The following is a 141581-nucleotide window of genomic DNA, read 5'->3' as shown; positions in this document are numbered from 1 at the left end:
TAGAATCTTATTTCTACCGATGAAGTCTTATTAAATTTAATTAAGAGTCGAAGGTTAATTCAGTTGATAAAACCACAAGATAGTTTGACTTTGATGAACTCTGAAACTAGACAAACCTAAAATTTTTATTAGAAAAAAGAATTTTAATTAAGATTTCGGCTCACATTTCACCAATTTTTGACAATATTCTCATATGTATAAAGGTCGTTTGCATGTCTTCTTCACAAAGCTGTCCTTCAACACTCTTAATAGGGTAACTTGGGAGATGCACGCTGCAAACTTGGCTGCTCAAATGCATTATTGGTTGTATACTATTATTTTTGTTTTGGAATCAAATTCTTAACCAAGCTGCTAATGAATCTCATGTTATACCACAATATATACAGTTTAATAATTTAAAAGCTGAAACTTGGGTGAGTTGGTTCCAAATGCTCACCAAGAAATCTCAAAATTTAAAGAGGAGTAAACTTTCATTTTGGTACTTGAAAATGTCATGTTTTGCCAATGAATCCTTGGTTAATTAAAATTCAAAAACTCCTCAAATGATATTTTCATTTGTCAATTACGTCCAAAACGTTAGTCTTGCTTTAACTCTCCATCCAAGGACGGAGCTAAGACTTAATAATATGGGGACAAAATTAAAAGTAGATTTTTTATAGATAAAATAAATTTTCAAATGCACCACATATACAAGAAATTATAAGATATATTAAAAGTTAATATTTATCCGAAATTATAAGAACTTTTAAGAATATAAGAAAGATGAGTAACTTAAGACTTACTAGAGAATGAATAAACTACAATGATTTTTGAATAGCAAAGAAAAAAAATGTGAAACAAAATAAGATGCAAACACATAAAGATGAATTCATGATGAAATGGCGAGTAGTGAATTGTTGGAAGTGATCGAGAGTGTGTAAACAAAATTGCTTGTAATGCAAAAAATTTAAACAAAATTGTAATGAGAAATCATAAACGGAGATTTCAGTTAACAGAAAATACTCTAAGAGTGTGTTTGGATGAGGGAATGTTTTGAGGAAATGTAATGTTACGAGGGAATTCAAATACTTTGAGGAGAATTCCATTGTTTGGATGGGATAATGTAATGTAATGTTGAAGAAATGTAATGTTATGAGGGAATTCAAATACTTTGATGTAAATTGCTAAGAATTTTAAATTCTTTAAAATTTCCAAATTACCTAATCCAAACACACTCTAAGGATTTTTTTTTCTTTTTAAAATTTTGTTTTTCTAAGAGACTACTCTGTAATGCAATGTTACCCTTTATGGACCAATTTGAACTCACATTGCCGTGGATTATGAGTTGCATGCTTTCTATGATTTTTTCTGACCATAACTTAACCATTAATCTAATTTGGGACCTTTCATGGTCAATATTCAAGAATTTTTTTTTTTTTCCGACCCTGTTTGCCAAAAAAATTCCAAAGTTGACCCCCTATTGAAAAAAAATACAGAAATGACCCACTTTCAATTTTGGGGGGTTTTTTTTTTGTCGTTTTCTGCATTCCCGCCGTTTCAAATGGCGGGAATGAGCCGTCGTTCTGACGGCCGTCACGTCGCTGCAGGCGCTGCAGGTTTTGTCCTTTTTTTTTTTTTTTTTTTTCAGTACCACCATTTGAAATGGCGGGAATGAATATATATATATTTTTTTCGTTTTTTTATTTTTTAAGCCATTATTTGTTTATTTATTTGTTTAACAATAAATAAAAAAATATTAATTTATTTGTTTAATAATAAATAAAAACATATTAATTTATTTCAACGCATAATACATAACGTTATTAACTATCGGTTATTTATACTCGGACAATTTCTCCTAATATGACCGTTTTTTTTTGGCCATTATTTGTTTATTTATTTGTTTAACAATAAATAAAAAAATATTAATTTATTTGTTTAATAATAAATAAAAACATATTAATTTATTTGAACACATAATACATAACGTTATTAACTATCGGTTATTTATACTTGGACAATTTCTCCTAATATAACCGTTTTTTTTATTTTTTTGGCCATTATTTGTTTATTTATTTGTTTAACAATAAAAAAAAACATATTAATTTATTTGTTTAATAATAAAAAAAAACATATTAATTTATTTGAATGCATAATACATAACGTTATTAACTACCGGTTATTTAAACTCGGACAATTTCTCCTAATATGACCAGTATGCCGACACAACCCACACTGTCTCGGTGTTGGAGTCTTCTTTACCATCTCCTCGTCCATTTCAGTCCTTATGCGGGTACTATTGGGTCGACCTTTCTTTAGTCTTTGCATGTTTGGATTATGGCAAAGCACGGGACCGTTGTATGGGGGCCAATAACTCTTATCCTGGACTACTTTGAAAGCAGTGTTGTAGATGGAGTAAACACTCTCGTTTTTGAACACAGCTGGAATAAGGGTTGTGTAGTCATGGTGAAATGAAGAACACGCGGCTATGACATGGGAACAAGGCAAATGTAAAGCTTGAAATTTCCCGCAATCACACCACCCCGCTTGCAGGTCCACCTTGAAAGTTCCCATTCGCCTTCCCTCCCTGTAGTTGACGGTCTCACGGACTGAGAAGGTATACCTTTCTCGGTCAAACTGTTCGACATGATGGGTGTTGGACTTAACAATTTCATCCTTAATCACATTATGGCAATATTCACTGAACAAATCTCCGGAACCTACCCTTGCAAACGCTTTTTGAGCCCTATCAGCAAAGAGACATGCCAGCCTATAGTAGGTTGATTGAACTATAGGCGTAACAGGTAGGTTGCGTGTTCCCTTAAACACAGAGTTCCACGACTCAACGATGTTGCTTGTCATGTGACCCCATCGTCGACCCTCGTCATATGCTTGAGTCCATTTTTCTTTCGGAATATTGTCCACCCAATCTAATGCACGCTGATTTGCCTCCTGGATTACACCACGATAGTAATCGAACAAGGGTATGTTTAGGGCATGTCCTGCACGTTAATAAAAAACAATTAGTTAGATAGTGAACCTATTTAATAATAACACGATATAAAAAAAACCGTAAGATAATATGCTTACCCATATTATTTACAACATCCTTAAGATCTCCATCCTTGATTGTCCTCATGAAATTTTGCTTAATGTGTCGAATGCAGTACACATGAGCTGAACCAGTTTCTTGCCAACCATTCCTTGGGTCATTGAATGCGCTTTTAATTGATTCATGTCTGTCGGAGACCATGCAGACAGATATTCCTTTTGTGACGTGCCTTCTTAGATTTTTCAAAAAAAAACTCCAGCCCTCCTTTGTCTCACCTTCGACAAGCGCAAAGGCGATTGGAATCGTTTTGTTGTTTCCATCTTGTGCTACCGCGAGCAACAATGTCCCTTTGTACTTGCCATACAACCACGTCCCGTCGACATGGACAACTGGTTTGCAATACTTAAACCCATTGATGCATGGATAGAAGGCCCAAAATAGACGATGAAATTGTGTCTCTCCATTCTCGCCAATTTGCGTTTTTAAATTAAAGACGGTCCCTGGCATTGTCTCCTTCATCACATTCAACCATTGCGGAAGATCATTATAAGATTCCTCCCATTTCCCGTAAATAGATTCGATGGCCGCGTTCTTTGCTAACCACGCCTTTCGATACGTGGTTGTGTAGTTAAACTTTTCTTTGATGTGCGCAATGATCAAATTTGGAGTTACCGAGGCATCTGCATGCACAAGTGTTTTGATGCTTTGGCTTATAAGTTTGTAGTTGAGCTTCCGATGATCCTGTGACTTTAAAGTCGATGTGCAATTGTGTGGACCTATCATGGTCCCAATCTTCCATTTGCCACTCCTTTTTCTAAAGGACGCTCTCAACTTAAATTGACAAGTCTCGAGGGTACATTGAATGACATATCTACTTGGATCTGAGTGTATAACATCGTAATCCAGCGATTGTCGGATGTGGAAAGACTTGATTGCATGCAAACAATCTTCTTTGCTGTGAAATGTCATTCCTTGTTCAATAGCCCCATCGACAGGAACATTCGTATTCCAATGATTGTCTGTAGGTAGAGCATCATATGCATCAACGTCAACGTTACGCATATGCAGCGGGGGACAGTAAGCGGCTCTGATCGGCACTGCCTGTTGCGGTGGTTGTGGTTGTGTGCCAGACATAATGTTCCTCCAAATATCTTCTTCTTCATTTCTGTTTTGGTGTTCGTCTTCTTCATCTGCATCATGCTGAAGTGCCTCGTCTTCGTCACTTTCACTACTAGCTTCTTCTTCTTGTTCTTGAATGTTGTCTGGGATGTCTTCAAACTGACAAGTGAAAATATCTTCTAGGCGGGTTTGTGTTTGTGGTTGCGTTTGCGGTGGTGGTTGTGAAGATGAGGGTTGAAATTCATATTGTGTTTGTGAGAACGGTTGGGTGTACGGTAATTGTTGTGATGAATATGGGGGTTCAAATTCATATTGTGTTTGTGAGAACGATTGGTTGTACGGTAATTGTTGTGATGAAGATGGGGGTTCAAATTCATAGTGTGTTTGTGAGAACGGTTGGGTGTACGGTAATTGTTGTGATGAAGATGGGGGTTCATATTCATGTCGTGGTGTTTGATTGTGTTGAGGTGTTTGACGCGGTTGCGGTGTTTGACGATGTTGTGGAATCTCCCGGTTTTCAATCGTAACCGATAACTCAATGGAACCGACCGCATTAAAATATTTATGAGTGGCAAACATATCTGCAATGTCATCGTTGTCGTATATTTCGGTGTCATTATACTGGAATTGACCTTCAGCAAAGGTCTGTGGTGCTCGATATATAATTTTGGATATCACCTGAGATTCACTAAGGTGTAGCTTCTGCTCTATTCTTTTTTTCAAATGATCAATGGTGCTCTTGATGCTAACGTAAAAACATTTTCTTTGCTCACTTTCAAAAAATGAACCAAATTGATTTCTTGAAACTTTTCCATTGTAATGGACAATGAAAAATATATTCTCTGGTGTGGGTGCCATTGTTGTTTTGTGTGTTGAAAAATATTTGCAAGTTCGTAAGTGTTAAGAAGAGACTAATATAGGCGAATGCATGGGTTCCAAACAAGCCAACATTGCCACGTGTCAAACATTGAGTGGCTGATTCATTCCCGCCATTTGAAATGGCGGTACTGACCCAAAAGTCAAGCACGCGCTACAGTGCACTGTCAGCCTTGCAGGCGCGTGACAGAGGAAAGCACATGGAAGCACGCGCTACAGTGCATGAACAGGCGCGTGACAGAGGCTTTTAGTCAACAACTGGGACACGTGTATGAATTGTAGTGGCTGAAAAGGTCATTCCCGCCGTTTGGAATGGCGGTAATGGAAGGCCTATGCTGACAAAAATTAATCATGCTGTGCTGAGAAAAATTAATCATGCAGAGAAAATTGCTGTGCATGCATGCTTGAAAAGACCACACTGAATTATTGAAACTAGCTGTTGTGGAAGTATTCGTAAGACTTAAATTTTCCTTCTATAAAATCAATGTTGTAGTTGAACACTATACATCAGTTATAAATTGCTTTCAATCAATCCTTTATTTCCTTGTGAAACATAACATACCGCAAAGCTTTTCTTTCCTTCTAATTTACAAGATGGGAGACATCCTTTATCTAGGCAACAAACATAGATCCTGTCATATTTCAGAAACTATTAATGTAAGTTAATATTATTTTATTCCATTGAAACTCAATTATATTACTATTATTTATGTATAATTAGTAAAACACCAAATAAGTGTTGATTAATTTTTCATTGTATTTATTTATTTGTAGAACGAAGAACAACATTACCTTCGAGTTCGCTGTCATCGTAAGATTTCCCCGGCGCCCCCAACCATTGAAGATAGCTTAAGGTCAGCCGGATTGTGGGACTTTACTAAGTTAAACAAATACAACGTTGATAATCGTTTAATTGCCGCGTTGTGTGAAAGATGGAGGCCGGAGACACACACGTTTCTTTTTCCATCAGGCGAGTGTACAATAACGTTGGAAGACGTTCATATGCTCCTTGGTTTAAAGATTAACGGTGAACCGGTTACCGGGAAAACGGAAGTTGGGTGGGAGATTGTTGAACCAATTTTAGGAAGTAAGCCAATGAATACTCGACATGACGGGAAGAGTATAAAATTATCATGGCTTGAAGATTATGTCAATGGTGATGGTATGGCAGGTCCCCCCACGACTCTAAATATGTTTAGAGCCTATGTCTTATACTTGATAGGCTCTCGAATAATGCCTAATATTAGTGGTAACCTTGTACATTTATCATTTTTGCAATTGTTGGATAAATCACCTGAGGAGGTTGGACAATACAGTTGGGGTTCAGCTTGTTTGGCCAGGCTATATAGATCCTTGTGTGACGGCGCAATATATGGCACTAGCGACATGCCTGGGTGCACAATTCTCTTACAAGCATGGGCGTGGTCAAGAATGTCATGCTTAGCTCCTGTGCCCAGACAAACACCACAAGCTGATACACAACTTCCGTTGGCAAATATGTAAGTAAAATAAATGTTATTTTTTATTAATTTTTAAATACATTTATCCAGCCTATGTTAATTATAACATTTTAAAAATTAATTAGATGGCTAGCACATGGTAATAAATTTGTGGAACATCCTCGGCATAATCTCGTATCTATACGTTCAAAAATCGACACCATGACATATGATCAGGTATTACATTTTTTTTTCGTGATTGCTTTTTAGTCAACAATTGAAGACTAATATTCATTATTTTTAAACAGTTCTCCTGGAGGCCTTATCTCAAATTCCATTACACCAACGAAGAAGAAAGCCAGATATGGTCTGCCAACACATATCTCATCAATTTTCAGATAGTCGAGAGGCATCAAACGGATAGAGTTCGGCTTCAATTCGGCTTACCACAATATCCACCTGCCTTACCAGATAATTTGAAAGCTTTCCACAAAATTAATTTGACAAAAGATAAAATTAAAGGCTCGTGGAGAGATAAGCATCATCGTCAAGTCCAAAACTGGAACCAACGACATCAATTAGCACTTCAGGGCGTTCGGTATAACCATGAGGTTTATCCAAATCGTCAATATTTTGCATGGTATTGGGAATTTTTCGGAAATCATCTGTGGCTTTCTAGAGATGTATTATTGACAAACCCAAGGCAAGCATGTGCAAGAATTTTACCACAATTGTCGCGTGACTATCCTGCAACGCCAGAAACCTATACGGTGCCAGATGAAAATATGTGGTCAAATACACCTCCAACATACAACCAATTCATGACACCTCCACCCACTAACTTTGACCAAAGCTTTAACCCATCCACCAACTACAACCAAACTTACCAATCACCTCCACAACCCACAAACCAAATCTTATGTAACACCCCAATCCCATATCCAACCTATTCTCAACAAAGTCATCATGGAGAAAGCTCTCGAACATCAAACTATTCATTTGATGACTTTAATCCAACTCAGTACACCACACAAACCAGTTACCCAGACCAATCACAGTACTCCTCCTTCAACCTACCAACCCCCCCACACATTGTAAACTATCCCCAAACAAACTACGCACCTCATTGGCCAAATTCACAAACTAATACTATAGAAAGTCTGGCAGCAGGGTTTAATGACGATGACTTCGTTAACGAAATCTGGACCAACTCAGCTCCACAAGTGCAAAATGAAGTCACTATGGAAACTAATGATGATGCTGAAATTCCTGATGAGGATGTGGAACAGGAAGAAGATGAGGAAGAGGAAGAGGAAGAGGAAGAGGAAGAGCAAAATCAACGACCCGTACGAACTAAAAAAGATAAATTATGTGCTACGGGAGGTCATAGTTTACATTGGCGTAAATGGTTGCCGAGGAGAAAGTAGTTTTTGTTTTTATTTCGTATGAATAAAATAATTAGTGTTTTAAAATTAATAAATTAATATTTATTATCATTAATTTTCATTTATTATTATTTGTGTTTTAAATAAACAAATAATGGCCAAAAAAAAACGGTCATATTAGGAGAAATTGTCCGAGTATAAATAACCGATAGTTAATAACGTTATGTATTATGCGTTGAAATAAATTAATATGTTTTTATTTATTATTAAACAAATAAATTAATATTTTTTTATTTATTGTTAAACAAATAAATAAACAAATAATGGCTTAAAAAATAAAAAAACGAAAAAAAAATATATATATTCATTCCCGCCATTTCAAATGGCGGTACTGAAAAAAAAAAGAAAAAAAAAAGGACAAAACCTGCAGCGCCTGCAGCGACGTGACGGCCGTCAGAACGACGGCTCATTCCCGCCATTTGAAACGGCGGGAATGCAGAAAACGACAAAAAAAAAACCCCCAAAAATTGAAAGTGGGTCATTTCTGTATTTTTTTTCAATAGGGGGTCAACTTTGGAATTTTTTTGGCAAACAGGGTCGGAAAAAAAAAAATTTCCAATATTCAACCTCACAAAAAAGAGGACAAAGTATTTTAATGTTCAACACATTAAAGGGTGTGGTCACCTTAATGACCCTACTTATTTATATAGTTTAATTCTTTGTGTGGTACATGAAATGAATCTATAACCACCCATAAAAAAAGTGACCCTACTTATTATATAATTTAACGCTTTCAATCACCCCTTTGAATTGAAAAGATATGCAAAATGATTTGGAGCTTTCAATGAGTAATGAAGCTTTCAGAACCAAATCTTGAATCGTAAACCATCATCTTAGTGTTCAAGCAATTGTCCTTTTTGATAGTTAATAATTTTATTTTTGTATCAATATCATTGCTCATATCAAAGACTAGTGTATGTGACAAGGAATAATTAAACATGCTTCAAGCTATGATATGCTCAAGCAAATGACACTTTCATTGTGATATATGCTAAGAAGTTTATGTACTTCAATAATGAATAAAAGTATCGATATCTCACAACGATAAGTATCTGATACTTGATGAAATTAACTTAGAAATTATCCAGTATTTCTTTTCCTTTTTAAAAATATTTTACTCAATATTTTTCAGATACATCTTTAATATGTCTTATGAACTAAAGACATGGTTGATATCCACATACATTTTTGACACGTGCTACTAACTAAAGACATAAAATTGTATGTTTTTTTTTAACATTCATAGTAGAGAAAATATATATATTGTGATAAGGGTGGGGCAAATATATATGTAATTCTGCATACTAATTTTAGCTATATAAGCATTGTTTTTTGGATAGGTAAATGTTAGACAAACCCTTATAATATTTCTTCTTCACTATAGTTTTAATTTCAGTCCTTTAGATTGGACCGACATCCGTTACGTTCGTCGTTTAGTTAAAAAAATCTTCATTCCAAAATCGCACTTGAGATTTTCATCTTATAGGACTCTCTCTTTTATGTATATAATGATAAACATCAATGAAATCAAATCCAAAAAGATTGCAATATTCTCATTATCAACTTAGCGGAACTAGTATTTTTATACGAAATTCTAGCCAACCTTTTAGTAAAGAATCTTTTATTAATATCAAGAACGTTATTACTCGATAAATAGTCACTTCAAAAATTTCTCTGTCCTAAATGCAGCTAAATTTTCAGAAATTAGTCGGTCACTACAACAATCAATCAAAAAAGACAAACAAGATACTTTTGCCTATCAACCTGAAGCTGTAGGTCCAAAGACAGCTTTCTTTACCTTGGCCCATGACATGAACATTTCAAGAGCTCCAATATCATTGAAATGCATCATGAAAAAAAGAAATTGTATGGACCACACACGTCTTTATGAACCAAGACAAATTACAATTTGGAACCATGATGTATTATGAAAATTTTATCAAACATTATTAACAAAAAAGGAAAAGAATGTGTCGCTAACAATGTTTCTATTTTGTTCCCTGTTAAGTTGCATAACAAAATAATCATAAAGAATTGCACGAGGGGATTTTAGACCTATTAACACTGACACTCTAACATGGACAAGACACCGACACATACCAAACTTCAGAGATATTCGATTTGAAATGTCGGTACTACATAGTTTATCATAATTTTTTTTTGAAAAAAAGAGAATTTTTCTTTGCCCTAAAATTACCACGCCCAAGCAAATAAGTGCATCCAAATGATGTTGCTTCTCTAAGTGCTGAAATCTCGTATTAAAGACTTTGTTCCTCATTCACAGAATCTCCATTACACAATTTTCACCATGCATCGATGGAACCATTAATGATTAGTCCATCACTTTCTTGAGCTTGCATACTCAAGAATTTCTCTAGACTTTGAATATGAAGTTGTTCAAATGCATGGCGATCTTCCTTCACACCGAAACATACAATAGTCTTTCGTGGAAACTCTTCGAAACATGAACCTTTCTTCTTGTGGAAGAATAGGGATAAAAACTATGGTAGAATGAAGAGCTGGTAGGCTTAGAAGAAACTGCATAAAAATAGAGGGAATTCCTTGGACAAGCTCAGTGTATAGCAATCCTATTCCTGAAACTCTTGTTGTTCCAAAATTTGATCCAAGATCATGCATTAAATCCAATGAAATCATGTCCTTAACTTCACTTTTGTATTTTAATATACTTCCATAGTTTCATGTGTAAATTACTGAGGGGAAAAAGGTTGCAAAAGCAAGTGGAAGCCAATCACCTTCAAATAGATGACATGTAAATGAGTTGCACTGATCCAAATATAAGTGGGAATGAAAATACAAACATTACTAGTGTCAGTAAGGTTGTCCTAACCATCATTACTCCAACTTCAGCTATGCCTGCTACAAACAAGTTGAATTGTATCAGTATTATTATACTACAAACATCCTTCAGTACTAGAAGTGAAGGTGAGTGATGTGTGTCATATAATTTGCAAGCTTCCAATATCATTTGGCCTCTTCCTATCAATGAAGCACCGACACATACACGGAAACTGGACACTCCACTGACATGCCAATACTCGTAATAATTTAAGAAAATGAAAGTTATTGAAAGTAAACACGTGTGTCGGCTACCAATACGTTTCGGACAATGAACATGTCTTTAATCTAAAATGCTAGTGCTCATAACTTCCTGTTGTAAATCAACAGATTGAAATTTAGGATTCAGTCCATCAAGTAAGAGGCAAGTTATTACAATTTGATATAGACTACTGTTTGATTATTGCTTTTACATATATTTTTACTACACGTAGTTAAGTTGGAGTCATGAACATCATGAAACATATATTACAAATCTAGAATATAAAATTGTGTTTAAATCATCATATGGACAGGCTTTTCATGTTCTACATGTTTGAATTGACTTATTTGAACTTATCTACTCACTAGGAGTTTTTGAGACTGTTTCGGAGAGCTTATGACATGATCATAAGTTATTTTCAACTTAATTTCATAATGTCTCAAGGATAACTTATGAAAACAACTTAGTTTATATGAAACAATATATCTTTTTATATAGAAATAGCTCATAAATAAGCGCTTATAAAATAAGCGTTTATGCTTTAAGCGCTTAAAGTTGTTTATCCAAATCAAGTCCTCCAAAATGTGATCCTAAAGAAAAAGATTATAAAAACAACTAGTACCACATGGAATATGGAGATGAGAGGAACTTTACCATATGCATTTGCAATATCAGTAGTACTTGGAAAATGGAAATAACAAGTATGTACATGACCATCAGAAACCAGTTATCTACAGAGATGAAAATTTGACCTATAAACTTTGTCGAGGTGTGTGAATTATTTTGAACCAAAGAAAGCACCCTAAAGCCGTAGATTGTTTATGCATGAAAATGTAGCAGATAACATTGCTTGGCTAGCAATCATAGGCTCATAGCAGCAAGTGTGACAATCAGAAACACGAGCAATAAGAAACTACCTGTTCCACACAAAAACAAATATCTCATAATTAGACCAGTGTTGTGAAAACAAGACTGGATCGGATGGTTCAACCGATAACTGGCCAGTCTGGCGGTTGGTTCAACCACGGCCAGTTTTCAGTCCTATAGAACCGATTTTAACAGCAGTTGTTTCGATCAATTGAACCATAATCCAAAAGTCTCACAGATTCGATCTCGTGTCTAGTTTGATAACATTGAATTAAAAATTTTAGGACGACATATGCACAATCAATGACGTAATATTAGCAAATATATCACCTGAAACAGAATCATAGAAAATATTTGAATAAGAAGTAGGGTTCATCAACAAATAAGCAGCTTGGCCCATAAAGCAAGGAGGCGACAAGAAAAAAACTGCTAGTGGAAGCAATCTGTATAAAGAATTATGTGAGAGACTTGATGCAAATTCAAAAAATCATATACGAATGACGTGGTAAAGAAAACTGAATGCTTTCCTCTTCAAAAAGAAAGGATTTTTGAGGTTTCACTCACTAACCTGTATTGGTCTTACTGAAAAATGACCAAGATAAGCAAACATTGCTTCTGAACCTGCAGAAGAAATGAATAACGTGTATGTAATGTAGCTGATTCTTGTACTAATTACTAAAGGTTATTTCCATGCATCACAAATTTCTCATTTATATGGACAAGCACGCATGACTTATTTTCTAAAGAAACCTATGATTTTAAGAAGTTTTACACAAGTGCTTATCCTCATATAGATGTGACTCAAACTCTTTCACGTATAACACGAATATCATACACGACACAAATACATAGACGTCAACACATGTAACATGTTGGTGTCTGACATTAGCACATCTTAGACACGTCAGCACATGTACCGGTGTCATATTGGTGGCTGACACCAGCACATTGGTCACCGGATACACCTTCAATCTAAAGTGTCAACTCTATGAAAAGATATGGACAGTATTGCAAACCGACTAATCAAATGAGTGAAGAAGCAAAGGTCATGTTCATTTTCATGGCAACTGCAGTAATTAAATAGTGAAAAATAAAAGCTAGCATTCTTGTGAAAATGAAGAATGAAAATATACTCACTTTGATCAATGCAGTTTATTTCACCCTGCAGTCCACTTAGGCTGACATCACTGCATTAAAGCAGCATTATGGTTTTGCACTCAAATTCCACATGACAGCACTGATATGGGAAAAAAGTAAGTTAACAAGACTTCCAATTCTATATAATGGCTTAATTAAGAACTTAGAGCTTGTTTGGATTGAATTATTTGAACGGGACATAAGCAATTGTGAGACTGTTTGAGAGAGTTTGTGGCAACAACTTATGGCATGTTCAGGGGCTTTTTTTTAGCTTATTTCCATACATAAGCTCTCAAAGATAGCTTACGTAAATACCTTGTATAAAAAATACTAGTTTTTATCTTACGGCTGTTATAGAAATACCCGTATACATAAGTTTGAGTTTATCTTATAACTGCTATAGAAGTACCTTATACCTAAACACTTATGTTATAAGTGTTTAATTAAGTTGTTTATCCAAACAGGTTCTAAGTCATCTCTAATGTTTAACACTTGAACTTTGAACATTAACCTGGACTTTTAAAGACTAGCTCTTCTCTATATTTATAAACATGATTTTCATCTAAAGACTAGCTCTTCTCTATATTTATAAACATGATTTTCATCTAAAAAAGTTGTGTATTATCTACAAATCAACGAGTATAGTGAAAAAGTTGAACCCTTATTGTACAAAAGTTAGTATTATTAACAAATTGTAACATCAAAACTTCAAATTAAAGAGATGTCATGTATCTGACACATGTTGGTCTCTGATGCCAACACTTTTGATTGCATGCATGCATGTCTAATTTCTTAAATTAGTATGTGTGCCAATGTCTAGCATCCGTGTTAATGGTTTATACGGTCTCAACCAAAATAGGTTAAGAAAATTTCTTTACCTTCTCCATTGTCATTTGCTTTGAGGACTAGAAAAACATATTTAATGGAAAAAATGTTATTGTGTACACGACTAATGATAATGAATCCAAGACATCAACATCTGATTCAATTGGAGCCTTGAAGACATATAAGCAAAAACATAGATTGGCCAAAAGGGAAGCATCATGATTCAAACAAGTGCTACATATTAAAAAAAGATGGGAGATGTATGCATAAGCACCGTTAAATAAATGACGAAGTTGACGTTGTTGAGTGTTTTATATGTACATTCAAATAAAGATCGATATTACTAAAATCTTTACTAGTGTAGTTTATATTGCCAATGCCATGTCACAGATGTTCAAATGTGTATAATCAATGTCTCATCCTGAAATAGTTATTTTGGTCCTTCAACATGTGAGGTGTGGTCACTAAATGTTTCTTCGATCAATAATTTCATGAATAAAACAAACTAATAGAAGACATGTTGTCAAACTAATTAACAAAAAATGCATTAGATAACGGAACTGACTAATAAAAGATTTTTAAGGATGTTTTGTTACTTTTTTATAAATTCATATGCCTCTTATAAAAATACTTGACTTGACTCGAGTTAGCCAGGTCCAACCTAATTTTTAGATACTGATGATCTAGACAAAAGAAAAAGTTTATATTGTCTGAAAATAAAAACTATAGTCAACCAACGCAATTGGTAATAGTCTGAGTGAAATGTGACTTCTTAGTACATACTTCTTCCGGTCTCATTTATAAGCAAAAAACATCTTTTTAAGTTCATTGAATAACTAACGTATATGACCTATTTGATGCAATAGAACCACCTCCCTATGAATTTGTTTTAGGTGATACAATGAAAATGACAATTGTTTCAATAGTTAGTATAAAAAACTAATAAACTCAATTCAAATCAAAACATTAATAAGTACATTTTACTTATCAATAATATATAAAAAATATGGGAGAAATATTTATCACTGGTACTTAACAAAACACGAGGAAAAAAATTCACGGATCAAGTTAATGTCATCTTTGGCATTTTATAATATTTTGACATATTTTTAGTATATTAATTTATCATTTGATCAAATATCATATGCGGTCCTTTAAGTTATATGATTATAACAAATCATTCTTTTAAGTTTTTTTGTTATAAATTGATCATTTAAGTCATAAATTATCTGCATCATTATCCTATTCATCAAACTTGGTTAAAAAAATGTGAGAAATGATATTTGAACAACCATTTTTTGACAACTTTTGTGACAATTACTTTCTCTCTTATACTCATATTATGTTTTTATTTTCTCTCTCTATTGATTTGGTTTTTGTGTCAACCCCTCATTTTCTTTGTAAAAGTTTGGTTGTCACAAAGATTGTCATAAAAATAGATGTTCAAATAACACAACTCAAAAAAGATATATGTAAATGTTTAACTTTTTTTGAGGGGTACGTAGATGTTTAGTGTTAAGTTGTCATGTTCAAATTCACTGCTCCCTCAATATTTATTAGTTATCCATCTTTTATAAGTGTATGTCTATCTTTCAAAGTCATAAGGTTCAAATATATGTCCCTGCTGAATATGTCTCTTCCTGGAGAGATGATCTGAAAGAATATCACACTTATGAAATGAACAACTTCAAAGTTCATAATAATGATCTTCAGTTTAAGGCTTAAAAAAATTAAGTTACTTTGGACCGACGTGACATTTGTAACAACACGAGACTTTGATGATATTCCCAATACCCACTTCTACTTCAATGATTTGTGAGATACAGAGCGGCAATTTTCATTGCGTCTATGCAGTAGGTATAAATTTTTATTATAGAAATTTTGTTACCTATTATCTCATGATCAGTTAAGCATAGCTCTTTTACCTAACTATCCTCTGTTGATGTTTTAGATATCATTGGATGGAATGAAGTTTACCCAGACAAATAGTTATAAGAAAGCAATGATCAAATTTTGCATTAAAGACACTAGGTACATTTATTTTATCTAACATCAATATCTTATCAAATGAAAACCAAAGTGCACGGATTGTACCAACATATTTGATATCATATTTGAAGTGGGAACTTGTTGAACTGTACTTTATGGGATAATTACGCTAGATCAATTCTTACGATGGATGTTACATGTGCACCAAAAGGGTTTACATATCAGATGATCATGTTAATAAAGAACCTACTACAAAGTCCTCACTAAGACACTAACCATCTAACTACTTTCTTTAAATAGTGTTGATGCAAACTGGTTTGTCACCTTAACTATATTCTGTTTGTTATTATATCAAAATAGGTATAAGATGGATATAGAAGTTGTATTTATAAATGCTAAATCAACATTTGTGTTCTTTGATGGAGATTGCACTACATCATTTATCGTCTCTAGCAACAGTTATAAAACGTTGCCAGAACTCAATAAAACGTTGCCTAAGAGTATAGGCGACGATTTTCAGGTGTCTCCTATACGAGCGTCGCCTATTGTCTAAGGCGACGCTTTTCTTGCTCTTTGGGCACACTATTTATAAGCGTCGCCTAAACTAAAGGGAATAGGGGACGTTTTTTCTTTGCTTCTGAGGCGACGTTTTGAAGTGTTTCCTAAAACTGTTCATACCCATAACTTATAGGCGACGGTTTTAAAACGTTGCAACAGGTATTATATTTAAAAAAAATAATACATACGATGTCCGCAGCAACTTTCCCCACCATACTTCCCAATTAAGAACGTCTCCAGGATCTATTCACAAAAACATACTTGAATTGTGAAATATAAGCGACACAAATTCTATTAATCATTGTAGAGCCAACTGAACAAGAACAAGGATTGTGTCAAACAACCATGACATTATCACATTATGAATCATTTTAATAACTTAAAACGCAATCAATAACCAAAACTACTTTTTTTTTTACAACAAACTCTCAATAACATAAACTAAAACTACATTGATGTAATATTAGAGTTAAGCTGATTGGAAAGAGGCACAATTGCTCAATGGTTTACACTAATGGATATTTGGAGAAAAGTTAGAAATGTAGAGCTGCACACTTTAGTCTCGGGGGGTTGTATTCCAGGAGACCTTGCCAATACTTGAGTCTGAAATCATAAATTTTTTAACAAATTAAATGAAATAACCAAATGAAACCTAAAGACAGACTAGCCATATGTAAATAAAATTAACAAATATCTCATTTTTCAACGGTGTTACTATATCTACAAGATGAAACCTAAAGATTAGCCATATGCAAAGTTTCATAAGGAATTAACAAAGTGTGAAATAAGATATATGCATTATTAGAGATACCCAATTATCAACTATTTCTACAATATCATTACACGCCAAATCAAATAACGAGGCTAAATTAAACATACACACCATAAACCAAAAATAACTTATTTCACATATGACCACTCACAACAAATCAAAAGCTCAACTCAATTGATTTTTATTTTATCACTACACTGAAAAAACAAGAAAAGTAATGAGAACAAAGTACATGATCAAAGCTTTGCAATACAACCTTTTGTTCACAAGGATGGAGACTCGGAGTACCTTGTAGGAAAAACAAGATCAATCTAAACCATAATGGCTAAATACTTTTCACGATAATTAATATTGTAAATGGAAAAAAATCATAAACATGAAAATAAATTAGATAATGAAAAATTCTCACTTGCAAAGCTTCCTTTGGTGCCTAGCAAATAAAATGAAATAATTACATCCTTCTTGATCTACACAATACAAATCATGAAGCTCCATATGACAATGAACCATAGTCACATACTTCTTGCATATCATAAACTGAAATAATTACATCTAGGAAAATAGTGGGTTTGTGAGGAGCTTGCATTTCGTTAATAGGGTTTCTTAGTTCTGACACGTGGACATACACACATCAATTATTCCCCTCTTTGACTTCATACCGTAAAGGTCATTCAAGGAAAGTCACTATTATAATTGCAGCAAGGTAATCAATTTCTTAAAAACACTAAATTCTTATATTTGGGTAATAACTACTCAATGCCAATTTCAGCCCAATTAAGGAAAGTTACTCCCTCCGTCTCACAATAATTGTCTCTTTACCATTTTTTCTTTTTCTCAAAATAATTGTCACTTTAGAATACCAATGCAGCATTCATTATTTTTTTTCCATTGTTATACCCTTATTTATTGAATTTCATCCAATTTAACTACTCCACTAACTATAATTAATAAGGGTGTTTTAGTAAATGATATTAATTTTACCATCAAAATCAACACAATTAATCATTTCCTTAATACCCGTGCATAAACCTTAAACGACTATTATTTAGAGACGGAGGGAGTACTTAAAATCTTTTAATCTTCTTCTATTTTGTAACTAGTTCCTAATTCAACTAACAAGAGGTAAAATCATTCATGAGAATCTAATTTTTTTTCATAAACTTACTTAGTAGATTAGGGAAAGTCTATTATCTTTGATAACCAAGTTCATTTCACAAGGGAAATTAATAATGGGAATAGATTAACTTATCATGATAGGTCACTTACCGGGGAACTCGCCTTCTCATGTTCAACTCTAAATATCACTCTCTAAGTAACAGTTCAGCCCATGATTAAACTATAGTTAGCAACATTTCAGAAAAATAACAATGGTATTTCACAAAATATTACACAAGAGAAATACATCTATGGAACAAGCTAAACTGTCTCAAAAATAACAAGATATTACACAAAATATCTTCATCTTATTTACTCGTCTATAAACATCAATGGTATTTCAAAGCAAAAACAGAGCAGAACTAGGCAATAAACAAAAAAAAACAAATGAAAATAAATGATTGACAGATAAAAGAGAATAACCAAAGAGCGAGACAAACTAAAAACCACTTCAGATCTAGATGAATCAACATCTTATATAGCAATTTAACACACAAACATGTGATTGAAAAACATATTGCAAGAACGAAAATATATACCTCAACTTGGGATAATCGAATGCATATAGGATACGAAAATTAGGGATTATCGAGCGCATCTCGAGCAATAACGGCGAAATCAGCTTGGGAACCCAAATAAGATCGGCATAGAGGAAGAAACTAAAACTCACGAAATCTCTAAATCTCACTAGAAGAGTATTTGAGACTTCCATGGCAGAGTCATTGGCAAATTGAAGAGTCAATATAATGAAAGTACACCATCAAACTAGAACACAATTGAAGTCGAAGCAATCGTTAAAAAGAAACACTCAATTTCTAAATATAGCAAACTCACCTGTTCTCCTTCAGCAGACATTGTAAGGGCCAATACAGATGATATGTTAGCCAAATACTTCTGCAACAACGAACATAAAATCAGTTAAGCACCATAATACCATACTATTATTTCACGCAAAGTCATCACTAAAACACACAAATAGCAATACCTTGAACTCCGGTTCCACTGTAGTTTCATAATATGCCTTAAGAGTGCCGTAATGTCGCCGTAGCAACTTCAGTGGTTTGGGCACTGAAGTCATGGAGCTCGTAGAAGTACATATTTCCTATCTACAATACAAAATTACTTTCCAATTTCAATACACAAACACAAAATTTTACAAAAATAACTTCAATTTTAACTCGAATCAAATTTTGTGAATCCTCAACTATAAAATTAAGGTTTACTTCATGCTTTCAAGAAAAATCTTCTGTAACCCGGGGTCAATATCCTGAACCCTCTCAACATACAACCCCAGCCGCTGCTTCAAAGCCAAATCTTCATCTGACTGCACGAATTTCAACAAAAACAATCGAATTTGTTTAACTCAAAAAAGCTTAATAGAAATTTGAACCCTAAATTGAGTGAAAATTCGAATCAGGGGGTTTTGGACTTACCAGATCTTTGCTCTCGATCTTTTTCTTTGCGGCAGTTCGTATTTGGCGGTGCCGCTCAGAAACCATCGGAGAAGAAGGAAGTGGAAAACCCTAATTGGGATTTAGCGAGAGATGAAAAGGGGTGATTGAAGTGCGAGATAATAAAAGAAGTGAAAATCTCTAATGGCAAAGGCGGCGACAAACATTAACCGGAGAGAATTTGGTGACGGAAGGGGTTTGAACCAGAGCGAGCGTGAATGGTTCCAGAATGAATTGTAGCTTTGTTTTTGTATTTTTTTTATTTTATAAATAATAGTAAAATATAAAATCTTAATAACCAAAAAAATATATATAACTAGACACCATAATGACTTTCTTTTTTGTATGTATAGTTACGATTGTTTACTTGTTTAAAAAAAAAAGTTACGATAATTACTTTTTTTTAGACGGTTACAATATTATTTTTAGATAGCTACAATATTTTAGTATAATTTTTTGAACTTACAATATTTACTATAATCACTTTACTTTACTATAATATAAATAAATAAGGTCATGCTAACGGTGCTCCGGGCACTAGCTAAGGATACCAAAAAGAAAGTTTTTTTTTTTTTTTTGAGAAACCAAAAAGAAAGTTGTTAATAAAAAAATTATTTTTTTATTTTTTGTGGATTAAATACACAATTTTCAAAGGATTAAACACTATATAATTTTCTTTTTTAATATCATTAACTAATGTCACGGGAGCACCGGTTAACATTTCTAATATAAATATTATACTCACATTTTTTTTAACCTAAAACCGTTTAGATGAGATGACAGTGACAAAAGTCTTTTCTATGTCAACTAAGTCTTAGGTTCGAATCCAAATTTAGACATTTAACATCTTAAAACAGTTACGCGCGGAGGGTACTTGACTTAAAAAAAAATAAACTTATTTTTTGAGAGGATAAATTTCTTTATTGTACTGTTGTTATTACTACTAGCGAAAAGACTGACACGTGAAATTTATGAATAGTTTGTTTAAGGGTATAATTGGGATTAGGGATGTCAATGGGGCGGATCGGGGGCGGGGGGATACTTCCCCGATCCCCACCCCGCCGGTGTATTCGTTCCCCGTCCCCGATCCCCGCCACGAGGGAATATTTTCACCTATCCCCGTCCCCACGGATCCCCGTTATCCCCGCGGATCCCCAAAACTGGATCTGGATCTCGTTTACGAAAAACAAAGAAGAGGAGCTTTGCCACGAGCTTTGTGGGGAAAACAAAGAAGAGGAACCTTTGAATCCCAACGTAAAACAGGAATATTCAAAAGGCAGATCAATTAGACATTGATCTATCAGAAGGAAGAATGAGATGGTGAGTCATGGCCAATAGAAAATGCTCAAACATGGTACGGCGGCGCTGGAGAGATCGTATCTGGCGTATCCTCTTTCAATCAGATATTTTGCCATAAAGTTGTAGAACCCAGAAATTGAGAGGAAGAAGAAGAAACCAAGATAAAAAAAAAATTAAAGGAAGAAGAAGAAACCAGGAGCGTAAAAGAGAGAAGAAAGAGAAAGAAGAAAAAAAGAGAAGAAAGAGAGAAAGAAGATCCTCTCAAAAAAAAAAAAAAGAGAGAAAGAAGAAAAAGGAAGGAAAATTGAAAAGTGTGTGTGAATGTGAGATTGTGACTCGTTTAGTAATCCAAAACCATTATTTTACATTTTTTATTTTTTATTTTATTAAACCATATGTGAAAAGTCCAAAAACCCACCGAAAAATATTAAAGTTTTTTAAAAACACAAGGACATTACAGTATTTTCACGGGGGTCGGGGAATCCACGGGGCGGGGGATGCTTCCCCGATCCCCGCCCCCACGGGGGAAAAATCCCCGAAAATGGGGCACCGAATGGGGAATCCCCTCGGGGATCCGCTCTAAAAAAATCCCCACTGACATCCCTAATTGGGATAATGAAAAAGTAATTAGAAATATACTCATATAGTTTGTTACATTTTTTAAATGATAAAGAAAAAAAAATCAGACATATATATATACATATCCTTATTTATTAATATATATATATATATATATATATATATATATATATATATATATCCTTATTTATTAATTTTGTTAAGTCTGCAGCAACTTAACCTAATTTTTTCACTCCACTAATCTCTTATTAGGTTTGCAACAACTCAATCCTAAAATTTTGACTCTAAATTTGCATCATTAAATGTTAATCCTCAACCCTAAAATCTTAGCTCTAAAATTTGCTAATTTTTTTTAAAACTGATTTTTTTTCTTCGAATTTTTATCATATCCACTAAAAAATTCATACTACCAAACACTATTTTCCTTATTTATTAATTTTGTTAAGTCTGCAGCAACTTAACCTAATTTTTTCCCTCCAATAATCCCTTATTAGGTTTGCAACAACTCAATCCTAAAATTTTGGCTCTAAATTTGCATCATTAAATGTTAATCCTCAACCTTAAAATCTTAGCTCTAAAATTTGCTATTTTTTTTAAAACTGATTTTTTTTCTTCGAATTTTTATCATATCCACTAAAAAATTCATACTACCAAACACTATTTTTGAAAGTTAATAGCCAGTATGATTTTTGAATGTCAAACATGCTGTGATTATTTTTTAATGTTAATTAATAATAAAAAAATCTCTAAATTATTGAATGTCAAAATCATTTTTATTTAAATTTGTTACAAACAAGGTCTATGGGGTGTTCGTTATAACTTTTAAAAAAGATCACTTTTAAGAGCATTATTTCTCTTTGTTGTTGTTTTTTTAAAACCAGGATCTAAAAAAAAAAATCTAAAAACAATTTCAAATTAAAAGATATTAAGATTATGTTTTTTATGGGAGGGGGGAGAAAATAAGTATCAAAAGATGAAAGTAATTTTGTAACAAAAAACTTGGATACCATACACAGCGAATTTCACTCATCCTTAATCATATGTCTAACCCGGGCAACACCGGGTAAAAAAACTAGTGTGTGTGTGTGTGTGTGTGTGTGTGTGTGTGTGTCTGTATGTGTGTGTGTGTATATATATATTTATATCGTGTTTGTTAAATTTTTTTAATATTTAAATTTATATTCTTATATACTTTTTACATGTGTTATTTGTATTAAAACTTAAAGACATTTTTGAAAAGTAAAAAAGTCAACCTTAAAGAACTGAAAAAAGTAGTTTTTTTTTATATATATATATAGTATAGATAGATAATAATAAGATATAATAATAATATTATTATATCTTAAATAATATTATTTTTATTTTTTTGAAATAAGAATATTATTTTCTTATCAATCAATATATAATAATTATCATTATACTTTATAAAACCAAAATAATTCTACTCCAAATAATTTTAGTAGAGCCCATGACTATAAATTAGGAGAATTGATCATAACGTGGACAATTTATACCTCTATAATTGTACCTTTTTGTTCGAAATAAGGTTACCTTTGAGAATTGCTCCCAGAGATACCTAAGGGAACGATTACTGCTTGTTGCAAAACAAAATCCATAGTTACAATTGAAAATCGTCCCCTTTTATCTTTTAGGGGACACTTTTTCGATGTTGCAGAAATATAGGTGGCAACAAGCATAAATCGTCCCCTATACTAACTTTTAGGCAACAATTTTTACATGTTGCTTTAAAAAGTGTTGCCAGAGACAATAAATGGTGTAGTGTTGCAACCAATTCTTAGAATCTCGGCATCAGACCTCAGGAAAAACATTATTGTTGTATGTCTGAATACTACTTCCATGTTCAAATACATTAATTAATCATATTATAAATTTAATATTCAATACTATTGGTTTAACCTTATTTTGCTTTATTGTGCAAGTTGGTCATAAAGACATTAGAGCTTACCCATACATGTTGGATAAACTCTTGAATTTAACTATGGTATTCAAGGCGAAATGGAGTCCAACATTCAAAACATGTTCTTATTATACATTCTTATTGACATGGTCACATGTATACGTACGTACAATCGATAGAGGGAAGTAAAATAAATTCAATTAAAAGTCCCCACACATGGTCAATTTCACAATGGTAAAGTTTAATACTATTTTGGAAATTTAGGACACCTAAACATCCAAATAGAATACTCGTGCCTAAAATAGCCTTACTACTGCATTTTTTTTTTTTACTTTAGGTCCACTAAACTTAATCCATGGCTAATGTTCTTTTTTTATATCGAAAATAGGAATATTAGGCAACATTAATTCTACAAACTTTGCTTATAATATACATATATAGGTATGGAATGTACCTGGTGGAGTATTTGACATATATAGGAATAAGAATATTAGGCAACATTAAGAAGTAGATGTTTCACAAAGCAGACCATATCCGTCGATATTCATCATTTTGTCGATTTGTGACTTGCGAAAGCGGTTAATGTTTGGTACAATAATAGATGGTGGCAAGGTCTTGTATCTAGTATTTTACATGGTTTCAAAAAGAAGGACCGTGATAATTTGGACACTATCATTCGAGGCTTCATCAAGAATGGATTGATGGAAGATGGATGCTTGTTCCTTTGGTATGACTTTAACAAATCATCCTTTGATTTGTTAATTTCTCAAAATATCTTTTGAAGTTTCCCATTTTCTATACAACATTAGCATATTCGTGTGAATATTTTAGAATTTTGTAGTATTTTTAAAACGGGAAAATTAATTGTTAGTAATTAGGTGAGAAACAAACTCAGAACCCTATACCTCCCAACCTATGTCCCAAACATAATACCACCAAATCACTTCATATCTTCAATAAATTTTGTACTATTAAAGAAATAAAATGTTAATTAATTAATTATAACACTAGGGTGGGTAGCTCAACCGGTTTGAGATATGGGATGAAAGCATTTGAGGAGTTAAAAGTTCAGGATTCAAGTCCTGAGGAAAAATACTAACATGTCCGGGAGAAAAATACCAATATACTAACATTTACCATTAAAAAAAATTATAAAACAATAATATTGTAAGTCGGTGACTAAAATTAAAACTAAATGCTTTGACTTTGTGCTCCTTACGGGTTAAAGATTTGATCATTGGTGAATTATTACATAGGTTCATCTTGCAAAATTGTTTCCTACTATCTTCGGATACTCGTGCTTCCTATTTTTAGTAAGAGTCATGTTAAATTGTGTTCAAAAGGCACATGTTAAGGAATCCAAAAGAGTAATTTACATTGGAAAACATAATATTTTAACTTTTAAGAAGTTGAATGCACGATTTTTTATACGTATATTTCTATAATGAGTTTCTTAACATGTGCCTTTGAGGGCACACATTAGCATTTGCCTTTTATTAAATATTCCCTCCGTTTCAAAATGAGTGTCGCTTTAGGCTTTGGCACACAGATTAAGAAATAGAATGAAATAATCATTGGATATAACGCTTTTACTAAACTGCCCTTACTTTACAAGAAAAAGACAAAATTAAAGTTGCATTGAAAATTGTGTGAGAGAAAAGTTGGAGAGGGTAAAGTTGGAAGAAAAAAATTAAAGTTGTATTGGAAATGTAAAGCGACACTCATTTTGAAACAAATTTTTTTGGCTAAAGCGACACTTATTTTGAAACGGAGGGAGTATTATAAATATACATCAAAGTTGAATTGTAATGATTGGATAAATTAGCAAAAATATATCTAATCATTACATTACATAGTCATATTTTGATTTTACTTAAACACATCATAACCACACGTCACAGTGATCACCAAACATACATTTATATCCTCAACAAGGCATGTAAACCATACATTTTATACATGCACATCTCAGATTATTCAAGTGTAATGTGCAAAGTTATGAGTTTAGTGGCCTTATTTTATGCACTACACATGCATGCAAGTGCGCACATACGTGTATACTTCAACATAAAAAATGTATCTATCATGTTTTATGTGTATTTTTCAATGGGGAACTTTTTTAATGTACCTAGAAAGGAGTCAGGTGAGTTAGTGAAGAAATTTGGAACAAAATTAATTTTGAAATGTTCAATACCTAATGAGCATGCAAAGAAGCCTAAAATGTAATGAAAATTACTACAATCACTAGACGAAAAACTTGATTACATTCGTATAAAGGAGAAAAGGTAGAAACTAGAAGTGATTAAAAAAAAAACCTTGTGAAGGTTATTTGTATATTGCAACTGTTGTTGATTAATGATTACTTGCATAATGGAATCTACTTGGCTGAGTATTTGACTGCAATCATATGATTTAACTGAACAACTAACTGAAGAAATAGATGTTTCAAATAGCCGACCATATATGTCGTATATTCATCATTTTTGTCAATTTGCGACGTGAGAAAGGGTTGATGTTTGGTATAATTATGGATGGTGATAAGATCTTCATGGTTTCAAGGATAAGGTCTACTTTTGGACTACAAAAGGAGGAGCATGAATTTGAACATTAACATCTAATCTAAGGCTCATTAAGAATGGATTGGAAGATGGGTGCTTGCTCCTTTGGTATGACTTTTAATAAAAGCATCCTTTGAATAGTTAATTTCCCGAAATATCTTTTGAAGATTATTTTTGACATCAACGTGAAGCTTGATGATTTATTATTGGAAAGGGAAATTGTCCATTTTCTATGAAATTAGCTTATTCTTTTAAACAATTGAATATTCTTCAAACAACCCTCGAACATGTGTTTTTTCATGCCTCGTCAGCATCTAAAAATATGTTTAGCCTCTTCATATATTTACAATCAAAGTGTACTTGCAACACATAAATAAAGAACTCAAGACAAGCGATAAGTAAAGAATTATTCCTATGTTATGAGACTGAGAACCTTCTAAAGAATATTAGAAAGGGAAAATAGAATTATACTACTTCATTGATAATTATAAAAGAGTACATGATCTTATATAGGCAATATTATTCTAGATCATTCATAACAACTAGTGAGTTATCATTTAATGCCTAAAATAGTCATTCCACTTTCATTGTTGATCCTTTTGGACCTCCCTAACTCATTGGACTAAATCTTCGATCCTAATTCATTCAGCTCATATCCTTGCTCGCATGAGGATGTCAAGGTTGATGCTCGGTGTGTTTCTTCTCTAGAAGATGTTTTTCTCGCAATGTGAAGATAAATAATCTACCTTTGTATCTTCTCTCAATGTGAGAATCAATATTTTTTTGTTCAAAAAGGAGGTCTTGTATTAACTAGAAAGAAAGTTGGGAGGTAGAATCTCCAACATACAACAAAAGATAACTTAAAAGAGGAGCAACATGCTCGACATTAGAAGTCGAAAAAGAAGCAGAAAAGTCACACATTGAGCCAACATATAAGCACTTATTTGTTCCCTTGGAAGAAAAACAAATAGAACTGATCCAATTCTTGACAAAAACTTCCTTAAGTGACAATGTGAGAATCAATCTTACTCTTGTTTTGCTTATATGTAGCTTCAACGTCTCTTTTAGCTGTATTAGTCATGTTCTATTCTTCTACTGACAAAGTTGTGTACATTCTTTACTGTATTCTACTAGGGGACATTGATCAAAATGTTATCAATTTTTTCTAAACAAGCTGCTCCATATAATATGTGCAAATTAATAGCCTTCTTGCTTCAACTAGTAGCCTTCTACTAATTGTACGCAACAACTTTATATGCACACTGATATAATATGCGTAAATTAATTTAGTTAAAATTAAAATACTTGAACAATCAAAACATAATAAAGAATTTTAACTTCAAAAAATAGGTAAAGAGCAAGCATATGCATTAAACAAAAAGTTCCATATTGTCAATAATGTTTGAGATAAGTTCCTAAGAACTGAATCCATCAACTACAACTCATTTTCATGAAATAAAAGTTACACTTCAATGTCAACTTGAAGCACTACTTTATTCCACGGTTCATTGATGGGCAGATGGATCTATCGATCAATAAAAGGATAAATAAATGACAACATCCATAAGCACCCTTTCAATCCCATGAAAATGTTCTCAATTTGATTTAGAAGCAATTGCTCTCTTGGCAAAAGATGGCAAACAGAAAGCTGCTGAATGGATCTGAAATAAAGAACCAAAAATGGAGAGTTAATATTTGGAGAAGAAAAGGAGAAAACAAAAACACAGTATGAGTGTTGGAGTTGAAAAGACCCACAAACAAGTCAGGACCGGCCTAAGTCCTATGTCACTAAAGCCCTTGTTTTAGATTCTAAAAAATAACCATTATGTATTACTGTTAGGGTTGTCATCTTAGAGTTTGTTTTAGGCCTCATTAGGGTTTGGTTTGGGCCAACGCTAAGGGAAGTTTTGGGGTAAGGGAAAGCACATGTGTTCGAGCAGCATACCTCAGAGTTGTAAAATTTCAATGGTCTTCCTGCATGCTGGCTATCATTCTCATCAATAGGATTCACCGGATGCTTGAAATCGACCGAAGGCCCCTCAGTTGAGCAAAGCATAAAACCAATCATCCCACTGAAACAAAAAAAAATAAAATAAAACACCATAATAAAAAATAATCATATCCCTAATCGAAAAGCATGTTATAGAACATAATATTGTCAAATTGACATGTAGAATACATAACCAACACAATTGGTCTCCAAGAGGATACAGAAAATAAGATCAAAATAATACACTGAATTGCCATTATGACTGATGATGATTGATCAAAGCCATTTTGCAGTTTCAAATCAACTATCTAGTGGAATACATGTACAAAAAGTGACGTGTAAATTGTGATCAGTGTTGTCAAATAGCGGCTATAGAGCCACTTAAGTGTTTAAGCATAGTAATTTGAACAAATCACAACTGTTCTGTGATATGCTATTTCGTATTATGTGTTGTCAAAAAGCAGCTATAGAATTGTCGCAGAGCGGAATTTGAAGAAACCGCTATTTTCCGCAATCTTAAAATTAACAACATTGTAATATGTGGAAAGGATCACAGGGATGTGTTTTGCAGAGTGTAAATGGGAAAGTGGAAATAAAATTGTGAAAGAACACACCTTGGGTATGTAGGAACCGTGGTCCAAGCATAGTTGACAGAGCCTTTGAATACTTGGCGACAATTCACTACGATGTCCTCAATGATATGCATATGAAGCCATATACTTTCCGCCTGAGTACACACAACACCTCCTGGACGAAGAGCCCTTGCAACCGACTCAAAAAAGGGCTTTTCAAAAAGCTCTTGAGCAGGACCTAAACAAAAAAATAATAATAATATTAACAACAAAAAATGCATTATATAAACCGTAAAGACCATAAAAATTATAAGGCGTTTCAGATATAGCATACCAATAGGATCAGATGAATCCACAATAACTGCATCATAAGTTCCTTCTGGAGCTGCCTTCAAAAATGCAACTCCTAGATCATTGAAAGACAAACCATCATTAGAAAAGTTATCCCTAAACAGTGAAGTGATTAAGAAACATGGAGAGTAGTTATTTATCATACCATCGCCGATATTAAGTGTCACACGTGGATCCTCAAAACCTACTGCTATATCAGGGAAAAATTGTTTGGAGACCTGCAAAGAAAGAAGACTTCAATTTTGATTTTGTGCATATACTGCAAAAAATTGTACTAGACTTCTTTGCACAAAATAGATTTTAGGCCGCATGACGAAGGAAAAAAAAAAAAAACAGCAATAAGCGGTTTTGATTAGAGATACCCACCCAACTTGAAGGAAAAAAAAAAAAGCGAGGGGGGGAGAGGCAGACTGAGACTAGGGCTTGTTTGAATTGACTTATTTGAGTTTATCAACTAGCATAAGCCCTTGTGAAACTATTTGCAAGAGTTCACGGAAACAGCTTATGACATGTCCAAAAACTGTTTTTAGCTTATTCTCATAAATTCTCCAGGACAACTTATAAAAACACGTTATATCTTGTATCAAAACAATTTGACTATATTTTATCTTTTGTTTCAAATTACTTATACATAAGCACTTATATTGTAAGCGTCTTATATGATAAGCGTTTATGCTATAAATGTAAGTGTTAAGTTGTTTATCCAAACAGGACCCAAGTAAGATGATAGTATGTCAATCAAATTATTTAGCTTTGATAAGAGACAATGAAACAACAGAGTTTAAGTGTACTTACATCGACAACCATCTTGTCTATTTCACAAATGTCTATCTTTTCTACTGAAGAATGGCGTGAAACTTCCCGCAGGACTCCTCCATCTCCTCCACCAATGACCAAAACCTAACAGAAAATAGAAGTGAGGAAAAAAAAAACAATTAACTCTGCACGCTTGAAAAGTTACGCAAGGAATGGTCTACTATTCCTTGTAATGATCCAACATTCCATTCTCAAGAGTGGTTTGTATAAGTCATCATATCTCATAAAGTCATATGCCTTCCTACTCTCTTCGACATATAATATTCCAGTGTTGTCAAATAGCGAATACAGCAGCACTATAATGTAGTGGAATTTTAACAAACCACTATTACTCCGTGAGACGTGATTTCATACAGAGTGTTGTCAAATAACGGCTTTAGCACTGTAGCATAATGGGATTTGAAAAGACCACTATTTTCCACATCCCGAGATTGACAACACTGTAACGTTCTTCACTCTTCTCAATAAACGTCAAAACCACTTAAACGTAAATAATCTACGGCAGATAAACTTATGTTGCTATGATGAATATAAAACAAGTGTGCAGCAAGAGTTAGCACGGTGACGGGCACATTAACATTTATGAGTAACCAAGAGATTCAATATAGACATTTCATGCCCAAATTCCTCTAAGCAACCATCTACATATAATGATTAAAAACTATACACTTCCTTACAATTATTATCCTGAATTTTTTTTGCCAAACTACATAAGAAAGTCAATGATAATACAGACAAGATAGACATATACTATAAATTATTAGAGGGATTCAAAGTATCAAATACCTTTTTGGGGTTTGGAATTGAGCAAAGAGGAAGATGAGTGATCATCTCTTGGTAGGCACACTCATCCCTTTCTGTGAGCTGAATGACCCCATCCAAAACAAGAACCTTGCCATATGTTGCTGACTACAAAACGAAAGCATATGTCGTAAACAGAACTAGTACTATGAAGGGGATTAAAATTTCAAATTTAACTGAAGCTGCATGTACCTGGAAGACCATAACATCCTGATAATCAGATTTTCCTTGAAACAGAATCTTTTCCACCTTCAATGAGTGAGCCTCCCCTGCAAATTACAACAAAGTTCAAATTCATTAGTATTTTTACAAAAGTGTGCAGGTATTTCTAACAAGACTTTGCTTTGGTTTTGTAAAACTTGATGCCTTAAAGAAAACCAAAATCTCGAAGATCTACTTCTGTTACTGCCAGCATATGCATATTCAACCAAAACATAAACCATACCAAATGTTTGCAGCGAAATATAAATAAAATTATAATAATGACAAATCATGGGGACTGGGAAAGTTCAATCATCTAAGACAATGTTGTAGTTAGTAAATTTCCAATGAGAAAGAACCTACAACTGATCAAAGAGTTAATTGCTCCACCACTGAGCTACTTAAGAACAAAAGGTAATTGAATTTTCAGGGTCTGTTTCAGAGGGGGGTTTTGGATGGCTAAGTCTATATTTTGATAAATATATTTACATTTTAAAAAAATTATAAGAACATGTGATTAATGATGGTTCAATCACACTTAATTGATTTAAAAAAACATTTTATAGTGTCCGTGATTTTAAAAAATAAAAGTAAGTTCTCCCCTCCTAAACCCTCCATCCAAACATACCCTCGGAGTTCAATCACCACTTTCACCCTATGACCAATATGAGATTCAATGTTTCTCTCACAAGACATGGAACATTTTTCAGCTTTCAACCTCAAAAGGTGACACTATACCATTAAATCCAATATGCAAGTAAAAACAATAACAAATGGTCATTTAAATCGTTCAACTAGTGAAAATAAATTTGAGAAACGGACATCTATAAATCGACTGTTTAAACTACAAAGTTAAAACAGACCAATCAAATTTCTACTATCTACTGAGCCCTTGAAATCTCACACTGCGCTGTAAAATAGAGACTATAGCATACCAGAATTTTAGTCAAAATTTTGTCAAATAGCAGCACTATTGTAATATAGGAATTTGAACAAACTGCTACTTTCCCAAATCCTTGATTGATGAAAATGTGTCCATATATTACATATAATCAAAAAAAATATATATAAAATTTCAACTCAAAGCAAAGAAAACAACCAATCCATCTTGAAGAGCAAAATTAATTAAATTAAAAAAAATTAACATAAAAGGGTTTAGTTCTAGCTTCCCTAAATTCAAGAAAAAAGGGCTATTAACCCCAAAACCTTAAAAAAAAAATATATATAAAAATAATCATAACATAGATAACAGAACCTAAAAACACAATCATAATCAAAACAGAACCACAGAGAATTGATACTTTCATGATGACATACAGTAATAAGATTTTATCCAAACCACACCAGCTAACAATCAATTATAAAACATAAAAACCATGACCAAACAAACAACAAAAAAACAACAATTAAACCTAAGTTTCATCAAAAAATAAAAATTCAATTTTTATGCTGATAAATGAATAAGGGAGACAGAAAAATTGAATTTTTGAGAAAATGAACAAAAGGGTGATGAGAGAAAACGAACCAGGCCACATTGGGCTAATTTCAGAGAACCAGCCAGGAATAACAGAAGATAAACCATTTGGTTGAGGTTCTTTTGGAACAGTTTCAGAGACACCGTTGTGAGGTAGTTGATCTTCATCTTTTTCTTCTTCTCTTTGCCTCTTCAAGGGAAAATCTGTGGACTCAGGAAGTGTGGTGTTTTCTGCTGCTGCCGCCATGTTTGGTTTGCAATGAAAATGAAGTAGGGAAGTCACTTGGTTCGTGTGGGTGTAATGTAAGTGTGCCCTTCTTTTCTATGCTTTTGTATTTATATACTCACCTCACATTCACACACACCTCGAGATTCATTTTTTTTAGTCATCATGTAATTATAATAGTGTCATCATTATCAAGTTTAACCTTAGATAATTTTCATAAAAAAAAACACATGAGTTTTGCTTGGTTGATATCAATGCCACTTATCAAAAACAAAAAATGTTTAATCAATTTTGTAGAGTCTAATTCAATTCATAATATCAAAATTGTTAGATTAGACGTTAATCGACAATTATTTTTATGAAATTTTTAACGACAATTATGTTTGTAAGCTTCAGTAATGTTTACCATATACTCCCTCCGGTCCTATTTATAAGAAAATTTTAACTTTTTAGATTCATTGAGTAATTGATGTATCTTGTCTAGAATGTAGACTAAATACATCATTTATCAAATGAATCGAAAAAGTCAAATGTTTCTTATAAATAGGACCGGAGGGAGTAGATGAAAAAGAAACGTTTAATCCAAGATAAATGTGAATATTGATACATCAACTATTTGGGAAGAAGTCTCAGATGATTACGACTATTTGAATATTGATACATCAACTAAGGTTTATACTTGTAATTTACTCATGTGAATGTTGTGTTTGGCCACAAAAGGATTGTACAAAAATTAAGTACACTTTCAATTTTTACATATAATAATAGTAGTTACTTATAGTCGAATAAAACATCACTGCCCTCGCCCTAAATTTAAATTCTAAAAAATCATTAAAGATTTATTTAATTATATTATCTAATTGATATTGTATCACTCTAAAGTTAATATATTCTATTTTACATTTATAAAAATGATGAATAAATCAAAATTTATTAGAATAATTTAAAAAATATAGTATTTTATTCCTCTCATTGATGATTTTAATATACGAGAAACAAAAAAATGTGTTTTTTACTGCGAGGAGAGATATTTTATCTATGCACGCGTATATACGATGAATACATAATTTTTATATTGACTTTTTATTTTCTAATTGTAATGCCATTTATTTAAACATTAATGATGCATTGTATTTGTAAGCTTACTTAGTTGGTATAAACATTGTATAATATATACATCATCAAGGTTTGAATTCCGCACACCACACTTATTCACCTTAAAATGATGAATTTTTATCCACTAGACTACTTGAAGAAGAAAAAACAAATTAATGATGCACTAGTATTGTAAAGTGACATATAAAAAATAGGGTAAACAGTGCTTTTAGGCCCTGTAATATAGGACACTTTTGGGTTTAGCTCCTATAAAAAAAAAAATTTAGATTCCACCCTCATAAAAAAAAATTTGTTTTGGTTTTGGCCCCTGACCCCTGTGACTCAGCAGAATCTATGAGGTGGCACTGACGTGACAATTTTTTTTGAATGCCACGTGTGTAAATGAATGTCCACGTGGCATTTCAGATTTTTTTTAATTAAAAAAATTTTAAAAAAAAAAATTTTAAAATTTTTTTTTAAAAAAATAAAATAAAAAAACGAAAAAATTCTGAAAAAATAAAAAAAATTCTGAAATCTGAATTTTTTAAAAAAAATTGGAAAAACTAATAAAAATGAAAACAAAAATCTGGAAAATTTTAAATATAAAAAATAAAATATGGTAAAATTAAAAAAATTCTGGAAAAAATTAATAAATTTCGAAAAATTCATATTTCCAAATTTTTTTCAATACCGGAAAAATGAAAGAAATTCACATTTTTTTTTCGGAAAGTACTTGTCATTCAACCGTATAACGGAAAAAAATTCATAATTTTTTTCTTCGGAAAGTACTTGTCATTCAACCTAAGCTCGGAATACACAAAAATTGAAAGAAATTCATTTTTTTTTTGAAAGTACTTGTCAATCAACCGTATAACGGAAAAAAATTCATATTTTTTTTTTTCGGAAAGTACTTGTCATTCAACCTAAGCTCGGAATACACAAAAATTTCCGGAAAAAATACTAATGAAAATTTCGAAATTTCGAAAAATACACAAAAAACCTAAGCTCGGTTTATAAATACACATATTTTTTCCCTTATTCTCGGTTTATAAATACACAAAAATTCCCAAAAAAATTTTTGGAAATAAATACACTGAAAAAACCTAAGCTCGACATATATAGTAATGAAAATTTTGAAATTTCAAGAAATACTAATGAAGATTTCAAAAATTTCTTTTTTTTAAAAATGATTAATCTTCATGAAAATTTCGAAATTTTTTTAAATATTTTCCAGAATTTTTTCACAATTTTTATTTTTCATTAAAATTTTAATTAGAATATTTCCAGAATTTTAATTAAAATTTCGAAAATTTTAATTAAGATTTTTCTTTAAAATTTCGAAAATTTCATTTTTCCAGAATTTTAATTTTTTTCAGAAAATATTGAAATTTTATTTTTTTTCAGAATTTTTCATTTTATTAGATTATTTTATTTTTTTAATCATTTTTTATTTTTATTAATTTTTCCAGAATTTTTAAACTTTTTTCCGTATTTTTTTCATTTTTATTAATTTTTCAATTTTCCAGAATTTTTTAATAATTTTATTAATTTTTCATTTTTCCAGAATTTTTTAATATTTTCAGATTTTTTTTTCAATTTTTTAATTATTTTAAATTTTTCCAGAAATTTTTATTTTTTTTATTTTGTTTTAAAAAAATAAAAAATGCCACGTGTACCCCAAAAAAATATAAAATAAAATTAATTATACAGTCAGCGTGACACGTCATCAAAAAAGTGACGCAACATGCCACGTCAGCGCCACGTCAAAGATTCTGCTGACTCAAGGGGGTCAGGGGCCAAAACCAAAACAAAAAAATTTTATGAGGGTGGAATCTAAAAAAAAATTTTTACAGGGGCTAAACCCAAAAGTGGCCTATATTACAGGGGTTAAAAGCACTGTTTACCCAAAAAAAATATTAACGATGCACTGGTATTTTGAAGTGACCTATGTTAAAACATAAATATTTTTTCAAAGTGGTGTATAATGAAATACGAACGGAGTACTTCATAAAAAAAAATACGAAGGAAATGTTATTGTAAAGTGACACATAGAATAAAACTTAAATATTTTTTCAAAGTTATGTATAATAAAATACGGAGGGAGTATTTGACCTAAAAAAATATGAAGGAAGTGTTATTTCAATTTTAATTATAAAAATTAGTTTTCTTTACTCCCTCCGTTTCAAAATAAGTGGTTTTGGCACACAGATTAAGAAATGGAATGAAATAATTATTTGATATAACGCTTTTACTAAACTGCCCTTACTTTATAAGAAAAAGACAAAATTAAAGTTGCATTGAAAATTGTGTGAGAGAAAAGTTGGAGTATTTATTGAAGGTAAAGTTGGAAGAAAAAAAATTAAAGTTGTATTGGAAATGTAAAGTGACATTCATTTTGAAACGGAGAGAGTAAGAGATAAAAATGATATATATATATATATATATATATATAGAACATATACTATGAGAATGTCATTTCTATATGAGAATGATGAGAATGAATACAAGCCATCAGATCTAAATAGATGGTTCAGATTAAAAGTTCTATTTTAATTAACACATGTGTTTTTCCACACTCAATCAATATGTGAATCTTTCATCTTCTCTATTCCATCATCATCAACGCCGTTCTCTCTCTCTCTCTGTCCAGGAGGTTCACCTAATTAACCTACCATAACATAGAGATTAATAAGCATTCATTCCATATTCTTCCCAGAATGGGATTCAAGCATTCTGTCACTATGTAACTCTCGTGATTTTCAATTAAATTTGTCATCAAGTAAAATTAATTATATTATATCATTTCCTTTGTCCATCTATATTTTAATTTCACAGCAACGTTGCAGGAAAAGAATTTCCTCCCACAATCCTCAAATGAAACTCTTTCAAGTAAAAATTCACTTCAAGAATTAATTAGATATAACTACCAACGAACTGTCTTTTTGATAAGCTGTCAAACTGAATGAACAAGTTGTCATAAAGAACCGAAAAAACTATAATCCAAAAACAAATGATTTGTTGTTTCCAACAATCTACAACCACCAACACAAAACTGAGACTCCTGAAATATAATATCTCTTCGAAATAAATCCTCCTTAGTTGGCAATCTATTTCGAAAAAGCCTACTAGCATACACCGATACCTTCAAAGGGACATCCCTCTGCCAGAAGAGATCTGATGAAACTAAATCATGATAGGGAACCCTGTTAGTGAGAATGTGGTATGCACCACTAACTGAATACCCAACATATGGATAAGGGACCCAAGTCCAAACATCCTGAATATCAACCTGCAATGAAACAGTCAACAATAAAGCAATACACTCCCTTACCAGCTCCTCCTCTCATGCCTACAATCTTTTCCTCCACTTCCAAGCCTCACCACCCTCACCCCACCCTAAAGCAAACATATCAACTACCGTCAACAATAGATTTATGGACAAATCAAATAAACGATGAAACCTATCACGAAGTGGGATATCTCATACCCATGTATCCAACTAGAATAAAGTAGTAGCACCGTTACCGACATTAAGACGCAAATTGTTGGCAAACCAGCCACCCGCTGCCTCACCAACACCGTCACAGATACCAACTATATCCCTCCACCAAACTCACCTTTCCCTACAACCCTCCTGCAACAGCCCCCAACTACACCATGTCTAGCAACCAAGACTCTAAACTAGAGACCCTATGTATCAACCACCAACGTCCAACACCACTTACCCAACAATGCAATATTAAACTCCCTAATTCTCCTATCCCTCAAAACACCAACTTCCTTGTCCAAGCAAATGGACTCCCAGTTTATCCAAGAAATTTCATATGATCTTCACTCCCCAAAAAAATGAAGTAAAAGAGATTCAATAGAGGAGATTATACACGAGGGAGCTTTGAAGAATGAAAGGGCATATACAAGGAGAGAGGTCAGGACAACTTAAAGAGAACAAGGCATCCACCAAAGACAAATTTCTGCTTTTCCAACTAGACAGATGAGACTTAATATGATTTACCACCGACTTCTAAAAATTCAACCGAAGAGTATCACCACCAACACAGAGGGCCACATACAAAACAGGCAAACTTGTAACCTTACAATTCAACGCCAAAGCAACTTCATGTAACCAAGACCTACTAACATTCACTCTTACAAGCTCTCTTTTGTGAAAATTCACCTTCAACCCAGACATAGCCACAAAAAGATGAAGAACAGCGTGCATAGCCCAAACATTTGCTCAACTTCTTTCACCTAAAATCAGTGTATCGTCTACAAAATCGAAGATGAAAGATAGGTAATTGTTGCTCCCGACACACCGTCTAACCTGAGAAAATATTATTGTTAACCATAGTCTCCATCATCACATAAAACCCCTCAGCCGCCAAAACAAAAGGGGGAAAGAGGATCACCCTGACGCAGTCCACGATCCAAAGGTAACTCCTTATTGGGACTACCATTAACCAAAACAAAAGCAGTAGTCGTGCCAACACAATCTTTCATCCATTTCCTCCAAAGATTTGGAAACAAATTCTCTCTTTTTTTGTTTTGAATTCCATTTTATTCATTTTTTGAATATTTTTGCTTCTTTATTTCTATTGTACCCCATAACATCATCCAAGTATTTCCAGTCTACATAATCACATGCCTTTTCAAAATCAACCTTAAATAATAACAATTCTTTTTTCATTTTTTTTGGCCTCATCAATCGCCTCATCAACAACTAGAATTCCATCAAGAATTTGTCTACCTTTCACAAATGTTGATTGAGTGTCTGAGATTACACTACCACTAACACTTCGTAATCTATTAGCTAACAATTTCGCCAGCACCTTATACAAACTTCCCACCAAAGAAATCGGTCTAAAATCATTTAAAATATGCGGACTATCTTTTTCCAAAACGAGAGCAATGAAATTACTATTTATACCTTTCAAAAGTTTGTCGTTTCGATGAAAATCCAAAACAAATCGCATAAATCAACCTTCATATCAATCCAAAAATCTTTAATAAAACCAAAATTGACCCATCCGATTTCGGACACTTGAAACTGTCACAATCCTAATCTGCAGCTTTAACCTCTTCCAAACAAAAAGGCCTAAAGAGATCTTCCCACTCCCCATTAATGGAGTAGCAAATATCCTTAATTAAAAAATGTGTCGGTAAATGAGAAGTGTGAATGTTTATAAACTAGCTTTAACCTTCATCGACAAATAATTTAGTATTTTTCGTTATTATATGGGTCTTCGTATTCCTCTTTGATTTTGGATTAGAAAAAGAAAAAAAGTTGAATGTGAGAGTGGAGAGAGGATTATAACATGATATTGATTAGCTAGGAAAATAGAATAGAAGAGAACTAGGTAGATTAGATTGAAACTACAAAGAATTCAGTTGGAAATGATCTAGGTCCTGGATGGAAAGCACAGGTATAGAAAGCATGTAGACTCTAATTTGGTGACCCAAATAGCGCATAATCAAGAAGAATCCATTTTTACTCAAAAAAGAAAAAAAAAAGAATCCATTTAGGCATTTACGGTGGTGTTAACGCTGCTAATGTTCATGTGACATTAATCTATACATGCATGTTTTTCTTTATTTTATTTTTTCTGGTACAAGCATGGTTTTCTTTATTATTAAACTCTCTTTATACCTTCTTATAAGCCAAAAAGTTTAAGATGGTCACAAACACATAAAATATACTTAAACACGCACTTATTTAAATTTAAAGATAAAAATATAAAACAACGTGATTAATTAATTTTTCTTTTAATTTTTTTCATTTATATGTATGTCTGAATATTTTTAATTTAGGGTTGTGTATATGTAAAAGTTTTTCCTTATAAACATTCATCGTATATTTGTTTATATATATACACACACACTATGAAAAGGTGGTTGTATTATTAATGTATATCTTGTGTATAAAATTTATAAAAGTAGGATCTAAATTTGTGGCAGCAAAGTGACAGAGAATACAAGCAATATAGTTGAAAGAGCTAAACAACTTAAGTATACTTAAAAGAGCTAAATACTTGCTTGTGGATCGGAGGACTGCCAACAAGAAGCAACAACAGCAAAACATGCAGTTTGGAAACGCAGCTGTTGTCACGCTGCAATCTGCAGAACAGCTGTTGTCAGGAATGTTGGGCATATAGGTGGAAGAAACCAATGCATGCAAGATTTAAATGCAACATAGATGCTTTCTTTTCGGCTTCCACAAATAGGTTGGGTATAGGTATGTGCATCCTTGACAAAGAGGGGCCTTTTGTATCTAAAACAATGTGGTTCATCCCAGTATGTTTAGTAGATGTAGGAGAATCATTTGGTTTGTATCATGCTATTCGGTGGATCATACATAATATATGGCTACCAAGTGTTGGTTTTGAAGTTGATTTGGAAAGAGTAGCTGACTACTTCAAGCGGAGCAATGGAGACATCACTAAATTTGGAGTTATTATGGATATTAATAACATACATTATTGTTCCCTTTATTTAACAAATTCGATCATGTTAAGTTTACTAGGAGACAAGCGAATAAGGTTGCCCATTAGCAAAGACATCCACTTTTTTAACTAGTTTCCATATATTTAATGATGTATGTACATGTATTAACGATTTGATTGCTAATGAAATGCAATAAACATATTTTTCTTATAAAAAACAATTTATAAATTATCTTTTGTATATAACTGTACAAGTACTAACTCGAAATTATTAGGTACGCATTATCATTGGGGTCCTGAACCCGACAACTCCACTTGTGTGTCGGTTTATAATGGTTTTGATATTTCGTCTATCTACCAAAAAATTATTTCAATATTTGAAATCAAATTTATATTTAAAAATATAGCAAAGCATCTAGTAATTTGAAGGAGTATTTAGTATATAAGAAACATATTTTTCTTTCTATAAAGCTTTTTATAATTAGAGACGGAAGGAGAATGATAAATCGATTCAAACCACTCAAAAGATGGCATGATTAGTTTGGGACCTGCAACAAATTTTTCTAATTCGAAATAAACCAAATTAGAAAAAACTTGATTACTTCAACTTCAGATTTGATGCTGTAGACAGAAAAAAGTGAGGCTCATACCAGAACTCTTGTTTTTAGAAAGAACCGATACTTTCAAATTCATTTTTGTGTTTTAAAAAATATATTTATTTATAGTGAAAGACAAAATCCTTAAATAGAAGCCAACTTTTTTTGCTTAAATATATGATCTTTTAAAATCATATTTTGATGAATGAAACTTCTGATAGTTTGGTACGTGGTGGGTATGTGAAGGGTGTTTTGGGAAATTCATATTTTAGGAGAGGAGTAGAGTATAATTGGAAGATACACCTCTAATGGTGTATGGGTTAAAAATTTCTTTTTGCCATAAAAAGTCCTCCTCTAATGAGCCTTATGAGTTCTCTCAATACAAGAACAAGGTCAAATAGTCACTTGCCATTAATTTCTTATTGACTTAAAAATCAAACAATCATTCAACCAAAATGTACCACTCCTACTATATTTGCCTAAAATACTTGACTTACTTTAATAAATGGAAAACCCAAATAATTTAGCCAACCCAAAGCCAAATTTTATTCATTTCCTCAAATCTCAACGTTGAATCTTACTAATAAATATCACGTTGTCATCATCAATGCATGTCGACACACACTTTCTCTATCTGACTCTACGTACCTTCAAAAGCACCTTCCCTTTCCATATTTATTGTCCACGCGTCACTTTCTCACCACCCTCCTTTCACATTATCCTAAATCTAACACACTAAATCTTCATCAAATCATCTTCCAACACGTGTCCCTCCTTTTCCATTCCTATAAATACCCGAAACCTACGTAACATGAAACAAACCAAAACAACACAAAGTTTCGATTTCGAACACAGAAAAATCCAAACACAAACCTGAAACCCTTTTAACTATTTTTTCGTCGTTTTCCATTTTCTACATGATCCAAACAGAAAACGGATCGGGTCGTCGGATATTGAACTTGCCGGCGGTTCATCCATGTATAAACATTGCTTCCTCCACCCTTCTATCTTCCCTCATCAATCTCTCCGACAAGATTTCCAATTTCCAACATAAATTCTTCTCATCCAACAAACGAAATGCTAGAAATGCGATTCGTTTGATTGGTCTTCTTCAACCTTTCCTCCATGAGATCTTATATAATCATTCAAATCTTCCGGCTCCGGTGACCCTTTGTTTTTCTGAGCTTCATGTCATCTTCCAGAAGCTTTTTTTCTTGATGGAAGATTTGACTTGTGAAGGTGGTAGGTTGTTTTTGTTGATGGAGTCGGGTCGGGTTTCATCAATGTTTCGGGTCTTGTTTAGATCCGTTGCAAGTGCTCTTGATGTTTTGGATTTTGATTCTGTTGAGGTGGGTTTGGAAAGTAAAGAGGAGGTTTTGTTGGTGATGAAGCAAGTGAGGGAGGGGAGGTTTGAATTTGAGGTTGATGATGAAGAGGTTGTGATGTGTGTTAAGAAGGTTTTGAACCTTTTTGAGAAAAGGGTTGCTCCAAAAAAGATTGATTTGAAGAGGGTTGTTGATTATATTGGGGTTTGTGAGTGGAATGAGATTAACAAAGAGGTGAAGTTTTTGGATGGTGAAATTGGGTTTGAGTGGTTGAATGATGAAAAGGAAAAGGTGGGTTTTTTGAGTAGTTTGATGGGGTTTATGTGTTATTGTAGATGTGTGATGATTGAAATTGTGGATTGTGAAGAGGGTAAGAGTGGGAAGAAATTTGATACAAGAAGGGAAAGTGAGATGATTTTGAGTTGTTTGAACTCGGATGATTTTCGATGTCCGATCTCTTTGGAATTGATGAGTGATCCTGTGACTATAGAAACAGGTCACACTTATGATCGATCATCAATTCTCAAATGGTTTAGAAGTGGAAATTCAACTTGTCCAAAGACAGGTAAAAGTCTTGGCAATATTGAATTGGTACCTAATTTGGTACTAAGGAAGTTGATTCAGCAATATTGTAATGTCAAAGGCATTCCTTTTGCTGATTCAAGTCGTCGGAGCCGCGACATTACTAGGACTGAGCAGCCTGGAAGTGCAGCAGCAGCAGGAGCAATGAATCTCTTGGCTCGTTTTCTTTGTAGAAGTCTTGACAATGGAAATGTGGAACAGAAGAACCATGCTGCCTTTGAGGTAAGGGTTCTTACCAAAACAAGCATTTTTAGTAGGTCTTGTTTTGTAGAATCTGGTTCAGTTCCCCTTCTGTTGTTGTTGTTGGCATCAAGTGATTCATCAGCACAAGAGAATGCTATTGCAGCTCTTTTAAACCTCTCAAAGTACGCCAAAAGTAGAAGTGAGATGGTTGAGAATTGGGGATTAGAAATGATTGTTGGTGTCTTAAACAAAGGGATAAAGATTGAAGCAAAACAACATGCTGCAGCAGTGTTGTTTTACCTTGCTTCAAACCCTGAACATGCTAACTTAATAGGGGAAGAGCCAGAAGCAATTCCCTCATTGATCAGTCTCATCAAAGATGACAACAAAAGAAGTGTAAAGAATGGTTTAGTTGCAATTTTTGGCCTGCTAAAGAACCATGAAAATCACAAGAGGATACTTGCCGCTCAAGCAATTCCTTTGTTAGTTAACATCTTAAAAGCATCTGAAAAAGAAGGCCTTGTCACAGACTCACTAGCAATTCTAGCAACTCTTGCAGAGAAAAATGACGGAACATTGGAAATCCTTCGTTTCGGAGCTTTGCATGTAGCTGTTGAAGTTATGAGCTCTTCTTCCACTACTTCAAGATTAGGGAAAGAACATTGTGTGTCTCTGTTGCTTTCTCTATCAATAAATGGTGGAGAAAATGTGATTGCGCATTTAGTAAAGAGTTCTTCACTTATGGAATCTTTATATTCACAACTAAGTGAAGGAACTTCAAGAGCAAGCAAGAAAGCAAGTTCTCTCATAAGGGTCCTCCATGATTTTCATGAAAGGAGATCCTCTAACTACAGGACATCAGTTATTCCACGAGAACGATTCATTCATGTATGGTAAATTTATTAAACCCAGTATATTTTTTCAACCTGGGTATTCTTTGATTTTTTTTAGTGATGTGAATTGTAGATATTGTATATTGTATAAAATTTATTCACCTTTTGTTATTTGTACTTGATATTAGCTCATGTTTTAAAGAGCTAGTATTTTTATCAGCTTCTGTTTTTAATCATGAAGCTTGTACAAATTATTGTAATTTCTTTTGTATTATCAAATAAGATTGTATGATCTCTATTCAATATTAATCAAGATTAATATTCATCTTAATCTCTTCTTTTCTTGTACATATAGCAAACAAAAGCTTTCTTCTCTTTCTTTTCTCCTCTTATTTTCCAGTCTGTGTTATTGTAAAACCATTCGAGGACGAAATGACTCAGTTAAGTGGCTTGAATTGAGTTTGAAAAGACTGAAATCTTTAATGTATAATCAGTTAATTATTGAGTTATCATCATAAGAATAACGGCGTATCCAGACTTGGAAGTGTGCATTTTTTACGAGGTGGACGTCGAGGAGATGGAATGGTAAGTATCGCTATAGTAAATTAGAGTTGAATGTATATGTAGTTTATCCTTTCAATAGCATTTACTATATGTTATATCCTTCACCATAGCATTTCTCTGCAGAAAGAGGAGAAAACTTGTCTGTTAGGTGCAGATTTTGTTTTCCTTCTATGTATGTTAAAATCAAACAGTTGAAATATTTAACTACATAAAAACAAAAATCAATCGTTACAAACACAATCTTATTTTTTTCTCCTTTCATTTAATTCTACTTCTATCGTTCCAAAGCATGCAACTTGGTGAATTCGGCCTCCGGAAAAAGTTGAAGTCGCATTAACACGCCACCCAAATTATGATAGCAATATCATAATGATCATTTTAGGGCAGATTTTTCACTCATTTTTTCACTCATGGTTATCTAGTTGATTCTAGTTTTCATGATTAGTCCTAACATGTAAAATGAATTTGAAATTGCAATGTTATAAGTGAAAAATATGAGCAGGAGCTTAGATAAAATTTGAATTCGCCCCCTGCTGTCGAAACCAGACAAAAAAGTCACAAGACATAAATATTTGATATTTTTTATAAGGGAAAAGTTTTACAGTTTAGAACTACATCTTGCTTGACTGCACCACCATATGAGGTACTTGGTGGTGTATTTCAATCAACACAAGATTGAGGACTGTTCTCTTCAAAATCAAACAAAACATAGAGAACCAGAAGTCCACGACAGTCATCAACAAATAAAAGATCAGACTATTCACATGACAAAAATTACCACCGGAGTCTCATGAATAAAGAAAACGGGGTTTTATCAAAGATAACTGATTGAATCTTGAAGAAATATAAAGTATATGAATATGATTATGCAGCAATCTTATAGTTTAAGGCATCCACATACAAAAAGATGTTTGTAAAAACATAAATCTAGCAGAAAAGGAAAAGGGTGGAACATACAAGTACAACCACCCACAATTCATGATTCGGAGCTCAAAGTAAGCTCTGTCAAAGCAAGCCTTGTCTCCACCTTCTTTAATTCAAAGATAAGTTTCCTCCACATCTTGAGAACAAACATTTCGGCCTCTTCACCTAAAATGACCTGAAGACGCTCTAGCATTTGAGATGCTTTCATGTGTTCTTGTGTACATGAGACAATATAATCTGTCAATGTATTTTCTTCTTCCCCTAAAAACTCTTTGATTTTCTTTAAAATCCACGGTCTCATTCTTTCATGTAATTGATGCTGAAAAAAAAAAAAAAATAACATTGTATGATCAAAAAGTTAAAGCATAAAACTGCACTCTCTACTTTATAAACTACACAATCCAACATAATCAAAGCACGTACTAAAAGCACAGCGAAAACATGCATAATGTTAAAAAGTATTGTATGGTAGCATAATCCTAAGTTCTAACATGCTTATCAATTGGCTGGTTTGTTTTGGTTGCTTGGCAAGGTCTACCTACTAGGAGCTAACCAAAAAGGTCGAGTGAAGCGTCATAGAGTACATTTGCCGGGACATCGGCTCATAGAGGCAGTGCTATGATACCGATCACTTTGTGTTTATGATAACGGTGAATACACGGAATGATTACTCGATTAAAAATTGACAGGATAAAAAACTGAAACTGAGTACCTGGTCGTATAGTGCCCAATTGATCTCATATGAGAACAACTCCTCCTTGGTCTTTGGTATCATATCCATTAACTGTTTCGAATCCAAAAGGGTAATACATTAGTTTTTACAAAATAATTAATAATAAACACTAGTAAGCATTAACATTAGTTTAACCCTAACATGGATTCATAGGTACGTTACTTACTATAAACATAAAAAATTCCTTACGTAGAATCAAATTCATAAATTAAATTAATAAGCTAGATAAGGGAACTTACCAATTCCTTCAATGAGATCAGCGGCCAAAGGAGAGAATAGAAAACTTGCATACAATTGATTTGAAGGGGGTTCGGCGAAAGTTTTCTCTTCTTCTAGCTTTATATAGTTCTCTAATGTACTTACCAAAGCAAAACTCTCTTTTACCCTTACTCATGAATATTCTCTCTTTTTATCTTTTTTTTTAACGCAAACAAAATCTGATCGGTTGCAAAAAAGAAACAATACAATGAGAAATTTTTTCGATCTATTACATTCCTTTGTTACGGTTTTTCAAAAAAAAATATTAGAATCTAACAAAAAATAGTTTAAAAACAGATTTACATAAAAAGTTGTTAACAGTGACTTCTAAAAAAATAAATAGATTTTTTTAGAGAGAGAAAATAAAAGTCTAAATATAGAACTAATTTTGTACTTTTTTAAAAAAAAAAAGACCTAGTTTTGTAACAAAAAATCTTTTATATAGTTGTATTCAAATAAACTAAATTATTTTTCTTTAAAAGTTATTTGCACATTTCAGATGTCATCCATATAGGATTATCATCAATTTTTAACTCAAGTAACCGATCTTTGAAAAGATACTAAATAAACAATGCACGAGAGATGTCCGTATTGAATTCCTATTTTTAGGTGAAATGATTTTCATAAATTGTTTTAACTCATCTGATTATAACATTTATATCTCACGAAAAGTCCATTTGTTTTAGTTATCAAAGATACAAAGCTCCTATTAAAAAGAAGTTAATCAAACAACATGAAGATTCTGGTGAAGAGGGAGCTTCCTTCACAATAGAGAATTTTGTTTCATTTAATAATGTGGGAAAGTCTACAAAACACAGATACAAGATTACTTTCATTGGAAGCACTACTTTACACAAAACATCTAACAAATTACAGCAAATTTATCCAACTTCACAAAATTTCAAGAAATTTTTTTTTTGCTACAGACAATGGGTGTTTTCATAGATTGGAACTCATCACTAAACATACAAATATAATATTAACCGCATTCCTTTATTAGATGTTTCACAGTTTAGAACTAAATCTTGCTTGACTGCACCATATTGGAGGGTATACCATCTTTAGAGAGGCTATTTCATAATACAAGATTGAGGACTGTTCTCTTCAAAACCAAACAAAACAGAAAGAGCCGGAAGTCCATGACAGTCATCAACAGATAAAAGATCTGACTATTCACATGACAAAAATTACCACCGGATTCTCATTAATAAAGAAAACGGGGTTTTATCAAAGATACTACTTGAATCTTGAAGTAATACATACTGTAAAAGGTAGATGCTTATGCAGCCATCTTATATTTTAAGGCAGCCACATGTAAAGAGATGTTTGTAGAAACATAAATCCAGCAGAAAAGGAAAAGGGTTACAAATACAACGACCAACAATTCATGATTTGGACTTCGAAGCAAGCCCTGTCTCTACCTTCTTTATTTCAAAGATAAGCATCCTCCACATCTTGAGAACAAACATTTCAGCCTCTTCATCTAAAATGACCTGAAGACGCTCTAGCATTTGAGATGCTTGCACGTGTTCTTGTGTACTTGAGACGATATAATCTGTCAATGTATTTTCTTCTTCCCCTAAAAACTCTTTAATTTTCTTTGAAATCCACGGTCTCATTCTTTCATGTAATTGATGCTGAAAAAAAATAACATTATAAGATGAAAAAGTTAAAGCATAAAACTGCATAATATCCCCATAACTAATGTAATTCTTCAATCTTTATGTCCAAAACCTTACACAACTACAATAATATCCCCATAACAGTGATGGGTATCAAGCAGTATGAGGTGCTCGGTGGTGTATATAAATGGCTTAGTTCTTCCCCCTTGATAGCAAGCTTTTAAGGGAGTGTTACCTAAGTTCTTATATACTTCTCAATGAATTGGAGTGTTACCTACAGAGGAGCTAACCAAAAAAGCCGATTGAAGCGTCATAGAGTGCATTCGCCGGGACGTCGGCTCTTAGAGGCAGTGCTATGATAGTGAACAGGGACTACTAGGGCAATGCTTGGTGTAGTACTTACGTGGCTTGGTTCTTCCACCTTGATAGTTGATTTTATGGGAGGGTTCCCCAAGATCTTATATACTTATCAAATAGTTACTCCCTCTGACTGAGTGTCAAATTTAAAAACAAACAAAAAAACAATAAAAATGTCCCAAAATGAGCGTCATTTTCAGTTTTTATTGTAATATTAATCACTCTCAAATCATTCTATTCCACTTTGGGTTCATGATAACGGTGAATTCACCAAAGCTTAGTATGGTTGATTAGGTAAATTGTTATTCTTTCTTTCATTTATAATTGTTCACCTTACCTTAAATTGTGTGAAACAGCCTAGTATGACACCATTAACAAGGACTGAGGGAGTATTGAATTATACCAATATGGCTCATTATGCCAAACAAAAGATATTAGACGTCAACATTTTAATTACTTCAAGACCAAAATTATTGAATCCCAGTAGCAGTCGATCCTAAAAACACTATAGTGAGACGGTGAAACGTGGCAGCAAGAGTGAGAGACAAAGTGAGAGACGGGGAAGCAGTAATATTGTATTTGTGTTTTATAATTGCAAAATTTATCAAATACCCCAACCAAAAATCCCTGAAATTTAAATCTTTTAAGTTTTTTTTTTTTTTTGGAATTTTATATCATTTTACGTCTGGTGTGGCGTTATCTCAAAACTGCTACCCTACTGCGTACTGTGGGCAGATGCCTGCTCTGCTATGCCATTCTAGTGTGCTGTTGACTACACTATCAAGACCAAAGGATTACTAAATTCAAAATCTACAGTTAAAAAATCAAGTACCTTGTCGTATGCTGCCCAGTCTATCTCATATGAGAACAACTCCTCCTTGGTCTTTGGTATCATATCAATCAACTGTTTTGCATCCAAGAGCCTCCTGCTGTTATCATAAGTCTTGTTTTTCTCCAACCCATGATCTCGATCCCTGTCACGGTCAGACTTTCTCTCCCTGTGTTCATCTCTGTGGTTAGTGCCGTCTTCATCACTCCTATCCCTGTCCCGGTGGTTGGACTTCTCATTCGAATGCCTACTTCTATCCCGTTCTCCATCCAGTCTCTCTTCCTTGAAATTGGTACTAGATATACGTTTTGCAAACTCTGCAGCTGCAGCCAAATTGGGCGGTGTTGGCCCAGAAGGAGCAGGTTCAACAGCCTGCAACTCTTCTGTGGAGTAATCAATTGGAACCAAAGGCCTCAATTTTTTATCCTTGTGTGCATCATCGTCTTCATCTTCATGGAAAACAGAAGGGACGGCTGTTCTTTTTCCAGAGCCAACCAGACCAAATCCCAACTTCTTCAAAGGAGCATTTCCACTTGACTGAGTATCAGTTGTGGCTACGGATGCCATGGTGGATTCATCATTGGTAGTATTTAGTACATTAGCATCACCTGTAACATAAAGCATGAACCCCATTAGTAATGAGAAATAGAGGAAAAAAAAATCACAGATTTGGAGTAATTACAAAAATTGTCGATAAGACCTTCATGATCATGATTAGAATCAGCTACAGTTTCTTGTACAGCAACAATATTGTTCATTTCATTAGTAATCTCTCTGGTAGCCATAGTTTCGTCCCTGCCATTTACAATATGCTCTGTCAACAGCTTCAATGCATCTCTCTGCCGCTTCAGTTGTTGATCCTCCTCATTTCTCTTTTTGGCCTCAGCAATTTCCTCCTCTTCTTTTTGTCTGTCAGCCAGGTCATCTTCCTTTTCTCGCAGCCTCTTCTTTCTCTTCTCCTCTATCGCATTTCTACGCCACCTCTTCCTAGAATCCCCATCATCATCCTCTTCATCGTAAAGTATTTCCTTTCTCCGCTTGCGTTCTCTGTCCTTCTCCTTCTCTTTTTCATATTGACGTTCTTTTTCTTTCTCTCTTTCTCTATACTCCCATTCCTTCAATTGTAATTCAAACTGACGCTCAACTTCCTCAATCCTCCGTTTTTGTTCCCTCTCTTTCCGAATACGTTCCCGCTCAGCTTCTCTTTCATATCTCTCAAGTTCTCTTTCCTTTTCTCGTTTCAGTTCCCGTTCCCTGTCTCTCTCCCTGCTTTTCCTGTCATGCCTTCTATCAGGGGTTTCAGGTCTATCATGTTCACTGGTTGGTTTCTTATCACCGTTTGTCTCTCTCTCATTTTTCTCTTCAGCCATTTCTACAGAATTTGAAAAGCAAAGCAGATGAATAATAATTTTAAAAATAAAAAAGTATCCTGATGACAGAATATAGCCCAGCTGAGAACCACTCTCAACAGATAATAGAGATAGCAACCAAAGTGTTTTACCCCTTACCATTCTTCTTTGTATCCACATCAGAGTCTCCTTCTCTTGTTTTAGTAGGTTGTTCGGAAGTTGAATCCACAGAACCATCACCAGTTGGCGGTAGAGGTGGTGGAGGCAAAGGTCTTGAGTTCAGCCTCTCCTCTATCATCTGCTTGATTTTTTCTAAAGCATCTCGATCAACTTCCCTATCTTCATCCGTAACAATGCCAAAAGTTGCCACATCATGGGTTTTCTTGTTCACTGAATCATTACCCTCCTCCTTATTTGAGTGCTCCACATCAGGCTTTGCATCCTCCTTTACATCAGAAGTTTTCACAACTTGATCTTTTCCAACTTCTGCTGCCTGAGTTTCCTTTTCCTTTGAATTCTCAGTTTTCTTTTGTACATACCTCTCCAGATAGTTTCTCATAGCTTCATCTACATTGATCTGTCAACAAAACATTGAAGATAAAATGGCTAAAGGCCTCAAATGCAAAACCACTGAAAAGGAAATACTTGTGCCAAATGGTTATTAGTATGAGAATATTCTGCCTCATTCACAGAAATTTAATACAATATGTTACCAGGAATAACGTTGATACATTTACAAATGCCCAAAATGATCTGGAAGTGTGATTGAATTGTTATATGATCATATATCATGGTATTCTTTCAATTTTTTTAAAATTTCAAATATATATTAAAATATGAACCTAACCCTCTAAATCCTCCCCCAAACAGACTCTTAGCTTCATCAAAACTTCAAACTGTTCCTACTCCCAAAAAAACAACACCAAAAACTGAGTAACACATAGAAAAAGCAAAAGTTGGCGTTATAAGATATAAAAAATCTTGCCAGCATCTTATTGTAATTTAATATCTTAGATTATCCTATAGAAATAGATTATTATCTTAGAATATTTTAGATTCTCTCTTTAAGGTTAGTTTCAATATTTCATTGTTACTAGCACGATTCGTTTCCCAACTTAATTAGGCATTGTAGTCTTGTATTAGTATAAATATTGGTTAGTGGTCAGTCTTTTCGTATAAAACCATAATCATCCGTCATATTAAAACATCTTCATAATTCACAGTCTTAGTTCTTTCATTTCTCTGTTGATCTAAAACCCTAGAAGGAATGCAACCTTATGTGCAAAATGGGCAAAAAGACATGCAAGAAAATAATAAATTTAATAAAAATGTCAGAAAATAATGATGACTAGTTTATACCAAAATTTAATACTAGAATGACTTGGACTCATGACAAATGAAGGTTTTATATATCTCCTCTATACAAACCCTCACATCTTTGATAATGTCAAGTAGATGTCAAGAAACAACGACATGCACAAATGAGTACCAAACTTTTTATTCGTGCATCAGTGGCAAACTTAATCATCAATAAATTCAATCACATTAATTTTCAAATTCATTAAAATAACTCAGATCCTTGACTAAAAGTATAGTTGTTTCCAAAATCAAAATATCATGTTCAAACCTTTTACCTCGCAATATAATTAAAAGGTAGACTTATATGCCGTGTAACATCAAATACAAATAAAAAGTGCCGTGTAACATCAAATACAAATAAAAAGTAGTTGAAGATGAAGACATACCACTAATTCTTGGCCATCAATATTCAATTTGGTAAGGAGACGTAAAGCACGGAGAACCCCTTCAGCAGTATCGAACTCATAAAACCCAAAACTTTTAGGCGTCCCACTTGATAAATCCTGAGGTCTTTTCCAGCTCTTGATATTCCCACACAGCTTAAAAGAAAATAACAGAATAAGAACACTATAAATATACCAAAACATTTACAGATACCACATGTCTAGTAGTTACGATAAGAGGCTAAAAAGACAATAAGAACACTATTGATGGCTAAAAAGACAACAAATGACAAAACATTCAAAGATATCAAACTTAGAAATTTACTTTAAGGAGAGAAAGCATGAACTCGTTCTCCACAGTTGGTGCAATCTTGCCAATGTAAACAGTGGTATGTTGCTTCTCAGCTGGAGTAACACTAGGAGGAACCACAGGTCTGACAACAGGAGGAATAATAGGGCGTATTGAAGGGATCCCTGCAACAGGCGGGCGTGATACTGGAAGCACATTGATTGCTCCAGGAAGGCGTGGAGGATATACAGGACGAACCATGGTTCCATAAGGAGGTGGATAACGAGGAATTCCTGTACATGGCAGAAAACATCTATGCAAATATATTAGAGCAGATCATGAATGAGTATACACAGTAAACAAATAAAATATATACAACAGTGAAGATATATACAAAAAATATGTGACGATCAATGGAATGCTGTTACCACACATCAAAAGCATAATAGAGATGGCAGCACAGCTAATAATCACCAGCTGAAATGACAACCTGAAGAAAACAATAAAAAAATACTATCGAGTTTGAAATTCACGGATGTCCAGAAAGTGCTTACCTTTGACTGACAATTTGAAACATAGCAGGCTTCTCAAACCCTCCCATCCACCAATGGAAAATAGTAACTTTCATAATCTCATGCATACATGATTTACTAAGAAGGGAGTTCTAGTTGAATTATAAGTTCTTTTTTATATATATGAACCCATGTTGCAGCATAAATAATGGAATGAAACTGCATTTGAGAGAAGAGAGAATTGAAAAGATTGCAATACCTCATGACAAAAGGCCAACGTGCATTCAGTTGCAAACATGGTCGGCTTCTGGAATTCATAAAGCCATTCAAGGTAAAGTAGTATCCTTATAACTAGCAGAAAGTGGCCAACTAAAATGAACATGACACAACCATACATTATGTAGATCGACGATAGAACAACCTGTTTTTATTGATTTGAATTAACTTTCGATTACCAAGATCACTCTTCGTTTCGAAATCATCATTTTAGTAAAAAGACAATCAATAAACTAGGCAAATATATGCATACCAAAAATGAGTTGTAGGAGGGAGGGTGGGTGTGTCTTTAACCAATATGGAAGCCTTCCAACCTTTTGTCATCGAATTGAACAAGACACTGTAGGAGAATTGAGAAACAATCCCGTCATCGATACCCTATCTAACCATCAATAACTATTTTTCTAAATCTCTCCTAACTCATCCAAATTGAAACCCCTCACCATTACAAAACAGAACACAGTAGCTATCAATACAAAACTAAGAGTATGTTTGGATTGACTTATTTGAGTTTATCTACTGACCTACGTTCTGTGAGACTTTTTGGGAGAACTTGTGAAAACAATTTATGACATTGGCCATAACCTGTTTTCAATTTTCAGCTTATTTTAAATAAGCTTTCCAAGATAGCTTATAACAACAGCTTATAGCTTATACAAAACAATTTAACTTCATTTTATCTTTTGCTATAAAAATAGATTATACATGAACACTTATCTTATCGTGATATTAAGTGTTTAAGCTACAAATAAACTGTTTATCCATATCCAAACAAGATCTAAATAGGTGTTCTTTTCGCACTACTAAACACCGTCAACAACAAATCTTCACAAAATTCACAGCACCAATATAAATATACAATCAACAGTCAAAGAATAAACATTAATTAATGAATGCATAATTTCACACACAAGAAATCACAAAAACAATGAAATAAAACAAACGAATGACCCACCCGCAGGGTTAATAGTTCCTTGAGGATGCATAGCGTAACCATTCGGCATCGGAGCAAAAGGTCTCATTGCAGGATTACTCCCGGGAATTTGATACGACATCATTGGCTGCATCTGCGGCATCGGAACTGGAACCTGCACCGAACCGGATACACCAGGAGGTTGATTAGGGTTTTGGTAACCACCAGGTGGATTCGGCAAAGGAGTGAACTGCGGTAATTGAGCACCAAGCGGACGGAAGGACGGTGCAGAAGGAGGAAGAACACCGGGAATTTGCGGCGGAGCATATAAAGTAGGAGGCGGAGGAAGCGACTGTGGATTGGAATTAGGGTTTGTAGGGATGGGGATTGGTGATGGTGTTGAAGATTGCGGTTGCGATTGGGATGATTGGGGAATTGGATCGGGTGGATTAGGGATTGGGTTAGGAGGTGAAGGTTCTGAATTGGTTTGAGGATTGGGTTGTAGGGTTGCGGGAGAAGATGATGAATCCGCCATTGTTGAAGATGAATGAGTTTTTTTGAAGAGGGTTAAGAAATTTGAAGAGTGAGAGATGAATTAGGTATTTTGGTTTGAGATGGTTTCGTTCGTTGTCTTTGGGTGACCTAGATTTAAATAAAAAGTTGTTAACAGTGACTTCTAAAAAACCAAATAGATTTTTTTAGAGAGAGAAAATAAAAGTCTAAATATAGAACTAATTTTGTACTTTTAAAAAAAAAAAGACCTAGTTTTGTAACAAAAAATCTTTTATATAGTTGTATTCAAATAAACTAAATTATTTTTCTTAAAAAGTTATTTGCACATTTCAGATGTCATCCATATAGGATTATCATCAATTTTTAACTCAAGTAACCGATCTTTGAAAAGATACTAAATAAACAATGCACAAGAGATGTCCGAATTGAATTCCTTTTTTTAGGTGAAATGATTTTCATAAATTGTTTTAACTCATCTGATTATAACATTTATATCTCACGAAAAGTCCATTTGTTTTAGTTATCAAAGATACAAAGCCTCTATTAAAAAGAAGTTAATCAAACAACATGAAGATTCTGGTGAAGAGGGAGCTTCCTTCACAATAGAGAATTTTGTTTCATTTAATAATGTGGGAAAGTCTACAAAACACAGATACAAGATTACTTTCATTGGAAGCACTACTTTACACAAAACATCTAACAAATTACAGCAAATTTATCCAACTTCACAAAATTTCAAGAAATTTTTTTTTGCTACAGACAATGGGTGTTTTCATAGATTGGAACTCATCACTAAACATACAAATATAATATTAACCGCATTCCTTTATTAGATGTTTCACAGTTTAGAACTAAATCTTGCTTGACTGCACCATATTGGAGGGTATACCATCTTTAGAGAGGCTATTTCATAATGCAAGATTGAGGACTGTTCTCTTCAAAACCAAACAAAACAGAAAGAGCCGGAAGTCCATGACAGTCATCAACAGATAAAAGATCTGACTATTCACATGACAAAAATTACCACCGGATTCTCATTAATAAGAAAACGGGGTTTTATCAAAGATACTACTTGAATCTTGAAGTAATACATACCGTAAAAGGTAGATGCTTATGCAGCCATCTTATATTTTAAGGCAGCCACATGTAAAGAGATGTTTGTAGAAACATAAATCCAGCAGAAAAGGAAAAGGGTTACAAATACAACGACCAACAATTCATGATTTGGACTTCGAAGCAAGCCCTGTCTCTACCTTCTTTATTTCAAAGATAAGCATCCTCCACATCTTGAGAACAAACATTTCAGCCTCTTCATCTAAAATGACCTGAAGACGCTCTAGCATTTGAGATGCTTGCACGTGTTCTTGTGTACTTGAGACGATATAATCTGTCAATGTATTTTCTTCTTCCCCTAAAAACTCTTCAGAGTAGGAGGCGCCTTCCATCAGAGTTGGAAGTGAAAAGTCTTCCCCCAGAGCGGGAAGCCAAAAGTCCTCCTTCAGAGTAGGAGGCGCCTTCCATCAGAGTTGGAAGTGAAAAGTCTTCCCCCAGAGCGGGAAGCCAAAAGTCCTCCTTCAGAGTAGGAGGCGCCTTCCATCAGAGTTGGAAGTGAAAAGTCTTCCCCCAGAGCGGGAAGCCAAAAGTCCTCCTTCAGAGTAGGAGGCGCCTTCCATCAGAGTTGGAAGTGAAAAGTCTTCCCCCAGAGCGGGAAGCCAAAAGTCCTCCTTCAGAGTAGGAGGCGCCTTCCATCAGAGTTGGAAGTGAAAAGTCTTCCCCCAGAGCGGGAAGCCAAAAGTCCTCCTTCAGAGTAGGAGGCGCCTTCCATCAGAGTTGGAAGTGAAAAGTCTTCCCCCAGAGCGGGAAGCCAAAAGTCCTCCTTCAGAGTAGGAGGCGCCTTCCATCAGAGTTGGAAGTGAAAAGTCTTCCCCCAGAGCGGGAAGCAAAAGTCCTCCTTCAGAGTAGGAGGCGCCTTCCATCAGAGTTGGAAGTGAAAAGTCTTCCCCCAGAGCGGGAAGCCAAAAGTCCTCCTTCAGAGTAGGAGGCGCCTTCCATCAGAGTTGGAAGTGAAAAGTCTTCCCCCAGAGCGGGAAGCCAAAAGTCCTCCTTCAGAGTAGGAGGCGCCTTCCATCAGAGTTGGAAGTGAAAAGTCTTCCCCCAGAGCGGGAAGCAAAAGTCCTCCTTCAGAGTAGGAGGCGCCTTCCATCAGAGTTGGAAGTGAAAAGTCTTCCCCCAGAGCGGGAAGCCAAAAGTCCTCCTTCAGAGTAGGAGGCGCCTTCCATCAGAGTTGGAAGTGAAAAATCTTCCCCCAGAGCGGGAAGCCAAAAGTCCTCCTTCAGAGTAGGAGGCGCCTTCCATCAGAGTTGGAAGTGAAAAGTCTTCCCCCAGAGCGGGAAGCAAAAGTCTTCCCTCAGAGTGGGAAGCGCCTTCCATCAGAGTTGGAAGTGTAAAATAAAAAGTCTTCCCTCAGAGTGGGAAGCACGCTTTCCCTCAGAGTGGGAAGTCCGATTAAAAAAGCGCTACTACTACGACATCAACGAAATCTACAAATCGACAAGCGCCCTAAACGTCAAAGGCTCTGGCGGGGTGGAAAATCGGCAAATCGACTCCATTAGAAAAACAAGAGAATGGAAAAATAAAGTCTCCAAATCGCCAAACAAATGAAGGTCAACCGAGCCGACAAAAGTCGCCGGAACATCAACGCCAAAATGTTGAGAATCTGAGGTGACACAGTCACCTGAGCATATAAGAAAATAAGCACGACAATTCAAAATCGTTGAAAATCGCCGAAGCATCAAAAGTAATAAAATTGTTTATGTAAATCTCTAAAACGAATTCGACAAACAAAATTGATGCAAATTTAATGAGGAATCGCCATAAAGAAGTCAACTCGTCACGACGTACAAACCACTTCGCCTTGTCCCAAGACTCGTGCTTGGGGGGCTTTGAGAGGTCGACCTATAAAACAATTCGAATATATACTCCCTGGGGGTCTCCGAAGAAAACGTAAAATCACCCTAGGGCGACTCTCCAAGTTCAGACAAACGACGCCCATAGGCACATACGTACTAAAAACAAAACATTAAGCAAATTCAAACACTTCGTCTTGTTCCAAGACTTGTGCTTGGGGGGCTGTGAACCACCAAAACCTTCCTAAAGACTTAAATGACCTCTAGAAGGTCCAGTCCCATGTTATCATCACTTCGCCTTGTCCCAAGACTCGTGCTTGGGGGGCTGTGAACCGTCATAATATTCCTAAAGGCTTAGAAGCCCTCCAGAAAGGCTCTAAGACCTCCAGAAAGGCTCAGGCGCCCTCCAGAAGGGCTCCTGAGACTCTGGCGCGCTCGCCTTGAGGCACCGCCCTTCTAGGCTTCTAGAAACCTCTAGAAACCGCCTAAAATACATAAATACCCCTGTTGCTTGGGAACCAAGCAACCGAAACCCAAGCCCATGACAGGCTATAAATACTACTCTTGAGAGCATTCTCAAGGCATCTAATCATCAGTCTAAACCCTAGAATCCTAGTATTCCTTACCGTACTTTTTTGCTAGTACAAAAACTATGTATTCTCTTTTTATTTCAAAAAAAGAAAACCATGTATTCTCTTTAATTACAATAGATATTGATTTAGAATACAGATTTCTTTAAAGAAAAAAATTATAGGCATGAGATATAACATGTAAGAAAAAGAAATTGAAAGGATCATCTCAAAATATTATTATTCAAAAAATACGTCAATTTTTTTTAATAATCAAACAATTATTCCCTTAAAAAAAAGTCAAACATTTATGATTGACTAAAATGCATATGAATTAAATCTTCTAAACAAATCATACAAGGAGAATAGGACACTTTTTTTTATAAAGAAGAAAGAATATACAGTTAAAACTCTATAAATTAATAATGTCAGGACCGGAAAATTTATTAATTTAGATAGTTATTAATTTATCGATAAATTAATAATTATTAATTTAAAGAGTTTTTAAGTAATTATATTGTACATACCAAACAAAAAGGTAAATTAGTCTATGCCTCTTAGAATTATGTTGCAACAAACCTTGGGACTCAACGTAAATTAGTAAATATTGTGTTCATATGCATTGGAAATCAATAATGACTTTTGAAGTACAGTAAATGTAAACAAGATGAACAAATGTGTTCAATGTATTCTTAATATATTTTTTTCAGTTTCTATGAATTATTAATTTATGATTTTCTTGGGACCGAAAATTATAAAGGGATCTCCCAAAAAATTATTATCTTATTATTTTATCGAGTTTTTCAATTTTTTACATTGGCCCAAGTCGGGACCGGACAAATTTATTATTTTAGAGAGTTTATTAATTTACCGAGTATTAAATTAAAGAGTTTCTACAGTACAAGACTAATGCATATGATTGAATGTCTATATACTTACTTTATTAGTACAATTAATGCGAAAATGTTTTTTTTAACTTTTTTTTTGTTAAATAGTCTAATGCGCCCACATTTTAAATATGAAGATATGAACGCCCACATTTTAAATATGAAGATATGAGCCATGAAGGTTAGAATCCCAACCCAACATATTTTATTATGAATGAATTCCAACATAAATAAGAATGGTTTAACCAATAAGTTCCACCAAATCTAATAAGACGTCTTCCTACAACTATACGACATCGTGTGAGAAATAGGTTTTAGATTTTTGGGATGACCGTGATAGAATAGAATGACGAGTGTTTTGTTCTATTTCAAATGCCTCTTTCATTCTCTTTGCTATTCACATAAAAATACATGAGAACCACCACAAGAATTTGGTCTTGGACCATCACTAACGCCTCCAACAATTATCGGAAACTCACAAAAACTCAGTAGCAAAATGACTGAATGGCACGTAATAATCACGTGTTTCAAACCTCCTTGTTGGAACTCTGTTGCGTTGCCTGTGCAATTGTATGCTATTGTGCCTTGTCCAACCAACCTCTTTCTGTATTGTTCGCATCTCTACTCTACCAATGATTAATGAAGCCCCAACGTACCATCTACAGAGTCAAAGTTCAAAAATTGGGGTACTAGAACATAACCTTTGAGACTATTCTTCTACATTAGTGAGTAGTAATACCATCATCCATTTTATACGAATCATATGTTGCTAAAAAAATTTCCAACAACCCAAAAAATACACATAAATTTGGTCACTAGTGAGTACCAAGTAGTATCATTCATTTTATATATTCATATACTACATTTTCCCCTAAATATACCCCTCATTTGACAAAATAACAAGAGTTAAGAAACTAGTAGTCTTTGCACCAAAAGCAAGAAGAAACAACTAGTAGACTAGATGGGTCCTGTGACGTGTGAACCACCCACTGCGTTATTACATATGGGAAAGATTATTTGGGACTACTAGTTGATATCTACATGTTAAAGCCAGTAGGGCGGGTCTCATACGTGAGACGCTGCTTCTTCTTAGGAGTTTCGTGCACTTGTGTTTTCCTTCCAAATGTCTTGAGATGATAATTTTCAAAGGCAGCAGAAACAGCTTCCACCTATGATTATGTAAAAAAAATCAGTACATGGGCATAATGTGCATATATTCAAAATTTCCAAATTATGAAAATACTTTTTTGGCTGTTGTTTCTTTGTCACTAACCAGTTCAGGCTTCTTGCTGTACACTCTCACTATGATGTCTTCGTAAAATGCTGGCAACAAATGACTGATTCGCTCATTTTCGATTGAAAATTTTTCTTTACTCCCGTAGTCCTGACACAATAATATAATGCAGTTGAACTCTCAGCTATGTAAACTATATGCAACAAGAAAACAAAATAATTTTGGGAAACAACAATTGAACAATCATAAAAGGTAGTAGCCATAAAAGATGTATTTGACTAATTTGGAATGTGATGACTTGATGACAGCTATTTCAAGAAGGCAAATTGGTACACACGGAAAATTTCAAAGGCATTATAAAATATGTATTTCACAATGACAGAGTCAACGCTCAATAATATCCTAACCACCTATTGGCCAAAACAAAATGCCAAGTTCCTCCAAATTTTAACTACTGTCATCTGCTTTTTGCACAATATAACTTGCAATATAACTTCTTGAAGACAATCAAGATTTCAGATATCTACAGTTCATAGCTAAGAAATGTAATTGCTATTTATTAATCAAAAGAATAAAAAACGCGAAGGAAAAACTAAAAAAATATAAGTGAATTCAGTACCTTGAAAAATTTAATTCTGGATCAGGAAATGCATGCAAAAAGAAGAAAGATGTGTCAGCCTATTGTTAGCAGTCAAGAAATGATTAGGAACAGTTAAGTTCTTCAACATGCACCTTTCAAGAGGGTTTTCCATTCCACGTGTTAAATCAATTTTAACATTGCTCACAACGACATCATCTTCTTTCAAATTGGTCCCATTGATCTGTTTAGAAAAAAATGACATTGAGATAGAATGAGTATCTCAATCAGTCCCCAGAAAAGAAGATAGGCAGGCATGTACATATACTGAATGAAAAGGACACTTATTACTATAGTCTTTTCAACCTGGGAACAAACAATGTCTTGGGGTGTGATGCTCTTGAAGTTGTCTAGTTTTTCCTTTGGAACAGAAAATTCATTGCATAACTACAAAATGGAGTAAATGTTTGTGTCAATTTGTCAGCACATGGTATTTATGTATTATCATTACTGTCTGCACAAATATTAAATTCTCTCTACATATCAGAAAGAGTGTCACAAAAATAAGAATAGGTCAAAAATTTATCAGGTACTTCACTGTATGGCTGACCTGGTATAGATCCCTTCTGCGAATGCGTAGAATCAACTTTCTGGATTCCTCCAGTTCATGATTGGAAGAACATTCAATTGTTTTGAGTACTGAGTCGTCTAACTGAAATATAAGAGTGTCAGTTCCATAACGCCAAATGAAAATTTCCTACATCAAAAGCCTGCAATTTACTCAAGACCTTCCAAAAGTCAGATGGTTGATGAATTGAGGATGCAATATGAAGATATGGATCTGCTTTCACCAGTGCATCCAGAACCATCAACTCAATTGCCTGACAAAGGAAACAAGAAAAATTAGTGTTTTCTCTCTGAACACAAATATAATTTGTTTTGGCCATACTAAAAACTAAATTTGTTGAAATCGCTCACCTTTACTTTTGCATGAGTATAGACTGTTCTATGCAAATCAGCACGGGTTGCAAATAACTTGTGAGTTGTCAGATCTGACCAACATGTCAAACAACGATAATGTACTATAATTTACGGCCTTCCGCACTAACAATGATAGCAAAGTTTTTAGTAAGCACTAACAATCTGTAGAGCGATAACAAATTTCGTCATCCATAACTTGCATGGTCTCCATCAATCTGAAAAGTCAATAAAAAATTAAAATCCAGTTATAATTAATTTCCAACCTCATTGAAAAAAAAAAAGTTATGGAATGAAGTATGTTCTATATTTCAATAAGAAGCAAAAATATTGCTGCACTGCTGTACAATTGTGTTGTCACAACTCACAAACTGTCAGAACACCCAACCCAACAAAATAATGCCACCTAGATAATAAAAATGAACACCTCTCTGGCTGAAAGTTGCACCCTAGGCCACAAGCACGTGAATCACGAACAATGTAGTCAAATCTGCAAATTCTTGAATTTGTTATGGTTCTATGATCACGAGATTCGGTATCAATAACAGTGGCACCTCAGGAGGAAAAAAGGTGAAAAGTATCAACTTACTTGTCAACGTCAATTCCATTGCGACCGTTTGCAACAATATCATATAAGAACTTCTTCTCCTGTTATGTAGGAGAAAATTTTGAATCAAATCAGTGTAATAACATTGTTAAAGAAAGTGGTATGGCATAAATGAAGTTAATAAAAGAAATTAAATTTTGGACAATTAGATGACAGACTCTTTGGGGAGGATGGTCAGAGCTAGAAGTGATCATTTCCTGCAAAATGAAATGAAATTATCAAAGCTCTTTGTCCACAAACTGAAATCAGGAACTCGGTCACCAGTTCTTATTCTTAAGAAACATCAAAATAAAATAAAATAAAATAAAATGGAACGGAATATGGATATGGAACAAAATAAAAGTTGCGACCAAACTTAAAGGTAATCATCAAGAATATCATGGAAATTCAGTTTGAAAAAACGCAGAAAAATTGAAGATTTAATTGATAATTTCAGTCTAACCTTCACTTTTTTGAGGAGTTGAGAATCCAAATCAATATTGTGTTTATCAACAATGTAATCTATCATTTTCTCAGACATTTCCTCATGAGACCTGAGAGTATAAATAAGAATATATCAAAACGGTGAATTCTACACAATCAAATGATTGTAGTTTGGCAAAACTCTAATCAATACCAAAAATCATAACAGAGTAATACATTGTTGAGGAAGAGTTGTTGTGGAAGAGTCTTATCTATCTAGTAAAGTATGAAACACAATAGGCAAGAGTGGAAATTCTAATTGTTTTATGACTTGATTGGAAAGTTTCAAAAAGATGTCAAGAGTTATAAGTTATAACCAATACCAGAGATAACATTTGGGTACAGCACACAAGTAACTTCTGTATTCCATCATGAAAAGTGATCTTTCAATTTAATAACTAATGAAAAATTAATGAGGAAGAGTAAAGAATCCAATAGTATCATGTGGTGCGCCAATGTGATATTCTAAGAAGTATAAAGTTTTAAACTATACTCAGTGTTTGTTTTTTTGACGAATACATTTTAAGAAAATAATGAAAAACATATATATTTGTTTCATTTAAAACAAAAAAAAAATGAAAAAAGTATTATTAAAAGAAGAAAATCAACATGTACTTTCTTTTATCCAGAACACTAAAATTACCAAGTGGGGCCATTAAGAACCAGGGGAAGGAACCCGCGCTCAAAAGTGTGGCTGAAGGGCCCATGACCAACATCATGCAGTAATCCTGGACACAGATGACAAATGATAAAGTAATGAAATTAGAACAGTTTTTTTTTGGTAAAATGAAATTAGAACAGTTAAAACAGAACTAATTTGGTAGAAGATGGCAATTACCAGCAAGTTTTACTGCCAATACATCAAATCGTTCAATACCAAGCTCAGGGCCCTGAAAGGATGGTAAGACCGCATGACTGCTTAGCACTATAATCTCACAACTGAAAGAGCATTTATATAAGACCATTTAAAAAGTATATACCTGGTATTTTTTAATGATATCAATAGCTTTCCCAGCCAGGCAATAAACACCTAGTGAATGCTCAAAACGAGAATGGACAGCCCCAGGGTAAACCATGTGAGTTAGGCCTGGATCACATAAGTGACAAGGTTAAGTCTGTTTAAAATGAGATTGATTATATTACTTCAAAAAAATGTAACCAATATCTCTACTTTTATCACATTGCATTTTTGGATATAAACTGACAGAATTTCACATTAACTCACATGCTAAATAAACACCAATAACAATTTAATATTGGAAAAAAGAGGAACAGAAACCTACTTTATAATATGACATCAACTAGAGAAAAGAGATTTGTTATATCTATCCTAATGGTTTGCTACTTTATGATTTTCACGCATACAGCCAAGTCAATCTAACCGTAAACGGCAATGTGGAAAAAGATGATGTTAGCAGATTTATAATATTAGAAAGAGGCTAAGGGAAGCTAAGAAGTTGAATATGAAGTGTGCATAATAATAAATCAAGTGGTAACAAGCTAGAAACATACCAATTTAATGTTACAAATTAAGAGACACGAGACTCATTAAAAATATAATGTAAGAAGCCTGCATTTGCAAGAGGCTGACTCTACAACCCAAATCTGTGACCTCCTATCTACAAGAGTGAAGACAACTCGAAACCGTGACCTTTTGATTGCATGCAAGATAGGCTTACTGCAATTTTCCATGATAAAATCATTCCAATAAACATGCACCGACAACACATCCAGTTATTTTTCCAATCCTATACTCCCCTATTAGATTTTATTACTATTTAACAAGTATTAATTGTTCACTCACCGAGCTGCTTCAAATCACGGAGTCTGCATAATGAACAAATTCATGTAAAGGATGAAAAAATAATGTCAGAGTGCATTAAATGTAATTATTCGCCTCAATTTTTTTTGCATTGAAACTATTTTTGGTAAGGCATACTTGCCTTTGAAATTGTTCAGTGTCAACAAACTTCAAAAAGATCTGCAACAAACAAAAGATTTCAAAGTTCCGTCAAAGCCAACACAATTAGCAGTAACACAAATAAAACTCTTAATGCACTTTAGATCAAAAGAAAGTACCATACTCATTTGATATTTTTAACCATTACATCACATTATGGTACAAAAGAATAATATAATTCATAATTGTGTTTTATAATAAAATGCATCCCTACCTGATTCAAAGAGTATATATCAGAATCAATATTTCAAATCCTGAACCGAATCCGACAATTCAACTTTTGAACTGTGAACCGGCACAATCGATGTTTCAGTTATTTGAGCGATTCTATCGCAATTTCGTTTTGGTTCGGTTCGAGCGAATTAAAACAGTTTTTACATCACTCGGAGATCTCATACTACTTTTTCTTCTAATCTCTCTCGCTAACGCTAGTACAAGATTTGAACGGTTAGAAATAGAATGTTAACCTACACTAATTTTCCTTCTAACCTCTCTCGCTAACGCTAGTTCAAAATTTGAATGAATTGATCTGTGTAATTAAATCCTCAACAGTTTCCGTGTAAATCGGTAATCAACAAATTCGAAGCAGTTCCACGTTTTCTTCACTGATTATAACGGTAACAAAAAGCAAAATCCACGAACATTACGCATACACAAATTCTCATAGAATCTACTTCAATCTACCGTAAATCAACAGTTCAAAACTTCATGCAACAATTTCTATTGTAAAATTGTAAAATCTAAACAGAAACAACATCGTAATCGAGAACATAGAGAGGAATCAAAGTCGAAATGCATTATTCTAGAACGAAAGTTTAAACGAAGAAGCGAGAAACGGAAAAAGCGGTTACAGGCTCGAGGAAGATGTTGCCGTGAACGTTATCACGAATATGCTTGAGGAATTTCCGTTCGAGAGAGACGGAATCGTTCGATGAAGCAGGAATCGGCATGGAAGAATCGGTGATCATCGAGTTAAGAAGAAGAAGAATGCAGTGAAATCTAGTTTCGGTTAGGGTTTGGAGAAGAGAAGAAGAAAGGAAGAGAAACTGAAGAGAAGTTTAAAAAAGAGAGAAATGAAAAGGTGAAGAGGGAGATTTGATTTTTATACTGTTTTTCGGACATGGAGAATTTTTTGATTTGAAGTGACCGGTGATAAATGTGGAGAGATGCCGCCAAAATGAAATTCGCTCACACGACTATTAGGCGCGTGCACACGCGGTTGACATTTTGGATCATTTTCTTTCAGATTTTTTTAAAAAATATCACTCTTTTTTAAACAGCAAATATTATTAACATCCAGATCCCAGCTCAAGACGAACCGAGACCGGTAAAATGAAACTGAGAATACAAACGAAATGCAATGTATATAGGCAGAACATCCGAAAATAAATACCCTAAAAGCACCCCTAATGACAACACCCACCAAAATACATGTCACCACCTAAAACAGACCCCTTCAAAAAAAACGACCACTGTAAAAACGATATCTCATAACATCTATCGTCACAACTCACCCCAAAGAAAAACACTCCTCAAAAGTAAAACTCCCAGTCCTGAACACCAAAGCTGAGTCACGACCGAAAAGCTCATATGTGAAAGATCATTCAGCTTCCACCATCTCGCGATCTCCGATCCACCGAAAGAAATCATAAAAAGCTCAAAACCAACTTTGAGCCAATGAACTGACTCCCAATCTCGAATTATCACTTTTTATTTTATTTTTAAGTGTTTGTTTAGGATTAAAAAAAAACTTAAATGCACTTTTTTTTTCGATGGAAGCTTAAATGTATTTTTAATCCTCTATTTACATATTTATGAACTTTTAGTCCCCTTATTTTCAAACTCAATTTTCTGGTCCTTTTATTAAAAAAGTCAAAAAAAAAAAAAATATGTGCCCCATCAATTTTGATGATGTGACTCACTCATTGATGACATGGCTTTGAGTTGGCATTAGTGAGTTGTATAAAAATGTTTAAACAATATTATTGTTTAAATTAATTTAATTATTTTATTTATTTATATATTAAAAACTTAAATAGGTTTTTCGTCCCTGTAAATATAGGTCATTTGAATTTTCGTCTCTGGAGTTACTAATCCTTCCAATCTGCCACTGCAAATATTAATCATTTGAAAAATGGTCCTAATTACGTCTGATTATTAACTTCATGGACGAAAATTCAAATGACCTATATTTGCAGGGACGAAAGACTTATTTAAGTCAACCACCTCGCCCAAACATCACTTGCCACATGGGCACCACGTCGCTAATGACAACCCACCCCAGCAAAAAAACCTAATTAATTTGCAGGGACGAAAGACTTATTTAAGCCAACCACCTCGCCCAACCATCACTTGTCACATGGGCACCACGTCGCTAATGACAACCCACCCCAACAAAAAAACCTAATTAGGACCAAAAGTCAAATGATTAATATTTGCAGTGGCAGATTGAAAGGATTAGTAACTTCAGGGACGAAAATTCAAATGACTTATATTTACAGGGACGAAAGACCTATTTAAGCCTATATTAACATATTAAAAAAGAATTACTCAAAAAATAAAATATTAAAAAGAAAACTTCATCGTCCCATCATTAACACCCACACAGTATTCGTCACCACATCACCATCATCATAATCCATCACCATCATCGCATCTTCCCTATCAAAAAGATAGAAAAACATGAACAAATTAAATTGACCCAAATCAGAAACCAAATTGAAAATGACCCGCACTTTCCCCTTTGGCTACGTAAATTGACCTAAATTAAATTCTCTCATTCATCCTTTTCTCAAACTCTGTTCAATGGAACCTCTTCTTTCAACACAATCATCCTCTCCTTGTACGTTGTTTTTATCCTTCTATCCCTCTCCTCAAATGTTGTTCCCCTCTTGCTCGTTGGTTTCCATGGTGCCGATTACTTCAATCTTTGTATCCTCGATTGCTTGAGCTTGTAGTCTATGCGACAAAAATCAATGGTACCAAGCCATGATTGAGGTATTGATGATGTGCAAAGAGGGATATAAGAAAGGGTCAGAAAAATAACAATCTAATCCAAGTTTCCCCAAATTAAGAAATAACAAAACCCAATCTAAAGAAAAGTTCAGATCTGAAATTTTGAAGAAGTTTGTCATGTTGGTGTTGATGATGATGAATAATTTTGTAGATAATTTTGAAGAACTTTAATTGTTTTTCAATTTATTTTTAATTTTTAATATCTTGATATATTAATAAAATTGATAATAAAATAAATAACCATAATTGTGACATGGAAATCATGATATTCAACACACTAATGTCACATAAGTGCCAAGTCATTAATGAGCATAACACATCAGCAAAATTGAGGGGGTACCAAAAAATTTCATTGACTTTTTTAATATGAGGATAAAAAATTGGTTTTCAAAATAGGGGGATTAAAAGTTCAAAAATATATAATTAGGGGGATTAAAATTGCATTTAAGCCTAAAAAAAATTATTTTGTCAAAAAAATATATTTTGACTTACTAAGATTACTTTTCTCAAAAATAAAAAGGTAACACGTAATTTGTCTAGGTGGAAAAACAGAAAGTTGTCTTTGAATGACCGAAATTTGTTTTTGAGTAACCAATTAGCTCTTCTTAAGTCTATTATGTATCTCTATTGGTTTACATGCCTAAGCTCTTACTATTGATATTCCAATTCACTTTAAATTAGGACAAAGAAGAAAAAACTACTCTTTTTTTGTCAACGTGATAGGTGAATAAGTGGGGTGTCTGAGGTTCGAACCTCGGTCCCTACATAAATTATGCATTATCAATTATCAAGTGAGTTAAGTTTATTAGGAAAAAAAACTATTATTTTTTTTAATAAAGAAAAAACTAAGTTAACAACTACTTACTACTTTTTGTCAAAAAAAAAATACATACTTTATTTTTTTTGTTTTTTTTGAGGGAACTTACTTTAATTTGATTTGTGCTTTTATGATAGTGTGTATGATTTCTTCAAAAAAAATGATATGATTAGCGAAGTTCAATTTAGACATATCAAGAAGCTTTAATATTCTCACATTTAATTTTTATGTGTAGTTGTGTGTGTTTATCTTTCAAAAAAAAGTGTAGTTGTGTTTATAGTATACTCCTGAAACCTTATGTAAAATTTTATACAATGAGATATAAAATCTAAAATATATATTTTTTTAATCAAAAAATCATTTTATTTTCAATCTAATTCAAATAAAATTTTCCCTGTACGACGCACAGGTATACACACTAGTTTATTTATATTTTCATCATTTAGCAAAATTTGTGTAAAGGCATGCAAGACAGCCTTGTTCTTGTTATAATTTGTTCTTTTTTCCTTTTGATTTTTTGTTTTTTGAATTTATTATTTTTGTTTCCAAGTTGTAATTAGATTAACAAATAGTACTGAAATGAGTTCAGAGCCTCTGACCCGATTTGTTCCAGTCACAGGCTTACCAAACAACTTAATGAATATTTTTAGTGCATACAATTGAAAAATATATACATGTTTAAGAACAGTTCCATACTTCTATGTCATGTGTACACTATCTAAATTTTATCATCTGAAGAGAGCACATGCTTATAAGACAGTGCAAAACAAACACAGACCACTGTAAACCTTAGTTTAAGCCACCTTATAAATGTAACCAATATTTTATCTTCTTTTAAGCCACCTTAAAAATTCTTAAGTTGCGTACGAAACACTCGTTAATGAGACCCTTTCATAAAACAACAGAAAAACTGAATTGTTGTATATATTCTAGTGAGATTGGATTGGACCGATCACCACTCACCTATGACCACAAATCGTCTCTCTTGTTAATTTCTGATCAGCATTGGATTGGACCGTTTTGTCACTTTGTGGTGTGTGTATTTAACTTCTCATAGAACTCAATTGTCATCCAAGGGACACTCAAAATTAAAAGGAGACCAAGGTTAAGCTCTCTATTTATATGTGATATTTTCTTCAAAAATACAAAATACAAAACAACAATGACTTCTCGTGTGAGTGCTGCTCCTACATGCGACTGTGAAGCAAAGTGTGTCATATACATCTCAAGAACAAAAGAATCCAGAGACGTTTCTTTGGCTGTCCATATTATGATAAGGTAAATTAATACAAAGAATTAACCTTACCCTAACTTCACATTTTGAATCCATGCTATTTGGTATTTTAGGTTTAACTATGCAGTTGGTTCATGCAAATATATTACTTTTTGCTATTAGTTTCTATTGTTTTTCGTCTTTGCAAACATATATACCATATTTTATTTTCGTTCCTCGATATTATGTTTCAGTTCTTGCAAAATTTGTTATATTAGAATTAGTCTCCACAATATGAAGATTTGATTTTCCTTCCTCTAATATGAGTGAAAAAATGACTAAAATAACCACTGCATGCATATCATAGCAACTAATGTTTATAGGAATAAATTTTGTAGAGATTAAAATAAAACAATAGAGACCAAAATAAAACAAAGTATATTTAGCTATAAGAACTATCAATAAAATAAAAAATTTACAAGCCTAATAGCCAGCCTTTTCAAAATAAAAATAATGTTTGCAAGGATCAAAGTATATTTAATTAAACCAGTATCTTAATTAAGTTAATTAAATTAAACAGTGTATTATTAATTTTTTGCTGACTATGTTGCAGATAAAAAAGACACATTGTGACTATTTCATGTGGGAGGATGACTTCATTGCGTCCCAAGCTGCAATGGTTGAGTTGCAGGAAGCCACGATTAAGAGAGATATGGAAGACATGATGATTCAAATGAATAAGGATATGAAAGCCATGAATATTCAAATTAATAAATATGGAGTTTTGGGATTAAGTGGTTTGTAGAGGTAGAGGAGAGGAGCATGAGTACGAAGCTTGATTTGTTCACATAATGAGAATAGTTTTGGGTTAGGGGTTGGTTTGGAGGGGTGACAATGGAGTATTGCTGATGGGGCAGAGGTTGTTCTTCTTGGTGGAATAATACGAAATCTTCCTCATTTGGGGACAATCGTGATTTAATTCCCTTAGATACGGTGACAATCGTGATTTAATTTGATCAAGTACATGATACCAAAAATTCAACTTACGAGAATCTCCACCAATAAAAAGCCGCAGATAAATGGTCCATTTTACAATTAAAAAACGGATGCAGCCTCCATCAACCAAGAATCAAGAACATTGACACTCACGTTGATTGGAAACAACATGTTGTGAAGTTGTCTAGAATGCAAATTTACAAAATAATTTTTTAAATATTTTTATTTACTATCTTTTATATGGATGTATCATATTTTGCATGTAACATTTCATAATCACTCTCCCCTTAGAAAAACATTTCATAATCACTATTATGCATAAATTAGGACTTTTGTCAAAAAGAAAATTAGGATTAGAAGGTCAATTATGATTAGGAATTGCTCAAAATAAATATTTGATAATATTTTATAGATGAGTATGTAAAAAACAAGTAGACAACAAAGAGTTTAATAATAAACGTAAATTCATATATTGTAAAAAAACATAAATTCAAATCTAATTTTCATTAATAATCTATATAATATGTGTATTTTTACGCAATATAATATGTGATATAAGAATCAACAAAATGGAATTTTAAATAATTTTGCAATCACAATATAAATATAATATGTGATATATGTGATATGATTTTGCTATAAATAAAAATTTCATATAGAATATTTTTTTTGAAGAAATTAAATCTCATATAGAATATTTTAGACTCAAATATTGAGAATATTTTATTTAAAAAACAATTTATGAACCTCATAATAATTGTCATCAAATTATCTCAAAAAAAATTAATTGTCATCAAATATTTATAGATTTCTCTTTCAGCTTTTTTTTATAGATTTTGTAAAATAATTTCAATCAGAAATCTTGAATTTAATTTTAAAATAACTAATATTCTTGGACTAAATAATGATATTTTGTGTATAAAATATTTTCAATTTTTTTGGGTCAATTAGCATATAGCTGTCAGAAATTCACTCTTAAGGTGAATAAGTGGTGTGTTCGGGTTTCGAACTTTAACCTTGTATATATAAGTTCCTACCAACTAAACTAAACCCACAATTGCTATTTCAATTTATTCTAAGATAGTAAAATATGAAATCAATTGTATACATAAATAGAGTGGGTGAAGTATGTCAAACAAAAAAAAAAGAAGGAATTTTCACAATTTTTCTTTTAACAATTTCAAATAAATGAGTGGAATGAGTATATACAACAGGTTTTGGCGTGAGAATTAGGGGTGTTCGCGGTGCGGTTTGGTTCAGTTTTGAGGCTAAAAGTCATCCGAACCGCAAGATAAAAAAGCATGCGGTTTGGTTTGGTTCAGTTGACTTTTAAAATACAATCCGAACCAAACCAAACCAAACCAATGCGGTTTGGGTTGGATCGGTTGGTGCGGTATTTTCGGAACAATAGAATTTTTTGTTTTCAACATTAAAAACGAGTTTAAAACGTAAAACACAACATATTTTCAGCAATGTTTCCGACAATGTTTTTAATTTCATTTCACATTACATTTTTATTTTCATCAAACAACATAAACCAAATTAAAAACATGGACAAAAATTAATTCTATTATGTAAGAAATGTAAAATACAAAGATTTTATCATTCTTTAAAAGTTCAAGCAGCACATAAATACATTTTTTTAAATAAAAAGCAAAGAAGAAACTTAACAAGAGAAACAACATGTAATTTTATTAAATTTTCCATTGACTTTCTAATAGTATTGATCTAGGTGACATAAATTTTAATTAGTGTTTTTATTATGTTGCGGTTTGGTTTGGTTTGGTTCGGTTGGTAAAATGAAAACCGCAAACCAAACCAAACCATGCGGTTGAGTAAAAAAGTGATCCGAATACATCCAAACCAAATGCGGTTTTTTGCGGTTTCGGTTTGGGTTGATTCGGTTTGCGGTTTTTTTATTGGATAGGTTCGGTTTTGAACACCCCCTAGTGAGAATGGTTTTGGGAAAAAGCTCAAATGCAACAACAGTATAATAAATCTCAAATAAATCTCGTCAAAAAAACTAAATCTCAAATAAATATATGTTATAATTAAATCAGAATGGTAGGATCATTTAATTATTTTTTTTGAATAACTGGTAGGATCGATTATGAAATCGCAAAATAGGGAAGTCCAAACATAAAATAAAAAAAAATAAACATGAACACATTAAAAAATATCGAACTATTTGTCAAAAAAAAATATCGAACTAAGTCATGGACGCATTTCATTCAATGCGCCTACATGTTAAACCTTGTGATAAAGTCCCTGCATGGGTTGCATTGTTGAAGACAAACTTGAGAGGGTAGCAAACAACCTTCAAAGACTTATGGTCATGAGATCGGAGTAGATTGTTCTTGAACCTAATCGAAGTGGAAACATTGAGCCCAAATTCCACCATTCCATGTTCATCGCGGCTCAGAACAATGTCGTTCGCCACACTAGCATCCAAAGGCTTGTTTACCACCGAAGGTTTCATGTTAATCACTTGGGTGGCGCTCTTATCGGTGAAAAATATTGGCAGAGTTGATTTGTAGAGAATGATGTCCTTGTAAAATAACTCAATGGATGTTGCTTCGTAATAGACTCGCATGTCGTGGTTAGGGTTTTTGGTGGAGAGCAAAATGTTCCAGTCGGCAGTGAGTTCTGTGGTGTCTACGGTTAGCGAGTTGATTGAGGCCGAGTAGACTTCGAAGGTAGGAGGGAGGTTGGCATCATGAAGGATGATGGATAAAATCACAACAATGACGATAACAGCAAGGACAACAAGGGTGATAATGGGAGCGATGACTCTACAGCAGCAAGACATTGTTGGAGCTATGCTTACTGCTTACCTCACTACTATGCTCTCACTTGCTTCGGCCCAACAATTTTCTTATATAATTTGATATATTTCTATAACTTCCTAGTATTATTTGATGCTTACCTCACTACTATGCTCTCACTTGCTTCGGCCCAACAATTTTCTTATATAATTTGATATATTTCTATAACTTCCTAGTATTATTTGATCCTAATTTATTTTTTTAGGAAATTTGATCCTATTTTATTGTTTTACACTAATTTTTCTTTCATGTCAAATCAATATATATTTTTTTAACTTCCTAATACGATTTCATCCTATTTTATTGTTTTACATTAATTTTTCTTTCATATATATCATATCGAATCAATCAAGTTAATTCTATTTTTTTTCCGGCTCGAACAAAAGTAAATTTTAAGCATATTTTATTTTGCTACTAATTTTTTGAGCTTATCTAGTTTAAAGTTTTGTCTTTTATTTTTTAGTTTAATTGTATATTTGGCCCCCTAATTTTTTTTAAACTTGCAATTTTGATCTCCAACAAAAAAAAAAAACAATTTTGGCTCTTAACTTTGCAAAAGTGCCGAGAAGACACTACATGTCTAAAAATAAAGGGTTAAAATTGCTATTTTTTAAATATAAAGGGTCAAAAGTGCATCTTTTAAAAATAGAATTATTTATAATATTTTCTAGGCTTATGAATGAACATGGGAACCCTAGAAATATGGTAGGGAGGATTATCATGATAAGGCAAAAAAGTACTAATCCAAGTGGTGTTCAATTCAACCTAATGAGGAAGATGATTGATTCTACAAGACTAATTGATACATCAAGAATAGCAGCTTCAAAAAATACACCACAAAACAAAACTATAAAAAATACGCTCTTATACCTGATGCTTCAAAAGACAGTACTTACCATATTCACTTCCATGCACAAGGACCACTTTAATGTTCAGGTCACTTAATCATTGGTAGATTTCATTGAACTCAACCCATACCAAACAGTCATATCATTATATTGCAGTAAAGCAGCATTACAAATCTTGTTCTTTGCGAAAAATTGACAAAATTGTTTATTTGAGATGCTCATTGTAGATAAACAATGAATATGAATGATGTTAGTTCAATTCTAACCAAATAATACATATGAGTTGAATAATACAAATAAAATCAACTATGAAAAACTCAATGTGGTTCGCGTGACATTTAATCTAATGACATTTACTATGATTGATTTCTCACAACTGTTATTCCAAACACAATAAACACTAAACTTAAAAAGAGTTCATCATTTGAACAAAGTATCAAGGGTTCTTAATCTTTATTCTCAACTTCCGAGCAATCTGTGCTGCTTTAGGATTACTATGGTATTGTTCTACCTCAACCCAGTTCATAACTTTAAGTATAAGTGATTGAGGGACTTTACGAACATCCCCTTTTGACGCTTCCTTTGTTTTTTTAAAACCAGCTTCCAAAGCCTTCTCGATAAATTCCATAAACCAATTCCCAGCTTCTGTTTCAATCTGTTTTCCCAACTTGATTGTGTTGCTTAAGCTGCAAGATACTGGTTTCTTGTTCTCATCATTTTCAACAATCGGTTCCAAGATAGAACCTTTCTTCTCCGAAATCTCCTTTTGATTTGTACTTGATGATGTCAGCAGCTTTCCCATTTTTCCTTTATAAACACGCCTTCTTTTTGACATGTTTGATTCAGTAGAGTTTCCTGATTGGTCTGTGGAATTTTGCACAACCTCGTGTAAAGCATGCGGTTGTTCTTCTTCAACTTGTTTATCTGATTTTGAAGCCAATACTGAAGCTGAAGTCTCTGCTTGCTTTGACATCATTCCGCTAACTGCTTGTCAGTATCAGTATGGAATTCCAGAAACCGTTCAAAACAGGTATCAGGTGCATCATCTCGAGCTGATTTTTCTAAATTAGAATACATTCTGAAAGAAAAAACCAAAAATAAAGTTAATTATTTGCTATTTAACTCTAGTAGCTAAAACATATATAAAAAGTGCAAAGCTAGACAAAAAATAGAATTAAAATGGAGTTTATACTTAAGGGATCAAACTACTGTCCCAGTGGCCAAAGCATCTCTTAATGCTTGAATAACAATCTTTTGAGCCACTTCTCTTTGCTGCACAGCTTCCTGTCATGCGACATAAATACTCATGTTATATGATTATTATAGACAAACAAAAATGTTTCTGGAGCTCAATTTAGCTTTAACAAAAATGTACCTTTCCCAAGGAGCCCAATTTTTCTGGTAAATTCGATGGAAGGCAAACATTGTTGCATCAAAAGCTGAATTAGTAGTAGACTTAGATTTTTGTTGAGAGGTGACACTGAGTCGTCTTTTTGAGCATCTCCACCAATAACACCATCAAAACTCGCCAACAGAACTCGCTACTCTCGCATGTCTCAATGTGCTGGCGTAGTACTGCCTCTCTTTCCCTTCTATTTTGCACAATTAACCAAATTACAAACAAATTCAGAAAATTTATCCACAATAAAGATGCGATACTGCAATCCTATATTATATAATATGCAGAATTGCACTCAAAGTCAAATACAGCCACTAAACAAAATTCAAATTAACCGGTTTAAAAATCATTGGAGAAGACGAAAGAACATGTACAAGCAAGGGCTTGAAATCCTTGAAATCTTAATTAAAAGTGAATCATGTACAGTACAAATGAAAAAACATCATGCCTCCCTCTAATTTCTCAACTTCCTTGAAATCCTCAAATAAAAGTGAATCAAGTATTGATGATTTACGCAATCCTTTTAGCCAGCTAAAAGTACAAACAAGGGCTTCCACCGTTTGAGGTGTGAGGAAACTACGGTATTCATCAATGATTCGTCCTATAGTACTAAAACTAAACTCGCATGCCATGGTGGAGATAGGTACGACAAAGAAGTCTTTTACTATCTTTGCAAGGACTTAAAGATGACTTGAGTTTTCCTTCCACCGTTTTAAAGATTCTTCCAAAAACTTTTCCAAAAATTACCTATCTGTAGAGGATGAAACAGTGAACTGTAAAAACTGATTGCTACCATTAGGATCTTCCTTGTGACCACCTAAAGATTCTTTTAATTTCTTTGCCTCAAGTGAACTGAAGTTATCAAAATTTTAATTTGTACCTAGGGTCTAAGACTTAAGAAATCGACAACAACATGTTTAACAGCTCAAGTTTTCTTAGTATATGTCATATTTTATTTTCATCTTTTCAACCATGTCCTATATGAATATACCCTTACAAGAACACACTTTATTTCTCTTTTCCCATATTCCAAAGACCTCTAACATATACGTATTTGAGGCCGCATAGGAGGCACCATATATTGTATATCTTTCATTTTAGATTCTAACATAGGATATATAACAAAAATAAGTAAGCTAAGAAAAATTAAAAGGAGGACGAGACCTATCTGCTACATAGATCAGATATGTAATGAACTTGTGTTTTTACTTCAATTAATTCTTCTTCTTCTCAATGTGATACTGAGCTTTAAAAAATATCAAACCAAGTATATTCGGTTAGGCAACAACATTGTTGAAGAATTAGAGCAGATAACTCTATGTCTTCATTTTCCCTTGTTTGTTTTATACCAAGTTAAGATCTAACATGAAGTCATTCCAGACAACAAATTGGTTTTCACAGCCTCCAGTGCTAGGTCGTAACATAGTAGTCGTTTTCCCAACAACTAGTAGTCGTGTTTCCCACTCATTTTGATACAAGTGGAAGCTGAATCTGGAGCAAAAGAGAATAGAGTTACAAGCAAAGCCCCAAAATTGAATCTCAAATGATTGGAATATTAAAATTGCAACAAGCAAGCATGTTATTATCCAAAGAAATTTATCATCAATTACAATGATTAGTATGACAAAGCATATTTTTTAAATTGTCATTAAACTAGCTATAGCACAACTAATGCCAAAACTAAACCAAACTCAGCAACAACTAGTAAACGACATAGCTTGATGGACAAAACAATATAATGATCATCAATTACATACAAAATAGACAAGTCTTAGTATAAACCACAAAATCAACTTTATATGTTCTATTACTTAACAACCAAAAATTGAGACAAATCTTAAATGGTAATCTTACCATTATGTTCATATGTCAGATCAAAACAGTGATAAAACATGAGTATAGTTTGATGCATTAGTCAACCGACACATTCTCCCTTTTAATGCAAGCTATTGCCATAAGTGCTGCAACTTACAAGATACATCAAAACTTCATTAGATAAATTTCTCTTTACTTGTTCAATTATAAACATAAAAAAAAGTAAGAAAAGTGTATTATTGCATTGCAATGGCTTTAGTTCTACATGGTTTATTCTTTCTCTTATCTCTCACTCTCATTTTACCCTCATATCATCAAAACACAAAGGAACTGACCCATCATATTATCAAATGATCTAATCAATACAAAAATATACTTGATTCTCAACCAAAACTTTTCAATAGGCTCGTATAAAATAACTGAGATCGATATGGATAAAAGTTACGTTACAACTTAGATGATCTAATCAACACATAAGTAAGAAAGAAATAATCCATATCCAAACTAGAGACCACCTTGCATAATGATAGGAAAAGTATAACAACCAAACCTCAACTAAATTTTCTGTATAAGATTTATCAATGGTTTCTTTTGCAGCAGAAATGCTACTGCTTAGTTAGCTAGTATAAACTTTATCAATCACCTCCTTCAACTAAATCTGTTGTTAAAGAAAGTATAAACACAAATGAGACCTTTATCAAGACTCTTCTTTTTCTCTTATGTTTGTTAATATTTATAGTCACAAATTAGGTTAAGATCTTTGTTAGACCAGAGGAAGATGTCAAAACTTGTGGTTAGATGCAACAACAAATTGTACTCCTCTACTGCTGCTTGCAGGACTGTGGAGCTGATCCCAAAACTGAAAGGTTGGTAATTTCAGAAAATGGAAAATGGAAAAAGCAAGTGGAAAGTGAATTTGGATGATCCTCAAGACAGAAGGACCTTTGGTGCTAGTGTTTTGTTTTTTTGAAGGAATGTTTTGTTATTTATTTATATTTTCGTCATTTAGCAAAATTTGTGTAAAGGCATACAAGACAGCCTTGTTCTTGTTATAATTTGTTCTTTTTTCCTTTTGATTTTCTGTTTTAGAATTTATTATTTTTGTTTCCAAGTTGTAATTAGATTAACAAGTTATACTGAAATGAATTTATAGCCTCTAACCCGGTTTTTGTTCCAGTCACAGGCTTACCAAACAGCTTAAATGAATATTTTTAGTGCATAGAATTGAAAAATATATATATGTTTAAGAACAGTTCTATATGTGTAACCAAAAAAAGAAAAGTTCTATGTAATGTGTGCACCATCTAAATTTTATCATCTGAAGAGAGCACATGTTTATAACACAGTGGCAAACAAACACAGACTACTGTGAACCTTAGTTTAAGTCCATTTAAAATGAGTTTGATTATATTATTTCAAAAAATGCAACCACTATTTTCCCTACTTTTAAACCACCTTGGTTTTTTTGGGTATAAACTGACAGAATTTTACATTAACTCACATTCCAATTTCCAAATAAACAGTGATAATAATTTAATATTGGAAAAAATAAGAAGAAAAGAAACCTGCTTGATTTACATTCATTCAGCCAAGTCAATCTAACAGTGAAAAAGTCGATGTTAGCAGATTTGTAATATTTAGAAAGAGAACAAGGCAAGCTAAGAAGTTGAATATGAAGTGTGCATAATAGAGCGTGCTGATAACATGCAATATAGTTCCCTTATTAGGTTTGATTTCTGTTCAGCGACTAGTAATTGTTCGCTCACAAAGCTGCTTCAAATAACGAAATCTGGATAATAAAATCATGTAAAAAAATGTCAGAGTACATTATAAACAAAGTGTAATTCAATTCCCATTTAAATTTTCCATTTTCATTGATAAGGCAATTGAAGATAATGAGAACACATAAGGAAAAAAAGTACTAATCCTAGTGTTATTCAATTGAACCTGATGAGAAAGGCAGCAAGCATTCCCGATCATTGCTTGTACAAGACGACTTATTGATGCATCAAGAATAACGACTTTTATCACATGCCTGCCAATGCCTAACAGAAGGGGCTGCATATGATTTTGCTATGACAGATGATTTTATAATTGGTTTACATGCCTAAGCTCTTATAGTTATTCCAATATTCTATCTATTTTTTTATGTGTATTTCCATCCACAGCACCAGAACTGCTACACCAAAAGCCAATTAACCCATCTGTGAATCAAAACCATATATGTTTTTTCCAATATACAAATACATCCATCATTACATATGTCATCCCACTTTGATGTTCATGTCACTTAATCATTGATAAATTTCCATTGAACTTAACCCACACCAAACAGTAATATTAGTATATTGCACAAAAGCAACATTACAAATCTAGTCCTTACGTAGAAAACAAGAAAGCACTGTTATTTGAGAAAAATTGACAAAAAATTGTTTATTTGAGATGCTCATTGTAGATAAACAATGAATATGAATATCACTGATATTAGTTCAATCCTAACCTAATAATACATATATGAGTTGAATAATACAAATAAAATCAACTATGAAAAACTCAAAGTGGCTCGTGACATTTACTATGATTGATTTCACACAACTGTTATTCCAAACACAATACACACTCAACTTAAAAATCATTTGAACAACGTATCAAGGGTTCTTAATCTTTATTCTCAACTTCCGAGCAATCTGTGCTGCTTTAGGATGGCTAGGCCTCTTATTACTATGGTATTGTTCTACCTCAACCCAGTTCATAACTTTAAGTATAAGTGATTGAGGGACTTTACGAACATCCCCTTTTGACTCTTCCTTTGTTTTTTTCAAACCAGCTTCCAAAGCCTTCTCGATGAATTCCATAAACCAATTCCCAGCTTCTGTTTCAATCTGTTTTCCCAACTTGACTGTGTTGCTTAAGCTGCAAGATACTGGTTTCTTGTTCTCATCATTTTCAACAATTGGTTCCAAGGTAGAACCTTTCTTCTCCAAAATCTCCTTTTGATTAGTACTTGATGACTTCAGCAGCTTTCCCATTTTTCCTTTATAAACACACCTTCGTTTTGACACATTTGATTCGGTAGAGTTTCCTGATTGGTCTATGGAATTTTGCATAACCTCGTGTAAAACATGCGGTTGTTCTTCTTCAACTTGTTTATCTGATTTTGAAGCCAAATCTGAAGCTGAAGTAGCTGCTTGCATTGACATCATTGCACTAACTGCTTGTACAATATCATTATGGAATTCCAGAAACCGTTCAAAACATGTAGCAGGTGCATCAGCTCGAGCTGATTTTGCTAAATTAGAAAACATCCTAAAAGAAAAAGTTCAAAAATAAAGTTATTTAGTTGCTAGTCTACGCTAGTTGCTAATACAATATAAAAGTGCAAAGCTAGTCCCCAAAAATAGAATTGAATAAGGAATACATACTTTAGGGATCGAACTACTGTCTCAGTGGCTGAAGCATCTCGTAATGCTTGAAGGGCAATCTTTTGAGCTACTTCTCTTTGCTGCACAGCTTCCTGTCATGCAACATAAAATACATGTTATATGATTATTGTAGACACATCAAAGGATTTAAATAAAATTCAGGGACCGCAAATATGGCTGTGATATCACGCTACCCAAAGTTTAGGACTGAAATAGTAATAAGTTGAAGTAAGTTCAACCTTTAGCTTTAACAAAAATGTACCTTTCCCAAGGAGCTGAGTCTTGCTGGTAAATTCATGGGTAGGCTAAGATTGTTAGAATCATCAAAAGCTGAATTAGTTGTAGACTGAGATTTCTGTTGAGAGGTGACACTTGAGTCCTCTTTTTGAGTAACTCCATCAATAACACCAACAGAAGTCGTCACTCTTGCATGTCTTAACCGTGGTGGCGGAGTACCACCTCTCTTTTCCTGCTATTTTGCACAATAATCAAACAAACAAATTCAGAAATATATCAACAATAAATAGTCAATTTGCAATTAAAAGATGTCATATTGCAATCCTAGATACTAGGCAGAATTGCAGTCAAATACATCAAATACAATTGTCTAGTCGCACAAACATAACATATAACGATTGCAATCAAGTCAAATACAATTGTCTAGTCGCACAAACATAACATATCACGACTGCAATCAAGTCAAATACAGCTAATACAACCTAAATTACAATTGTTTAGTTGCACAAACATAACAAATCATAATTGTAATCAAGTCAAATACAGTTGATACAACCTCAATTACACTCATTTTCAGGCCTGAAAGACATCAATTGCAGTTGTTCAATTGCCCAAACTAATCACAATTTCACTCAAAGTCAAACCCAGCTGATTCCTATGAAACACCAACACAGATACGTACACTACACTGACAATCTGACACTAACACGCTGACATATGTAAAGCTAACATATGCCGGTGCCACAGAGAGGCTGATAGAACCTCAATTTCGCATAAACATAACAAATACACAATTACAGTGAAACTCAAATACAGCTAATACAGCCTCAATTACACTCATTTTAAGGCTGCAAAAACATCAAAAGGGTACATTTCTGTAAAAACCTAGCTTAAATTTCTAAACATTAGTAATCAATTACCACACAAAAAAAATGAAAGAATCAAAGAAGAATGAACAATGTACCTACATTTGACTTAAATGGGCTAGCAGGTATCCTATTCTCTCTTTCAGAAACACTTCTACTTCTTGTAATCTTCCCATTAGAAGAACCAAAAGCACAACTTTTCCTAAGCAACCCAGGACTTTCCCCTTTTGCATCATTCATTTTACCAAAAAGCCCTCCACTCACAGAACACCTAACAGGTGTCCCATCTTTCCCAATTCCACCATTACTCCTCCCTCTAACCGGTGTACACTGATCAAAATCCAAATTAACCGGTTTAAAAATCATCGGCGAAGACAGAAAAAAATCACCACCATCACCATCATCATCATCATTCTTCTTCTTCCTCCCAGTACCCCAAGAGCCTCTAACAGAACTAGGCTTACATGTTTGAGCCTGGGCCTGGGTCTGGGCTTTTTCCCTTAGGCCCATTAAAGGTTCAGGTGTACCAATGAAAGGGTGTCTACCAGGTAAGGGTTTAGCACCCTTAAGAACCGGAACAGGTGAACCGGGTTCTAATCGATCAACATAGATGAACTGACCCAACTGCATTTTATTACTGAGAACAAAATCATGTTGATCAGAAGGAAGAGTAACGTAAATCGAATGCGAAGAATCGGAGACTTTGATGTAAAAGCCTTGTTTTGGGAAGAGACTCTTTTCGTCGAGATCGGCGGGGACGATGTCGGTGACTTGTAAGAGTGAATTACGATGCTCGCTTGTTGGTTTCACGCCGGTGTTTAGTCCGTTGAGGAGTTTTACCAGAATTCCAGGTGCGAGTGTTGCCATTGTTTGAAATTGTTTTGATGAGATTTTGGGGAATTTTTGTTGTTACTATTTTTAGGGTTTTCAAGAATGGAGTGTGAAGAAGAAAGAAGAGGTTGGTGAAGAAGAGTGAGTGAGATTGTTTGTTGGTAACGGTAATGTAGGGGTGATATTGTAATATTTGTTTTTTGAATTAAGAACGTTGAGACCAACGGTCAAATTAACTTATTAAGCTGGGGGATGTCACTGTGGTCTGTGGGTGGGTGTGGGGTAACAAAAGATAAAAAAATGAAATTGTTATAAAAGTTAAGTTAATTTGTTTCATTTGATATTCTAAGAATGTTTGATTAGAAAAAAAAATTAATTTTTGAAGTTTTTATTTTTCGTTTTTATTATTACAGTCAATTTAGTTCATAAAATCTCACTTATTTGTCAATTTGGTCTCTAAACTAATAAAATAAGTTAAAATGTACTTAGGGACCAAATTGATAGGGACCAAATTGAGAATGAAAGTATAGTCTATAAACCTTTTAGTTAATTTTAATAGTTTAGAAACTAAATAGATGAAAGAGTGATAATGTAGTGACTAAATTGAATGTTTATTCATTTTTTTCTATCATGAATTGTTGTTATCATACCACTTGTGTTCAAACGGACAAATTAAAATTATAAGCACGAGTGTCATGTTTGTGACTTTAAAAATGAAACAAACTATATTAATTTTTTGTCCATAAAAACAATAACATATCAAATTCCTTCAAAACAAGCTAACAATATATCAAGAGGGGGGATATTTTGACTCCAAGAGTAAGTGTAATAACTTACTCCAAATCTTGACCTTTAATTCGTATTTTGATTAATGGTTTAGATTAATTGTTATTGTAGGCTTTAATTCCATTTTCTATTGTAGTCAACACTTATCACCACAAAATAACAAAACAATAAATATCTTTTGATTTTTTTTTTGTTCTTCTCCCATTACTTTTTTTTGTTTTCACGTTAAAAGAATTTTTTAGGGTTAATGGTAAAATAAACATCAAAGTTTTTTATTTGACCACAATTTTTTTTTCTCCCTTTACTTTTTTATACAACATATTTTATTTGGTTTCTTCATTATAATCCTCATCTTTTCTTATATTTTTTGTAAACACACATTTTTATACCAATCTGTCACGAAAAAACAATATAATAGAGGAAGTAACCCAGACCTTTTCTTATATCCAAATCAATTTCGATAACAAGAGCTAAAAATTCCAACATCTCAAAAATTATGCCACTCTAATGCCTTGTAAATCACTATGTTGTTGATCCAACCATGGCCATAAACCTGCATTTGAACATAAGTAAAATTAGTTATTTTAATCATCAATTTAAATTAAATAATAAGGAAAACATGTACAAATGTAAAAACATTTACCTAAAAAAATATATATGCAATTTTTTTTAGCGTAAAAAAAAGTAAAGGGAGAAGAAAAAAAATTGTGGTCAAATAAAAAACTTCGATGCTTATTTTACCATCAACCTTAATTAAAAAATTCTTTTAACGTGAAAACAAAAAAAGTAATAGGAGAAGGAAAAAAAACAATTAAAAGACATTAATTGTTTTGTTATTTTGTGGTGATAAGTGTTGACTACAATAAAGAATGAAATTAAAGCCTACCATATCAATTAATCTAAACCATTAATCAAAATTGTAATTAAAAGTCAAGATTTGGAGTAAGTTATTACACTTACTCTTGGAGTCAAAATATCCCCTCTCATATATCAAATATAGTATAATTTTTTTTTCTTCTTTCAATAACACAAACAATATAGCATTATTTCGACAAATTTGTTTAAGAGTGTAATTTCAATAATGAAAAAATCATCATAGATTATAGATAATTAAAAATAATAATTCGCTATCACATCTACATCGAAAATTAAGTTAATTTTTTTTTTGGAAGGGAGAAAATTAAGTGAAATTTTATTTGCATGTAAAAAAAAAGGGAATATTTTATCTAATTCAAACAAATGGTAATAAAATATTTTGTGGCAATTTAGTCACTATAATACTTGTTTCGATCAATGGGAAACAAAAGACAAGGAAAGAAAATACTATAAACTGAGGAACTGAGCTCCCCAAGTTTCAGCTAAACAATAGATTGATATATTATAGAATATGGGTAATTCGGGATGATCTAGAGCGCTCATAAGAAAGTGAAATACTCAATTTAACGAGTTAACTTAGACAAGAGTTTTTTTCATGCAAGGTATGAGCCAACGCAACATTCCTTGAAAAATCAAGAGGAGTATAAAGATGATGATGTAGAACATCATTTTGGATAATGATCAATGTTGTTTGAGAACCTAGATCACAAATGATGTCTCTAAAACTAAGATACCAAGTAATCTACAACCCATTTGAAATAGGACAAAGCTCAACAAATCCGTTTAATATGGATACTTCTTATGGGATTCAAAGGTAAAGCCTTAAGATGATTATTTTAAGAGAAATAAAGCTTAAACCCTTTAGCAAAATTAGGTATACCATGTTTGTAATTATTTTGTCTTCTTTTCTTCCTTTTCTTTGAAAAAAAAAAATAAGTTTAATATTATAATATGTCTATACAATATTTAAAATCCGTATGAAACTCAATCGACGACTAACGTTGATCTAATATATCGCCTCAAATTTCACCTCATTTATTTTTCCTTGTTTTTGTACATCGATATTGATCAGATCATTGTCTCTATCATAAAAACGACCATGATTATAAACTTTTACTTCAAGAGGTCGTGCCATTGATATTTTAGGCAATTTATGGGTATTGGTCTACAGTCACATATTAAGAAAGTCTACTATATAGAACTTTTCTATCTATGAGTGTTTTGTCCAATATTTTTTTAAGTTTAGAACTGAATTTTAAATCATCCTCTCAAAAAAAAAATACTTTTAAATCATTAGAAGTTAAAAAAAAAAATATACTGAAAGTTGAGATTATGAATCAAACCGGAAACAAACTTCATTGTGTCCACGATGACAACATCAAAATTTTAGTATATATTTGGATACAAGTTGAACATTTTTTCTTAGTATACACATGAGTTTTTAGAAGCAACAAATTGGAGCTTATTGATTGATTCAAAATAAAATTTTATTGGTACTCTTTCTTACTCCCTCATCTTTGCCTATCCCTTGTTGGTGGCCGTTTATTCAATGTGATTATTTGGGAATGAAAATTTAGTGTATATGTTTGTTAGGAGAAAAGTTGTGAGGCCTTTTGGTTCATAAGCTAAGAAGCGTGGCAATGATTTATTCAATGTGACTATTTGAGAAGTTAAAATTTGCAGGTATGCCCCATGGAGTCATTATAGAGGGGACCCTATGTGGAAGAAAATTTGGCAGCTCAATGTAACTATACAGTGATGCCAGGTTCTTAATTGGCTTCAGTTCTATAATGATACGACGATTAATTGTGGTTGTGATCAGAATGGTGCTAATAGCCTTTTGAATTGGCTTCATGAAGAGGAGCCAGGTGTGTGTGTGTGTGTGACTGGCTTCATGAAGTGTCTAGGAGTTAAAAGTGCTTATGTGGTTGAATTACAGGGTCTTTATCATTATCAAGGTTTATGTTTGGCTTAAGGGAAGGAATCTTGAAGCTAGAGGTGCAGATGGGTTCATTATTCATATATGTGGTGGTTAAGAGCATCAATATGGGGAGAAGGAAGTGGATCAAGTTGGAGGATGGATAATATAGAGAATCAAAAGTCTTTTTGCTTCCGGTTGGGAAGTGAAGATTATCCATGTTTATCGGTATATGTGTAAAGATGTTCTTGCAAATATGAGACTTGCTTTTAATATGGAGGAAGTGATTCTTTATTTTTATTTTTTTTGGTACAAAAGAGGGTCAAAAGCTCGGAGGAAGTGATTCTTATGCATCCTCACAATGAGATGTTCATGTTCTTGCTAATAATTATAATAATTACAATGTGATGTTTCATATCTTCACTTAAAACTAAGTCATTAAATATATAGAGCCTTAACAACGGTACGTTGTTCAACATATGTTTTTTCGTCCAATATAAACCTTCTAACTAACATTTAATACATCAATGTTTTGTACATATATCCCTGGTCATTTTTTAGGGATATCCTTTGTTTATTTATCACTATCGTATTATTTAATAAATCTTTTTTTTCCTTCCTCATTCTATAGTTGTCTCCTCTCCGAAGATGTATATACACTATTGGCCTATTGGGAGTACCGAGTGCGAAATAAAAAACTTCTCTCAATAATTTATGGTCATCATTCTTGAGTAAACATGGAGTGTAATATGTTAGCAAACTGGGTCCAGGTTTGAATACTAAGTAAGATGATATCTTGGCTTACTAAATGTTAGGGGCATTGGTTTATGTACACACAAACTTTACCCTAAAGCTAACCTAATAGATAGATCCACGACGCTTACGAACACAAGTGTTGTAATATATTTACAGGCATCACCCCTAGTCTGAAAAGTAGGATGTCGATGAAGATCTTCTACTCAAAGATCTTCTAATCAAAGCTAAAACCGGAACAATGAAAAAACAAGTGAAAAGGAGAATTTGTGATTATCCTCGGTAAAGAAGAATCTTGGTCTTTTATCATTTAGCAAAATTTGTGTAAAGGCTTGCAAGTTGCCTCGTTCGAATTTGTTCTTTTTTCCTTTTGTGTTTGTCTGTTTTTGAATCTTTCCTTTTTATTTCTAAATTGTAATTTTATTTGTTGTAATTAGATTAACAAGTTGTACCTCTGACCAAATGGACACATAATATCCCATTAAGTAAAGTTGTAAGTTCGTCCATATAAAAAAAAAAAAAAATCAAAACTTTAAAAGTGTTTGGTTGTTACCTTGACAAGAAATTATTTCTGAAAAGTTTATTTTATAAAATTCATTTTAATTAAAAGTGAATTGAACAATAAATTTAAGTTTTTTTAATAATAAAGTGAGTTGAACGATAAATTTAAGTGTTAAAATCATATTTAAATCAAAAGCTACATGTCCTAAGTTCAAGTCAGAATCAATTTTACAGGCAAAATCAATTTCAATCGATATCAACATGATAAAATCAATTTTATGCGCCTGAAATTTTGCCTATCCCACTGCGAAACCAAAGACATAAATATCGAAAAATAGATGCCCGCTTAAGAGCAGTTTTATGTCTATACAGTAAATATTAGTATCTGAAGTGAATATATGTTTGTTTTATACTTTAAAGGACAATGGCGAGACTGTTAAATACTCAACAGTCTACCTCCACACACGAAAAGCATCAAATATATTTACCTAGCAAGTAAAGTATACCACAAAATAGGCAAGAGTTGAAATTCTAATTGTTTTTAGACTACATTGGAAAAAATTTAAACAAAAAGTTAAGGGTTATAAGCAGTGTTTAAAAAACTGAACGGTCGTCGACCACAAATCTTAGCAATACTGATCCGGTGATCATGATGACGTTTGGTACGTACCAAGCAAAATAATTGTGTCAAAGCTTGAGAATTTGGATTATGAAATTCATAATTAATAAATAGATCAAATCACATGATAAACAACTTTAGCTGAATAGAAGATTCATGCAAAATAAAGTCACTTGAAAAACTAGTATACATTTTACATGATTTTTTTTTCCAAATTGAAGGGTTAACCATCAGGGAAATACTGAGAGCTGAAACCAAAAAAAAATACTTGGTAAATGTAAACAGGACGACTGCGCCTGAGAGTCTAAGTAGATAAATAAAATGAATCAAATTACATTATTGATCACAGTACCTACTAGAAACAAGTATTGAAACAACCTGCACCTAACAGAATCTGGATGGCCTAGAAGCAAGATATCATTATCAGAATGTTATAAAGGTGTTGCAAAACCTGTCACAAAATCACAAGTGAATGTCAGGGTTATTGTGTACTGAAGAATTTTTTTATGTATCTAACAAGTGTTTTAGTAGCACTAATTTTTATCATTAAGTTCTGCAATCAATATTACTGCCAATTGGGTAGGGGTGCCAACCCCAGGGGTACTATAAAATTAGTACACCCAACACAAACATATACATATGCTAATGAATAGAGAAGAACATCATTATAGTGGAGGACTTCAAAATGCAAGAATCCTATCAGCTTATAGTTGATGATTTAAGTTAAGTAGTATGATGATTCGTTGCGTAGAATAAAAAAATTACAAGGAAACAACTTTTGCAATCATCTAAAGAGAAAGAAAAAAAAATCAGATAAGAAAAGAAAAGGCATAGTAACTACTAATTACTACCTTTGTCCCTAAATGTAAGACCTCATTGAGCAAAACACAAGAATTAAGAAAAGTAGTTTTTACATTTTAAATTTGACAATAATGTACAGTCTCTTTCAAAAATTATCCTTCAATTATAAGAGAGAAAAGGTTGTTCTTTTAATTTTCTCCATTTAATTGGGGGTATTTTTGTGAAAAAATAATTAATGCATTTTGTAATTTAAAGAGGGTCTTGTGAGAAGGGTCTTACATAGGGATAGAGGTAACTAACAATAAACCAATAACAAACTTCAAACAAAAATAAGTAGACAAATACAACTCAATCTACTTTATCAATAAACTCTATCCATATCTATTAAACTATATGCCAGATTTTTCCAGCCCAGGTTAATGTGTCATAGCCAATCAATAATCCTAATTAAATCCCTTTTCAAGCATTGGTTTAAAAATAAAATAAGATTTTTGTGTTGTCAGCAGTCTTGCTGCCAAACCTTTTCCATCATACCATTAAAACAGGTCGGCCTTTGCAGGTTACAGCTCTCTCTGCCAAATGCCTATACACACACGGTCACGGGTCGCATTTACAACAATGCTTTCTGTATCTATCACTCTTGTTTGTTGTTTTATTTTTTTGTTTCTGAAATTGTGAAACGCTGAAACTCGGGTGGTGTGGTAATGTTATGTGCCTTCACATGAAGTACATTCTCTATGATTGTTGGGTTCTCTGTAAACTGTTCAAATTAAGAAGGACCTTTAACTTGTTATTTCGTGTTCAAATTAATTGTACCATCATACTTCTATTTAAAGTTTAGTAACATAATTTTAGAAAGGATCTTATGTTATACTCGTGTTATGATCCCACAATTTATAATCTTTTAACTCCCTTTTGACCTAAATAGGATCTCGATTTTGAAAAACTTGGTTGGCAGAGTTTTAAAAAGTGCTTACAGGAGCATTAATAAGAATCACTTTTTCCCTTTTCACAAATGCACAAAAAGATCCCAGAGCCCAGACCATTAGTCGGACATCACCATTTTGCCAAAGTGTTGATAAGGATCTTCCCACCAGCATCGGCACAGGCAACATAGCACCACTTGCCACAGCTTTGCCATTTCGTTTAGCAAGTTAATGTCTCTCGATTATCATCTGGTTTTCACATCATCATTAAAACTTATGCATATACTAAATTAGATTGAACCACTATGAAGTCTTTCAGGCTAAATTTTCTACTTTTTTGTCACTACATTTGCCTATTCTTGTCAGGAACACAACATGAAGATGGTATTTCAAATGTTCCTGGCTCCTCCCCCATACGTGAAGTATTCTTAAACTTATCCTATTAAGGAAGTAAAAGTTGAAAGTGAAAACTTGCCTGCCTATGTATTTGAAACATTGTTTTTAGGTCACATCCGCTGTAATTGAATCAAAAGGACGCTTAATATTAGTAATTAGGAACTATATTATGAACTTCATTTGCCAATGAAATTGGGTGAATAGTGGTGAAATGGGTACAAACAAATTGACCAGAAAATAAATGTGAGATGAAAATACAATAGTGAAATGTCAAATATCATTACCACTAAACTTTTCCCTGACATGAGAAACTAGAAGCCTTGTGACAAACAATGAAATTGCAAATGACTATTATACTTGAAATAAACTCAACAACGATTATGCTCAAATGATCACTATAACACCATAGAGTATCATTCTCTAACACGTGTCTCTGAAGTTGTTATTGTTACTCTACACATGAACAGATACAGACATGCAAACAACCAATAATCTAGGCGGGGAAAGGACATAAGTCAAAACATAGGTCCAATAACAAGTTACAATCCTATTCACTAACAATCAGAGTTATTACTAATTACAGTCACATTAAAGCTAAAAAAATAATTAAAATGATGCAAAACATTTTTTTTTTTGAAGAAGCTAAACTATCCCGCCCAAATTGGCAAAAATGATACAAAACATAATGTGGTACTATCGCCCCCTTGTTAGTTTTTATCATCTCAGACAATGTGGTTTTCAAATAAAATGACAAAGAGTAGTTCTTAAAAAATATAAAAGTAAACCCTGATTTAGTTCGTAAGTATCACTGTCTCTCCAACTCAAAATTATATGTCTCAATCCATTTGTCGAATCTGTCTTATTAGTCCTACTGTTATATATCAACATAACACTAGAAGTATCACGACAGATAAACGTCTTAATTTGAAGGTTATAGCATAAGCACCTATCATACATAAGTGCTCATTATAAGTTGTTCTGGTACATCTTAAAGTTCCAAACTGTTTAGTTACCAAAAAAAATAGTCCCACATTGCTTGGGAATTGAGGCCTCCCACATTGCTTGGGAATTGAGGCCAAAAACAGTTTATAAACATCATCCACACTCCTCAACCTAACGAGGCGCCAGACCAAAACCGTGAGGGTACACCCAAAGAGGACAATGCCTCGAACAAGTAGTGTGACAAACCCAAAACATCAGCTATTTCCATAGCAAAAGATAAAATAAAAGTCATATTGTTTTTCGTAAAAACTATAAGTTGTTTTCATAAGTTCTTCCAATAGAGAAGCTCAAATAAATCAATCTCCAAATAGACCCTACGCAACAACTTGAGCTACTACATTGGAAGTTAAAGAGAATAATGGTACCTTCAGAAAGAACACCCCAGGTATTATTATGCAAAGACAGCAGAGAAGTGAACAATGCAGAAGCAGTGACACTATGCAATGGCGTCAATGATACTTGTGTACCAGCCAATTGCACCGGAAACCTAATATGTAACAATGATAATAATTATATTCAATTCAGTTCAGATTCAGATACATTTAAATAAAAATATAGAAAAATATATAAATTCTGATTTACCTTATGGAGTAGGAGAGTGAGCGTTTTTGTGGGGAAGCTTGAAAAGAAGAAGAAGAAGAAGCGGAAGAATTGAATTTATAGGAGTTTGAAGAAGAAGGAGATCGACGAGATAATAGGGTTTTAGAAGAAGATGAAGCTATTTGGAAACATTTCCTACTACCCTTTGACGCCATTTCGTGTTCTCTCAGTCTCAGTGGTGCGAAGGATGGAAGGACGAACAGAAGAAGGTGCTTTGCCTCATGGGCCGGATCTTTTTACCCACAACAAATATGGGCTTTCAACAAATTATGCGCACTTTTTTAACCGATATTATATGTGTGCAGCTGAAGAGATTAATCTCTCAAAACGAACACATAAATCTATAGATGGTAGAACAATTATGATTTAAATCTACGCATTATCAATGATGCATTCGAACTCAGAATCTTATAATGTGCATCTGCATTAGTGTTATATTGTAATTGTAACAAACATAGTATTACTATTATTTAATTGAGTAATGATATTTTGACATCCATTTGATGACAACTTTGTTTTTTTTTTTGGTTACTGATGACAACTTTGTTGACAACCTTGTTTTTCTCACTTCTTATTGGTCAAAAACAATGGAGAGAGAAAAAGGAAGAGAGAGAATAACAACATCATGTGAGTATGAGAGAGAAAGTTGTCCAAAAGTTGTCAAAAAGTGGTTGTCAAAATATCATTTCTCTATTTAATTTGTAAATTTTGAAATATCAATGTCTATTTTGTAATTTTGTTTTTTTTTGTTTTTTTTTGTATCCCTTAAAAAAGTCATTATTTTTATTTCTTTTTTTTTTTAGAGAAGTTTAATATTATATATATGTGGGATTGGTGGTCCACGATATTTAAAAACCATATAAAACTTCAACCATGACCGACATTGATTGCACAAATTTACGATCTTCTTGTTTATACCATCTAACAATGTCAGTTTAGTGAATATAGTATCCATAAGCGATTGAGGCGATAAATTATGGTTGTATAAGAAATTTCCACTTCAGATCATATACAACTAGATTTACTAAAGAATTGCAAATGAACTGAATTTGTTATGTAACATATGCAATGCATATATGAGCAAGCTAGATTAAAAAAAAAAATACAAAAAATGCAATATTTGTTAACACGTTCAATGCACGCGAAAAGATTGATACATTTCTATGTTCCATTGTGTTTTTGAATGGCTTACATGTTTCATTTCAATCTTAATCACCAATGATCATGTCCATAATATTTAGTTTCGTCTTCAACTTGTATCGTTCTTTTGCTATATTTGCTCCAACTTGTACATTAAGAATTGACAATCTAGAAATTCTAACCACACTAGTTGGAACAAACCTAACAAAAAAAAAACTACAAGTTTTAAACATAAACAACATATTATGGACACCAACAATGATATTAGGATGAAAATTTGACACAGGATTATAGCAATTATTAGAAATGCATTCAACATGCGACAAAATTTCCATTTTTTATTTTAATTTTTGTCTCTAGTATGCTCATACATGCATATGAAACACAAAAACATAGCAACCATTTATAAAACATTTTTTTAGAAATAAAAATATAAGTAGAAAAGGCTGAATTAAAAAGGAATCCAAGTCGGTAAAACAAAGCAAAAAGTCGAGTTTTGAAACGAAAGATAACCATCCTAGGTATCCTTGATTTCTCTCCCGTTCTCCTATGTTTCTAATTTTATTTATTTATAATTGTTTCTAAAAAAAATTTTTATTAAATTGATGTTATTTATGAGGATGAGATCTAGTTTATGGTGGCTAATGGTTTGTGTGGTAACTCATGGTTGTGTGATGATTAAAGATTAAAGAAGATGCATGAAGTAAAAAAAATAGGATGTGGACTCTCATCTGTTGGTTCCAACTCTCCCCTCTATCTTTTGTGTTGTGATTTTTTGTTCAAATTTATACTCAAAACTAGGTCAAGTTCCTCTTTAAGGGTGTGTTTGGTTTGGAAGAGAAATTGTGAAGAGAGAAATAGATGAGAGAGAGTAAGAGAAGAGAGAAAGATGTGAGAAATAGAGTAGATTTGGTGTATTGTTTGATAAAAGAGAAAGATTAGAGAAATAGGAGAGAGAGAAGTAGGTTGATTTTATGAATTGACAAAAAAGCCCATATAAAAAAATCAAACTTAAAACATATTTTAGATAATCAAATTTAATTTACTGTGTATTTTATTTTATATTATTTTCTTGTTTGCTACTTTTTTATTATTATTACTATTATCTTCATTGTCATTTTATTATTATTTTTATTGAGAAGGTCATTTTATTACTATTGTAACCAACTTTTGTTTAATCTTGCAATCCACCAAGTTCAACTTACTGAGCACGTACACAGTAGTGTGGTGAGGTTGCCTTTTTTATTATTGTGGTTTTTCAAAAGAAAGGAGGGGCATATATGGAAATATAAGTATAACAGCAATCTCTTCCACATTTCTTCGCTCATTAGAGGAGACCACAAAAAGTGGTAGGGCCCACATAATTGTGATCTCTCTCCCCTATTTCTTTGCATACCAAACAGAAGAAGTGTGGCATCTCTCTTCTATTTCTCTCTTCCTAACTTCTCTCTTTAGAGTTTCTCTTCAACCAAACACAGTGTAAAAGATGTCAAAACTTGTGGTTAGGTGCAACAAAATTATGTGCCTTTGTTGTTTCTTTTAGGACTGTGGAAGTGGTCTCAAAATTTAACAGAAAAATCATAGATGCATGTGATGTTTTAAGCTAAAAATGGAAAAAGGAAAAACCAAACGGAAAAGAGAATTTGAGATTTTCCTCAATAAGAACGATACGTTGGTATTTTGTCATGCAAAACAGTCTAACTGTAGTTTGTTCTTCTTTGCTTGTTTTTTCTGTTTTGATTTTTTTTTCCAATTTGTAATATTATTTTTGTTGTGATTTGATTTTTTACTAAATTTATTTTATTAAACTAATTTTAGTTAAAAGTAAATTGATTGTTAAGTGATTTATATTTCGAATTAAAAGCTATAAATCCTAAAGAGAGAAGAAATCAGTTGAGAAGAAATCCCGCAAAGGAGAAAAGGTCAGCCTATAAATAAATTTTAAACTTTTCATGACATAAATTACATACCTATAAAATTCAATAAAAACTCATTAATCGATTTTTTTACTAATTTCATATGTATTTAGTGAAACTCAAAGAAATTATCACATCTGGTGCTATATTTGTCTAAATAAGATGTTTTAATATTTAAAAGCTAATAAAAATATCTACAAGACTACAACTCTATTGTCTATAGAAAAATCAAATTCAACTTCTAACATAGTAGAGACTTTACTACACAGATTGAAGGAAGGTGTGATATTTCATTTGTTGATTTGGTTATCTACTTCTGATGACAATATCTTGAGTTTTTTTTGGCATACAATATTTGAATTATAAATATTATTTTGAGATAAAAATTTAGTAGTTTGAAAGCTAATAACCTTTTTAAAAAAACTTATGAATACCATGAATATAAATAGGCTTGTTTTAAGTGTCATGTCATTAGTTAGAGTCAATTATATAGTTATCTTGAATAATGATCTAAGAAAACTAATCATTGGGTCTAATCCAAATTATAGGACAAAACAAAATGAAGACATATTGAATACGATGTTGTTCAAAATAACATTTTCACTTTCTAACAATTTTTTTTTTATTAATTAAAGTAATACTAATGATCATTTTTCAACGTTTTATTAGAGGATTCGAGCTTAATACCTTAAAGTTACAAAGTTAAACTCTTACCACTAAGTTAGCAACTCAAAGTACATCCTAGATTTTAGACCCATTTTGAATATATATCTTCATTTATCATTAACTCTTTTTTTTTTCTCATACTATATTGCAAGTGCGAAAAGAAAAATTTCTCTGAATAATTTATGTGAAACACATTGCATGAATGCTACAAATGCTTGTTCTTTTTATCTATATAAAAGTTACATGGAGCTTCTCAATTCTAACTCGATTTTGTTAATTATCAAAAACTACAGTTTTTCAGAGACGCTAATGAGAAGACAAGGTGATGAATGCTTTTGCACCTCCAATTATACAAGTGTTGGTGGCATTGCTTGAAGGATGTAAAAGTCACTAGCGTTACGAATATTGATAAGAATGTTGATGTTAAGAACATGTTATAATCGTTGGCAATTTTTGTGCCTCGAGAAAATATTAGCTTTATGCTAGAATTTTCATATTGTTGTGATAAATATATAGATATGCTTACTTAGAAGTTTGACGTTGCAGCTTAAAAAAGGTGCACCTCTGTCTATGAAGAATGTTGAATGGTACCAAAGGAACTAGCCTAGTGCTATCATTTTGCTCCAACTCGGTCAATGTTCTTATTTTTGGTTCTAAAGAGTATAGTGGTGAAATTCTCACACTAAGTACCGAGAAATGAGGAACTACGTGTTCAAACCTACATCCCAACAAATCAAAATCTCAATGTAATCTTATCATTTGAGTTGTAGTTGCAGGACCCATCCATTATGCTCAACTAAATATTACAAATGGCTAGTGAAATGTACAAATGGAAAATAAATATTGTACCTTACAAACTTCAATTTGAATTGAATGGTTTAATTATAAGCCTACTTGATGTAATCGATGCTTTCAGCAAATAAGATTGAAATTTGAATCTGATTAGTTTTAGTTAAATTGGATTTCATTTTTCTTTTGGCTAACGTAACATGATTGTCAGTAAAGACCAAATAAAAACAATGGAGACAATGATTTCATTTCATCTCTAAATCGAAATTTTACAGATGTTACGATTTTCTTAGAATAGTTCAGTTGGTTGATGTTAACTTCAGTGCTGAGGTAGAAAATGATTCACATTAGGTGTGTTAACGAACCTAAGCAACGAACTTCAAGCTAAATCAAACATCCCATAATTCATAATCCCGTACACATGTATGTGTCTGTCCCAGAATAAATCATATCCATTTCTTCAATTGCTATAGATTTGAAAAATATAAAAATGACAGTTTAAGAGAAGATATTGAGAAAATTTGTTTGTTTGTTGCGGCACAACTCTCAGTAAACCACATCAATCATATGCTATAGGGGTGTTGCAAAACCTGCGACAAAATGAAAGCAAATGTCAGGGTTATTGTGTGTTAAAGAAAACTTAGGTATCCATCGTTTGATTTGGTAGCAGTAATTTTTATCATTTGGTTCTGCAATCAATATTACTGCCAAATCGGTAGGGGTACCAACCCCAGGGGTAGTTTCAATTAGTACACCCACCACAAACATGACAAAGCAATATGCTAATGACTAGAGAAGCACATTAAATAAAGACATTTGCATCCTTCAAAATCAAAAAGCAAGAATCCTATCAAATTATATTGATGAGAAAAAATAATCGATGAGAAAAGGCATAACTATTAAACAAAACAGTTAAACAAAAACAAAAATTCAAACAAAACCAAGTAGACAAAAAATTGACCTTAAGTTACTTTCTCAATAAAACCTATCCACATCTAATCAAACTCCATGCCAGATTAACCCAGCTCAGTCCAATGTTGCATAGCCAAACAACAATCATAGTGAAATCCTTTTCCTAGGCGTTTAGTTTTAGAAAATACGAAGAGCTATGTGAAACTTGTTCACCTACACTACAGTGCTAGTGCCATGCCTTTTCCATCATACAAGCCAAACTCGTCTTCCTTTTGGCTTATATGTAAATAAAAGAACCTAAAAAGTGAGACACGAGCCTCTCTTCAGCCAAGTCCTTATTTAATTATTTCAAAGAAAAATTAGTATAAAACATATCACAAGATTATTTTCTCGATCCATTCGAATAAGTAGAAATCACATTTTCTGTTTTGGATTTTTCGACAATGCAGATTAGAGATGGCACCACTGTTATAAAAAGAGAGTACACTAGTAGTAGTATCCTATGAGTTTGACCGGTTCATCCAAACCCGCTTTCACATCAGATCAGAAAGTTTCTAGATCAGGTTGTATCGCAAAGTGAAATTATAAAGTCTGGTATTGAAGAGCATATAAAACTTCAGAGCAAAAGAGCAAATAAAATTTGGACCTAGTTCATTTGACCTACTTACATCCTTCCCCCACACACCCAACCAGACAGCAGCCTCCTTTCGTCTCACCCATCTGCCCTAATTTACAAAACTGCAAAACTCATGGTTGAGCACTGTTATGTGCCTTCACATAAAGTATCTCTCTGATCTTTGGGTTCTCTGTAAACTATTATTCCTTATATTTTATTATATATATATATATATATATATATATATATATATATATATATATATATATATATATATATGGTTGTCAAAATCGGGATCCCACTAAAGATCGTTGAGGTATAGAAAAAGCGTAGATCGTAGGATCGTAAGATCCCATATAATAGACAGGGTTATAAAAAAACTAAGAAAAATAACCTTTAAAAAAAACTTATATTAATCATAATTCTCATTATCTTAAACATCTAAAAACATTGATACAAAACAAAGCATCATCCTAAAACATCATAAAAAATTATTCAAGAGGAAGCACAAGCAAGAGAAATTTATAAAAGAATAAAAGATGAAAGGGAATTGATGATAATTGAAGAATTACAATTTCACAAAAGATGAAAACAATTCAAAATTTTATAGAAATTCCCAATTTACTAACCTAATTATTCAATTAAACACTAACAAGTCCCAAAACTGAAATTAATGAATGAATCTGGCCTTTTAGAGTGGAAAACGGGTCGTTTTCCGGCCAGAATGGGGTTGGGCTCGTATTTAAAGAAATCGGGTCAAACCCGAATCGGATCGGGTCAGACGGGTTGCACCTGAATCAGCCACCTTCCCAGACGCGAAAAAAATCGCCGATTCAGCGATTCAACGTACGATCTTGGATCCGCTCCTTCATCTTCTCCGATCTTGGATCCGCTCCAGATCGGTGGAGGCATCATGACTCGCAAGATCGCACGATCTTGGGATCTAGATCGCGATTTCGACAACATTGTATATAGTAGGATCTTTTACTCATGTTATGATTTTTAAATTTTATGATCGTTTTAGCTCCGTTTTGATCCTAAATAGAAACTCAAATTTGCAAAACTCAGTTGGCATAGTTTTCAAAAGTTGAAGCAGGAGCAGCTATAAGAAATTTTATGATCTTTGAAAGTGAAAACTTGCCTGACTACGTATTTGAAACTTTGTTTTTAGGGCACATCCGCTGTAATTGAATCAAATGGACACTTAACATTAGTAATAAGAAACAAAATTACCAACTAAGTTTGCAAATGAAGTTGGGTGAATTTGCCAATGAAATTGGGTGAATAGTGGAGAAATGGTTACAAACAAATTGACCAGAAAATAAACGTGAGACAATGATACTACAATCAGTGGCGGATCTTCTTAGGGGCTGGCAGGTGCCATGGCATCCCCCAGAATTCCCTTATATACTATATTAGGTGTGTTATGTCAATAACAAATCGGTTGTTGCAGTGGTAAGGGGTGCCATAAATTGGTAAAGGGTCGCGGGTTCAACACTTCTTGGTGTTCTTTTTAACATATTTTGTCTTTTATTTTAACATATTTTGTCTTTTATTTTTACAAATTGTAGTAAAAAAGCATTTCTGATGGGATTCGAACCCATCATCCCTTGGTACTTTCAAGGGATTTAGGCCACCAGGCTAGTTATTGTTTATGTTAGTTTTTAAAACTGTTTGATATATATTCCATAGAAGTTCGGCACCCCCAACAAATTTACTCAAGATCCGCCACTGACTACAATTAAATCTCAAAGATCATTACCACTTAGCTTTTCTCCACCATGAGAAACTAGAATCCTTGTGACAAAACTATGATATTGCAAATGAATATTGTACTTGAAGAAAATCCAATAACGATTATGCTCGAATGATCACTATACTATGTTATGACCGAAATAGCAGATCAAATAACAGTGCAAAGTACAATTACATTCACACCTATTTTTTATACATGTTTCCAATGTTATTGCTATTCGGCTATTCCACACATCAATAGATGCTGCCATGCAGACAACCAATAATCTATCCAGGGAAAGGACATAATATCGGACCAATAACAAGTTCAAATCCTACTCACTAACAAACTGTAAAAAAAGAAAAAACAGATTTATTACAGCCATATATTACAAATGACAGAAAACATGATGCATGGTAATATGGCCTCTTCTTTATTTATTCATCATACAAAAACTGTGGTTTTCAAGACTTGAAATGAAAGGGCAGAGAGTAGTTCTTTAAACAAAAGAGTAAACCCTCGATTTAGTCCTTCAAGTATCACACTCTCTCAAACTTAATCCCTAGTGTGTTTGGATTGGAAGTATAGGATAAAATTGAGTTGAATGAAATGTAATAGGATTACATCCAATTTTTAAAATCTAACTAGACTATTCTATTTCGTTCTACTTCATTCCACCATATACCACCAATCCAAACATACCGTGAAGTATATATCCCAAACCTTTTGTCAAATCTATCTTGTTAGTCTTGTTGTTACATATTAACAAAGCATATGTGTATGTTTGGATGAAGGGTTTAGGAGGGGAGGGTTTTTGGGGGATAAATCTATATTTTGATATATGTTTCAGATTTTTAAAATATTGAAAAAATAACATGATAATGATTATATAACATTTTTTTATCAGTTATATAACATTTCAATCACACTTAACTTTTTAAAAAAACATTTTATAGCTTCCTTAATTTAGAAAAGAAAACTCCTCCCCTCGAAAATCGTGCATCCAAACATTCCTAAGATTAAAGTGACCGACTTGACAAAACCGTATAGCTACATATAAATTGCTAGTTATTTCCATAAACTTAAGGGAATAAGTAGAACATTCAGTGACAAAACCCTAGATTAGCACAATAGCAACCAACCATCAATTACAGTTCTTGAAAATTTCTAGTTTTTAATGTCATGTCCAAGCATCTAAATGGTAGACCGTCCCATTTACATATCTATTAAGTGTAAAGTTTTAAATTAAACGTAACAAACTTACTTTGAAAATCCATGTACAAATGTATTTGAACACTAGTCCTGTAATAGTGACTTTGTTTGCCATGGATTTATACTTCGTTTACTGCAATATGTACAACTATCTTATTGATTTTCACCAAACACTTAAAGAGCTTATGGCCATTTCCCATGAAGTACGGACACTCCTCAGATTAGGTGTGTCCCGGTGTCGGACTTGTGACGTGTCTGACATGACACTGACACATATAATTACACTGAATTATGTGCTTTTCTCAAATTATATCCTTCCCATGTGAGCTTTAGTTTGCTTCAATAGATTCCTTCCTGATATTAAAATTTGGCTCTCACTCTCTAACAATAGAATCATATCAATCATGGTAGGTCTATCCTACGGGTATTGTTGCATGCATAAGAGTCCAATGAGGATTGAACATGATGCTTCAGATACAATGCTTGAATCCTCTATGTTTGAGTCAATTATATAGTTGTTCCATGCTTAAAAAATGTCCATGCCTAAATCATGAAAGCATCTAGGATTCGTTGAACCAAACAGATCCTAAGACTAACGTGATGAAATTGACAAAACAGTATAGATTAGTTATATAATGTTAGAGACTAACTATTTGCATAAAGGTTAGGTAGTAAGTAGAACACAGAATGATACTTGATGGACTAAATTAGAGGCTCAGGGGGTTTCTGGCAAGACACATTCTTGAGTTAATAGCTTATAGCTAGTAAGCTCATATGACTAAAAAGTCTTGTTATTCTAGTTTTCTCACGAGGTTATAACTTACTTTTACCAGCTTATAGTGTTTTTTGATAAGTTAATTCAAGTAGCTTATAGATTATAGCTTATCACTTTTTCTCAATTTTACCTTTGTAATCTCAAATGAAAAAAATTATATCTTAATTGAATATATTTCTGTGGTCCCTTAACTTCATTTCAGATAACGATTTATACCTTTGTCTATTTTTCATATCATTTTTGTACTTTTGATCGGTTTGCATATGAATTTTCAAGCATCAAATCTAAAATTCATATGAAATCATGAGTGAAGGATCATATATCTGAACACTAAAAGCTCATATCCAAATAAAACCATAGATTTGAATCTCAAATGTTCATATGCAAATTGATCAAAATGACGAAAATGACTTGGAAAAAAGATAAAGGACGAATTCATTATAAGTTAGTTCAACGGCTAATCTTATCAAACACTGATTCAATTAATTAGCTTATCCGCTATCAAGCCAAATATATAAGTTAACTGATATAAGTTCATCCATTGTATTCTATTCACTATTTTTTACCAAACAGATCCTTAATAAGTAATTAAATTGCAGCGCAATCAAGCCAGACAATGAAGGAAGAAGGAATAAAGAGAATAATAATAGTAATACCTTCAGAAAGAACGCCCCAGGTGTTATTATGCAAAGATAGCAGAGAAGTGAACAATGCGGAAGCAGTGACACTATGCAATGGCGTCAATGAGACTTGTGTACCAGACAAGTGCACCGGTAACCTAAAATGCAACCATATTATTAATCAATTCAATTCAATTCAGATATATTTATTCAGAATAAAAAAAAAATGAGTGAATATTAATTACCAGGAATATGAGCGTTTTTGTGGTGAAGCTTGAAAAGCAGAGGCGTTAAATTTATTGGCATTTGCAGAAGAAGAAGAAGAAGGAGATCGACGAGAAAATAGGGTTTTGGCGGAAGATGAAGCAACTCGGAGAGATTTTCTGGCACAGTTGGAAGCCATTTTGTGTGTTTCACTGCTCAGTCAGAATGGTACGAAGAAAGAAAGAGTCACCGAAGAAAGAAGCGGGTTTTGCCTTATGGGCTGGATCTTTCTACCCACAACTGAAAAGGGCCTTGTAACCTAGATAAAAATTTCACAATTTTTTGAACGTGTTTCTCTTTAAGCCCCCAATATTTCTCTTCTCCCCTTTGATTTTGTTCGTTCCTCCTAAAAATGTCTAACGTGAGTTAACTCATTTTCGGCATTTTTCAACGTGAGTTAACTCACGTATGCACAAAATTAATCGGACACGAGCAAAACCAAACGGAAGCATAACAATTCTCTATTTCTAAAACCTCTAAATACACGTCAGGTAGTTATCTATCGGATGTATGTTTGGCGAAAAAAAATATACATTTGATAGATAACTATCGGATGTATATTTAGGAGGCTTTAGAAATATTGAGGGGCCAAAAGAGAAACACCTTTCATATTTTTGCCAAATCTATCCCTTTAAAATTTTAAAATTTGGATGGCATTTATTGGGATTTTAAAATTCAAACCCTTCGAGTATAAATATGTTTGAGTATGGATTTTGAAACTCATCAACACCAACGTTATCATTTTCACTCAAAACCACTTTCAATTTTGTTGAGTTTTAATTTTTTTATGTTTTGATTTCACTCTCTACTTTCAAAATTTTGTAGAATAAACTTATATTTAGCTACACTTTATTTTTAAATAGGACTTATATTTGAGAACAAAAGTAGTATTGAAATAGAAAGCCAAAGAATCCATTTAATGATCGGTGGTAAGAGAGAGTGATACGATTTGATAAACAATTATAGTTTGTCTTCAATCCTATAACACAATCGTATCATATATTTTATCGTAATATTGATGTTTTTGAAGCAACAAATTCATATTGTCCATGTATGATAAGTGGTTCTAGATCACATACTTCTCCATCACCTTCCATGCATGATTTGAGTTAGAATGAGAGTTCTTTAAGATCATATAGTGTTGCATTTTATTGTTCATCAAAAGCCACCAACATTTTTAATGTTGAACCAAGGCCAAACTTGGATTTTATGATATTGTAACCAATTAATATGGTTCTCAAAATATTTTTTAGGGACCAAGATGGTTATAGTCATATGTTAGATGTTGAATAGCAGAATAGCATGAGCAACAGTATTATCATAACAAAATAACACCATTCACACAAGACCAGATACATAACAACAAGAACATATCTAACTTCTACGGGGCAATCCACTAATGCAAACATAAAAACGATACATTCATTAGGACATAGAAATGAATACAAATAACATTAGAGTATTACTTTTTCCACCCTATGGCCTTCTCGCGCGCCCTATTTTTTTACCAAAATACCCTTTATCCGGAAAATATATTCCGGACAATATTCGGAGTGTATAATCCGTACCGTTTGAAAATCACCCTGTCTCGTGAGGACTTGCGAAACTTGGGGTTGGTCAGTTGAAATACAATCCGGATAACATAATCCGGACATAAGAGCTGTATTCCGGAGAAGATATTCCGCACGTCCTGTATTCAAAACGAGCGGGAAAAAGTAGACGTCATTTTCCGGAATATGTAATCCGGATAGCTAGGTTATATATAGTTCTCCAGAACCTAGCTGAAGCAGACCACCTTTATCAAAAACACTCCTTACACCTCTAAAAAAACACTCCATTTGGGCGAAATCTTGGTTTGGAGCAGCAATCTGGCCATCAAAGGGTGTTAACATCATCATTTTCGTCTGAATGCAAAGGTAATGTGTATATAAACCTTTCCCTAGTCGATTTTTAGGCGATTAAGATTTGATCACGTTGTATGATCTTCACATCTGGGCGATTAAGATTTTTAGGCTATCAAGTTGTTTAACACTTTCTCCACGGTGCTTGTGTTGGATTCAACATACAAGACAAACAAGTATCGTCTTCCATTGCTTGAGTTTGTCGGTAATACTTCTACCATGAAAACATACTCTATTGCTTTTGCCTATATGCTGTCTGAGAGGCAAGACAATGTTTATTGGGCTCTTGAGAGGTGTCGTGAGATGTTGCACTCCAAAGATCTCTATCCCAAAGTAGTTGTCACTGATCGGGACAATGCTTTGATCAATGCCGTGGAAAAGGTTTTCCCTAAAGCTACTACTCTGTTGTGCTCATATCACATTGGACAAAATGTGAGAGCAAAGTGTAAAGTGGATTGCAAAGTGACGGATCTCAAAGGCAAGAATGGGCAACCGATTAAGCCTGGTTCGGTTGTGAAGACTGTGATGGCTGCATGGATGGTTATTGTGGACTCCGACACGGAGGAAGCATATATTGATAATTGGACCCGGTTCAAAGTTGTATGCGCAAAATTTCCCAAGTTTTTGGATTATGTTGAAAAGACAATTTTGGATCCGGTTAAGGATAAGTTTGTGAGGTTTTGGGTTGACAAACACCTTCATATGGGGAATACTACAACAAACAGAGCTGAATCTGCACACGCTCGGTTGAAAAGTATCTGAGTAGTAGTATGGGTGATTTGAGCACAAACTGGAAATCCGTTCATGCCATGCTAGAGCTGCAACATACCGCAATACATGCTTCGTTTCAGACGAGCATTATCATGCTTGAACATCGGTTCAAAGACAAGGTGTTGTGGTCTAGGTTGATCCGGAACATTTCAAGGGAAGCTTTGCATCATCTCGTAGTGGAGTACAATAAAGCACTTGAAATTGGTACGGATAAATCAAGATGTGGTTGTTTGAGTTTGATCACATACGGGTTACCGTGTGCATGTAAGCTAGCTTTGAAGATCAAGAACGGCACCGCCATTCGTTTGGAAGAAATTCACACCCACTGGAAGAGGTTGGGGTTCGAGTACGAGGTTGACCCGAAGCTTAAAAAAGAAGACATCTCTCTATTGCCAGAATGGGATATTCTCCAGGTATTTTTTTCAAAACTGTCTCTGTTTATGTTCTGCCCAGGATTTCTGTTTCTGTATTATGTACTGGTGCAATCCGGATTATATAATCCGGACATAACAGTTGTATTCCGGAATATGTAATCCAGATAAGTAGCATTTACGCCCCATGCAAGTGCATTTAAGGCTCATGCAAAGGGTGTATCGGGAAGTTCCGGATTATACAATCCGGATTAGCTTGGCTATTTCGGATTGTATAATCCGGAAGTCACCAGTAGTAACAGAATGGCATGTTTCTGACTGGTTTTCCTCTGACTGTTTTGTTACACATTGTAGGCGCGGTTCAAGGACGCCGATTACAACATGAAAGTGCATTTGAAAGAACAATTCCGGCAATTTGTTTTACCGGAAACCACCTCTATGCGTCCACCGCCAAATAAGGTCACCACCAAAGGAGCTCCAAAGAAAGATAAGCAAAGCATTCGATCGACAAGGCGGTCCCCTTCCCTATGGGAGATTGTTGACTCCCAAAAGCAAGAAACACAGGGTTCACAGACACGGTCAACAGGGACAAGTAGAAAGAGAGCACGGAAAAGCAACATGTCTCCTACTCCTCCTAAGCCAATTCCAAAAAATCCCAAGAAGCCAACACCCGTTGAGGTCCACATACCAAACAAAGACCAAATCCCAATTTGGATGCATGGCTTTATTGAAAAGGTTACGGATGTACCCGGTGATGGCCATTGTGGGTTCCGAGCAGTTGTGGTCCTACGTAACTTGACTGTTGATGATCACGTAATAGTCCGGTACAACCTTTACAAAGAGCTTATCGGTGTAGAAAATGACTGCTATCGGAGGATGATTAATGATGATAGGCGGTATAAAGAGGTCTTGGACGCTCTATCCTACTCCGGTATTGGCAATGCACCACCGGATAAATGGATGACAATGCCGGATATGGGGTTCCTCATCGCACAGAAATTCAACCAAATTGTTGTAGTGTTGTCCATTGGGAAATCAGAAACCTTTTTCCCTCTATGTGGTCCACCGCCGCCTCCAACTATCGATCCGTTGATATGTCTAGCATATGTGAATGACAACCATTTTATGGCCTTGAAATTGAAGGATGGTTGTCTGATTCCTCCCACTTCTGCTCTATGGAGACAATACCATCGAGGGGATGCAGACACATGGCCTGATAGATATGTCAGCCGGATGGCAGATTATAATGAGCTAAGTCGGGCGGCGGGTGTTGAGGTCATAGAAGATGATGAAGAGTTGTACGTTGTTGAAAATCTTGATCCCGATGAGAGGGTTGGTGCTGGTCCTGCTCCTGGTGTGAAGGTTGAAGTGGATGATAGTCCCATTGATCTTTCGGCGCCATAGATTAGATATATATCATTAGTTTAGTTGAAATGTATATCATTAGGTGAAATGTGTAATGATATAAATTCAACTTTTTTTGGTATAATGATATATATATAATCATTTTTTGATATAATATTTAAGTTAATTGTCTTTTATACAAACATATATAATGATTTATTGAAAAAAAAAATGATAAAAACCACAATGACATGAAAATCATTTTCAGTTCTGTTTCAGTTCTGTGCACTGCTTCATTCCAGATTATATAATCCGGAAATCCCCGAGGGTAATTTTGGAAAAAAATAGGGCGCGCTAGGAAAGGCATAGGGTGGGAAAAGTAATACTCATAACATTATTAGAGCATCTCCAATCGTCATAAAGTAAGGTCTAATAGAAATATCAGATTCGATGTGAACCTCGACAACTGAAAAAGAGATTCCCAAAAAATTCACATAACAAGGTCTAAATGAAAATACCATTTTTAATATTAACCTCGACATATCTAGTTAGGGATCTCTTCGAGAGACAAAAATCATACTTCAACCTAAATTATATAATATAAAATAAAAAGTGGAAAAAAAAGGATAATGTTTTTAATTTGAAAACACATATGTAACAAATTTAGAAGGCCACAACAGCAAACGGTATGTTCCATGAGTTTAGCTCTTGTTGCACCTAACCACAATACTAAAAGATGTATGTCTTTTGTCCATGAAAATAGTATATAGCCTCTCTGGAAACAAGTTAGTCCAAATCCTTTAAATAAAATATTAATCAACATGAATCTGGCTTTAGTAAAATAAAAAAAAAAACCTACTTACTAAATATTGTTAACTCAAAACAAATTGGGGTTTTTTTTTTTACAAGGGATTGAGCTTTTTATTTCTAAGTCTCTAGAGTTGCATATCATTTATTTGATGAGTGGAATTAGAAACTCTTAAATCAAAGTGCAAAAGAGCTCCATTAACCATAGTTTACTTTTTGAGTTGTATTTTTTATTTTTTTTATTAAAGTGCGTTGAATTTTGCTTGCTATTTTACCTAACTTAACGGTCCTAAACATAAATTAACGTCCAATTTGAAAAGAAAAATTTAGATTTAATTACTGCTTTGAAATCATCTTCCTAATCAAACTACATGCAATGACTATCTGTCATCACCGATATGATATATCCACTTTATGAATCTAAATTATAATCATGGTACGCACCGTTGTGCTTTCGCTTTCACACCGTTGCTAATGCACATTGCATTGAATTAGTGATCCTAATTCAAAGTTCAAACTACTACACCAGCAAGTCAAGATATGAAAGTGTCACACTCGAATCATAAGCTTAATTTAAATACATACATAGGGTAGGGATTGCAAGGGAAAACATACATTTATTTGGAATAATCAATCTATATGTTGTTATATATTTATATAATTATGAACTAACGGTTCTTTCAAAAAAATATTACTCATTGTCGGATCAATAAGTCGTATAAGTAAGACCAAATTATGAGATGACCTTCTACCGGCATCGAATAAAAATCATTGCATAATTGGATTATATGACAGCTTGTGATAAACAAATGTCATATTAGGTAATTAACGGCATGTATAATCCTTCACATTATTGCAATGAGAATCACTAAAATCTAACTCACTCTTATTCGTTAAATTCAAAAGAAATTCACTAAATTTGACTGATTCCAAGTTATTTTTTTTTTGAATAATATTCCAAGTTAATTTAAAGTGAGCTATATTAATTTTCATCGGTAAAAATATGTGTGGTTAGCATTTTTTCTTTACTGTAGTAGCTATACTAATCACATAAAACGAGAAGAGAGGTGCTATATATATTTTCTTTCTACCAGCACACACGTTTTTGTTTGGTGAAACTGGGACTGGATCCTCTCCTGTGACTGGAGAGTCCAGTGGAATCCTAGCAATTAAATGATAAATACATGTGAGGAATTAAATAGGAATTAAATGTCAAAATGAAGAGAGATAATATATTTAATGATATAAATTTAAACTGGAGAAAGTTTTCACAGGAGGAAATCTGCTCCCGGTGAAACTCATCCGAGTCATATATTTTGAAAATGGTCGCACAATAATTAGTAAGATTAATTTTATTTTTTTTGACAAAAAGATGCTTATAGCATTTCATTTATAATAAGAGTAGCAATACAATCAGGTATATCAAAATGAACAGTGGGACTAGCTGAATCAGTGGCTTCACGAGCAAGAGCATGTGCTACCACGTTAGCTTGTCGCCGATTAAACTCTACCCTAGAGTTTGTGAAAGAGGAGGACAAAGTATTCTGACATGCTGCAATTATTTGACCGAACTCAGTAACACCCATTCTGTTTGATAAGATAGCATCTGCTGTGATTTTTGAGTCGACTACAAAATCCACGTTGTCAAACCGCATGTCACGTATCCATTGTAAAGCATGAAAAAGAGCTAGTGCTTCCCCAACCTTGATAGCAACTAAAGGTGATATGCTGATGGTCTTTGCTAACATATAAGCACCATCCTCGTCCCGTAAACATAGTCCAATCCCTACACGGTTAGAATCAGTTGAAAATGAAGCGTCTATATTGCATTTTATTCGACCCGGAAGAGGTCTCTACCACCGTATCATAGCTGGGACACCTGGTTCCTGCAGCAGCTCCTGACCAGCCGTGTTAGAGTGCAGAACAGTAGCAGAAGAGACTGATATGTGCTGCCGTCTCGTATCAGAATGAGCTTCCAGCCATTCGTCCATAATGTGTCTAGCACGGTCCACAACTTGTACGCATAATTCATTCTCATTCTGCCACAATTTTAAATGGATCACACGTGTATATATTACTTATTTATAATTTTTTAATAGTAAGTAGTATATTAATAAGCATTCAATATCTTCAACCTAACATCTCACACAAATATCTCCAATGAGATTCATTAATCAACTATCAATAACTTTATACCATTACATTTTATTTTTTTAATATTAAAAAAATGTGGGTCTCACTTAAGAATGAGGTGCTTATTTGAGACTTTGAATCTCACAAGACCTCAAAAAAAATTCTACATAATAGGTACTAAGTCCTCAAAATTTGAGACTTCACATTGAGGATAGTCTTAACAACACACATTTTAACACAAACTTTTTTTTATTGGTTAAAATTTACATGTGTCCCATCAATTTATGTTGGTTTCATATAAATTTGGTGGGACCCATGTGAATTTTTAACCAATCAAAAAAAATATATTAAAAAGTGTGTGGTAAAATATATGTTGTTAACATTATTTAAGCAGTAAAACTCACATGAATTTCGTGAAAATGTTGGAAAGATTGCATTTCTAGCCTTTCTCAAATGAAAAAACACGTAAGGGATGCTACCCTTAAGCTTTATGTATCAAAAGAACAAGATAGAAAAGGCTTCCACCTTTTGGGGTTATAGCAAGATGATTAACAAAGCATCAAATACTAAACGAGTCGATTCAAGGTTTAACGGTCTAATTGGGGTTGGACAAAAGTGGTTAGCAATTATTTGTTATAATAACATTTTTATATATTATTCCAAACAAAATACAAATACTAATTATAATACTAAACTAGTTACAAACCCGTGCTTCGCACGGGGTGCATTGCTTTTTTCCGGATAATTTTGTTTGCAAACACGTATTTATTAATACTTAAAATTAAAGTGATTGCGAAGATAGATATTATATGCATAACGATATTCTTACATTGATATAAAACTAAAAAAGCATAAATCATAGCATACCATGTTCAAGAAGGGTCTATTGTGCTGAATAGCTAAAACAAAAGTTATACAATGCAAATTCCAAAGTAATTGTTCATGACGGATTAGAAATAGAAGCACTTGTTGTGCGTGCTTGCCTACCTAGTTTCTAAGATTGTTTCGGACAATCTCAACAAATAATGACTTCGGAGGATCCTCTAGTTCAAAGAACAATCTATCTCCTTCACATAATTTGCTGTCTTTTAGAAATTTGTTCCAATCCTCTCCTAGATATTTTTCATTAGGACCCCTGTTAGAAGTAATAAGCTTGCATTCATATTGTTTTCGGGTATTCCATTCCACTAATGTGATGTTGTGTTGTGTATCTGGAAGCACGTTGATGGAAATTTTATTGGGGAAGTGCTAAAGAGGGAATAATAATATGAATCAGTTAATGGTTAGAATTAGAAAAATTGAATATAAAAGTAGTAGTGTAGGTGTAACTTACCATCATCTGAGATGTCAGTCTGTTTTCCCAAGGCTTAGTGACCTTTTTTGCGAAGTGATACAAATCAGGATCATAATAGTCTTCATCGTCTTCTGAATCTGAATCAATTTCAATGACTTCCTGCTTAATAGTTTTGTTTTGAGAAGAAGCGTTGTTCTCGTTGACCACAGCTGTCTTGAACCTATTGAATTTACCGGTAAATTCGAATGTAACTTTCGTTGGTTTGTTCCACTGAAATGTTGTTGCAACATTTATACCAGATGTGATGAAATTTTGGTTTTTTGATTGTCCGAACCTTACTCTTATACTTATTTCATTTTCATGTATGAGCCATGCATAAGGATGTTTCTTTAGCTTGTTGAAGTAGTGTTCAAAGAATTCATGGCAGACACGAATTTTTCTCTGAAAATGTTCAGAGATATATAGATATTTTAGAACATAACCCTTGGAAAGAAGTAGAATGTATAAAGTAGTTTATTTCTATAAACACAATTTTTGTTGCCAATAATCTTGTATAAGTACACAGCTGAATCTAATTACCATTCATATCATATAAATATTAGAAATGCAGCAGATGAAATGATCAATTCATACAAAAAAAATTGAACTATTACAAAAATATTTTGTCATATATAAACAGAGCAGGATCACAGTTTTCAATAATTTTGTGAATTGTCTTTAGTTGATTGCAAAAAGCTAACTCATGACATCATATGACCTCAAACACATGATAATTTTTCTTTTAAATGAGAAACTGATTTACTTAGAGATTCTATTGAGTACCTGGTATGGATAAACAATCGATTCAAAGCATCTCCTGAAAAGAAAGAGACAAAAACTTCTGGTTTTTATAAATCATATATAGTAACTTAAGAACAAATAAATAGAAACAAAAAAACATTTCTATACCCAAAAATGAGCAAATTAAGGAATATTGCACAAACATTAGAAATATTTATCAAAGCCTAACCAAGTTTTGATTCATGAAAAGAGCATATATTTTGTTCATGAGACCAGGAAAACAACGTAATAATTAAGATGAAATTACTAATTGGAACCAAGTTGAATTATTTTTTAAAAAATTTGCTCTAAAGGAGAGATGTTCAAATTACGGAATATTGTTATTCTTCGTAAATTTGAGAACGAAGGTTGCATGCTTTGCACGGGTTGAATAATGTATTTTTCAAAAATTTGGCTGTGAAGGAGAAATGTGCAAATTTTGGTAAATTGTTGTCCTTCATAAATTGTATTGTGAGAATTATGTGACTGTAATCAAGCGCAATTACCACCGAAATACAAAACCATAGCTCAGACTATCCACAGACCTGCAAAGACTCCACTGAGCACCCAAAAACGAATATTGCACAAATAAGAAGATAAAATCGAATAGCAGCTTGTCGCCCTCTTGTCGGTGATTGTCCCTAACAAACTGGAACCAACTTCCTCCCAAGGATTTTTTAGCCTTGTTACGCTCAGTGGTAATGAGGCGGCAATTGTATTTCTGACCGGTAAGCACATCAAGCAACCACATTGTCTTTCTTGTAGTTGTATTTTTCAAAAAAAATAGCTGCATTTTTCACATTCTAGCAAATCAAGGGAAAGAGCAAAATATGAGTGAAAATGCAAACTTAATATTCATAAAAAAAAAGGTCAAAAAAAAAAATGTAATGACAATTATTTTTTAATCTAATATAACAATAAAAAAAGGGTCCTTAAACGCATGGTTATTTGATTTTTTTTCTTTCAAAAATGATATAAAGGATGGAAAAAACCTAGAATAAAAGAAAATTGTCAAAGAATGGATGATAATTACTATAGCCATTTTGAACATCAAAATTTACTTGAATCTTGAAATAAAGGGGAATGGAGAGAAGTTTCTTTGTAACACTCTTTAAGGTTCTCATGCAATTTTTTTTTATGGTTCAAGCAAACGTTATAGTTCAAGTATCCGCTAATAAATACTGTTACAAACCAAGTATATGATATCTCATATAATCCATTAGATATTAAGTTGTTAACTATTAGTTACAACAAAGATGTATGATGACCAAGGTTTTTCTATATGTCCCTGCAGCCAACATCATTTTTTGTTTACCTTAAATAACAGTCCAAATTGTGTACTTTGCATTTTTAAAACTTCAATAGTCTTAGATTAATATCTAAAGAGTGCAATATTAGATGTAGTTAGTTGATTATAAGGAGTATTATCTCATCAATATGCAAGAGTACATGGTTAAACATAATTGAATGCATAGTTTGTTAGTTTAACACTCATCATAGATTCTAAAGTCGTGATACATAGACCAATTAACATTTTTTTGATATGTTGCCCTGCACTCATTTTTAAAACTATATGTGTAATTCCAATTGTACTTTGCATTTTTTCATCCGCGAATATGTCTAGATCGCTTTGTCCCGGTAAATAGTAGGGTTTGAAGTAATCCGGCAATAGTTGGTGCCTTAACCATCCTTTCAATTGCAGCTGAACCTCCACTCCGGCATAACTCGAGCAATGCTGCAACTGCATTCTCCTTACCCGTCGCCACTCCTTACTCGAGCAATGCGGTGTTCCACAACGCATCAATCCTATCAATCCAAACAAAGCAAACAAAAAGATGTAAATACAATGATATAAAATTACGTTATTCAACCCGACTCAATAGTCCTGAACAAAGAAAAAAATTGATGGTTCTAGTTAACGACACATTTATAAGAAGCACAAAAAGTTTATCACTGCAAATTAGGAATTGTCTAATTAAACAATAAGTTAGTTAAGTCCTAATACTGCACTAATGGAACATGTTTTAGAAATCTTGATTGTCTGGTATTATTCCCTCAATCTCAGCTTGCAAAAAACAAAGAGAAGAAACCAGAATACTGATCTAGGAACATAAATCATCAAAAAATTTGCTTCAAAATCAATTATAGGCAATAATGTTAATGTATTAAACCACATTTTATTAAGATCCTCTGAAATTTAAAAATGAAAGTAATTTGCTCTAAAGGAAGTATACATGGCCTTAGGTATCCATTTCGCACTACATTTTAGTGTGTTGAATTGCTATATTGGTTGAATGAATCTATTCCCTTGAAATCCATTTTAGTAACATGACTCTCACATTCATTTCCTTTATTACATCCTCTAGAGCAGAAACCTGAAAAATAGATCATGTGTAAGTCTACTGAAACGAACAGGTCATACATTGAGAAGGACTATTGAAATCTGTACCTCGATGTCACCAGATTTTATTCTATTCAGACAAGCTGCCTCAATTTTCCAAATCCTCCTGTAAAACATTTAAAATTTGAGGAGCGTAAAAATTTAGCTTCATTTATAACTACCTAAAATCAGGTTTCTCAATGCAGGCACATTAACTACACCTTTCTGAAGAGAAGTGGACGATATCTCTTACTCTGGCTCTTCTCGCCACGACGAATTTCCTTCAAACTGTCACACAAAAAAATACACCAAATCTCAATCAAATTAACACCAACAACCATAACACATCACAACAAAATTCGCGTTCACTTACTTCAAAGACCGAAAGCGCACCATCACAGACTCACAGTTACATTATCTTTTGTTCTATGAGAATCCAAAGGCACAATTTCTGGATAAATTTCTGGATAAAGTTCTATGAGTATATTTATTGTCCACAAACCAATAGTTATTTTGTTCTCCCAAAGTTGATATTCAATAAAAGAAATGTTAAAATATGAGATATATTCCATGACAACAATGACAAAAATAAGCACACTAATAATAATTATTTGGAATTGTAAGCTCAATTAACTCATTTGGTCTCCAGGATAATGAGGAAAAATTCTATCACTAATAGTTCTCAAACTGTGAAAATGTAGAAAAAAACAATTAGGTTGGATTTCATTGACTATGTCTCTTCAAATATAAATTCCAACGGGAAAATTTCAGAACTAATCAACATTGATACCGAAGGAAGTGATGCATAGCACACGAAGAATGCCAAAGTTTCTGCTGCTAAGAATGAAAATGATGGAAGAAGAAAAACCATATTTGCCTAGCTTGTGATTTAAGGCAAACTCTATATCTCACAATATCAATGTGATTTAAGACAAACTCTATATTTCTCAATATCAATGTTAGCTTGAAATATAAATAAGGAATCATGCAGCAAAATATTTACCTACGATAGAAAAATAGAATGTGATATAACAAAAATAAGATTTGATAAAAAAAAAAAAAAGAAGGTCCGGCAATAAACTATAAACTACTCAGTCATTAATAATCAACCATGTATCAAATTTCTATGAGAGAAAGATAAGATGTGGTAAATTGTAAACTAACAGTAAACAACACAAATCCATTAAAGTCGCTTGAATATGCTGCAAATAACTACTTGAAAGTTGAACATGCATAGTGGAACTTCCACTTTGAGTCCAGTACAAATTTGAATTCTAAAAGCATTAAAGCCACTTTAATATGTTGCAATTACGTACTTGCAAATGGAATATGCATAGTGGAACTTCCACTTTATAGTTTCTAAACCATTCACTATTAAATAAATTCTAAAAGTATCACGGGTAACAGTTCCAGCAATTGCAGAAAAATGAAGAAAACAAAGCTGATGGAACTTTCAATTGGGCTAGAATATGGTTGTGGCTGCTGCCGCATCAATATTGTGGCTGCAATCGCCGCTGCAGATCACAACTTCTAATCTTATTTAAAGGTTATGTTTCATCTCATAATAATCACATAGACTCTTAATAACAAATGCACATTTAATTTCCAATGAAAATTTCTGGAATCAATTTTAAAATAATAATTTAAATTAAGTCTCACTCATCTCTTATCTGTAACAATAGAAATTTTAAAATATGATGGCTAGAATAATACATAATGTTTTCACAAATGAATGCAAAACAATTTCTAGGTTCTGACTTTCTGATTGAAGCAAGTATTTACCAATTCACTGTCATGCAGCTTCTACTCAACTGGTGCTTCATATAAATCTTAGATCCACAACAGAAACAGATTTTACGTAGTAAATGAACATCTTACTATTTGGAAGCTGGTATTGTCAACATCTGACAAAAATAATATCTCGAAGACTATGAAACACTGACACAAACATAGACACAAAAACCAAAAACGACACTGACACATCGACACCACTAATAATTTGAAAAAATGATATGATTTAATGTAGCCACATCAACATGTGTGGTGTTGACGTGTCGTGTCCGACACTCTTCAATCGGAAGTGTCGGTACTAAATAGCTCAAAGATTTACCATTAACTAATTGGAAGACACCGTGAGCTTTGGAAGCAATGCAGGAAAATTTAATGCTTAAACATATAAACATTTATTTTTGTATAGTTTAAAATTGGAAATTTATTAGGGTCCCATATAGCATATTATCCACAAAAATGAAAATTCTGCATTTCATGAACACGACGCATTTTCACTTCTACACTTGTTTTTGGAAGCTTAAAATACCATTTAAACCATTTTTGCAGAGAAAGCGAAGGAAACCAAATGAACACAGTAATGTCTCTTGACAATTGATAAAAGCAAAGCTTCGAAGAGAATCCAAGGACACAAGCTTATCCTAGAAAGACATATCAAAACACCTACATTCTTCTTCAAGTAAATACACCAGAAAATTGTTAAGACAGCTACTTCCATAATACAGTCTACACCCGAGAAAATACTCATTTCTCACAAACCAAAAAACGAAGAAAATCATATTCAGGACTTACACAAAGAAAACTCCTTTGAGGTATCTAACAAACACTTGTAATTAGAATCTGTTCATCCCAGAAATTAAAAACATTGAAAATCATAAATTCTTGAAAAAACCTTCTACAACATGAAACAAAGAATTTGGTTATTTCCTTTTCTTATACCTTAGACAGATCAATAGCTCTTTTTCTAACCACATTTTCATATCATACGCATCAAATAATTGATTGTATAACTCTAAGGTCTGTTGAAAGCAAAATTTAAAGTTCATGCATACATCACTGTCAAATCTCCACTCTCACAACTTATTAATCAGACATATGATATGATGAAAAAGCTGGTAACTTCCCCTTTTCTTTCTTCCTAAACTAAACATTGCATCAATTAGCATCCTCAATAAAAAGCAATCACTTGTCCCTCATTCCTCAGAAAAGGTCACCAATCAAGTACTATTAAGTAATAATCTCAAAGTGTCTACACTATACATCAAACACTCATAGCAATAAAATCTTACCTATCATTGGTTCCTTTCCAAAAACAGATAAACTATCTAGTAAGATGAAGCAAATTCTCTTCTTCATACTTTTAGTACTCTTCGGTCATATCTTTTTTACCACTACTTTAGCTCATTCACCTGCTGCAGCACCTAAAGCTCCGGCAAAACCTGCCCCTGCCACACCAGCTCCTGCAACAGCACCAACAAAACCATTAGTCCCTTCATTACCTCAATCACCCTCAGTTCATGTTCAACATCAAAGAAGGACTATGCTTAAATTTTGGTGGAGGAATTTAGCACTGATAGAAATAGTGAAGGAGACTTGAATAATCATACAAAATCCTCATCACTTCACAGTTTGCTAGCTGACATATTGCTTCTAAAGAAGGCTACCACAAAATGCCAGATCAAACCTCTCCTCAGGAGGATCACCAATGAAGTCAAATACAGCGTCTGCATTTAAGAAATCTTCATCTGCCGTATACCTGCATAATGCATTTGAGATTAAGAAAAAGTCAAATGAAAAGTCACTACATGTTTAGAAGTCCCACACTACGAAGGCAGCTCGGTTGGTGAGCTAAGGGACATTGAAGGAGTCTAAAGTCAGAGATCTCGGATTTGATCCGGGAAACTAACATAACTTACTATTGTCTGCCTATAAAAAAAACATAAAGCTGCTTTCCATTCAGTAAATAGAAATATACCGGCTCTTTGTTACTATACACTTCATCCCAGCTGCTTTAGCGGCTGCTAGACCTATAGCACTGTCCTCGACCACGACACATCTGTAAATAAGAAATAACAACATTTCATATTCAAAAGTTGCACACTACATGCAGTTCAAAAACAAAATTAAGAAATCATATGATTCTAACTTGCTCTCATCCAAATAAAGTATCTGATTGGTTTATTTGTTTTTGAACTTGCACTCCATACACTTCAAATAGGGTTAATAATAAGTTGCTCTAAAATTTTGGTTCAAATAAATGCCATAAAATTCTACTGTTGGGGAATAGGTTTCAGAATGTATATAACTTTCATATCCTAGAATACTCAGCACAACTAATTAACTAATCTTGCAAACAAAATAGAATGAATTCTATTCTATAATGTCTAAATGACGATGACTTCACAAGCAGACAAGCACTATCTTACAAACTAACAGAGATTTGCCATAATCTATATCCTTCAATTCATTAAAACTATCAAGGTTTAAAATAGTTAAATACCATATCCTGCATGAAGTCCCTTCCTCTTGGCCTCCTTCATGCGCCTAGCACGGGAGAGGGAGTGAATCTTAGTTGGCTTCCTGATAATGAAGCCATCCTTAAACAACTTCCTGATGTTTTGGCCTGCAAAGAGAGAGCCACCAAACCATTTAAATAAATTGAACAAAGTTATTGTATCAGGAAAAAGTTAATGTATCAGAGCTGGAACAGGGTAACCATCATCCTCCAGGAAAGAAAATGAATAGAAAGGATGCAAGAACAAAGCATCATCTTGTAGATTGCATCATGTAATGCAGCAATTCTCTGTTATATCACAGACCATGGCGCGGCCACAATTTAAAATGTTACACTACATTAGCTAGATACATGATGTTTCAATATCAAGCAAAACTATACAAAGCCAATATAAACTAAACCGTGCACAATTTTGTTGGTAAGTTACTTCTAAATAACTTCAGTTAAATTAAAAATAGGTTCTCACTTTTTACCAAGGAATTGACCCATTCGAGCTTCCCAACGGCCACATTTGTGCAGTGTTACTCCTCTGTACTTCGAACTCCCTCTTGAGAAAACATTGCTTTGTAGACGAAGTGTTTGCACAAACTCCTCTTTCGATAAATTCTTCGTCTAAGTAACAAAACATCGAAAAATTACATGATATAATCCATCTAGTTTCACATTCATCAAGTATACTTGAAAATTCTCTAACCTGTTAAAGATCATCATCATAATCATTCAAATTGAAATTTATGTCAGCACCAACTCCCCTGAATTTAATCGCAGGTCGATCATAGGCTCTGATATTCAAAATTTGGAATCAACTCAACCATAAAAAAAATTAATTACACAAAAAAATTGAAAATATGTTCAAAGATTTACCTAGCAGCAACATGAGCTGTGTTAAATCCACCTACAAAAATCAAATACAAATTTCAAATTTCGTCAAAAACTAAAACAATGCCTAAAATAGTAAATCATATAATATACTAATTAGTTCCAAAATCAAAGAAATTCAAAAACTCAATCATAAATTACAACCAAAACCATAAAACACATATTCAAAATAACTACCTGCCAGTCTCCGAAAATCACCAGACCGATTAAACTCATGCGGCCGTCGATTATGATGAGAAGGTGACGGTGAACCTCTCCATCTTCCTACTGATCCTAAAGACTCTGAACTCCCCTGCTTCCTCTCTCTCAATGACGAACTTTTTCGATTCAACGGTATCGGTTCCAACGACATCAATAATCAAATCCAAACAGCATATATCCACTACTGCCACAAACAACAACAACAACAACAAATAGATCAAATACACCTCAATTTCACTCCAAATCTACAATCATAAACTCAAAAACCAATGCTCACTAATAATCAAAGTAACCTAGGGTTTTAAAACCAAATTCAAATCAATCTAACACCATCTACTCACTATCACCACCACCAAGGCACTAACAACAACATCAACAATAACAAAACATATGAGGACCCGTTTAAACCTCACCATCGATTAAAAACAAAGAAACTAAAAAGAATATCACAGAAAAGAAACATGCATGAATTAGGTAAGTATATAATCTCACCTTCTCATTTTCGCCGATCACCTTCAATCCAATCCCACCGCCGTCGAGTTCTTCGCCGATCACTCTTCCCTAAACATGCAAGCTAATAGTTTGATGAATTGGTGACCCGTTAATCGGCGGCGACCCGTTAATCGGCGGTGATTTCTCCCTTCGTCCCTCTCCTCTCCCGTTCTTCCTCCCGTCCCCCCTTCTTCCTCCGTTCCCGTTTCTCTCTCCCTTTTCTTTTGTTTTTTTCTTTTTTTCTTACAGCTTCTTATATATAGTGGGGAGATGTTTATTTACTAATTTACAAAAATACCCCTCTAAGGGCAAAATTGTAAAAAGCACAGCCATGGATTTTCCTATTTGGTTTAGATTAGTGTATGTTATGTTTGGTCTTTTCTCTAAAAAAAGTTTTCATTTTTAGAGGGATTTTGGAAGTATGTATCGTTGCTCTAAAGTTTTTAGAATTGACTTACTATAATTTAGAAATTAGAGCTTTTAAATCAATAATTTATTTTAACTCTCAAATATGTTGGTCAACTCACTTTTACGTAAATAAATTAAAACATAAATCATTTTACCATCAGCTCATTTTTAGGCAAAACAAATTTTACATAATCAATTCATTTAAAATCAAACTATCAACACATAAAAAAAATAATCAAACGATCAACCGTCGCTTTTTGTCCAATTTTAACCGGTTCTCAAATACATTGTTTCTCAAGTTCATCAAGATCGAGCATGAGTCCGATTTCTGATAACTGATCGGACGACCGGTTTGGTTTTGATTACCTTAAACAATTACACCATGGTTAACAATTAATGCTGTTCATTGTTCACATGTTTTCATATGCATTGATATATCTTTGCGGACATAGGGGCCCTAGCCACAAGTTTTTTGTGATAAAATCGTTACATAAATTGTTGAAATAGTGTATACTCTCGTTATATCGTTATAAGTACCAAACAAACACATGGGAAAGTTGGAATCTTACAGGTTTAATAATTCCAAAATTTTGGGATGTCATCAATATTGTGAACCAATCATTTTTTTATTGCAGTAATTAAATAACAATTCTCTTTCTTTTAATCTTTATATTTCTTAATATGTATTTAAAAAATTGAAATAACATTTATTTTATAATAAATAGAGTATATGATTTAAAATTTTATAACGGAGCTCAAAATATGTCGCTCCTTCCGCTTATTTTTAAGTGTGTTTTTTCATAACATTTTTTGCTATTTTTTAATTGTTTTCAAATTTCAAATAGTATTTAATATTGTTTATTTTAAAGTATTCCTAATTATATTTCATGGAGAAAAATAAGTGAGTTGAGATGATAAATAATTAAAAGTAATATAGTAGAAAATAGATAAAACACTTGACAAAAAAAGAAAATATAGATGAAACGGTTGAGAAAACAGATGAAACAAATTCAATAACTTCATTAATTTGTGCAAACTTACTTATCATAAATTACAATCTTCACGTTTCCAAAATGAAAATTATGAAGCAAAACATGAACTCTTACGATTTACGAATTACAGAGGACATTAAATTGAAGTAGAGATACTACAATTTCACAGGGTCCCTACAATATGTTTTTTTTTTTTGACAAAAGGTCCCTACAATATGTTGAATAATAATGTATAGCATGTTTGGCTTCCTCTTTAGAACTTTAAATAATGATTTAAATAAAAAAAAAATTATATCATAGTTTATAGCTTTTCATACAAAAAACCAAACCTGTATCACGATAAATAATTTGTACTCGTGCTACTATTTGGTATTGACAGTTCAATACTAGAATCAACTTTTAGTTTACAAAACCATGACATGTGTAATTAAGTCTGTGATGTTACAATAAACTTTTTTTTTTTTTTGAAGAAATGTTACAATAAACTTGTCCATTTAAATAGTGAATTTGAGTCATTCCTAAACTAAAAATATACTAAATAATGTAATATATTCTTAAAGGAGGAAAAGTTCAAAAAAAGAGTGATTAGACAATTTGTTGAATGAGAACAAAATTCGCAATTTCACCTCTACTATTTTTGAGTTAATCTTAGAACTGAAGACAATGCAGATAGACTTACACTTATTATTATTTATATAAATATAATTGATCTCTTACTCTTATTTGGACATTGGGCAACAATATATGTCCCGTGAACTTTGTCACACCAATACAAGAGCATGTTTTGGGTGGTTTAAGGACCACCTCATCCTTTAAGTTCACATGGCTTTGTATATTTGTGGAAAATCCAATTCCGTGTCCCTCTAATTGTTCTCCCCCTTCTAAAATTTATCATCTGTATCATGTCTTTTTTTGTCTCTTCATGAATTTTTGTTCTTGCGTGTTCTAACCAATACCATCGAATCACTTAATAATTGAAACAAAAAAACAAACACAAAACAGTGACAAGTTTAATTAACTTGATTCATTGCTTTGCATTGTTCTCAACTTGATTCATTGCTTCCCATCATTAGGGAAACAAGCAAGCCATAAAACACTTACAATTAATAATCTTATAATATAAAATATATATAATAATATACCTTCTTCCAAATTCCAAATGTAATACCATACCTTAACTTTTCTATCAAACTAAAAATTGAAAAATAAAAAATTACATTACTTAAACTTAAAATTCAAAAGAGTTCTTCTAACTGCTGGTTTTTTTAGCAGAAAAAAAGAACCAATTTTGATTTTTATCTATTGTACCATTCATCTTTTTCTCATTCTTCACAAGCTTCTTAATCAGCAACTGTCCATGACAAATCATTCTCAAAAATCCAATGACAAACCTCAATCCGACCCGGACCCGACCCAAGAGACATAAAAGCACCATGAGTTGGACTCCAATCAGAAGTATCCAAATGACAAACAGCAACCCCTTGATTAATCTTATCTTTACTCTTCGGGTCAAGTAGCTCCGCTTGATAAACCCGAACCTTAGGAACCGAGTGACAATAATAAAGCAAATACGGAAACAAACTCTGATGACACGAAACAGACCGGGTCACTTTTCCACCATTAATCCCATTAACCCGACCCACCATAACATCCTTCTTCGACCCATTTACATTCTCAGTAGTCCGAACAACCACATTTCGACCCAAAACCGAAGTTGCAAAGTCGATCATATCCTCAATAGACCCCACACATCTTTTTGTCTCACCTTTAGCAGGAACTCTCTCACAATCACCCAATGAATCCCTCATCATCTTTTCCATTGAACCATTATCCGAAGCCTTGAATAACCCCTTCATCTCATCAATCTTCGAGGTCGAAAACGGTAATTTCGCAAGAATACTCCGGGGTAAAAACGACCTTTTAGGTAATTTATCTCTAATATCAGGCATAGGCATTACCGTACCTTCTTTCAACATTTTCTCTCTAAAAAACTTACCAGGTTCAACCCATTTTTTTACCAAACTACCACTCACAGCAATTTTTTTCACTTCCACAGAAGCACTTAAACTCGAACTCACGTTTGTGTACTTTGCAAAAGAAACACCTTCTTTTGAATACTCTTTGAAATCATTTTTAACACCATAACCTTTAAAACCAACCTTTGTTTCACCAGTTGATGTTTTAGCATAGCTTGTGAATGTATCAGTTCCTTCATTGAAAGATTTCCCATAGTTATCAAAACCAATTTTCGCAGCATTTGCGGTTTTTGCATAGCTAGTAAAAGAATCAGCACCAACGTTGGATTTTTCACGGTAAGTTGAAAACGTTTGAGTTGCACCGTTACCACCGTTAGCATAGTTAGAGAAACTGTTTGTCGGGTTATTCATATCTACGCCGTAACCTTTGAAACTGTCGTTACCGGCATTTGAGGTTTCGGCGTAGTTTGAAAAACCCGATCCAGCAGTGTTGGAGCTTGTTCCGTAGTTGGTGAATTCTTCAGTGGGGCCATTACCGTTTTTACCGTATGAAGTGAAAGATTGTTGACCGCTGTTACCGTTTTCTGTGTAAGAGTTGAAGGATTGTGTTCTTCCGTTGGCACTATCGGAGTAAGAAGTGAAAACTTCGTTTGGAACGTTGGTTTGAGTTGTGTATGTTTTGAACTCGCCGCCGCCGCCGGTGGCTCCGGCGCCGTAAGTGTGGAAGCTTTGATCGGCGACGTTGGCATTTGTAGCGTAGCTGGTGAAAGTTTCTTCATGACCGGCGGAGTTTCGGCTGTAACGACGGAAATCGTTCACCAGAACGTTTTCTCCGTCGGAGTAGTTTTTGAACGAGTCGAATCCACCGGGTCGATCCGTTCCATAGTTGGTGAAGTTCTTGTCTCTGTAAATGGCGAAATTTACATCATCTCCGTGCTTTTCGAGACTCTGGGCTACTTCCGGGAGGCAGAGGAGGTTCGCGGCCGAGCAAAACTCCGGCAGGCGCGTGGATAGCACGTTGCCGGAAGCTAGCTTCGCGAACGTCGCTGCTTCCACGGTAGATAGCGGTGAAGCCTTGGAGAATAAGAATGAAGGTTTCGGTAAACCGTTGCGGATCTCTTTATCCCAATACCGATTCAGAAATGCTTTTGGTGTGAACGGATTTTTGTCTCCGGCGACCACATCTCCGGCGGAAACAACCTGCATTGATGAAAATTGATTAAAACCCATTTTAGATATCACAATGGTTAATATAAAACAATTGAAAAAATTGAAACTTTGAACAATGAGAATGAAAAAAGAGAGATTCTTACAGTGATAGATGAGAAGAGGAAAAAAAAGAGACAGATAAGGTTGAGTGGTTTGTTCATATTAATGTTGTTTTGTTTGTATGAAAGAGTGAGAAAGATGAAAGAAGGTTGAGAATGTTGGTTGATTTGTTGAGTTGTGGATGAAATTTATATAAAGAGGAGTGAGAATAAGAATGTGTGTATGTGATTGTAGATTGGGTCTTCACTCTTCAATCTTCATCCTTTCATGTGAAAATTTCCTGCAAATTACAAGTACAAAAAAATTAAATTAATTTGTGATATGATTAAGTAAATTATTGATTAATTAAATTATTGTTGGTTGATTAAATAATGTGGGTTAAGTACTTCAAAGAACCAAATGAAAAACAAATCATGTAAAACAAAGATTAAGTGAACTAACACAAGTGAGAAACTAATGTTAGAAGAAACAAACAAGTACAATAAGTCAATAGAGATAAAAAGTTGGAGGAAGTAATAAGGAAAAAAATATTGGTGAGCATTGAATTTTGAGAGCATAGAATTGAATAGAGATTGAATTCACCTTTGATATGCTGGACAGTTTGTTTGCATGAACGATACGCATGAGGGTAACATATTTATAGCCCTTGAAAGTTGAAAATTTAATTTCACGCGTTTTCTAGTTTCTCTCTCAATGCAATGGAGCTGTCAAAACGGGCCGGGCCTGCCGGGCCGGGCCGAAAAAGCCCGAAAAATGAAGGGTTTGGACATAAAATTTTTGGCCCGTTTAAAACCGGGCCTTTTTAGCCCGAGCCCGTTGAGGCCCGAGCCCGTTGCGGGCTAGCCCGACCGGGCCGAGGGTAGCCCGTTTATTTTATAATAATTTTTTAAGATTAATTTTCTACGGCCCAGCCCAGCTCATGCACCAGGAAAAAAAATTTATGTTTGGCTAAAGGCTAAAGCGGCCCAACCCAAAATCCCACAAACAAGGAAACCAATTAATTCACTTCATTCTCTCTCTCGTCTACCACGTACGTTCACAAAGAAAAGAAAAGAAAGAAAACCACGTTGAAGTTGAACCCTAGATCTGCTGTCTCCTCCACCGCCGCCGCACATCACTCCTCCACCGTAGATCTGCTGTCGCGCCACCATCCTCAACCACCACACCACATCGCAAGTTTCATCATCTTCAGTTCTTTGGTGAGCCATCAGTTCTTTGGTTTATTCATGTTTGTTTTTAGAGGTCTAAACATGTTTTTTGATTGTTAGCTTTCTGATTTTAAATTGCATGTCCTTTTTCAAGTTTTTTCTTAGTAACCTTGTGAAGAAAAAAAGCACGACAGTTTAATGTGAGTAGTAGAGCTGTCAAAACGGGCCGGGCCTGCCGGGCCGGGCCGAAAAAGCCCGAAAAATGAAGGGCTTGGAGTGATTATAGCATGGTGTTGAAATTTGGGGCTGCACTAGATCCAACAAAGAAGCTCAATTTCTTGTCATTTGCGTATAAACAAACTGATCCATTACACGTTGAAGAGAAGGTGAAAGTTGTGAGGGATAATTTGACCAGGTTGTATGGCGAGTATGTTAAAAATGGCAGTCATTCCGATTCTGATGCAAGACATTCAAATCAAGCACAATCTTCATTTAGAGGAGGCAAGGCAAAGATGGCAAAGTCATTGTATGTATGCGATGTAAGTTGTGTTTAGTTTCATTTTTTCAATTTACAATGTTCTTAATTCATTTGCATTTTTATTTGTCAATTTACACGATTCTTAACTCAATTGCTTTTTTATTTGGTAGGAGTTTGAAGAGCATGAAAGCCAAGCGGTTACGGTTGCGGGAACATCTGAACTTGATATTTATTTATCCGAGCAAAGACTTCCACCATCAATTGGTTTTGATATATTAGCTTATTGGAAGGAGAGAAGTCGTAGATGCCCTGATCTTGCAAAGATGGCTTGTGATGTACTAAGCATTCCAATAACAACTGTGGCCTCTGAATCCGCTTTTAGCATTGGTGCTCGAGTTTTGAACAAATATAGAAGCTCTTTGAAAGATGAAACAGTTCAGGCTCTCATGTGTGCACGTAGTTGGCTGCATGGTTTTGATGGTATGGTTTTAATTCAAGAATAACTATTTGCAATTAAATAATTATTTATATTACAAGTTATGATATACTACCATTTTTTGTTTTGTAGAATATGATAGTGATAGTGATGAAGAAGAAGATAAGGAGGAAGTCATCATACAAGAAAATATGGATTTTTCACAAGAAGGAACAAGCCATTAGCTCCCTGTTATGAATTTTGATGGTATGTTGTGTAAATTCATATATTTTGTTCCACTTTTAGAAGCCTGTTGCGGTGCTGTTTTGTTTCTGTCAATTGTGGTCTGCTGTGTGACTGTGAGGTGCGGCTGGTGCCTTCTGGTGTGTTCTAGTGTGTTTAGCAGTTTCTGCCTTCTGCTGTGTTCTGGTGTGTTTAGCAGCTTTTGCTGTGTTCTGGTGTGTTTAGCTTCTGCCTGTTTTTTTAGCAGCTTCTGGAGACAATTTATGTTGAACTTTATGTTGCACTTTATAGCAGTTTTTTAGCTTCTGCCTGTTTTAAACTTTATGTTGCACTTTTGATTGTATTATTGTGGATTTGAATGTAATTTGCTGACAATGTCTACTTTAATATGTAATATTTGGCACCTGACAAATTAACATTGGTAAATTGGGAAGTTTAGCATTGATTTGTATTTTTTAGTGTAATTTTTTAATTAAACGATTTAAGTAACCGGCTGGCCCGAAAGCCCGTTGCCCGTAAAGGGCCGGGCTTGGACAAATATTTTTGAACCCGATTATCTTCCGGGCCTTTTTGGCCCGGCCCGTCAAAGCCCGAGCCCGTCATGGACAGGCCCGACGCGGGCCGGGCAGCCCGTTTTGACAGCTCTACTGTTAGGTGTATATGTTACGTATACGTATACGGATACATATATATTTTCGTTGTTCTTTTTCTTTTTTATCCTTCGTTCTTTTTAACATCTTTAGTCTTATGAATTGCTTATTTTTATTTTATTCTTAAAATAATTTTTTATACTTTAGTTTCTTTTAAAGTATAAAAACTGGAAATTTAATGAAATAAAATGAAAATAATTTTTTACCAAAAAAATAATTTAACAATATATAAACATATATTAAATTAAAAAAAAATTAAATTATCAAATATTTTAAATATTAATTTATATAAACTTTATATGAATTAATAATGTCATTTTATGTAATTTTACATTTATCAGCTAGTTAAACCGCTATTTTTACCAAACACCATAATTAGCTTATCAGCTATCAGTTATCAGCTATCAGCTATCAACTAACTTATCAGTTATCCGCTAATTTTACCAATCAGAGCCCAAATCTCCTCCTAGACACACGACATGCTCAAATATTTGTCATATTATTGTGCACAAAAATTGAGGAATCCTATATTTCTACACCAAGTACGTTGTCTTATTTCTAATTTTCTAAATGCAATTTAAATACCTTATGTCATATTCTAATTATTCTTTTCCTTTCTGTTTTCCACACATAGACGCACGAAATGAATTTCCAATTTTCTATGTTTTGTTAATATTGTTTATATGCATGCATTTTATGGGGTCCATCTTCACATGTGTCCTAAATACCAAGGATCCTATATCAAACAAAGGTTTTACAATGATAATCTGCTGCTCCTTTGTCGTTCCACGTGTTTGTTTTATTTTCTTTCAACTCCTGTTGGGAGATTCTGAAGAATATATATGAGTGAGTTTGAGTAGTTCTTCAATTCTTCTTTCATGTTATTTATATTATAGGTAGTCCTCGTGAACTTAACTCAGTTGATATAGACAATGCATAATATATGCAAGGTCTACGGTTTTGAATGTCACCAACAAAAAAATTATTATAGGTAAAATGATGTGCATGTCCTATACGTTGAAATTTATATATAATTGAGTCGTCATAGTTCTATAGAGAAAAAACAATAATAATTGAGTTTCTCAATCCAACTAGTGTTTGGGATTCACTTCACACTCAAGATTATAAGTTGTAAATGTAAATTACAGTGGGCTCTTTATTCTTTTTAAAAAAAATGTAGACACTTTGTGGAAATATTTAACTCATATATATGTATGTATAATATATGGTGGATTATTTTAAAAATCCAACGTATCTAGTTAGTTGATGACTCCCTTGGTCTCTAAATTATAATCGTTTAAGGTTTATGCATGATTATTAAGGAAATGATTAATTGTGTTGATTTCAATGGTAAAATTAATATTATTTACTAAAATATTCTTATTAATTGTAGTTAGTGTAGTAGTTAAGTTGGATGAAATTCAATAAACAATGGTATAATGATGGAAAAAAATAATAAATGTTGTATTGTTATTGTAAAGTGACAATTATTTTGAGAAAAAGAAAAAATGCTAAAGAGACTATTAGGAGGAATATTATAGAATGTTGTAAATACCTCCTTTCTTTTAGCACTAATTGTAAAGTAGCGCTTATGTAAGAAGACAATCTATAAGATTGGTTAGGGCATCTTAAGAGATCGAAAAATCTATTAAAAAATGTAAACTAGTCACTAATTCCATTTTAATTGAATTTTTATTATATATAAATCATTATTTACACTTGAATAGAAGGCTAGCGGACAACAAACTGCGCCACTTTTGATTTTGCTAATAAAAGAAGAAAGAAATCATCATAATATTCAAAATTACTGATTTAACATTTTATGAGGATCAAATTTTGGTCACAATCGACGCCGACATAATTCAAACAAAGCATAACCACACATGCAAACAAGTAAATTCGATGAATAAACTAACCTTTTCCCATAGTATCAATTGCAAATTTGTGCCATTTCGAGTTCACGAGCTTTGTCACTGTCTTTGTACATTTGTTGCAAAGATTGATCACGAAAAGAGTTTGGATGCAAAACAAAATCATCAGTGGTTAAACGCGTTAAATTCAATAGTATGTAAAATAAAAACAAGATATGTCACCAATCATATTCAAGTCTCACGGTACGTATTGTCAACATTGGTCATTAAGTATGGGGATATCCTGGCTTTCAGCTCCACAATTTCTATCATTCTGTCTCTTTCTCCTAACCTTTTTTTGAGAACTTTTTTGAGAAAATAGGGCATGAAAATTAGGTCTAAATAAGAACAGATTTCATAAAAAATATTCAAAAAATATTGAACATGATTATGATCAGATATATAACATGTTTGATTTATCAATGATATTACTAATTAAATGTATTAGAAATAATACCTAGTGAAGCTTTGATGACAACCCTCTCAACCAACAATCTGAGGGAGGAGAGGAAGGGGGGATCTAAAACAAACAACAAAGATTAGCAGCGGCTGATTTGATTATTTCTCAACCGACTTTTATGCCTCTAGTTCTCTTCAAATGAGGAGAATGGAGAGTTTTGTCATGTACGGTATATTAGAGACCATAGCCTCTTATAATATGATGACCATTAGGTTTTCCATTGTTTTGTTAATGGGTCATCCAGGCATACACTCATATAAGTCCCATATCAATTAATTGATTAATTAATTATATGAATAGAAATCTAATATTTTTATTACTTAATTTTATCACAATCAATTAAGCTTGACAATGATAAATAGCTAATATAATTATTATCACAATATTTGCCTACATAATGATATTGGAATGTAATTAAAAAATAAAATATTTCAACGATCTTCCACTTGACTACATATCTTAATAATTATACCAGAATTCTTTAGCCGCGCGTCTGAATGCCATTATTCTTTGGATTTCAACTTTACAATCCGGTCCACCTCATATATTAATAATGGAACCACCGCGGTTGTGATCACTGACGTAACGTGACGAAACCCCAACGACCACCATATCAATGCACTTGATGGCATAGATCGATATGGATGAGCGACATTCATGCTTATTTCCAACTGGTTCAACTAAAGTCTTTATTGAGATCAAATTGAAGGTTGCAAATTCAATATTTGCATAAATGATACATAAATGGTTATAACAACAATAGCCTCATGAACTTTATTTGTACAGAAAATCATAACATAAAGTTTGTATCGAAACCAAGAACAAAAGTATAGAACATAAAGTAAGAGACTCCCACTAATACAAGACATCCTTAATGACATGACAACAACCATATGAAAGACCTTATGTGTCATGTTTTTTATTAGTGGGTCAGATAGCATAAATTTTGTCTTTACATGTTCTATCATTAAACAACAACAATCTATAAGATAATGAACCTTAAATATTTGTTATTGAAGCATCATATGACTAACTTATGTCAATATACAACTTATGTGGTCTATCGATACAATTTTACTATATCCAACCAAGTGACATAAATATTTACAATCATTTCCTGAGTTAAGATTGATATTATATACTGACATCCAAAAGCAAGAGTCTCACACACTAATGATCTCCAAATTGTCTGATCTCTGATGTGAGCATGAATTCTCTTGTTCTCTTTTAAAAATCCTTATGCTTGCCTTTTCAAAAATTCAAGCTTTGAAATCCACAAGTATCTGCCAAACAATCTGATTATATACGCTATTTCCAAATGCACATAAATAAGATCATACATAAGAGTCCTCAAGGCAAAACGTAGGAAAATACTTAATTTTATGAATTTACAAATTTTCTATTGGGCAATATTTGAGACTAAATAGTCTCTCTTGGTGGTTGATATGTCACCCATAAATTATGTCAATTCATTTTTCAACTTTATTGATATTACTCTTTTGTGATATCTATATGATACCTTGAGAAGAATCTCTGATTATCGAAATGCCTAATACAAAAGAGGTGTCCCCAAGATTTTTCATCGCTAAACTTTTGTTAGAGATTTTCTTGGTTTCACATAACAAATATATATATCATAGTTAACTAAATAAAATATAATTGACACAATAAACTAGAAATATAAGTTTACTCCCACTGAGCTTACTATATCCACAACTCTCCATAATATTATCTCAAAACCAAATGAGACAATTACTTTATGAGAATATGTGGTAACAATAAAGAGACAAATTTCTTAACTCATAAGTGGATTTCATGATTTTGCAAACAATCTACTTTTGGTCCCCCTATTTACATAGTTTTTAACTTTTGATCTTTTTTTTTCTAAATCAACTTTTTGGTCCTCTATTTAGAAAGTCAATTTTTTTTCCTCCTCCTCCTCCTTTTTAGTGACATGACGCACTCATTAATGATGTGGAATCTACTTGGCATTAGTGAGTTTGAAGAAAGAATTTTCATGTCATTATTGTTGTAAGTAATATGACTATTTATTTTATTTATAATTAAAATATTAAAGACTATTATTAATAATTGAAAAAACCAAAACACATTCATCATCATAGTAGACCATATATAGATCTAAACCCACCACCGCCACCACCACCATCATCATCATCACCATTCACCAACCTAGAAGCACATTGATGAAGGTTTCTTTGATTTGAAATACAAATTTTAGGGTTCATACAATAATGAGAAAGAGGAGGTATGGATGTTGATGCTACCAAAACTGTTTCCATTCTTCAAGTCTTCAATTAGTGAGAAGAAGAATATGATGCTGAAGAAATATGGTGCAAATGTGCTTGGAGAAAGTAAACGGAGCTTTATTATCCTTTTGAAACTCGAACAATTGATGTTTCAGCGAGTCTTTTAGATTCAGATCAAACAACCCGGATGATGGAGGGTCCAACTGAGTCAACAAAGCCATCAAATGAACTGTGGGAACCTTGATTTTGCCACCGAATGTAGCTGAGTTAAAGGCATTATTGGACATTTATATCACCGGAAGAAGTTGTGAAATGAAGGTATTATCGTCGGAGGTCATGAATTCATTATCGATGGTGATGAGTGATGTTACTGGAAGGGTAAAATGCTATAACGGTTGAGTAAATTAATTGAGTTGATGAGTTGGAATTTGAGGCGAGATTTGGAATGTCACAGTTGGTGGCTCCAATGGTTGTTCCGCTGCCGAAATTTGAGAGGAATTTGATGATGACAGGATCCGCGTTGTATTGAAGGAGTTTTCCGATGAATATGGGATTTTGTGGTGAGTTTTTCGATTGAATGGAAGTGGAGAGGTCGGAGAGGCGGTGATTGAAATCGTCCATTAATTTGAATTTGGTATTGTTGTTGTTGGAAATGATGGGGATGAATCTTTTTTTCATTGTGCTTTTCCCATTTTCGGTTCGTTGATGGTGATGAATCTTTTTTTTTCTTGTGGTGAGGTGGTGATGAATTTCATATTGATGATGAAGATGATGAATGATAACTTTCTTAATTAATTTGTAATATTTTAATTTATAAATAATAATATTAATTACAACCATAATGACATGAAAATTATTCTTCCATGGGGGGATCACTAAAAACAAAGGGGGTTAAAAAAATTTGTTGACTTTCTAAATAGAGGGACAAAAAGGTTGGTTTTAAAAAAAGGAGGATCAAAAGTTAAAATATATGTAAATAGGAGGACCAAAATTGTACTTAAGCCTAAATAAAAACAAGTGAAAAAGATAGTTTCTTTTTAATGGTCAACCAGGACCACCAGTCATCACCCCGCTTTTTAGCGGGTTAGGCGGAGCGGACACCCTACTATGGGCGGTTCAAAATCTCAACCCACTCCGCTAAAAAAAGCTGGTTAAACGGGCTAACCAGACGGGTTCAACCCATTTTGTCATCCCTAGTTTCACCTAATAGATGAGTGAATTTTTGAGATATGACTAAAAAGCGAGTGTTCTTAGCATTTCTTTTTGAGGTTTTAGGTGGATGAATGTTGCCCAAATTGAGTTGGTGTTCATTCATTGAGAGACTATTGATGACATGTCATCTTACGTGATTCTTAACATGTTTTTCAATCACTTTCAGTAGATTTTACCAGCAAAATAGAGGAGTATTAGAACAATTGTTTATGATTTCGGGACATTCTTAATGTTTTCTATATTCGAGTCTGTAACTCTATTCTTGCCGAAACATCAGTGAAGACTTTAGAAAGATCAAGAATGAAGATTCAAGAGGTCAATCAGAAGACGTTAAAGAGTGAGAAATTATTTTACTAGATCCTGAGACATCTTATATGGAAGCAACACCCAAAAGGGCGGAAAAAAGAAGATTTAGTTAGAACACACTCACATGCGTCCCGAGCATGAACCATGAGCCTAGAGCATGCCTTGTGCTCCCCGAGCATTGCTTAGTGTGGCCAAAACTGCTTTTTGCTACTTTTTAGTGGAAAAAGCCTGGTTTTTGAGCCCAACTTCAGGTGAAAACTCTCCCTACAAATACCGCATTCCTCATTCACAATTTCTCATTTAGAACGAAGCGGTTCAAGAGGAAGACAATCACTAGGAGCTTCCAGGGAGGAGTTTCTCTCTCCTCACTCCAAGTTTCTATAGGGTATGTTTTATTTCTTTTGTAATTTGTTTTTAGTTACCTTGAGTAACTAAATCTTTTTAGGCTATGGTTCTAAGATTAACCTCTATTTTATTTGTTGGATATTTATTTAATTAAAAGTCTTTATTCAGTTATTTTATGTTTACTATTTAGTTTTACTATCGTGCGTAAGATTTGTCTCCTCTGGAGCATAACTCTGATTTAGGCACTTAGGTAGTGACAGAGCCTAATATTGATATTTATATCTTGATATTTATATCTGTCTAATCAGGAAGCAATTAATTAGTAACTAGTGAAACATACCGAAAGCGAGCGTACCCTAATAGTAAGTACTTATAGGGATGTGAGATACCTAATATTGATGAACATCTGCTGAAATTAGGTAGTAAGTAGTAAGTAATTAAGGAAACTATGGCTTCACGAGTTAAATCAGCCCTGTAACTCCATTCTCTTTCCTTGGTAAGGTAGATGCTGATAGGGTTGCTCGTTTTGTAGAACTACAGAGAGGGAGAGTGTGTCATGTACTTCTAAGATTCATAGATGAGGCAACCTTTAGGAACATTGGGAAGTCATACCTTTGGAAATTTAGGACCTCTAATTTAAGTTTATGTTTCAATTACCCTTGAGTGAGATAGATCCCACACGTAAAGATCGTCGTGTGATCACCAGGTGCAACTCAACAGGCAGAGGGATAAACCTAAATCGGCCAAGATAGTAAGACCCCCGCACGTAAGGATCACCGTGCGACCAGCAGGTGCAACTTGATAAACTGATTAGGTTATCACGTCCCAACGAACTCATCACTTAAATAGCCCTTAAGTTAATTAAATCGAATAAGACTTAACTGTTATGTAAATCCAACAAATAAATAGAGGGGATTCAAAGAATCCTAACTGCCGCTAACATTCTGCAATTAAAACAGGTAACTTAGCTCTGTTGCAAACAGATTAACTTTGCAAAGCTCTAAACCCTTATCTCAAATAAGTAACGCAAATTGTTTGGACGAGTCGACAACCCTTGTGGATACGATACTCTACTTATCATTTTATTACTTGGTAAACGATTTGGTACACTTGCCTAATCCGAACATCAACCTTTTTGATTGAAATTCAATAAAGACATCGACTAATTTGACACTAGATGGATAAAGTTGGGGACAATTTTGACATCATACTCAAACTAATAGTGTTAACTTGTTACATCAGCACAGTTAAAGATGTTAGATAACGAATACTATAGAGGGGTCAAATTGAGAAACGTTTGATAAAGACATAATTTTTTTTAAATATCAATAGATTCGTAGACTAGTTTGAGAGTGTTACAAAGACAAGGATCAATTTAATAGTTTACGAATATAATCTAATTTAGCCTTTATTACATTTTAGTTTTTTTTAAAATATTAATATTTTAGTCTTTTATGTTGAATGTTTTGATATATTTCGAATTGTATTTTAAAGAGATAAATGTTTTATTGAGGGGGTTGGCTATGAAGAGAGCCACTTGGGTTGTCGAGTTAATGCATTTTCTTCCATAGTTACGAGATCCTCAGAGTGAGCTTCTTCTACTTCGACCATGCATGGGTATTGTAACATCCCAGACTGCTTTCAGGATTGCCGACTGACTCCACAAATCAACACGAGTCTTTTCAGCGTGTTTTGTCCTCACTCCCACGCTTACTGGGAAACTTCCCGGTAAGTCACCCATCCCAAACTTACCGGTAAGTCACCCATCCCAAAATTGCTCCAAGTCAAGCACGCTTAACTGTGGAGTTCTTATAGAATGAGCTACCGAAAAGAAGATGCATCTTGTTGATATAGGTAGTACGGAACAATTCTTATAAGCCTTCCTTCAACCATGCAGTCCCATACCTGCACGGCTTCAAGATCCCTCTTATTCCGATGTGATTCAGTTTTGCCTAGAAGCATGCCAGGAGTCGGACCACTCCCCGCCCTCATCAGCCTCGGGCGTTACATGCCCACCATGCGGAGGCGTTACATGCCCACCAGCTTCCGCTCGGTTCGTCCTCGAACCACATCGTACTGGGAGAGGTCTGTTCTGATACCATTTGTAACATCCCAGACTGCTTTCAGGATTGCCGACTGACCCCACAAATCAACACGAGTCTTTTCAGCGTGTTTTGTCCTCACTCGCACGCTTACCGGGAAACTTCCCGGTAGGTCACTCATCCCAAAATTGCTCCAAGTCAAGCACGCTTAACTGTGGAGTTCTTATGGAATGAGCTACCGAAAAGAAGATGCAACTTGTTGATATAGGTAGTACCGAACAATTCTTATAAGCCTTCCTTCAACCATGCAGTCTCATACCTGCACGACTTCAGGATCCCTCTCATTCCGATGTGATTCAGTTTTGCCTAGAAGCATGCCAGGAGCCGGACCACTCCCCGCCCTCATCAGCCTCGGGCGTTACATGCCCACCATGCGGAAGCGTTACAGGTATCACTAAACTTTTCTTTGGCTTAAGGACGTGCCAACTGATTCACATGGAGGAGGCGACTATGTTGTTTGATAAAGAGTTGCGTGGAGCGGTTGAGGACGTTGTGGTTGGCGAAGGTCCTTTTTTTGCCAACTTTCAAAGGAGGTTAGCTTCTTTACCTGTTAGGTTTTGAGGGTTGGGTTTGTACTCAGCAGTAGAGAGCTTCTTCATACATCTTTGTGGCTTCTAGGGCGCAATTTTGGGTGCTACAAGGTCATATTTTGAGAGACAGTGTGACATGTGGTATGGACTCCAATTTTGATAATGATTTGGATGGTCTTTGTGGTACGATTCCAGATTTTGACGTTAACAGTTTTACTAGCAAGGACACCGTCCCTCTTAAAGCACAACATGTTTTAGCGAGTGCTCTTTTTAGTAAAATTGTTTAAGATATGCAAGTTAAGTTTGACATGACCACTAGACAGAAGGTTGTTTTAGGATGTTTGCAAACAACACATGCTTATGATTTTCTTCTAGCTATCCCGATTGATGGGTTAGGTCAACATATGTCATTAGTGAAATACCGTACTATCCTTAGATATCACCTAATGATTCCACTATTTCCTATTGATGGGGTATGCCATGTTTGTCATAAGATGTGCCTGAATACTTTTGGGGAGCATGTCGTTCATTGCAAGGAGCTTTCTGGTTTTAAGTACATGCATAACTTTGTTAGGGATGTACTTTTTGATATATTCAGGCGGGCGGGAGTATCAGTGAAGAATCAGGCGCTTGTGAACTTCTTGACTGATCCACTAGATAGAAGATCGGCACTTCGGCCTGCAGATGTTATAGTGTACTGGGGGATAGGAGGAAAACATGCATGTGTGGACTTGACTGGGTTCCACCACTTGTTGGATTAGGGGTCGGGAGTTTTACGGTAGGACAGACAACCCTAAAAGCCGCGTCAAGCAAAATGGGCAAACATGAGAAAGTGTGTTCTGACAATCAACATGCTTTTATACCATTTGCTTTTGACACTTTCAGTTTCCTAGCACCAGAGGTTGTTGACCTTCTACATAGAGTTCAAAGGGTCATGCATAACAATGTCATATCTCCTAGGTCCATGAATGTTGTGTATACAAGGATTGCTTTTACCATCCAAAAAGGCATAACGTCACAACTTATTGCCCGCTTGCCTTCTATTCATGTGTATGTAATTCTTATATATATATATATATATATATATACATTAAAATTTGTTGTTGTCATTTTAATGAATAAATTAAAAAAAAAATCTAAACATATCCAATTAATGTATTACACAACTCTTACCCGAAAATAAGATTTAAACCTGGGGCGATTGCTTTCCTATGAAAGGGGTAGCTATGGCTACTCCATAGTAAAAAAAAAAATATTGAATGAGTACGTATATTTTTATATTAAGCCACCCCTAATAATATATATTTAGTTACCTCAAGTTTGATTTTAGGTGAAATTATTCTGACTTCACTTACTTTTCAATCGAACTCCAGATTATTTGATCGTCTTCTAGGAGTCGGAGGGTGAACACCAAAAAGAAATATATTTTTTGATTGATTGACAATGAATATGACAAACATATTTAACGGCACTTTATTATTGTAAAAGCAAACCATTTATTAACACTTTGCTTCTTTTCTAAAGATAAAAAAATAAGTAATTAGTAAATTATAACCTCTAATAATCTGTTCTTGTTGTTTTAAGTGTATTTTATAAAGTACATTTTATATGCATAATAGTTATTGTGATTTTTTATTGTTTATTAGTTAAATTTACTATTTGATTAAAAAAAAAATTGTGGCCAACTCATAAAAATAATGCTAGCTTCGCTGCTGATTTAAACTATCAGATATAATAGACATACAAATATGACAGTGATATAATTTTTTTTGAATCAGGATAGCGATATAATTAAGTTAGTATATATGTTGTCTTACACTCTTACTAGTACTAAATAATAAATTAAAAAGGTTTAGTAAAAAAACAATTAAAAAAGATATTTCCCTAAAAATTTAAAAAATAAAAGATTTTTTCATAAATGAAATTAAAAAAAATACTGTATGATTGTTTAGTCTATTCTATCTTCTTTTTTGAGAGATTAGTCTATTCTATCTATTTCATCCTAATTATCAAACAAAATATGTTTTTCCTTTTAGAGACTTTCATCCTAAATATTTTTTCCTTTTTAGAGACTGCTCCAGCCAATAGTTAGTTATTTTCTTTATGACAGACTCTAGTCAATAGTTGACTTTAGTGACGTGGCATAACCGTATTAGTACATTTTCTCAATAATAATTTTATTTTAATTTTAATTATAATTTGTACATTTATAAAATCAATTCAGTTACTATCAAGGAAAGAAAAAAGAAAAAAGAAAACAGAAAATACATGTACATGTTGAGCTGAATCCCATTAATTTTTCACTGTGTAGCATTTAGAGCTGTCAAAACGGGCTGCCCGGCCCGCGTCGGGCCTGTCCATGACGGGCTCGGGCTTTGACGGGCCGGGCCAAAAAGGCCCGGAAGATAATCGGGTTCAAAAATATTTGTCCAAGCCCGGCCCTTTACGGGCAACGGGCTTTCGGGCCAGCCGGTTACTTAAATCGTTTAATTAAAAAATTACACTAAAAAATACAAATCAATGCTAAACTTCCCAATTTACCAATGTTAATTTGTCAGGTGCCAAATATTACATATTAAAGTAGACATTGTCAGCAAATTACATTCAAATCCACAATAATACAATCAAAAGTGCAACATAAAGTTTAAAACAGGCAGAAGCTAAAAAACTGCTATAAAGTGCAACATAAAGTTCAACATAAATTGTCTCCAGAAGCTGCTAAAAAAACAGGCAGAAGCTAAACACACCAGAACACAGCAAAAGCTGCTAAACACACCAGAACACAGCAGAAGGCAGAAACTGCTAAACACACTAGAACACACCAGAAGGCACCAGCCGCACCTCACAGTCACACAACAGACCACAATTGACAGAAACAAAACAGCACCGCAACAGGCTTCTAAAAGTGGAACAAAATATATGAATTTACACAACATACCATCAAAATTCATAACAGGGAGCTAATGGCTTGTTCCTTCTTGTGAAAAATCCATATTTTCTTGTATGATGACTTCCTCCTTATCTTCTTCTTCATCACTATCACTATCATATTCTACAAAACAAAAAATGGTAGTATATCATAACTTGTAATATAAATAATTATTTAATTGCAAATAGTTATTCTTGAATTAAAACCATACCATCAAAACCATGCAGCCAACTACGTGCACACATGAGAGCCTGAACTGTTTCATCTTTCAAAGAGCTTCTATATTTGTTCAAAACTCGAGCACCAATGCTAAAAGCGGATTCAGAGGCCACAGTTGTTATTGGAATGCTTAGTACATCACAAGCCATCTTTGCAAGATCAGGGCATCTACGACTTCTCTCCTTCCAATAAGCTAATATATCAAAACCAATTGATGGTGGAAGTCTTTGCTCGGATAAATAAATATCAAGTTCAGATGTTCCCGCAACCGTAACCGCTTGGCTTTCATGCTCTTCAAACTCCTACCAAATAAAAAAGCAATTGAGTTAAGAATCGTGTAAATTGACAAATAAAAATGCAAATGAATTAAGAACATTGTAAATTGAAAAAATGAAACTAAACACAACTTACATCGCATACATACAATGACTTTGCCATCTTTGCCTTGCCTCCTCTAAATGAAGATTGTGCTTGATTTGAATGTCTTGCATCAGAATCGGAATGACTGCCATTTTTAACATACTCGCCATACAACCTGGTCAAATTATCCCTCACAACTTTCACCTTCTCTTCAACGTGTAATGGATCAGTTTGTTTATACGCAAATGACAAGAAATTGAGCTTCTTTGTTGGATCTAGTGCAGCCCCAAATTTCAACACCATGCTATAATCACTCCAAGCCCTTCATTTTTCGGGCTTTTTCGGCCCGGCCCGGCAGGCCTGGCCCGTTTTGACAGCTCTACTACTCACATTAAACTGTCGTGCTTTTTTTCTTCACAAGGTTACTAAGAAAAAACTTGAAAAAGGACATGCAATTTAAAATCAGAAAGCTAACAATCAAAAAACATGTTTAGACCTCTAAAAACAAACATGAATAAACCAAAGAACTGATGGCTCACCAAAGAACTGAAGATGATGAAACTTGCGATGTGGTGTGGTGGTTGAGGATGGTGGCGCGACAGCAGATCTACGGTGGAGGAGTGATGTGCGGCGGCGGTGGAGGAGACAGCAGATCTAGGGTTCAACTTCAACGTGGTTTTCTTTCTTTTCATTTCTTTGTGAACGTACGTGGTAGACGAGAGAGAGAATGAAGTGAATTAATTGGTTTCCTTGTTTGTGGGATTTTGGGTTGGGCCGCTTTAGCCTTTAGCCAAACATAAATTTTTTTTCCTGGTGCATGAGCTGGGCTGGGCCGTAGAAAATTAATCTTAAAAAATTATTATAAAATAAACGGGCTACCCTCGGCCCGGTCGGGCTAGCCCGCAACGGGCTCGGGCCTCAACGGGCTCGGGCTAAAAAGG

The 141581-nt window shown here is 33.6% G+C and overlaps 15 protein-coding genes, 2 long non-coding RNA genes and 3 pseudogenes across 41 annotated transcripts; 4 read left to right on the top strand and 16 right to left on the bottom strand.

Annotated features, from left to right (window-relative positions):
- Positions 1–2151: 2151 nt before the first annotated feature.
- On the bottom strand, positions 2152–5026 carry LOC146921083 (uncharacterized). Its single transcript, XM_085714478.1, has 2 exons — positions 3070–5026; positions 2152–2981 (listed from the first exon to the last, which is right to left on the bottom strand). Exons 1-2 carry the CDS (start codon positions 5006–5008, stop codon positions 2152–2154), a joined length of 2769 nt encoding a protein of 922 aa, XP_085570604.1. The 5' UTR covers positions 5009–5026.
- Positions 5027–6028: 1002 nt separating this feature from the next.
- LOC146921082 (serine/threonine-protein phosphatase 7 long form homolog) lies at positions 6029–8014 on the top strand. The gene is made up of 3 exons (XM_085714479.1): positions 6029–6525; positions 6612–6702; positions 6774–8014. Exons 1-3 carry the CDS (start codon positions 6029–6031, stop codon positions 7890–7892), a joined length of 1707 nt encoding a protein of 568 aa, XP_085570605.1. The 3' UTR covers positions 7893–8014.
- A 1941-nt stretch (positions 8015–9955) lies between these two features.
- LOC146921081 (putative potassium transporter 12) lies at positions 9956–13859 on the bottom strand (annotated as a pseudogene). The gene is made up of 5 exons (XR_015011108.1): positions 13851–13859; positions 12753–12807; positions 12166–12456; positions 11623–11885; positions 9956–10784 (listed from the first exon to the last, which is right to left on the bottom strand). The product of XR_015011108.1 is annotated as a putative potassium transporter 12 (transcript).
- A 4409-nt stretch (positions 13860–18268) lies between these two features.
- LOC146921080 (uncharacterized) lies at positions 18269–19899 on the bottom strand. Its single transcript, XR_015010755.1, has 4 exons — positions 19705–19899; positions 19495–19595; positions 19257–19377; positions 18269–19165 (listed from the first exon to the last, which is right to left on the bottom strand). It is a non-coding gene; the product is annotated as an uncharacterized LOC146921080 (long non-coding RNA).
- Positions 19900–27423: 7524 nt separating this feature from the next.
- LOC146921079 (spermidine synthase 1) lies at positions 27424–32592 on the bottom strand. Its single transcript, XM_085714501.1, has 9 exons — positions 32333–32592; positions 30799–30875; positions 30592–30714; positions 29785–29889; positions 29135–29207; positions 28973–29044; positions 28681–28876; positions 28022–28148; positions 27424–27737 (listed from the first exon to the last, which is right to left on the bottom strand). Exons 1-9 carry the CDS (start codon positions 32526–32528, stop codon positions 27672–27674), a joined length of 1035 nt encoding a protein of 344 aa, XP_085570627.1. The 5' UTR covers positions 32529–32592; the 3' UTR covers positions 27424–27671.
- Positions 32593–41452: 8860 nt separating this feature from the next.
- LOC146921078 (U-box domain-containing protein 18-like) lies at positions 41453–43889 on the top strand. Its single transcript, XM_085714500.1, has one exon. The coding sequence runs from the start codon at positions 41553–41555 to the stop codon at positions 43620–43622; it is 2070 nt and encodes a 689-aa protein (XP_085570626.1). The 5' UTR covers positions 41453–41552; the 3' UTR covers positions 43623–43889.
- Positions 43890–47215: 3326 nt separating this feature from the next.
- Positions 47216–54575, bottom strand: LOC146921077 (splicing factor PWI domain-containing protein / RNA recognition motif (RRM)-containing protein). 14 transcript variants are annotated; one of them, XM_085714490.1, is made up of 9 exons: positions 53969–54575; positions 53267–53353; positions 52997–53158; positions 52262–52715; positions 51940–52092; positions 50354–50771; positions 49546–50217; positions 48849–49453; positions 47216–47674 (listed from the first exon to the last, which is right to left on the bottom strand). In XM_085714490.1, the coding sequence occupies exons 4-9, from the start codon at positions 52484–52486 to the stop codon at positions 47423–47425; spliced, it is 2325 nt and encodes a 774-aa protein (XP_085570616.1). In that variant the 5' UTR covers positions 52487–52715; positions 52997–53158; positions 53267–53353; positions 53969–54575; the 3' UTR covers positions 47216–47422. The 14 variants fall into 14 exon arrangements, with proteins under 14 accessions (XP_085570616.1, XP_085570612.1, XP_085570621.1 ...); XM_085714486.1 differs by having other exon boundaries at positions 52262–52538; XM_085714495.1 differs by having other exon boundaries at positions 52262–52518.
- Positions 54576–59529: 4954 nt separating this feature from the next.
- LOC146921076 (uncharacterized) lies at positions 59530–65621 on the bottom strand. Of its 2 annotated transcripts, XM_085714484.1 has the most exons (19): positions 65471–65621; positions 64603–64640; positions 64464–64486; positions 63640–63746; positions 63498–63549; positions 63303–63387; positions 62640–62730; positions 62356–62394; positions 62180–62238; positions 62018–62080; positions 61753–61808; positions 61591–61664; positions 61401–61493; positions 61223–61324; positions 60979–61059; positions 60768–60856; positions 60655–60670; positions 60075–60185; positions 59580–59970 (listed from the first exon to the last, which is right to left on the bottom strand). In XM_085714484.1, the coding sequence occupies exons 1-19, from the start codon at positions 65585–65587 to the stop codon at positions 59839–59841; spliced, it is 1428 nt and encodes a 475-aa protein (XP_085570610.1). In that variant the 5' UTR covers positions 65588–65621; the 3' UTR covers positions 59580–59838. The 2 variants fall into 2 exon arrangements, with proteins under 2 accessions (XP_085570609.1, XP_085570610.1); XM_085714483.1 differs by lacking the exons at positions 64464–64486; positions 64603–64640; positions 65471–65621 and adding an exon at positions 64172–64291 and having other exon boundaries at positions 59530–59970.
- Positions 65622–72887: 7266 nt separating this feature from the next.
- LOC146921075 (uncharacterized) lies at positions 72888–73469 on the bottom strand. The gene has a single exon (XM_085711240.1). It carries the CDS (start codon positions 73467–73469, stop codon positions 72888–72890), a length of 582 nt encoding a protein of 193 aa, XP_085567366.1.
- Positions 73470–74665: 1196 nt separating this feature from the next.
- Positions 74666–75758, bottom strand: LOC146921074 (protein CORTICAL MICROTUBULE DISORDERING 5 pseudogene; annotated as a pseudogene).
- A 160-nt stretch (positions 75759–75918) lies between these two features.
- LOC146921073 (zinc finger BED domain-containing protein DAYSLEEPER-like) lies at positions 75919–77156 on the bottom strand (annotated as a pseudogene).
- A 2798-nt stretch (positions 77157–79954) lies between these two features.
- Positions 79955–83014, bottom strand: LOC146921072 (protein CORTICAL MICROTUBULE DISORDERING 4-like). Of its 2 annotated transcripts, none has more exons than XM_085714480.1 (4): positions 82175–83014; positions 81232–81441; positions 80970–81061; positions 79955–80853 (listed from the first exon to the last, which is right to left on the bottom strand). In XM_085714480.1, the coding sequence occupies exons 1-4, from the start codon at positions 82937–82939 to the stop codon at positions 80196–80198; spliced, it is 1725 nt and encodes a 574-aa protein (XP_085570606.1). In that variant the 5' UTR covers positions 82940–83014; the 3' UTR covers positions 79955–80195. The 2 variants fall into 2 exon arrangements, with proteins under 2 accessions (XP_085570606.1, XP_085570607.1); XM_085714481.1 differs by having other exon boundaries at positions 81232–81438.
- Positions 83015–88438: 5424 nt separating this feature from the next.
- On the bottom strand, positions 88439–92468 carry LOC146921071 (protein NUCLEAR FUSION DEFECTIVE 6, mitochondrial-like). Of its 2 annotated transcripts, XM_085714474.1 has the most exons (4): positions 92064–92322; positions 91847–91968; positions 90559–90598; positions 88439–88807 (listed from the first exon to the last, which is right to left on the bottom strand). In XM_085714474.1, the coding sequence occupies exons 1-3, from the start codon at positions 92234–92236 to the stop codon at positions 90585–90587; spliced, it is 309 nt and encodes a 102-aa protein (XP_085570600.1). In that variant the 5' UTR covers positions 92237–92322; the 3' UTR covers positions 88439–88807; positions 90559–90584. The 2 variants fall into 2 exon arrangements, with proteins under 2 accessions (XP_085570600.1, XP_085570599.1); XM_085714473.1 differs by lacking the exon at positions 90559–90598 and having other exon boundaries at positions 92064–92468.
- Positions 92469–96814: 4346 nt separating this feature from the next.
- Positions 96815–102900, bottom strand: LOC146921070 (uncharacterized). 2 transcript variants are annotated; one of them, XM_085714477.1, is made up of 4 exons: positions 102708–102900; positions 102499–102620; positions 99262–99301; positions 96971–97182 (listed from the first exon to the last, which is right to left on the bottom strand). In XM_085714477.1, exons 1-3 carry the CDS (start codon positions 102863–102865, stop codon positions 99288–99290), a joined length of 294 nt encoding a protein of 97 aa, XP_085570603.1. In that variant the 5' UTR covers positions 102866–102900; the 3' UTR covers positions 96971–97182; positions 99262–99287. The 2 variants fall into 2 exon arrangements, with proteins under 2 accessions (XP_085570601.1, XP_085570603.1); XM_085714475.1 differs by lacking the exon at positions 99262–99301 and having other exon boundaries at positions 96815–97182.
- Positions 102901–104803: 1903 nt separating this feature from the next.
- Positions 104804–107173, top strand: LOC146921069 (uncharacterized). Its single transcript, XM_085711238.1, has 2 exons — positions 104804–105811; positions 106124–107173. Exons 1-2 carry the CDS (start codon positions 105398–105400, stop codon positions 107171–107173), a joined length of 1464 nt encoding a protein of 487 aa, XP_085567364.1. The 5' UTR covers positions 104804–105397.
- Positions 107174–110924: 3751 nt separating this feature from the next.
- LOC146921068 (uncharacterized) lies at positions 110925–112917 on the bottom strand. The gene is made up of 4 exons (XM_085711237.1): positions 112712–112917; positions 112170–112227; positions 111387–111788; positions 110925–111301 (listed from the first exon to the last, which is right to left on the bottom strand). The coding sequence occupies exons 1-4, from the start codon at positions 112915–112917 to the stop codon at positions 111041–111043; spliced, it is 927 nt and encodes a 308-aa protein (XP_085567363.1). The 3' UTR covers positions 110925–111040.
- Positions 112918–113569: 652 nt separating this feature from the next.
- Positions 113570–120652, bottom strand: LOC146921067 (uncharacterized). Of its 6 annotated transcripts, XR_015011991.1 has the most exons (14): positions 120422–120652; positions 119906–120110; positions 119714–119744; positions 119544–119631; positions 119316–119461; positions 118835–118957; positions 118310–118390; positions 117942–118090; positions 117624–117794; positions 114920–115009; positions 114768–114834; positions 114616–114673; positions 114401–114541; positions 113570–113972 (listed from the first exon to the last, which is right to left on the bottom strand). It is a non-coding gene; the product is annotated as an uncharacterized LOC146921067 (long non-coding RNA). The 6 variants fall into 6 exon arrangements; XR_015011990.1 differs by lacking the exon at positions 114920–115009; XR_015011994.1 differs by lacking the exon at positions 114920–115009 and having other exon boundaries at positions 118019–118090; positions 120422–120651.
- A 2178-nt stretch (positions 120653–122830) lies between these two features.
- Positions 122831–125677, bottom strand: LOC146921066 (polygalacturonase 1 beta-like protein 2). 2 transcript variants are annotated; one of them, XM_085714470.1, is made up of 3 exons: positions 125508–125677; positions 125111–125346; positions 122831–124997 (listed from the first exon to the last, which is right to left on the bottom strand). In XM_085714470.1, the coding sequence occupies exons 2-3, from the start codon at positions 125165–125167 to the stop codon at positions 123162–123164; spliced, it is 1893 nt and encodes a 630-aa protein (XP_085570596.1). In that variant the 5' UTR covers positions 125168–125346; positions 125508–125677; the 3' UTR covers positions 122831–123161. The 2 variants fall into 2 exon arrangements, with proteins under 2 accessions (XP_085570596.1, XP_085570595.1); XM_085714469.1 differs by having other exon boundaries at positions 125649–125677.
- A 777-nt stretch (positions 125678–126454) lies between these two features.
- LOC146921065 (zinc finger BED domain-containing protein RICESLEEPER 3-like) lies at positions 126455–127801 on the top strand. Its single transcript, XM_085714471.1, has 3 exons — positions 126455–126753; positions 126863–127172; positions 127261–127801. The coding sequence occupies exons 1-3, from the start codon at positions 126502–126504 to the stop codon at positions 127350–127352; spliced, it is 654 nt and encodes a 217-aa protein (XP_085570597.1). The 5' UTR covers positions 126455–126501; the 3' UTR covers positions 127353–127801.
- An 11842-nt stretch (positions 127802–139643) lies between these two features.
- On the bottom strand, positions 139644–140979 carry LOC146921064 (zinc finger BED domain-containing protein RICESLEEPER 3-like). Its single transcript, XM_085714468.1, has 3 exons — positions 140692–140979; positions 140273–140582; positions 139644–140184 (listed from the first exon to the last, which is right to left on the bottom strand). Exons 1-3 carry the CDS (start codon positions 140941–140943, stop codon positions 140093–140095), a joined length of 654 nt encoding a protein of 217 aa, XP_085570594.1. The 5' UTR covers positions 140944–140979; the 3' UTR covers positions 139644–140092.
- Between the last annotated feature and the right edge of the window lie 602 nt (positions 140980–141581).

This window comes from Medicago sativa, chromosome 5 (genome assembly GCF_051527215.1).
Source record: "Medicago sativa cultivar Bolivia chromosome 5, Bolivia_mono, whole genome shotgun sequence".
Lineage (NCBI taxonomy): Eukaryota > Viridiplantae > Streptophyta > Magnoliopsida > Fabales > Fabaceae > Medicago > Medicago sativa.
Note: the sequence above shows the minus strand (reverse complement) of the source record. Positions and strands in the feature narration are given on the sequence as shown.

What these genes read in the sequence shown, in the direction of transcription:
- LOC146921082 (XM_085714479.1), top strand. Translation starts at nt 6,029, where the DNA reads ATGCTCCTTGGTTTAAAGATTAACGGTGAACCGGTTACCGGGAAAACG. An exon ending in CAACTTCCGTTGGCAAATAT is followed by an intron (nt 6,526 to 6,611) that starts GTAAGTAAAATA and finishes AAAATTAATTAG; the next exon opens with ATGGCTAGCACATGGTAATA. An exon ending in ACACCATGACATATGATCAG is followed by an intron (nt 6,703 to 6,773) that starts GTATTACATTTT and finishes ATTTTTAAACAG; the next exon opens with TTCTCCTGGAGGCCTTATCT.
- LOC146921078 (XM_085714500.1), top strand. Translation starts at nt 41,553, where the DNA reads ATGATCCAAACAGAAAACGGATCGGGTCGTCGGATATTGAACTTGCCG.
- LOC146921075 (XM_085711240.1), bottom strand. Translation starts at nt 73,469, where the DNA reads ATGTCTTGCTGCTGTAGAGTCATCGCTCCCATTATCACCCTTGTTGTC.
- LOC146921083 (XM_085714478.1), bottom strand. Translation starts at nt 5,008, where the DNA reads ATGGCACCCACACCAGAGAATATATTTTTCATTGTCCATTACAATGGA. An exon ending in GGATGTTGTAAATAATATGG is followed by an intron (nt 2,982 to 3,069) that starts GTAAGCATATTA and finishes ATTAACGTGCAG; the next exon opens with GACATGCCCTAAACATACCC.
- LOC146921077 (XM_085714485.1), bottom strand. Translation starts at nt 54,461, where the DNA reads ATGGCGGATTCATCATCTTCTCCCGCAACCCTACAACCCAATCCTCAA. An exon ending in TTCTAATCATGATCATGAAG is followed by an intron (nt 49,454 to 49,545) that starts GTCTTATCGACA and finishes TTTATGTTACAG; the next exon opens with GTGATGCTAATGTACTAAAT. An exon ending in ACTGGGCAGCATACGACAAG is followed by an intron (nt 47,675 to 48,848) that starts GTACTTGATTTT and finishes ATTTTTTTTCAG; the next exon opens with CATCAATTACATGAAAGAAT.
- LOC146921066 (XM_085714470.1), bottom strand. Translation starts at nt 125,167, where the DNA reads ATGAACAAACCACTCAACCTTATCTGTCTCTTTTTTTTCCTCTTCTCA. An exon ending in TCCTCTTCTCATCTATCACT is followed by an intron (nt 124,998 to 125,110) that starts GTAAGAATCTCT and finishes TCATCAATGCAG; the next exon opens with GTTGTTTCCGCCGGAGATGT.
- LOC146921079 (XM_085714501.1), bottom strand. Translation starts at nt 32,528, where the DNA reads ATGGCGGCAGCAGCAGAAAACACCACACTTCCTGAGTCCACAGATTTT. An exon ending in TAGACAAGATGGTTGTCGAT is followed by an intron (nt 29,208 to 29,784) that starts GTAAGTACACTT and finishes CTTTCTTTGCAG; the next exon opens with GTCTCCAAACAATTTTTCCC. An exon ending in ACGGTTCCTACATACCCAAG is followed by an intron (nt 28,149 to 28,680) that starts GTGTGTTCTTTC and finishes TTTTTGTTTCAG; the next exon opens with TGGGATGATTGGTTTTATGC.
- LOC146921071 (XM_085714473.1), bottom strand. Translation starts at nt 92,236, where the DNA reads ATGGCGTCAAAGGGTAGTAGGAAATGTTTCCAAATAGCTTCATCTTCT. An exon ending in TCACTCTCCTACTCCATAAG is followed by an intron (nt 91,969 to 92,063) that starts GTAAATCAGAAT and finishes GTTACATATTAG; the next exon opens with GTTTCCGGTGCAATTGGCTG. An exon ending in CTGGGGTGTTCTTTCTGAAG is followed by an intron (nt 88,808 to 91,846) that starts GTACCATTATTC and finishes ATTTTGTGACAG; the next exon opens with GTTTTGCAACACCTTTATAA.
- LOC146921068 (XM_085711237.1), bottom strand. Translation starts at nt 112,917, where the DNA reads ATGTGGTTGCTTGATGTGCTTACCGGTCAGAAATACAATTGCCGCCTC. An exon ending in GCTCAGTGGAGTCTTTGCAG is followed by an intron (nt 112,228 to 112,711) that starts GTCTGTGGATAG and finishes TATAAAAACCAG; the next exon opens with AAGTTTTTGTCTCTTTCTTT. An exon ending in GACTGACATCTCAGATGATG is followed by an intron (nt 111,302 to 111,386) that starts GTAAGTTACACC and finishes TTCCCTCTTTAG; the next exon opens with CACTTCCCCAATAAAATTTC.
- LOC146921070 (XM_085714475.1), bottom strand. Translation starts at nt 102,865, where the DNA reads ATGGCTTCCAACTGTGCCAGAAAATCTCTCCGAGTTGCTTCATCTTCC. An exon ending in CAAAAACGCTCATATTCCTG is followed by an intron (nt 102,621 to 102,707) that starts GTAATTAATATT and finishes GTTGCATTTTAG; the next exon opens with GTTACCGGTGCACTTGTCTG. An exon ending in CTGGGGCGTTCTTTCTGAAG is followed by an intron (nt 97,183 to 102,498) that starts GTATTACTATTA and finishes ATTTTGTCGCAG; the next exon opens with GTTTTGCAACACCCCTATAG.
- LOC146921064 (XM_085714468.1), bottom strand. Translation starts at nt 140,943, where the DNA reads ATGGTGTTGAAATTTGGGGCTGCACTAGATCCAACAAAGAAGCTCAAT. An exon ending in AGTCATTGTATGTATGCGAT is followed by an intron (nt 140,583 to 140,691) that starts GTAAGTTGTGTT and finishes TTTATTTGGTAG; the next exon opens with GAGTTTGAAGAGCATGAAAG. An exon ending in TTGGCTGCATGGTTTTGATG is followed by an intron (nt 140,185 to 140,272) that starts GTATGGTTTTAA and finishes TTTGTTTTGTAG; the next exon opens with AATATGATAGTGATAGTGAT.
- LOC146921076 (XM_085714484.1), bottom strand. Translation starts at nt 65,587, where the DNA reads ATGATCACCGATTCTTCCATGCCGATTCCTGCTTCATCGAACGATTCC. An exon ending in GACACTGAACAATTTCAAAG is followed by an intron (nt 64,487 to 64,602) that starts GCAAGTATGCCT and finishes TTCATTATGCAG; the next exon opens with ACTCCGTGATTTGAAGCAGC. An exon ending in GCAGAAGGGATCTATACCAG is followed by an intron (nt 61,060 to 61,222) that starts GTCAGCCATACA and finishes TCCATTTTGTAG; the next exon opens with TTATGCAATGAATTTTCTGT.
- LOC146921065 (XM_085714471.1), top strand. Translation starts at nt 126,502, where the DNA reads ATGGTGTTGAAATTTGGGGCTGCACTAGATCCAACAAAGAAGCTCAAT. An exon ending in AGTCATTGTATGTATGCGAT is followed by an intron (nt 126,754 to 126,862) that starts GTAAGTTGTGTT and finishes TTTATTTGGTAG; the next exon opens with GAGTTTGAAGAGCATGAAAG. An exon ending in TTGGCTGCATGGTTTTGATG is followed by an intron (nt 127,173 to 127,260) that starts GTATGGTTTTAA and finishes TTTGTTTTGTAG; the next exon opens with AATATGATAGTGATAGTGAT.
- LOC146921072 (XM_085714480.1), bottom strand. Translation starts at nt 82,939, where the DNA reads ATGGCAACACTCGCACCTGGAATTCTGGTAAAACTCCTCAACGGACTA. An exon ending in CTAGCCCATTTAAGTCAAAT is followed by an intron (nt 81,442 to 82,174) that starts GTAGGTACATTG and finishes TGTGCAAAATAG; the next exon opens with CAGGAAAAGAGAGGTGGTAC. An exon ending in ACAGTAGTTCGATCCCTAAA is followed by an intron (nt 80,854 to 80,969) that starts GTATGTATTCCT and finishes TTTTTCTTTTAG; the next exon opens with GATGTTTTCTAATTTAGCAA.
- LOC146921069 (XM_085711238.1), top strand. Translation starts at nt 105,398, where the DNA reads ATGGGTGATTTGAGCACAAACTGGAAATCCGTTCATGCCATGCTAGAG. An exon ending in CAGAATGGGATATTCTCCAG is followed by an intron (nt 105,812 to 106,123) that starts GTATTTTTTTCA and finishes TACACATTGTAG; the next exon opens with GCGCGGTTCAAGGACGCCGA.